Source organism: Podarcis erhardii (genome assembly GCF_964252035.2).
Source record: "Podarcis erhardii genome assembly, chromosome: 5".
In the NCBI taxonomy this organism is placed as follows: Eukaryota; Metazoa; Chordata; class Lepidosauria; order Squamata; family Lacertidae; genus Podarcis; species Podarcis erhardii.
The window spans coordinates 8198611-8324960 of NC_138509.1; the positions used below are offsets into that span (position 1 = coordinate 8198611).

Below are 126350 nucleotides of genomic sequence, written 5' to 3' on the forward strand. Positions count from 1 at the left end.
GGGTGAGCAACGCAGCCAAGCAACACAGCTGGAGCCTCCCTCCTCCCTGGCCAGCAGGGAGGGAGGGAGGGAGAGGAGCTGCTTCCTTTGAAACCCAGGAAATTTAAGGGACATCATCAAGAAGGGACAGCAGTGGGACACAGCACTGGGATATGGGAGTTTCCCACCAAATAAGGGACGGTTGACAGCTATGGTCCAGGGGTCATTTACCTTTTACCTTTATCCTGGCTCCCGCACACTTCTACTGCTCGTTTTTGAAACAGGACATTAGCCACAATCCAAGGTTATCTTGTCTCTTCTTGAGAAATTCTGCTGTTTGGTGTGCTTTCCCTCAAACAAGCTTACATTTAGTTAGAAAACAGAAGCCACGCTTAAGCCGAGATGCGTACAATTCAGGCAGCTCTTGGGCGTGTGAATGACAGCATCAGTAATTTGGAGTTCAGCGTTGGGGTCATCCACACACACTTCTCTGGTGTGAACAGCAACATAAAAAAAGCACTGGAAACGCAGCCGTTTGTTCAAAACCACTAATGTGTACGTAGTTAAAATAGGGATGTGGTTGATTAATTGTATTACTATGTCACTTTTCACTAAAATTACTCTCAAAGTGGCTTGTTGTTGTTGTTGTTTAGTCGTTTAGTCGTGTCCGACTCTCCGTGACCCCCTGAACCAGAGCACACCAGGCACTCCTGTCTTCCACGGCCTCCCGCAGTTTGGTCAAACTCATGCTGGTAGCTTCGCAAACACTATCCAACCATCTCGTCCCCTTTGTCCCCTTCTCCTTGTGCCCTCCATCTTTCCCAACATCAGGGTCTTTTCCAGGGAGTCTTCTCTTCTCATGAGGTGGCTAAAATATTGGAGCCTCAGCTTCAGGATCTGTCCTTCCGGTGAGCACTCAGGGCTGGTTTCCTTCAGAATGGAGAGGTTTGATCTTCTTGCAGTCCATGGGACTCTCAAGAGTCTCCTCCAGCACCATAATTCAAAAGCATCAATTCTTCGGCGATCAGCCTTCTTTATGGTCCAGCTTTCAAAGTGGCTTACAAACAATAAATCAAAATAGCATATTAGAACATCACAAATACAGCATAAATCATACAAAATAATTAGCAAACCATCAATAAAGCAATCTGTAAAACACCATTAACAAAACAGCTAAACAACTAAAACGTAAGCTAAACAGAACAACAATAGCAAAAGGCATATTATTAACAAATCAATTAGGCATTTATAATCTATAACGGAATATTATAACCGCAATGTACCGGTATATCTGGAATGTCGGGTGCACTTATTTTTGTGTCTGCTTGCAGTGCCGGCTAGGAGCTTTCAATGCTCTCAGGAGAGAACCCGTATTTTAACTGCTGTTCATTATCTTCTAGGAAGCAGCAGGGGAGAATATTCCTGTCCTCTTGCTTGGGAACAAAACAGATAATGAAAAAGAACGGGAAATCCCCAAGGGATTAGGAGAGCATTTAGCCAAGGTACAGTATGAAGAACATACAGTTCTAAAAACAACCAGTAATGTACATTTAACAAAACTCCATGTTCCTCTTGGGAACAACTTCTGTGATAACAAGGTCAATGAATATTACCCATCTGTGGCATGAAGTCAAATATTTGATTTTGTATATCTCATTAAACTGAGGCCTTTGAAGCTATCTCATTACGACTGAAGAAGGGCCTGCTTTCACAATGTGATGATCAAGTTTCAAGAAAAAATCCCTCTGAATTGCCTGTTTCAATTAGAGCTGGTTTACTTATCCTCTTCGTGAGGGAGCACCTTTGTTTGAGTACCTCGATTTCATGATCCTGGGTACAAGAACAGCTTTCCTTTTGACGAGAAGGCACTATAGATGGATGGGAATCTATGGGCAGCTGCAAATTTGCCCTGTGGCCCTAGAGAAGAGGAGTAAAATACCATATTTTTTGCTCTATAAGACACACCAGACCACAAGACGCACCTAGTTTTTGGAGGAGGAAAACAAGAAAAAAAAAAATTCTGAATCTCAGAAGCCAGAACAGCAAGAGGGATTGCTGTGCAGTGAAAGCAGCAATCCCTCTTGCTGTTCTGGCTTCTGGGATAGCTGCGCAGCCTGCATTCGCTCCATAAGACGCACACACATTTCCCCTTACTTTTTAGGAGGGAAAAAGTGAGTCTTATAGAGCAAAAAATATGGTACTTCTCCTCTTCCCTGGCACCAGCAGTTGCATCCTCCACCTTGGTTTAAAGGTGAAAGTCACAGCTCTCTCATAGTATATAAAGCTGGATACTACCAAAATTAAGCCGTGCACTACTTTTAAGCACGTCGAAGAAAGAGCCCAACTGAAGCAGAACCAACTTGACTTCTGCAAGAGGAAAAACCCGGTAGATCTTACAAACTTATCAGAATTCTTTCAGAGTGTCAACAAGCAGATAGAGGTAATCTGGTTGACATTGTGTACTTGGACTTCCAAAGAGCTTTAGACAATGTACCTCACCAAACACTCCAGAGTAAGCTTAGCAGTCAAAAATAAAAAATGACACTCAGGACAAGGGTGATTCTGGTTTGAAGCCTATATAGTGGTATCTTGATTCTCAAACTTAATCCGTTCTGGAAGTCCGTTCCGAAACCAAAGCGTTCCAAAGCCAAGACATGCTTTCCCACAGAAAATAATGCAAAACGGATTAATCTGTTACAGACTTTTAAAAACAACCCCTAAAACAGCAATTTAACATCAATTTTACTATCTAAAGAGACAATTGAGCCATAAAATGAAAGCAACAATCAGTACCGTACTATAAAATAAATAAGACAGTGTTGTAGATGATAAAAATTAAAATTACATTTTTTTCCTTATCTGCACTAATAATAGTTATTGTTTTTATTGTTTTATTATTATTTATTATTTTATTTTATTATTTTATTTTATTATTGCTTTTATCAATTTCTGCAATCACACAATCAATCAGTAGCTGAACTGGGTTTCACACAGTCACAAAAACAAATTAACTGAAAAAGCCACAAAAACAGAAAATAAATAGCTAAAACAAAAGCGCCAAACTTAATCTGTTCTGGAAGTCCATTTGACTTCTGAAATGTTTGAAAACCAAGGTGCAGCTTCTGATTGGTGCAGGCGCGCTGGAAACAATAGCTGACAGCTGCATCGGACTTTCGACTTCAAAAAAAGTTTGAAAACTGGAACACTTAACTTCTGGGTTTTTGGCGTTTGGGAACCAAGATGTTTGAGAACCAAGGTAGCACTGTACCCATGATGTAAATCAATGTGTCAGAAGGAGCTCTCCCTGCTCCTAAACCCAAAGGAAATGTCGGGGTATTTAGATAGCCTTCAAAAGGGCCATATGTAAATCTCTTCCAGCAAATCCAGGCCTTAAATTATGTAACTATCGGTGTGTATCATCTCATTATGAAAAGTGATTGTCTCAACGCAATGCATGACTACAGTGGCAAAATTATATTTTAAAAAATCTAACCGCCACAATGCAGCAATAAAGGAAGTCATAGTGGCTGTTACATAAATACAAATATATTTTAGGGGACGGCGGATGCTTTTACAGTGGAATGAGATTCTTGAGATATATGTATAAATTTAGATTTAGTCCCCAAGGGTGCTTGTTGCTAAATGATGTGAGCAATGCTTTTTTTTCTTTTCTATTATAGGATTACAATTTAATCTTCTATGAATGCAGTGCTCTGTCAGGTGACGGCATAAACAAGTCTGTCCGACACTTGGCCAGGTAAGGAAAAGTGTTAAGGATGCTTTGCAAACTAGGGTCCATCAAGTTTTATAAATGGGTTCCAGTGAACAAGTGTGTTCATGATGTTTGAGTGGTCCTGGTGTTGGTGTTGCGTCTCATACCAGGAACTCAGCGAAGAAAACTATTATGCCACCATCAGTAGGAGAATTGTATACCAAGTACACGAATAAGATTTGAAATGGGAAAAGGAGCAGTCAGCATGAGTTGGGAAAGTGAACATTGGTGTAGCTTCTATTTGGAATTGTATATCAGAATCATTCTTTGGTCTTCTATGGCAAATGGTTATGAGTGTTGGTGTAGCTCTTCAATGCACTCATGAGCAATATTTCATTATATTAACTGTGTTTCATTGTCGCTTTGAAAAGCATTCTTGGCATGTAAGTAGCCTAGCTTAGTTTAAAAGGATAATTCGTCGAAGGTAGATCCAGAGGTGTAATTGGGGCGGGGGGGTTGTAAGGATGGTTGCCCCAGGGTGCAAAATAGTTGAGGCAAAAAATTTCGACCACCTGGTGCTGCCTATTGTTGTAAACAAAAATCTGTCCTTTTTCCCTTATGGGGTATCCAAGAGCCCATATACAGTCCTTACATAGGTTCCCTATTGGTAGGAGAAAATAACAGAGGCCAGCCAGAGAATTTTGAGAAGCAAAGCAGCTAGTAAGCCTGATCTTTATTGATCTGTTGCAACAGGGTGCTCCCCTCACCCGCAGGAAAGGAGGAGGAACCCAGAACAATGGCGCGCAAGGCCTTATATGGACTTTTGAAATTGCCACCCTGTAGATCAAGACCACTCCCAGAAACATCATACATACATCACAGAAGGGGTGCAACCTAAGACCAACCCCCAGATACATCATACCTACATCACAGAAAAGGCGGTCTGAAACAGAAATTTGAATGTTGTTTTTCTCCTGTCTTTGTTTATCTCCTGTCTGGCAGGCTATTTGATTGGATTGCCTGGGGAGCCTGGCCAGTCTTTTGTAGTGATAAATACATAGTTCCTGGGCCATGTCACAGGCTCACACTCTATTCAAACACAGACATACCCTTAAGACAGGATTTGTGAAGGAAAAGGCAATGGGGAGGCTTTTCCATTTTCCTTTGACCTTGCAGAGAAAACATTTGCTCAGTTTGGGAATCAAAATGGTTCCAGGTCGGTCTTCCTGTGCTGATCTGTGTACGTGCTTGGTTGGTTCACTTATGAACATTTAACATATATCTAAAACCTCAAAATTCCTATCACACTCCATACAGCTGCACACTTCCACTTCAAACAGCTTCACCGTGCGAACCAGGAAATGAGCTCTCCAGACAACTGGAGATCTCTGTGGCTGTGATCTGCTGGGTAATGTGGATGCCATTGGGCATGCATACTATGTCCAGTTTTCACCCACCCACCCTCTGTGCAACCCCGGGGACTGGCAATCCATGCTACGCCACTGGTTAGATCTATCAATGGCTATTAACCCAGTTGGTTATCATAGAATCATAGAGTTGGAAGAGACCACAAGGGCCATCGAGTCCAACCCCCTGCCAAGCAGGAAACACCATCAGAGCACTCCTGACATATGGTTGTCAAGGCTCTGCTTAAAGACCTCCAAAGAAGGAGACTCCACCACACTCCTTGGCAGCAAATTCCACTGTCAAACAGCTCTTACTGTCAGGAAGTTCTTCCTAATGTTGAGGTGGAATCTTCTTTCTTGTAGTTTGGAACCATTGCTCCGTGTCCGCTTCTCTGGAGCAGCAGAAAACAACCTTTCTCCCTCCTCTATGTGACATCCTTTTATATATTTGAACATGGCTATCATATCACCCCTTAACCTCCTCTTCTCCAGGCTAAACATGCCCAGCTCCCTTAGCCGTTCCTCATAAGACATCATTTCCAGGCCTTTGACCATTTTGGTTGCCCTCCTCTGGACACGTTCCAGTTTGTCAGTGTCCTCCTTGAACTGTGGTGCCCAGAACTGGACACAGTACTCCAGGTGAGGTCTGACCAGAGCAGAATACAGTGGCACTATTACTTCCCTTGATCTAGATGCTATACTCCTATTGATGCAGCCCAGAATTGCATTGGCTTTTTTAGCTGCCGCGTCACACTGTTGGCTCATGTCAAGTTTGTGGTCAACCAAGACTCCTAGATCCTTTTCACATGTACTGCTCTCTCATAATATTCACATTCATAGGTCAAGAGGTTCCGTTTCTGGAGAGAAAGCACAAGGTGGTGTTGGGGGCCCCCCCACATTCAAGCTTTGCTCAGTGGGCTTCATAGATGCATAGAACTAAGTGTTGTTGTAAGCAGATGGCCCTTGAGCCAATTCTACAAATTAGTGTTTATGTTTCTTTCTGTAGGGTTTTAAAAGAACAAGAAGAAAAGGTGAAGGAAAAGACTATTCAGCTACATCAAGCCTCCAAGAAGAAGACTTGTTGTACCAAGCAGTAGGGGGCGTTTATGGCTTATACACACTTAACTTTTGCCTGCTCTTTCTAGCTACTGTTCTGCGCTTAAAAGGACTGTGGCCAGGCACTGGGATTGGGGTTTTTTTTAGCCTTGGAGCTTTCTGTGTGAAAATCTTCTCTTTAGTGCTCATTCTGAGCAAATATCAATTCAGGTTTTCTTCAGATTGATGTTTCCTCCGTTTGAGTGCTAAAGAGCAGCTTTTCGCAAGGAAAGCTCTGGGACAAAAAACAACAAAACCCGCTCAGACACAGACCTTTTAAGGAAACAGTGGATGAAGGGTAATAATTGTGGGGTGTGAAATACAGAGCGGTCAAATACAACATTCCTAGAGTGGACATAAAAAGGGGATGTCTGGAGATGTCTGGACCAGCCAGTCGGAACTTCCTGTTTCCTCCTGGGCTGGGACAAACTTCCTCTACATTTGACTAGAGGTGGGCGTGACCTTACCTGTGCAGGTAACAAAACAGCAGAGGGCAAGACAGCCATCTCTCTCTCTGACTCCAGTCCTTGAAGAAGCATCATCTCCTTAGCCTAAGATGCTCTCTTGGCAGCCAAGAGAGGACAAAGGAACTACTGTATTTTTCGCTCTATAAGGCGCACCAGACCACAAGACGCACCTAGTTTTTGGAGGAGGAAAACAAGAAAAAAATATTCTGAAATCTCAGAAGCCAGAACAGCAAGAGGGATCGCTGCGCAGTGAAAGCAGCAATCCCTCTTGCTGTTCTGGCTTCTGGAATAGCTGCACAGCCTGCATTCGCTCCATAAGATGCACACACATTTCCCCTTACTTTTTAGGAGGGAAAAAGTGAGTCTTATAAAGCAAAAAATACGGTATCTCCTTATGGGATAGATTCAATAATAATAATAATAATTTCTATTATTTATACCCCACCCAGCCACTCTGGGCAGCTTACAACACATCTAAAAACATAATAAAAACATCAATCCTTTTAAACTTCCTGGGATGGAGTTTGACATTGATAAGTTCAGGGCTTATCCTCACAGTCTTAAAATCCGCCTTGCCACTGCCTGTTTCCCTTAACTGGAGGTAAAGCCAGCCTTTTTGCCTAATCAATATTAACACGAAAAGGTGTTTTTTAAAATTTTAAAAAAAATGCATTCAGTTGTGCCATAAATTTTTTTTAAAAAAGCATTCAGTTGTGCCATAAAACATTTGTTTGCTACATCATGGTTTTCCCTGCTTCCATACCCCACATCCTTAAAGGTAAAGGGACCCCTGACCATTAGGTACAGTCGCAAACGACACTGGGGTCACAGCGCTCATCTCGCTTTACTGGCCGAGGGAGCCGGCGTTTGTCCACAGACCGTTTTCCTGGGTCATGTGGCCAGCATGACTAAGCCGCTTCTGGCGAACCAGAGCAGCACACAGAAACACTGTTTAGCTTCCTGCCGGAGTGGTACCTATTTATCTACTTGCACTTTGATGTGCTTTCGAACTGCTAGGTGGGCAGGAGCAGGGACCGTCACGGGGATTCAAACCGATTTCATTGTTGTTGTTGCTGCTGCTGAATTCCAGGTGCAACTTTCTCTACTCCTCGGATGGATTTCCCAGGCAGGAAGTCCCTTTTCTCTCATTGTGGCTTACTTCTGAGTTGGAGTGCCTGACTCAGTTGCTAGCACACCAGGCACAATGCCCCCTCCTCTCTCCATAGTCTTTCAAAGGGCAAAAGCTTTGCTGCCCCCTCCTTGCTTCAATGTGTGTTGGCAGCCTCAATGTTCCCCAGCAGCCCAGACAGCTGTATGCAAGAGCCAAGCTGGTAGCAAGCAGTGCGGCAGCTAGACTGGTGACTGAGAGTGGCCGCCGGGACCACATAACTGCACTGAGAGAACTGCATTGGCTCCCAGTACGTTTCCGAGCACAATTCAAACTGTTGGTGCTGACCTTTAAAGCCCTAAACGGCCTCAATCCAGTATACCTGAAGGAGCATCTCCACCCCCATCGTTCAGCCCAGACACTGAGATCCAGCGCCGAGGGCCTTCTGGCGCTTCCCTCATTGTGAGAAGTGAGGTTACAGGGAACCAGGCAGAGAGCCTTCTCAGTAGTGGCACCTGCCCTGTGGAACGCCCTCCCAGCAGATGTGAAGGAAATAAGCAGCTATCTTCTTTTTAAAAGACATCCGAAGGCAGCCCTGTTTAGGGAAGTTTTGAATATTTAATGCTGTATTGTTTTTAACACTTGATTGGAAGCTGCCCAGAGTGGCTGGGGAAACCAAGCCAGATGGGCAGAGTATAAATAATAAATTATTATTATTATTATTATTATTATTATTATTATTATTATTATTATTATTTGTACTGGATAGGATTTACTCCGGAGGAGGAGGAAGTGCCAAGTGAGCCGTGCCCCTTCACAGCCACATCATTCATGTTGGTGGCAAGTAGGGTTTGGTCAAGTGAATAGCCCAAAGTTGTTGGTTTATTTTCTTTGCACAATCTCCAATAAAAAATGGAAGTTTTTGAGCTATTTGAATGGAAAAACGACACAGCCGACAGGGGTTGCCTATGTCCAGATTTCCCCAGACATTTAAGCAATTTCTGCCCAGACACTGCTTCTGACAGCTGAGTCTGGACATATGGCCACCCAAGTCGTAAGGGGGAAAATAGGTATATAGAAAAGAGAATTCCTGGATGCAAATGTCCAGATTTGGATGGCGCTGTGGTGTAAAAACCAGAGCCTAGGGCTTGCCAATCAGAAGGTTGGTAGTTCGAATCCCCGCAAGGGGTGAGCTCCCGTTGTTCGGTCCCAGCTTCTGCCAACCTAGCAGTTCAAAAGCACACCAGTGCAAGTAGATAAATAGGTACCACTCCAGTGGGAAGGTAAATGGCATTTCCATGCCCTACTCTGTTTTCACCAGAAGCGGCTTAGTTATGCTGGCCACGTGACCCAGAAAAACGGTCTGCGGATGAGCGCCACAACCCCAAACTCGTTTGCAACTGGACTTAACTGTTGGGGTCCTTTACCTTTTACTCTTTGGTAAGAGAAACCCCCGCCCCCCCCGAGATTTAATTGCTTTGTGATTATTCCAGATAAATAGAAACCTTTTCCATTTTATTAGCTGATCATTTGTTGTTTGATTTAGAATATTCTGAAATGAGATTCATTTGGGAAATAATACTTTTAACTGCTGAAATGATAGAAGAGTTTTAAACATTGCTTAATAAATTCATTGGAAAGTTGTTCATAATTATATTTATTGTATTTATATGAATATTGAGGCAAAAAGAAATGAGTATGTTTTGTTAAAAATATATTGATTTATTTGTTCCATTTTATTTAGTTTTTGTAATTATTTAAAATAATGTAATTCAATCACCTCTGTTTTTCTCCATTTGCCTAACTACTATAAAAAGATCAAGGCTGTGTCTGAATTAGTTTGATTCACTTTAACAATTGTGGCTGCAATCCAAGGCCCAGAAAGACAGATAAGATTTTTTCCTGTTTTCTTCCAGTGGCTTTGTTTATATTTTTCTTTTAAAAAATAAACATTTTAAATTATGAAATATTTTATGATGATGAGTAACATGTTTAGCACACTGTGTTCATATATTTACTCTCCCAAAATGATTTCTGTGTAGTAGGAATACTTTTGTATAATACCATGTACAGTCTCGGATCGTTACAGTTCCTACACCAAATCAATATGAAATGGTAGAGAAGCTTGTTGAAATCCAGGCTTTTAGAAGTCCATGATAAACATGATGACAAGTATGAAGAAAGAAAAACTGATTGGAGCTCAGAAAATGAGACTGACTGAATTTCATGTCATATACACATTGATGGTTTCTTCTTTTAACCCTCACCCCCGTGACAGGGTGAGCTCCTGTTGCTTGGTCCCAGCTCCTGCCCACCTAGCAGTTCGAAAGCATATCAAAATGCAAGTAGATAAATAGGTAACGCTCCAGCATTTCCGTGCGCTGCTCTGTTTTCGCCAGAAGCGGCTTAGTCATGCTGACCACATGACCCGGAAACTGTCTCCGGACAAACACTGGCTCCCTTGGCCAGTAAAGCAAGATGAGCGCCACAACCCCAGAGTCGTCCATGACTGGACTTAATGGTCAGGGGTCCCTTTACCTTTAAAGTAGGAAAGCCAAAGAGATGCTAGGTTCTTACACTCCATCTGCTTGTTACATAACCACTTCCAAATCCGCAGGAGGACCTCTCCTCTTATTCCATAACTACATTGGTACCTCGGGTTACAAGACACTTCAAGTTACGGACTCTGATAACCCAGAAATAGTACCTTGGGTTAAGAACTTTGCTTCAGGATGAGAACAGAAATTGTGCAGCAGCGGCGCAGCGGCAATGGGAGGCCCCATTAGCTAAAGTGGTGCTTCAGGTGAGCTCCCGTCTTTCGGTCCCAGCTCCTGCCCACCTAGCAGTTCGAAAGCACCCCTAAGTGCAAGTAGATAAATAGGTACCGCTTTCTAGCGGGAAGGTAAACGGCGTTTCCATGTGCTGCACTGGTGCTGGCTCGCTAGAGCAGCTTTGTCATACTGGCCACGTGACCCGGAAGTGTCTCCCCACAGCGCTGGCCCCCGGGCTCTTAAGCGAGATGGGCGCGCAACCCCAGTCGGTCACGACTGGCCCGTACGGGCAGGGGTACCTTTACCTTTACCTTTACGGGCTACAGATTCTAGCAGACGATGTTTTCAAATTTGACTTGTGGTTCTGCTGCTTGTGCACTTAAGAGCGTAAAAATGTGAGAGTGGCAGCGCTTAAGTATGACAGCCATAAATTGATGTTTTAGGCCAGTGCACTCTCTCTTGAATCTCTCGGCAGCTAATGAGCCAGGAAGTAATCTTATTGTCTGTAGGTCCTTCGACCAGACTGCTGCTACTATTTTTGAAACTGGTCTACCTTTAATCCACTTAGCCAGTCAAAACCTCACCCTCTTTTGTTCACACAGTTTATGAGTTTACAACCTTCGTGTATATCTCTTCCTTCGCTTCAGAAACAAAAAACATTGCATGTAGTGGATATCAAATTGTTCTGTTATTTAAAGGCTTAAAACGACCCACCTATTTATTTAGTGGTGGGAAGAACCAGCTTTTATCTTTTTCAACCGAGTCACCTTCTAACTGCTGCCAGAAAATACCTGTACTTGTTTTTTTTACCAACACCATCCAGGTTAGAGCGAGTATAAAACCAGCCACATTTGTATAATTAAATAAAAGTAACACTATATCCTCTATTAATTATAAAGATCTGCTAAGGCGAGTTCAGTTTGATACGGTTTCTTTAAAGCTTATAGTAATAAGGTTCCTGTCGCACACAGTTATTCCCTGCGCTATTCAAGAGTCGAGCTAACCGAAGTCTATTTCTGCAACCTCTTTCCAACAGTGGCCCATCAAGATGTCTCTGGGAGCTCATGAGCAGCAAATAAAAGTCGCGGCCTTGTTCATCTCTTTGTTTCTGCATCAGAGACATTGCTTCTGTATGTATAGTTTCCATTCGGTTATTGTAGCCAGTGACAGACCAATCCTGCATGAATTTTGTTGCTTTTGTGCACAAGATGTGACAAGTCTTTTGTTGCATCCATTGTCACATCTTGCAGTAATGAAGTCCACCAGTTACTGTATTTTTCGCTCTATAAGACGCACCAGACCACAAGACGCACCTAGTTTTTGGAGGAGGAAAACAAGAAGAAAAAAATCTGAATCTCAGAAGCCAGAACAGCAAGAGGGATCGCTGCGCAGTGAAAGCAGCAATCCCTCTTGCTGTTCTGGCTTCTGGGATAGCTGTGCAGCCTGCATTTGCTCCATAAGACGCACACACATTTCCCCTTACTTTTTAGGAGGGAAAAAGTGAGTCTTATGGAGCAAAAAATACGGTAATTATGCAGGTATTTTGTTTATTTTGTTCTAAACAGCTGAAACAATTTGATGCCTACAATCCTATTGAGGGTTGTTCTGGTTTTTTAATTTGTTTAAAAAAATAACTATTACTGTATTTCTTGTAATCTAAGAGAGGATGTTGTGTCATAGATCTCATTAGATGCATAATCTAATGAGTTTATGATAGACACATAATCTAAGGAACTAAAGCTGAGAGCTAGTGTCCGAGAGCAAATATTCATGGATTTTGAGCTACATATTAGTCTCCAGTTTGAAACTCAGCTCACCTACTCCCTGGGTGACCTTTAGCATGCAACTCTCTAGCACCAGCTGAAATACGGGGCAAGAACAAAACTGATCTACCTTACAGGATTTACACCTTTGAAGACATCAATGTTAAGCCATGTTATTTCAGTGAGTCGAAATCCAGTCCGTCTCTAAATGATCTGTTCAGGAAACTGCAGCCGCAACTTCACTTTCCATGCTACTATGGACAAACATGCCATTAGTCACAAGGCAATGCAGCTAGTTGGTTGCTAAGGAACGGCTCCTGTTGCTTTAACTCAGTGGGGTGGCTGTTGATCATTCACCAGCCAGCCAAGGAGCTTTCAGCTTAAGAGACACAGCAGAAGACCGTCACATTCTGTGTAGGAATGAGCTGCCTTTACACCCTGACGTAGAGGGCAGGATTAGTAACATCCTGGCCCCCACCAACACCCTTGTGGTTTATAAAAGGAAAATATTAAAAACCACTCTTGACATAAATTAACCCCCACTGTACATATTTCAAAATATCAAAACCAAAAGGCTGTGGGATTTCACCTGGAGGCAGAAGTGGAAACAATTTTTCTCCTCGATACACAGCTTCTAAATCAATGTTTTATGCTTTATTGGAAGTTCAGAAGTGCAACAGTTAAATATACTGACATTTTACAATTTTCCTTTTCCCTCTCAAGAACATGCACAGGAACATATGCATAGTACTATACAGATCATATGCAAAAAAGACTGAGTGAGAAACTGTTTCTGATTTTGTGAATTGATTCCCTCTGAATGAAACTGAATTGTAGTGAACAGAGTTTGATTTCAAGGTATTCGGCTCCGAGGAAACGTTCAAAACGTACATAAACAGCATCAGCCAGTTTCTGAAGAGCTGAATAGGTGCAAATCTTATTCACGCAGAATCAAAAATAAAATTTAAAAAACCCTATCCAAACTTGTTCAGTTCATTCTTTAAATTCACACTGTACAACTTAATGAGTAGTTACAGTTCCTATTTTACAAAGTAATTACACTAAATACACAAATATACATGAAGCAAATAAGCCTTCATTTTTATGATCCTATGTCACAACGATGTGCCACCTACCTGCTCTCCTTCTAGAAATACAACTTTTTGTACCCATCCTTGGCTACAGAAAACAATGAGTGCATTATCTGCATTTTAAGGTTGCAGGCGTCGAAAGCCAAAAAATACTCGTCTCCTGCAGTCCTTTTTTTAATCAATCCTTACTTTGGCTTCTTTGTTGAGTGCTGGAGAATGGGTCTTCACCCCATTACCCCAGCGGTTTTTCTTCATATCTCCACGATTCACAGCACTCGCATTCACTGCAGCGCCACATGGAAAAGTCTTAAGGGAGAAGACTTTAGGCACACAGCTCCATGTGTCTTAGCAGCCAACCAGCCACCTGTGCAAGCCACTGATGTCCCCAGTGCATTTGTGCTAATTCCCTGAACATTTACGAGACGCTCCCCCACTCAACTTGAAAATATATATAAAAAAAGAAAGCTCGGCTCTCTCATTCCCGATGGACAGCTAAATACAGGAAAACAAAACATTCTGTGGCTATGGATGCAGGGGCACAGAAGAGTCTTCGTGGCTGGGGAACAGCATGCAGGATGGAATAGGCAACGCTGGATTCCTGGCAGTCCTGCCATGGCAGAGTCCAGAAACCTTCTGAACGAATCACTGCAGACTATGCTGATGGTCCTGATCCTTGTGATGTTGGCTGGGAAGGCTGCGGAGTTGTCCCTTGCGGCTGGGAGGACGCAGGCGAAGGACTCGTCTGCAACTGTGCTTGGAACTGGGCCAGCTGCTCTGGACTGGCCAGCGTCTTCAGGAGGTTGTTTTCCTGCTCCAGTTGGTTGTTCTTCTCAATCAGCTCTTTGATCTGCTCTTTGAGAACCTCCACTTCCTCTCTTACAGCATACATCAAGTGGCTCTTTACGAGATCCTGGAGGGGGTAAAAGAAAATGTCAGGACTGGAGGAGACTGAGAGGTGATATGAGAGCCATCTTCCAATATCTGAAGGGTGGCCACATGGAAGATAGAGCACGCTTGTTTTCTGCTATTACGGAGGCTAGGATTTCAGTGGTAAGAAAATGGTGCATGCTCTAGTTATCTCTCACTTGGACTACTGCAATGCGCTCTATGTGGGGCTACCTTTGAAGGTGACCCGGAAACTACAACTAATCCAGAATGCGGCAGCTAGACTGGTGACTGGGAATGACCGCCGAGAGCTACATTGGCTCCCCATACGTTTCCGAACACAATTCAAAGTGTTGGTGGTGACCTTTAAAGCCCAAAACAGCCTCGGTCCTGTATACCTGAGGGAGCATCTCCACCCCCATCGTTCTGCCCGGACACTGAGGTCCAGTGCCGAGGGCCTTCTGGCGGTTCCCTCACTGCGAGAAGCCAAGTTACAGGGAACCAGGCAGAGGGCCTTCTTGGTAGTGGCACCCGCCCTGTGGAACGCCCTCCCACCAGATGTCAAAGAGAAGAAAAACTACCAGACTTTTAGAAGACATCTGAAGGAAGCCCTGTTTAGGGAAGCTTTTAATGTTTAATAGGTTATTGTCTTTTAATATTCTGTTGGAAGCCGCCCAGAGTGGCTGGGGAAACCCAGGCAGATGGGCTGGGTATAAATAATAAATAATAATAATAATAATAATAATAATAATAATAATTATTATTATTATGCCTGAACATCAGGAATAACTTTCTGGCAGTAAAAGCAGTCTGACAGAGGAGTGGACGATCTTGGAAAGTGGTGGGCTCCCCTTCAATTGGCCTTTTTTTTTTTTTGAGCTGTGATCCCTGCATTGCAGGGGGTGGGACTAGATCACCCCTGAGGTTCCCTTCCAACTCAACAGTTCTGTGACTCCAAGAAGGGAAAGTGCATCAAGGCAAAACGGAACGGCAAGCAATTCTCATCTGCATGCCAGAACACCACTGAACAGTTTCGTCCACATTCCATTTGTTGAATCTTCCATGGAATGCTCATGTATGGAAGGTTTTAGTGCAGACTCAGTTAAAAAAATAATAATTCAGAGCCTGTAAACGTACTGATGGTTATGTTTTAGCAGAAGTGAAAAACATAAACCAGAACTGAGCCCCTGTAGGACAGAGTCAGCAGTCACACGAGGAATGAAGTCACCGTTCCTCCTGCTCTCTTGAGTTCTGCTATCGCTTAGGGTCCTGTTATCTCAAGGAGTGCTAAGTGGGAACCATGAACTTCCCAATATAGGGTGGTATTCAACCATCACATCCCATCAGTGCAAGGACTGCCACTTCCGTAACGGGACTTCCCCTCTCCTCCTAATGCACACCTTCCCAAATCTGCTCTTGGAGGTTGGAGGAACCCTCAGAACAAATTTAGTGGGGCACGCATGGTGGCGGGGAGCCCCACTCCACAAATGGAAATCCTTGCTAAGTGTTTTCCCCCATTATGTTTGTTCATGTATCTATGTGCAACCCTGGATGGGTTGCACGCAGCTGTCTACTTTGTGAAGGAAAGGCGCTCACTAGCATGGCAGTTTGTTTGCACAAGCAAGGTAAGGAGCAGCTGAATATATCTTACAAATATCTAAGTAGCAGGTAAATATATCTAAAACATTGCATTCAAAAGTTCACATTCCTGGAAAAGGACCAGGAAATGGTGCTGCCACCATTAGATACATCTAATATTTCTTGTTATTCCATAACAAGATACAAGGGATACAAAAGAATCAATGTCTCAGACTGTGTCTGATTGCACTACTGTTGAGGAAAATGGAAGCAAGCTGATCAGTTATTTTTACAGGAGTAATGTGTTTTAAATGTGCTGGTGGGAGGGAAGTTATTGGTTTGTTTTTGTTTTTATTATATTCTTTGCATTCTCATTTTGTATTTCTATGATGTGAATTGCCCTGTGATCTTCAGGCAATGGACGGTATACAAATGTTAATAATAATAATAATAATAATAATAATAATAATAAATACTGCTGTACCAGACACAGATTCAGCAAGGGACTCAGGCTCTGAATTTTAGCAAAATAGCAAACAGCAGGCCTCTAGCCCTCGCAGAATTAAATTTGCAAAGCAAAATGTGCAGGCACCATGAGATGCAATTGTTTTGTGAGATGCGAACCTGCTCTCACCTTTCAGCATCCACACATAAGCAGAAGACAGGAGGCCATGCTCTTTCTAACTCAGATTTTATTTCATGCAAAAACGTTGTACGCCCAACCCCCACTGCCTTTATATAATCCAAATTTGGGACGGGGGGGAATACTATGATTTAAAAAGATACTATGGTTAAGAGGTACCAAGTGAGGCATATAGGGTTGCTGTGGGGATTAAATGAGTGGGGGAACCTAGTATAGTATAGTATAGTATAGTATAGTATAGTATAGTATAGTATAGTATAGTATAGTATAGTAATAGTATAGTACAGCGACATCTTCTTGTTTTGTTTTAGTCAGCTTCTTGGATTTTGTTTTTAGGAAATGCAGTTGGTTGTTATGTTTATTTTTTTAACAGCCACTGAAGCTGAAGGGGATTGCTTTTCCACCTATTGGACAAAATAGGGGAATTCTTGGGTATATTTATATCAAAAGCTCAAATCCTTTTTGCTCATGGAAAAATAAAAGTGTGGTTGCTTGAACTGGGCTGTATTTCAGTGTTGCAGTTATGATGACACACATAATCCTAACAAATGGTTGAGGTTATTTATGTACTGCTTGCTTTTAACGATTTCAATCTGAATTTGGTTTAAATCACTTAGATTTGCCCTCCATCTGAAACATCCCAGCCATGGAATGTAGCGCTAGCAGCCCAAGATCAATACTGTAGATCAATTGGCAGTATTGTAGATCAAGACCCACAGTAACAAATGTGGTTTATAGGTCATTAGATCTGAGTTCTTTGCTTCTTTTAAGATTGGCAATGAAGAGCAGCAGGGCTCTTTTGCTGTCAATAGCAACATCCTATGCCCTTCTAAAATGTTTTTTTTTTTGGGGGGGTGCTATTGGGTTGTTGTTTTTATTTTTATCATGTATTTTGTGGTTTTATATTTTATTCTGTGAAGCGCCCTGAGACCCCTGGGTTTAGGGCCTATAAATTTAATAAATAATAATAGTCGTGCAGCAGCAAAAATTCAACAGGTTCAGCAGTTCCCTAATATAGAAATACAATTAGGGGGAACTCTTCACCAGTTGACATTCCTGTCTGTCAGATGTCTTGCTACCTGGATGTGCCGCACACGATTCATTTTGGGGGCTCTCCTTACCACCAGCGAAAGCAAGAGATCAATTTACACAGAACCCAAAACCTTTGCACGTTTTAGGCAAATCTGTGCGTGCAAGTGGCCAGAGAGCCCAGAAAAAAACACTGCTGGCATCCCTGAGCTTGCCTGCCCATCTTATTTGCCATTCCCCCCCCCCTTGATGGCTCTGATTTTGAGACAGACCCCCCCCTCTCTCCAGCCCTGCAGCTGCTCTTGCATTCTTGCAGTGGCTCTGCAGAACAAGCTCTCCATCACCTCTGCAGCAGTCCTTTGCTTGCCTGCCTGCCTGCGCTGCTCTCTTCCCTCTCTGCCTGCATCCCCAAAGCTTCGCCTCCTCGGAGCACCGGCTGCAGCTGGCTGCTTCTTAAAGGGCAGGGTTGATTGCCGCATTCCCCTCCCCACCAGCCCCCCCCCACCTCGCTGACGTCAGGCCCACCCGAGGAGCCCGCCCCGATTCGGAGCCTCGGCCAATCCCAGGCCCCGGGTTATTTATAGCCACGAGTTATAGTTCAGTTTGCCTAGCAACAGAGGAGGAGGAGGAGGAGGAAAGGGAGACGGGAGAAGGTGAGGATCCCGTGAGAACAGTTCTCCAGCAACAAAGCCCAAAGGCGGCGGGGGGGGGGGGCTGGATGTCTCGGAAGGAAAAGGTACCCGAGTGTGCGCTAGATGTATTTATTTAAGCATAAAGTGTGCGCTAGATGTATTTATTTCAGCATCAAACCAGGGGCTTTTGCGCACAGAGCCAGCCCCATTCGCCTGCTTGGGGTTTTGGCTGCCCTCTCCAAAAGGGGGGAGAGAAAGGCCTCGATCCCTGAACAATGACGGCGTTTCCTAGCCCACCTACCTGCCCGTGCCCCTCCAACCCCCCCCCCAGCATTTAAGCACGATGCCCCAGCGCCACGGAGAGGCAAGGAAAGGGGGCGCGCTGCCCGGCTGTGCAGGCGCGGCCAGCTGCCCCCCGATGTTAAGGGCGCGCTCCGATCCGCCGCCTCGGGCGCAGGAAAGCAGCCAGCGAGCGGCTGCAGCCTCCCGATCTGCTCCCCTCCCCTTCTTCCCCGTCTCTCCCGCGCCCCCCCCCACGGCCACATTCCTCGGACGGGCACCTACCATGGCTTGTTCGATTTTGTTGTCGATCGCGACGACGCTGGCACCGGAGGAGCTGCAAGGCACAAGGGAGAAAGGAGCGCGTTAGCGGCGGGCGAAAAGCATCGCGCACACGGCCAGATCGACGTTTCCAAACACCCCCCCCCCCACCGTCCGCCCCGCCACCCCCCTTCTCCCGCTAAACCAGGAAGATGGCCTCGGGATTACATAATGCGGGGAACTGCAGCGGTGCAAAGCCGGAGGTGTCACGCCAGATCTCTCGCCCGCAGGACAAAAGGAGCCGCGATCGGCGAAAATAAAAGAAAACACGCCCGCGATCGGGGGTGGGGGGGGGTATGGAAAGCGATCTGCGACCCCCCCGCCCCAAATCGCGGCTAGTGCACAACAAGACGTCGAGACCCGGGTCTGGCGGCGCGCATTTACCTACTGTCGAGCCTGAGGGCAGAAGTGTCGGTGCCCAGCAGCGATGATAAGAAAGAAATGGAAAAGTGCCTGAGCTGGTAGACGCCTAGATCCATCGCCACCTGCGTCCTACACCATTGGGCAGTCATGCAATGGCAGGGAAAGGGAAGGGTGGGGGGCAATAATAATAATAATAATAATAATAATAATAATAATCCTCGGCCGGGCTTCTGGAGCGCCGCAACCCGGGGTGCAAGGGGGTGCAAGGTCTGGGCAGGGGGAGAAAGGGCGAAGGGGCGATGCAGCTGCGCAAAAGCAAGCGCCTTCTCGTCGTCGTCCTCCTCCTGCGTGTAAGCAGCGCTTCCCTGCCTGCTCCGCCGATGGAAAACCTGGCGGGGGCTCCGGGCTCATTGCATAATCCATGCAAAAGGAGCCGGCGCCCATTGGCGGGCCGGAGGCTTTGGGCCCCGCCCCCGCCCCGCCCCCGCCCCGCCCGACTTGCCACAACAGCCTCGCTGGAACCGTCAGAAGCCAGTTTGGGCAGGAGCCAAGGCGGTGCGCGGAGACGTCCGAGGGGAAAAGGCAAGGGGCGCGCGCGGAAAAGAGCCTCCGATCCTCCCAGGGCGCGCTCCAGAGCCGCCTGCCTTGGGGATCGCGCGGAAGGAGGCGCTCCCCGTGCCTATAACGCCGCTTGGGGAGACGATTTTCCTAAAAAAAACACACATCTCCCTTGCATTGCTCCAGAGGCCTGTTATTGCGTTGCTTGGCCAGCCCCTCCCATAGCGCCACCTAATGACACATAAAAGGCGAAGGTGGGGTGGAGGGGAAATGACTAATATTACTTTGAAGGGTCTCGCTAGCCAAGTCTGCCAGGGCCTCCTTTGCATGGAAAGTGGTTGCTACTCCTTTTATGGTATTTGTTTGTTAATTTGTTTATTTTGCCTCTTTTCATCTCTGGATTGTAGAGCACCCCTTTATGACTAACATGCATAAATTTCCATAGGACAGAACGGCGAGATGCTATCTTACGTGCAGCGGCGTTAATCGCAAAACCGAAAGCATAATTTGATTATCGGGGTGTCTGCCCCAACAAATCTTTATACACGCTGGATCATCCTAATGAGGCAAAACACTGGATCCAGTGTGCACCCAGGATTGTTCTCCTATCGGTTCCAATCGTATGATCCACTCCCAGCAGGAGCAGCCAATTGCTTTGCCAACCCTCAACCACCTTTTGCCTTCCCTAGATGTTGCTGGAATACAACCCCCCATCTTTCTGTGCTGGCTACGCCTGAAGTCCAACAGCTTCTGGAGGAAGTACCTGTAGCAAAAAAAAAGTTAAAGGAGTGCACAGGCTTGAAGACTTCTAGCAACTGCTAGAGGAGTAAAGCTGTTATTAGCCAAGCTATTCAGAATACCCACACCATACTTAGATGTGTGGAACTCTATCACCATGTTCTTAGTGTCTGCAGCTCTCATTTGCTCTGCCCATGAAGATTTTAGCAATATATTCTTGATTTCCCATACACAAGAACATGCCAAATGTTTTCATCAAGTTTGTCTTCAAAGGTTAAGTCTCCTTCCTCCTCCTGTAAATTTTCTCTTTGTATGTTGGAGATTAAACCACATACACCACAGTACACATGTATTGCATCCACACACACACACACACACACACACATATATATATTGGTACAAATGCCTTTTGTAGCCTTCTAGACATTGGACTCTTAAGTCTGATCAGCCCCAGGCAACATGGCCAGTAGTCAGGGATGATAGCAACTGAAGGGCACATGATTTCCCCATCTCTGCCTTAAAGAGATTCAGCCGAAAAGAAGAAAAAGGAGCAAATGGCAAAACAAATAGGCTATGATAAGAGCATTTACTTCAACAACAATCCTTCTATGGATTGGGAATAAGATTCACTGTTTAGGGGCATGTGGCCCAGGCAAGCATTTAAAGGAGGGTAGAACATTGCTTCAGAGAGCAGTTTGGTTTCAGGCAATGGAGGGGTGGGTGGGTGGGGTGAGCTGGGAGGAGAGGGAGAGGAGAGGATTGAGCAAGCTGTGAAACGATAGGTGAGGGGATGGGTGAGGTGTAAAGGGAGGGGCTGTCAGGTGCGGTGGAAGATTTGGCAAAGGGATAGATGCGGTTGGCAGGTGACGCAAGCATGGACCCTTGTAGATTGTCATAGATTCACAATTTAAATATGAGCACGATTACAATAACCCAGGAGTGGGGAACCCTTTTAGCCTGAAGGGATCTTTCCATCGCTTACCAAACCCAATTTGAATCCTTGCGTCTCAGAACTTGTGTCTTGAAGCTTTGCCACTTAACCTAAGGGCTGTGAGGAAAGTACTACGGATACTTGCAGCCTCACTGAAAACATACATGAGGTGTGATGTGTTAAGCACAGCAACAGTGAAGGACTAGCACAGCAGCCACAGCCACCTCTGATCAATTTTCACTTCAGCCACGAATTTACTCAGGGCCCTCAGGGGACCCTTGAACTGCAATTGGGGACAATACGACAGGGAGTTGAAAATATGACCATAATGTATGTGCAGTGCTTGGAATGCTTCAAATGCATTATATTCGACACTAGGTGTTGTTGTTATCAAAGTAGTGAGTCATTATGAGCAAACTACATAATAGTAGTAAACAGAAGTCCTAACCTTTATACTTATTTACTGGATTCCCTTCCTGCCGAAGGAGCCCTGCCAGTAACACTAGGAATATCTAACACTAAAATCCTTACCAAGGAGATGTCTTTAAAATTGCATGAATAAAACACTTGAAACCAGGCCATAAATCTGTTTGATCTACATTCCTTCCATGAAGAAGCTGTGGTTATAAGTATATATAAATATGTGTTTGTGTGTGTGTGTTCTTGCCCCCTGCCCCCAAGCAGTTCACTGACAAACAACTAACTTACAAAAACAGGAAAATCGCAAAACAAGTCTGAGGATCAAAAAGACTTCTGCATTGCAGGGGGTTGAACCAGATGACCCTCATAGTTCTATGATCAGACAGCATCAAAGGCATGTTTAAATAAAACCATTTTAACAATCTTTCAGAAGACCAGGGGCTTAGGTGCCACCTCTGAGAAGACCCTGCCCCACACATTACAGCACATACAATACGTGGAACGGAGGATCCCCAGAACATTTCAACAGGTGCGTTCAGGCAGTCCTTCAGATATTCTGGACCCAAACCATATAGGGCACAACTGACACATTGAATAGGGTTCTGAAACACATGGCAAGCAAAAGGCAACCACAGAATGTACTACAATACAATAACCAAAGCATGTGATACAGCTATGTAATTAACTATCCCTTCCCCTTTCCCATTCCTGACTTAATTTTTATGTGTGCATGCATGTGCACACATTAAACAAATTCCACAGCAGTCCTTTCTATGCAAACTACAATTAATTTTTAAAATACCCTCCAAGTTTCAGCAACTTGCCTGCTCCTGAAATAATTAGACAGAGGCAGAAGATGCAAAACGATTTAAGATGCTCACGTGCAAATTACCAGCTACAACTCAAAAGATACGATGTTGCCTATAAGTGAAGAAGGATGATCTAGAATGGTGACTCCCAGGGGAGAGATGGTGGTGGGCTGACCATCTCCATCAACTGGGGGCTGGCCAAGAAAGCTGTGTGGCATTTAATGATAGCCAGACACAAGTAAATCAGATGAGGCACTTGGCTGGTGGAAGGAGACAAAAAATGACGTGGTCTGTCTGACAAAGTGGCAGACTTTAATGGCACATGTCCAGGGAATGCCATGCCTTTTTGGAGGCCCACTGGAGTTGGGCAGAAGGATGGAAGAATGTGCTCTTCTTGCTGGCAGTGGAATTGGGAGAGTATCTTTGTAGGAAGAAGAAGAGGAGTTTGGATTTGATATCCCGCTTTATCACTACCCGAAGGAGTCTCAAAGCGGCTAACATTCTCCTTTCCCTTCCTCCCCCCCAACAAACACTCTGTGAGGTGAGTGGGGCTGAGAGACTTCAAAGAAGTGTGACTGGCCCAAGGTCACCCAGCAGCTGCCTGTGGAGGAGCAGAGACACGAACCCGGTTCCCCAGATTACGAGACTCTTAACCACTACACCACACTGGCTCTGGTGGACTGATATGAAGAATCACTCTATTTCTATGGAAGATGCAACAATGCTGCACTACTGAATGTCCTGAGCATACTCTGCCCAAGGAGGACAAACAGCTGGTGGTTTAATTCTTTACAGACAGAGCCAGCTAAGATATAGCAAACACACAGAACACACGCTTCTGGTGACTAAGTAGCTGGCATCCCCTCCCAAGGTTTGCACTCTCAGCTAGTCAGTTGGAGCAACAGCACGGCCATGCCTCCACCAAACTTAAGTACCCATACCTGACAACATGCGCACAAGCTGCCTGCAACCTCGCCGACATGAAAGTTGCCTCTTCCAACCCCTCCTGGTCCTTGGGAGCAGTGGGGAAGCGGATGGAGGGAATTCTACCAGAGCACAGCTCAGGAACAGTCTCCTCCTCTACTCCTACTGTGTTCTGCAAAGTAATGAGTCTTTATAACTCTTGACTTCTGATTCATCACTCCACTCGTCATCACTGTCCTTGCAAGGCTGATGGTCAGAGTCAAGGTCTTCGGAGTAAGTGGAACTCATGGGTTGGGGTCGAGTTCCGCTATCCTGAAGCTCAGGGGAAGCAGAGCCTCTGGACTGGGACTGAGGACCTTTGTGGGGATATTTGAAACTTGAAATATTTGATATTTTGTCTGAGACGGAGCTTGTTCTTGTCTAGCGCTGGGTGTATTTTGCAGAGGTGCAATAGAGTGCCTAGGAGCTTCGGAGATGCTGCGGGCATAACCCACCTCTCTTGCTACACTAGTAGAGCCTCCTTGAGGCAGCGTAATAGATCTGGGCGAGTATCAGGAGCCAAATAAGCAGTGCTGTCAATCTGGGTAGGACAGCTGCTGGATTGCTCTGGGAGACGTGAGAATGCCAGTCTGAGCTTCCTGCATTAAATACCCTGGAGGAGATGGGGAAAGTACGACAATTTCTGTGGAAGAACAGCTGCCTTGATACTGATCTGAAGGCTGCCTTATTGGTTCCTTTCTTCATCAGACTCTGGTTTGCCTATCTCCCTTCACTGAGCGCATTCATCCAGCAATGCAGGGGTTAAGCCACCTGAGGACCTTCTTTGTAAATCAGCCCCTACTGTAAAGAGTAGGGGAAATTCTGAAGGAAATCAGCCCTGAGTGCTCACTGGAAGGACAGATCCTGAAGCTGAGGCTCCAGTACTTTGGCCACCTCATGAGAAGAGAAGACTCCCTGGAAAAGACCCTGATGTTGGGAAAGATGGAGAGCACAAGGAGAAGGGGACGACAGAGGATGAGATGGTTGGACAGTGTTCTCGAAGCTACTAACCAAACTGCGGGAGACAGTGGAAGACAGAAGTGCCTGGCGTGCTCTGGTCCAGGGGGTCACAAAGAGTTGGACACAACTAAACGACTAAACAACAACAACAACTGTAAAGAGGTTGGGGAGAAGTCAGAGGGACACCTGAACTGGCCCTCAGACCTATTATTCAGGATTTTGCTTAATGGGAGGGAGGGAGACTCCCCTCTCTCCAAGTTCAATATGGCAGGTGGATACCATTGTTTTTATCGCTGAGGAACTTGCAAGGGGGCAAAGCCCTGGTTTGCAAGGGTTGGAAGTTTGGCTGCTGTTAGCCGCTGCTTAAGGGTGGAAGTAAGACTTTATAAGAGTTTTCCGTATGTTAAAACGTAATTTAATGCTGCAGGAAAAGATACACCATTAAGGAAGTGTTTGTGGGGGGAGCTCAAACGGAACAAAGAGGAAGAATAAAGGAAAAACAAAGGCAGAGAGGGGACAAGAAGGGGCTCTAAACTATGCACTGGGGGTGGGGTGGGGGAGGACACAGAGGAACAAAGGCCCAGAATGGGAAAAGGCTGAGGGGAAAAGACGTGAGAGACAGACATTTTTCTAAATGGTTATAAACGGATGCAACACAGACAAAAGGAGGCGAAATAAGAAAACAAGGAGAAGCACAGGCCTGAAAGTTGAAGAGGGGAAGCCAGGAGTCTCGAGAAAAACAACTGCTTTCTGGAGGCAAAGATAAAAAAAAAAAAAACTGGCTCAAGGTGTGCGGGGAGGAGCCAAGATGGAAGTTTCCTCTTTGTTTATTTAAGCTTGAAGTGTTGACTATTGACCACCAGATGGTGCCCGATTCCCAATCAGGCTACAGCTTCTCGCAGGATCTCAGAAATAAAGGGATCTCTACATCACGTACAAAGGACTAAGGAAGACAGACCTCCCAACGTTATCCAAAACTGTACAGGGTTTTAAAAAGATACAAACAAACACAATGAGATATGTTTGGGACTGGACCACCAGCCAGTAGAATTGTAAACCACAAGGGTCTTCGGGTGCAACCTCTTGCAATGCAGGCATCTTTTGCACAACGTGGAGTTTGAACCCGTGACTCAAATATTAAGAGTCTCATGCTAACCCAGTGTTGCAGCATTGCTGTAAGCTGCTCAGAGTGGCTGGGGTATAAATAATAAAATTATTATTATTGGTGGTAGTAGTAGTAAGATGTAAGATGTATGGAAGTGAGAGCTGAACCATAAAGAAGGCTGATCGCCGAAGAACTGATGCTTTTGAATTATGGTGCTGGAGGAGACTCTTGAGAGTCCCATAGACTGCAAGAAGATCAAACCTCTCCATTCTGAAGGAAATCAGCCCTGAGTGCTCACTGGAAGGACAGATCCTGAAGCTGAGGCTCCAATACTTTGGCCACCTCATGAGAAGAGAACTCTACCGGGAAAAGACCCTGATGTTGGGAAAGATGGAGGGCACAAGGAGAAGGGGATGACAGAGGACGAGATGGTTGGACAGTGTTCTCGAAGCTACCAGCATGAGTTTGACCAAGCTGCGGGAGGCAGTGGAAGACAGGAGTGACTGGCGTGCTCTGGTCCATGGAGTCACGAAGAGTCGGACACGACTAAACAACAACAGTAGTAGTAAGAAATGTTCCAGTGTCTGGTCCCTGCTTGTAATCTAGAAGCAGCACTTTGGACTAAGTGCACTTATCGAGTCTTCAAATGGTAGCCCCATGTACAAAACAGAACTCAAACTTGAATGCTATTAGGGTGTGGAGAGCCAGGCTGACCTCATGCCAGCTTTGTTTGGCCACATCCATGAGCACTACTAAACTGTGAATTATTCTTCTGAAAGTAACATCATCTAGAACTGGCTGACCACCACATTCTTAAACAGATGAGCGCTTCTATCTGCAGTCTCTGGGAGCTTGTGTCTAGGAGCTCATGACCAGGGACTTGTAAAAAGGGGATGTTTGTAAGGGCAATTTGTAATTGAAATTTTACTCAGCATTGATCCAGAGTATATTCCAGTGTATAGTTAGCAGAGTAAAAACTTAAACACACTGCAGGATTCTCGAAAGATAGAACAAAGGCAATTGTATTTCATCCAGCAGAGCTTTACTGCTACTGAAGGTAAATGGTCACAGACCCAATATATTCAGGATTGGCCCTGTCCATAAGAAATCCAGTTGCAGCTGACTTAACTTAAACTTACAATAATTTATAATACAGTCAGACGCTTCAGGTTGCATGTTTTCGGGTTATGGATGCACCAAAACCTGGAAGCACTGGAACGGGTTACTTCTGGGTTTTGGTGCTCGCGCATGCGCAGAAGCACTAAATCGCACATGTGCAGAAGCGCGCAGAAGCACTAAATCGCACATGTGCAGAAGCGCGGAATCGCGACCCGCGTGTGCACAGATGCGGTGCTGCAGGTTGCGAACGTGCCTTCCGCACGGATCACGTTCACAACCCAAGCATCCACTGTAAGTCTAAACCAGGCTTCCTCAACCTCGGCCCTCCAGATGTTTTGAGACTACAATTCCCATCATCCCTGACCACTGGTCCTGCTAGCTAGGGACCATGGGAGTTGTAGGCCAAAAACATCTGGAGGGCCGAGGTTGAGGAAGCCTGGTCTAAACCTTAACACTTAGCATACTATGTTTAGTGATAGGGTTTTCCAGAAGGAAAAGAGATAGAAAGAGAAAGTGAAACCCAGACTCCTTCTGGCCTTACTTTCATAGTCAGCATGCCCTTGACAGAAAGAGATAAGAGAACCAGTTTAAGCCAGCTGTACTCGGCTTCTCTGAAGGAATATCCGGAACATCATGAACCTTCTGCTTGTTTCTTTCACACAGAGAAGCATCCAGGACCTTCTTGAATTACAGTGGTGCCTCGCAAGACGAAATTAATCCGTTCCACGATTCTCTTCGTCTAGCGGTTTTTTCGTCTTGCGAAGCAAGCCCATTGACAGCTTAGCGGATTAGCGTGATTAGCGGTTTAGCGGCTTTTAGCGATCAGCTGTTAAGCGGCTTATCAGCGGATCAGCTGATAAGCAGCTTAGCGGCTTAGGAAAAGGGGGGGGAGGGAAAAACCCCTGCAGGAACTTGCAAGACATTTTTGTCTTGCGAAGCAAGCCCATAGGGAAATTCGTTTTGCGAAGCACCTCCAAAACGGAAAACCCTTTCGTCTAGCGGGTTTTCCATCTTGCAAGGCATTCGTCTTGCGGGGCACCACTGTACAGTGGTACCTCAAGTTAAGAAATTAATTCGTTCTGGAGGTCCGTTCTTAACCTGAAACTATTCTTAACCTGAGGTACCACTTTAGCTAATGGGGGCCTCCCGCTGCCACCGCATGATTTCTGTTCTCATCCTGAAGCAAAGTTCTTAACCCGAGGTACTATTTCTGGGTTAGCGGAGTCTGTAACCTGAAGTGTCTGTAACCCGAGGTACCACTGTAATTGGAATAGGGAAGATCTCCACACATCAGATCAATACTTTCTGCACGAAGAAATGCAAACTGACAGTTTGTAAGGGCGGTTAGTGTGGAAGGCAAGAAACATGGTGATCAAGAAACATGGGCAGCAAGGGAGCTGCGTCAACACCTGTGCCATGCTTGCCTTCCTGCCTGAGAACGTGAGAAATTACACCTACAGCAAGGGCAAGCTGGTTGCCTTGCAGGAAGAGGTGGTCCACCAACTGGAGGCCCACCTATTGACACTTTGAATCATCAGGCAAAATGAGGAATTTCTTGAGAGAGCAGAGGGGACTGTCCTGAACCAGTGACATGGGGGTGGGGTGCCTCTAGGGAGGAGGAGGATTGCCCAATGCAGGAGAGAAATCTCTGGAGGAATATGACACACAGAAACAGGACTGTCAGGAGTCATGTTGTGTGACTGGAACTGCAAAATCGACCTTGGACACAGCTTCTGGGCCAGAGGAGCAAGGGCAGCCATTGCTGACCTCAGAATACACCCAGGTGGTTGTGGAAGGGGCAGCGGACAGAATGATTCCTGCCACTCTCCAAAGGAGGAAGAGACGTCTGTTGGTGGTAGGTGGCTCCCTACTGACAGGTGAGCCGAGATTTAAGAAGGGCATGGATACGAAATGGAAGAAAGGGGAAATCATGAAGTTAGAGTAGCCAACAGCTGCAGGCTAAAGCTCAGAATGAGATCTTGTTTGCAAGAGAGGTTAAAAATAATAAAGGGTTTCCCCCCTGGCTATGCTCAAACCAAAAGGGAAGAACATGGAAGTAGTAGGTCCTCTGCGTGAAGACAGAGAAATGCTGTTGGATGACGAGAGACGGTGGAACTGCTCAACACCAACTTTACCTCTGTCTTCACCTAAAAGGAAAGCAGTGCTCAACCTGGTGATAACAGAATAACCGATGCAAGGACGGAGTTGTAGCCCAAGATAGGTAAAGAGGTGGCAAGGGAACTTATAGTAAAGATAAAGGGACATTTGACCATTAGGTCCAGTCACGGACAACTCTGGGGTTGTGGCACTCATCTTGCTTTACTGGCCGAGGGAGCCGGCGTACAGCTTCCGGGTCATGTGACCAGCATGACTCAGCTGCTTCTGGTGAAACCAGAGCAGCGCATGGAAATGCTGTTTACCTTCCTGCCAGAGTGGTAGCTATTTATCTACTTGCGCTTTGGCGTGCTTTCAAACTGCTAGGTTGGCAGGAGCTGGGACCGAGCAACGGGAGCTTGCCCCATTGCGGGGATTCGAACCGCCGACCCTCCAATCAGCAAGCCCTAGGCTCTGTGATTTAACCCATAGCACCACCCGCGTCCCATGTAAGGGAACTCTTAGCTACTTTAAATTCATTCTTATCTCCAGGGCCTGATGAGCTGGATCCAAAGGTACTAAAGGAGTTTACAGATGTAATCTCAGAGCCTGTCTATAATCTTTTATAATTCTTAGAGAACAGGTGAGGTCCCTCCAGACCGGAGGTGGGCAAATATTGTCCCCATCTTCAAAAGGGGGAGGGAGAAGACCCAAGTAACTACTGACTGGTCAGCTTGATACCAGTAAAGGTACTAGAACAAATAATTAAGCAGCCAGTCTGGTGAGCACTTATAAAAGGATGCTGTGACTACTAAGACCCAGCATGAGTTTCTCAACAAGTCATGCCTGAGTTACAGGCTTGGTGGATTAGGGGAATGCCATGGACATAGTGTATTTTGATTTCAACAAGGCTTTTGCTAAGTCCCCCATTACATTTTTCTGAGGAAGCTGGTAAAATATGAGCTAGACAAGGTAACTGTTAGGTGGATTTGTTGCTGGTTGACTGACCGAACCCAAAGAGTTCTCACTAATGGTTCCTTATCATGCTGGAAAAAGTGACAAGTGGGGAGCCACAGGGTTCTGCTCTGGGCCTGTTGTTGTTCAACATCTTTATAAATGACCTGAATCAATTGAGGGGATGCTCATCAAATCTGCAGACTTGGGACGGTAGCTAATACCACAGAAGTCTGAATCAGAATTCAAGATGACCGTAACAGTCTGGAGAACTGGGTACAAAAGGAATTTCAACAGGGACAAATGTAAGGTTCTGCACTTAGGCAGGAAGAACCAGCTGCACGAATATAAGATGGGGAACACTGAAAGCTGTAAGATAGAAACTGAGGGTAGTCTGTGTCCCCTTATGCCAGTGCAATAAAATACCGTATTTTTTGCACCATAACACACGCTTTTTTCCTCCTAGAAAGTAAGGGGAAATGTCTGTGCGTGTTATGGAGGGAATGCCTATGGGTGGCATGCCTACGGATTTTCCTCCTCTAAAAACTACATGCGTGTTATGGTTGGGTGCGTGTTATAGAGCGAAAAATACGGTAATTTGTCCACAAAATATTGTATGTCTGTATGTATGCCATCTGCCATGAATGCTTTACAGTGGTGCCCCGCAAGACGAACGCCTCGCAAGACGGAAAACCCGCTAGACGAAAGGGTTTTCCGTTTTGGAGGCGCTTCGCAAAACGAATTTCCCTATGGGCTTGCTTCGCAAGACGAAAATGTCTTGCGAGTTCCTGCGGGTTTTTCCCCCCTTTCCCCCCTTTTCCTAAGCCGCTAAGCCGCTTATCAGCTGATCCGCTAAAAGCCGCTAAACCGCTAATAGCGCTAATCCGCTAAGCTGTCAATGGGCTTGCTCCGCAAGACGAAAAAACCGCTATACGAAGAGCCTCACGGAACGGATTAATTTCGTCTTGCGAGGCACCACTGTAGTTGAGATGGAGGTTCCCTTCCAACTCTACAATTCTATGATTCTAGGTGCATTCTTCTGAGGAGGGGGTCCATAGCTCTCATCATCAAAGGGGTTCGCAATACAAAAAGTTAAGAATGGTCGCCTTATGCCTACTGATAAGATAAAACTCAGAAATGGGGCTAGTGACCAGCACAAGCCCATTCGCAAGCAGGACTGGGCTTTGGAAGTGAAGTCTATTAGATTCAGCACAATTCAGAAGAGATGAAAAGTACTGGTTTTAATGATAATACACAGCTATAAATAACACAGAATTTCTTTAGCTAAGTCAAGACATCTATCGTTCTGTTAAAAATAATAATAACTGCAATTCTGAGCTAAGCAGCCCTTATCACAGTGGTTCTCAAAGGGTGTCGCAGGAGAGGGTGGCAGGTGTGATACAAAGATTCCAGGACAATCAAAGAAACATTTAAACATTTCAGTGGAGCATAGTATCAAAATATTTTTCTTAATTTACAGAATATGGATAGATATCCTTTCAAAACCAAGCACTGCTAGGAGTTGTCTCTTTTTGTTTTCCAATTTATTTCTTAGCAATAAAAAAAATTCGGCGTGGTGCAAGCAAATTTTTATTCTGAAAGTGTGGCCGCGAAAAAAAAAGTTCAAGAAACCACTGCATTGTTTTATACAGAGAAAGCAATTGGGCTTCCAGACAGGGCTTGCTTTTTAGAAAACCATAACAAGAGCTTTTAATTCAACAAACATAATTTTACAGTTACCTCTTAAGATGCTGCTCCAAGTCCAAAAACACTTTCATGCCTATTCAGTGGAGGACTTGTCCCTGGACAACTGACAGTTACATCAATCTCTATCTTGTGTCCATTGGTTAAGTGACTGTACATCCAGACAGCAAAATAAACATGTAAGCATGAATGCTTTTAGAATTAGCGGTTATCATACAAATTGAATCTGGCAGTGCCTTATTTTAAAAGGAATCTTTTTTAAAAAATGCCTGCTAGATGCTTCTATTCAAAATTTGCCGGTTACGGCCAGCAGAGAGAAGAAGGAAAAGTAATGCCATCCCAGAGCTTGAGATCACGTGTTACCCTCTTACATAAAGCATCAAGAGAGATTAAAAATCTTCCTGATCAGCATTCCAGCTCAGCAGTTACATCCAGCAATTTTCCTGAACTCCAGTTCTGATGAATCACTCTTCTCAGCATCAAAGACACACGCTGATTGTTCCTGCTTGCGTTATTTCACAGAAAAGGGTTCTCAGTTGGACTGATCTCTCGTCAACGTGTTTTAGAAGGGCCAACAAAAGCTCTCCTGCCCTCCTTTCAAAACAATCTACTTGCTCAATTCTCTTTTCTGAAACAGAGAAAGCTGGAATGGGGAGGCGACAGACAGCTGAACTATCAATCCTGCATTACTGGAAAAGAGAAAGATGAATCTCCCCATTGTTTCTCAGAACTCCCATTTAGCTCAAGGACAACCACAAGGGCAGGATTAATTAGAAAAAAACCCTTCCTCACCAACTTTTATTGTCTGGTCATTAGCAGACACTGCCGTAAAGCTCTTTCAGGGGCTTTGGTTGGGAAGGAGCGTACGACGTTAAGAAGCTTAACGGTAGTAATAATAATAAGCAATGTCAATTATACTCTTTTTCCGGACAGAGAGTATCGTATCAGCTCAATGAAACTAATGCAATAGCATTTGCATTCTAAGACAGTTCTTTCAATGCAGCTTTCTGTTGGCATTGTTGTTTTTTAAACTTAACTTTTGATAACCCAACTAACTAGTCATTGCGGTTAACGTTCATTTTCTCCATGGAGTACTGCAGATCTGTGGGGAAATTGGTAAGAACATCATATAGACTTGTTCTGCAGTTTGCAAGTTGATGCCATGCCGTGTTTTCCTCTCTCCCCTGGAGGTCCTTGCATTGGGATTTGGAAGAAACAGCAAATAACCCAGGAGAAGGGAAATTTTCAACACTGTGTATGTAGCTTACTGATTTTCCCCTTACGGTTGGCAGGGACAGAGCTCTGCCTAATAATATTAATATTAATAATAATAATCTTTGTACTTTGCCCATCTGACTGGGTTGCCCCACCCATTCGGGGTGGCTTCCAACATATATGAAAACAACCACCAGACCAAATATATCAGTTGGGAAATGGGTCTGTGTTTACAGTGTTTATTATATATTATAATTCACTAACTGTTAGTAGCCCAAAAGAGGAAGCTTTAAGTTTTAGAAATGGATTCCCTAAAGGCTGTAACACTAAACATAAGAAGGAATAGTGATTTGATAAAAAGGAAACACCCAGAATATGTGTGTGTGTGTGTGTGTGTGTGTGTGTGTGTGTGTGTGCAATGAAACCACAAATTGCCTTTTTACAAGAGACCAGCTATAGAAAGCAAAGTCCTCAGTGTTAGTTGGTTTCAACATCAATTGACAGCCCCCAGGTTCAAAGGCCGGGGATAGCAGTCATTTTTGACAAAAGGAATAAACTTTAAAATCCACTAGATACTGAAAGACAATAATGGTACAGATTTTTTTTTTTTCTAATTAAAGGGACAATGAATGGCAATTAAAAAAAAAAAACTGAAGCAACTTGGCTTTATTCAAAAGGTGTAATGCAAATTCAATGAATTTGCTGAGGGAGAAGCTATACTGGGGGGGGGGGCGACTTCAACTTTAATGTACAAGGGCGCCACCTGGAGGAACTTTTTAAAAGATAAAGACAAAAAACCCACAAGACACATACAAATTACAGTGGTACCTCGGGTTCTTAATTCGTTCCGGAGGTCTGTTCTTAACCTGAAACTGTTCTTAACCTGAAGCACCACTTTAGCTAATGGGGCCTCCCACTGCCGCTGCGCCGCCGGAGCCCAATTTCTGTGCTTATCCTGAAACAAAGTTCTTAACCTGAAGCACTATTTCTGGGTTAGCGGAGTATGTAACCTGAAGCATATGTAACCCAAGGTACCACTGTACTTCTCAGAAATTGCCTTCTTTTATTCTAAATTATATACCTTGCAATCCCCAAATATTTTTTTAAAAGAAAGTTTACCTATGCTATCATTTCTGGGTTGTTGTTGTTTTTTGATTAAAAAATAATCAAGGAAACATTTTTATCATACATGGTCTGCCTATAAAACAACCACTCTAAGATTGTAAGCTGTCCCTAAACCATTCAAAGATTACTAGAAGGTAGAAATTTTTCAGCCAATCTCTCTGATTAATCAGGATGATAAACCATTTACGTCAGTGCTTGTCAACAAAATTAAGGTATTTTCACACAAACTAACAAAGCTGGTTTTGTCCTGTTGAAACATCACTGAACCAATTAGAAAACATTTAAACAAAATTGAACTGAGTAAACAGATAGTAGTCAAGAGCTTAGGATTTCCTCAAGGCCTCTGACTGCCTGGAAGGGGACTTCTTGCTGGATGTCCTATCTAAAATGCAATTTGCCCCAAGATGCATACACATTTTGAAACAAACATACTCCGAAGTTTTGGCCACAGTAAGAACAAACAATATAAATTCATCCCCAGAGAGGATTTGACAGGGGACAAAGCAAAGCTGTCCATTCTCTCCCTTTCTGTTCAGGAACGTGTCCAGGTGGGCAACCAAAATGGTCAAAGGCCTGGAAACGATGCCTTATGAGGAACGGCTAAGGGAGCTGGGCATGTTTAGCCTGGAGAAGAGGAGGTTAAGGGGTGATATGATAGCCATCTTCAAATATATAAAAGGATGCCACATAGAGGAGGGAGAAAGGTTGTTTTCTGCTGCTCCAGAGAAGCGGACACGGAGCAATGGTTCCAAACTACAAGAAAGAAGATTCCACCTAAACATTAGGAAGAACTTCCTGACAGTAAGAGCTGTTTGACAGTGGAATTTGCTGCCAAGGAGTGTGGTGGAGTCTCCTTCTTTGGAGGTCTTTAAGCAGAGGCTTGACAACCATCTGTCAGGAGTGCTCTGATGGTGTTTCCTGCTTGGCAGGGGGTTGGACTCGATGGCCCTTGTGGTCTCTTCTAACTCTAGGATTCTATGATTCTATGACTATTTGCTGATGATTTAATGGTAGGGACACCTGAACCTTTGAACACGGAAGCAGCAATAGTTCAAAACACCTTAACACCTATGCAACATTATCAAGCCTGCAGATGAATCCAAAATGCATTCACAGAACCCAAAAAGGCATTAGACTCTATCACACAAAGCTTATATATTGGGGAATAAATAGAACAAGAAAACCTTAACGGACACTGGCAGACAATTCTTCAAAATTTGAAAAAAAGAAAGAAAAGAAAAAGAGAAAAACCCATTTTACCCTCCCAGACGGTAAAAATGGTGATCCTACCAAAACCGCTTTTTTTCTATTCCAATCACTCCAAATTTGAATCTCACTGAACGAGATATGAAAGTGGAAGAAAAAACAAATTCATCAATTTTTTTCTGCAAAAGACCCGGAATAAATGCCAAACTCCCACCCCTCCCAACGGTGGAAGGAGGCTTGAGCACCCCAAACCTTGAGCCATATTTTATTGCTAACCAGGTAAGACACGTCATCCCTTTTATTTTAAATGATGCCTCTAAACTTCATCTCAGTGACTTGAGTTTAGTTGTGCGATGTGATTAACATTCCTTTCACGTATGATCCCTTCTTCACCCAGGTGGGTTTTCATGAGGTGCAAGGTAAGCTCAGCTTCACTGTCAAGACCAAGGTTGTGGGTTTCCTTTGAAACTATTGCTCATTTTTCTGCCCTTTAGATCATACATTTCAAAACTAGTGACAAACTTTAAATTGACCTATAGGTGGCACTAATTGATAGATTACACACACGAATCAAGGGGGGGGGGAGAAAGAAAAACTACTTTTTCAGTATCTCTCTGTCTTTTCAATTAAAGCAAACTTTCACTTTCTGTTTTGGCAACCACTCCTTTCCATCCTATTGTAGGCCTCCTGTATTCCTTCTTTGTACACAGAGAATATATCACCCAATTCAAACCACTCACGTGATCTCCAACCTAGCTCTCATTTTATTTTTCATAAATGACCCTGCTGATAGTAATAGCATTAAAGAAGCGTCCCTAATTAGAATTAAGTGAATCCTATGTGATGATCAGACGTTTGTAAGTTTTCAGGCAGTTCTGTGAAAATCAAAAGGAGAAATATTGTATAAAAAATAAGGTAGACTATGATGTTATTATAGTGCAATATTAATTAAGGAATGTGTAAGAAGTGATTAAGACGGAGAATTAGCAGACGAGTTGATGGAAGTCCAAAAAGATGATGTTGGTGATAAATTGGATGTTATGTTTTGTAGAATGTTATATATATTTGAAAATTATATATATATATATATATATGCTTTCGTAGATTTTCACGGGTACAGGAATGCAGGTTTTGGTGTCCTCGGGTGTCTTCCCGTGTAAAAGTTGGGGTGTCTAGGCGACGTTTCGACGAGGTCTCACTCGTCATCTTCACAGGAATGCAGGTTTTGGTGCCAGACATCTGGAAATTAGCCCTCCCCACAAAAACTGACACCAGATCCAGAGGCACACAGAACGCCAACACCAATCAACCACACCAGACCCAAACCCAGACCCTCTCCACAGATGAATTACAGACACCATCCAGTAGCCAATCCATGGTGGCACCTCCGGATGCTGCACCCCCCTGCAATCCCTACACAGATCTGGCTGACACAAGCCACAAAACCACAGCTCGCCCCTATACACGAAGCCAAGCCAGAGCACAACTAAGTACAGTACAGCCATCTTCCCAGGAAAACTCTTCACAAAGTTCAAGAGGTCAAGACACAAAGACTTTAACAACTAATCCACACCTAATGACCCACCTAAGTGGTACTCAGGATATCACTCAAGAAATCACTCAAGATATCTCTCAAGTAATTAAGGAACAAAAGAAGAAAAGGCACACTAGCCTGGGAACTTCCTCTCTGCCCAGAACATTGGAGGCTATACACCACACCCCCTCTACAGTATTTATAGGAACTCAAACACTGAGATCCTGCTCTGTTCCAGTAACAAGAAGCCGAAAGCACCAGCCTGAAGATGACGAGTGAGACCTCGTCGAAACGTCGCCTAGACACCCCAACTTTTACACGGGAAGACACCCGAGGACACCAAAACCTGCATATATATATATATATATATATATATATATATATATATATATATGAATGAAATATATATATATATATATATATATATATATATATATATATGAATGAATTAAGTGAATCCAGAGAGGACTAATCCTCAGATCTTCAGAGATTTCACTACTCTGCAGACAGTGAAATAACTGATGTCCTGTCTAAAATACTGAGGATCGGTACTTTTTAATTTGTTAATTTAAAAGTACGCAATATTTGTATTAAGCAGGTTCTGCTGCAATGCATGACAATTGCACATGGAACTGTAGCAAATTTCTAAACCAGGCCGACAAATGAACTTCAGAAGACAGAGCATATTCTTGCTGCCATTTCACTGCTGTGTGCTACGGGAGGGTTCCAGGCTAGCGCTACTTTCAGAATGACTTCCAGCTGCTCTAGATATTGGAGAAGCAGGCATCCCTTAGCTGCACACCTGCTTTTTACTCAAAACCTGAAGACAGGATGCCTCCATCTTGCTCACAGTAGAAAGCACAGGAACCAGCTCATGCAACTCATATATCTCACAGCTGCATCTTGTAAGAACAATCATGCAGAGTCTTTTTTTAGTCAAGCTGTTGGACGCAACATGTGCAGTTGGAGAGGTGATCGTGTGCAGTCGAAAAGGTGAGGGGAACTAGACACATCAGAGGCATCTGTTTAAAAATCAGGTCCCTCAAAGCTATGGACTCAATACTCAGTAATTCATCAACGAAAACAGATTTCACGGCCTAGGACCCTCGTACCTACGGGACCGCCTCTCCCGGTATGCCCCACGGAGAGCCTCAAGGTCCATAAATAGCAACACCCTAGTGGTCCCGGGCCCTAAGGAAGTTAGATTAACTTCAACCAGAGCCAGGGCCTTTTCAATGCTGGCCCCGGCCTGGTGGAACGCTCTGCCTCATGAGACTAGGGCCCTGCAGGATCTGATTTCTTTCCTCGGGGCCTGTAAGACAGAGTTGTTCCGCCTGGCCTTTGGCTTGGAGCCAATTTGATTCTCTCCCCCTCTTTTTTTCTTTTTCCTTTCTCCTCCTGTGATGAGGCTGCATTTTAATATTTTAATGTTTCAATATTTTAATTGTTGTATTTTAATCTTGTTTTTAAGTTGTATTCATTCAACTTGTTTTTATTATTGCTTGTTAGCCACCCTGAGCCCGGCCTTGGCTGGGGAGGGCGGGGTATAAATAAAAATTATTATTTTTAATTATTATTATTTACTTTTGCTTTATTGGAGGAGTGCTACAAGTCCCCTACCAACACAAACACAAGACAGAGAGCACTTCAGCTGGGAATGAGGGGCCAAGGAGATCTGCTTAGTGGGCCAGAGAGCTACTACAGTGGTGCCCCGCAAGACGAATGCCTCGCAAGACGGAAAACCCGCTAGACGAAAGGGTTTTCCGTTTTGGAGGCGCTTCGCTAAACGAATTTCTCTATGGGGTTGCTTCGCAAGACGAAAAAATCTTGCGAGTTCCTGCGGTTTTTTTTCGCTCCCCCCCCCTTCCTAAGCTGCTAAGCCGCTTATCAGCTGTTCCGCTGATAAGCCGCCTCTCAGCTGATCGCTAAAAGCCGCTAGACCGCTAATAGCGCTAATCCGCTAAGATGTCAATGGGCTTGCTTCGCAAGATGAAAAAACCGCTAGACGAAGAGAATCGCGGAACGGATTCTTTTCGTCTTGCGAGGCACCACTGTACTAATTGTTACATTTCTTTTGGCTTTGCTAACTAAACTCCTCCTTCTACTAGTCAGGCCTTTCAGATCGACCAGAACAATCACTGGCCTTGACTGAATCCAAAACAGACTATCTTTTTTTTTTTTTAAAAAAAAAAAAGCTTTTTAAAAAGCTTCATTCATTTGTGACTAGATTCTGCAAACAATACAGAGCGGCGGGAACTAAGCAGAAAATCCTGCGGATTGCAGAGCAAACTGAACACAACTGCCACTCTGACTCTAGCTTGGTAATAATAATAATAATAATAATAATAATAATAATAATAATAATAATAATAATATATTTATACCCCGACCATCTGGCTGAGTCTCCCCAGCCACTATGGGCGGCTCCCAATCAAATGTTAAAAACAGTACTGCATTAAATATGAAAAACTTCCCTAAACAGGGCTGCCTTCAGATGCCTTTTCAAGATAGGATAGCTGCTTATTTCCTTCACATCTGAAGGGAGGGTGTTCCACAGGGTGGGCGCCACTACCGAGAAGGCCCTCTGCCTGGTTCCCTGTAACCTCACTTCTTGCAGCGAGGAAACCGCCAGAAGGCCCTCGGCGCTGGATCTCAGTGTCCGGGCAGAACAATGGGGGTGGAGATGCTCCTTCAGGTATATAGGACCGAGGCCGTTTAGGGCTTTAAAGGTCAGCACCAACACTTTGAATTGTGCTCGGAAACGCACTGATCTGGTGCAAAACTTATTGCTACTTTGATGCAGAATGTTGTAGGGTAGATATGTCTCATTTGAAGTTATTTTCAGAAAGCCTATATTTCTGTAGATCTGTTGAGATTTTAGTAGACCAGGCGATATCAGAATACATTCAGGGCACAACCTTCCTTCTACCTTACTGCCCTTCAGTTTGCCTGGAGACCTTGAACGCTGAACTTAGTTCAGTTGGTTGGGCCAAACAGCTGTCAGTCTCGGAGTCTCTGAGCTTGCTATCAATTGAAAGAATAAGGGTTGGAGAAAGAAAGATGAGGAACCTGGAGGCCCTGAAGAACGAGTTGAGGTCTGTCCTTTTCTTCCCTCCTAAACTGATGGAAAACTAACGGGATCATCATAAAAAAAATAGGAGAAGCAGGGCGGAAGAGCTGAGCAAGAAGAAACTCAAGGTCAGAGGAAAATAGCAATTGCTGGAGGCAGTTTTTGGACTTCCTTTCTGGCTAAAGCAGAAAGCAGAAGCCAAGGTCTGTGCCTGACACTGTACAGGGATGTTTTTAGTCAGGGGTAAAGGGCATCAGAAGGTCAGCGGTTTGAATCCCCGCGACGGGGTGAGCTCCCGTTGCTCAGTCCCAGCTCCTGCCAACCTAGCAGTTCGAAAGCACGCCAGTGCAAGTAGATAAATAGATACCACTCCGGCGGGAAGGTAAAGGGCGTTTCTGTGCGCTGCTCTGGTTTTGGTGTTCCGTTGCGCCAGAAGCGGCTTAATCATGCTGGCCACATGACCCGGGAAAACTGTCTGCAGACAAACGCCAGCTCCCTCAGCCTGTAAAGCGAGATGACGGCTGCAACCCCAGAGTCATCAGCGACTAGACTTAACTGTCAGGGGTCCTTTACCTTTTAAGGGGCATACAGGGGAGTAAAAAGACCCCAGAAAGTAGGTTAATCACTCCCTACTCCTGGTACCTAAGAGTACAAACACCCAAACAATAATACCATAAAGTGTGAGGAAAGCTAAAAACAGTTCTGAAATTAAAAGTACTGAAAACTAAAAACAGCCAATACTCTTGAGGTGTTAGGGGAGATGTAGTACCTCTGTTGGGGGATGCGGGTGGCGCTGTGGGTTAAACCACAGAGCCTAGGACTTGCCGATCGGAAGGTCGGCGGTTCAAATCACCGTGACAGGGTGAGCTCCTGTTGCTCGGTCCCTGCTCCTGCCAACCTAGCAGTTCAAAAGCACATCAAAGTGCAAGTAGATAAATAGGTACCACTCCAGTGGGAAGGTAAACGGTGTTTCCGTGCGCTGCTCTGGTTCACCAGAAGCGGCTTAGTCATGCTGGCCACATGACCCGGAAGCTGTCCGCCAGCTCCCTCGGCCAATAAAGCGAGATGAGCGCCGCAACCCCAGAGTCAGTCACGACTGGACCTTATGGTCAGGGGTCCCTTTACCTAGTACCTCTGTTGGGGGACACATCGTGCTTCTTCTGGGGTAGTTTGCCCGCTTTCCTTCCCCACCCTACACTCAGCTCTCACCTGTGGCTCCTAGAAGCTGTCGGCATGCTACAGCAGCCACACACCAGGAAACCCTCAACCAGTTAGCATGCGAAGACAAGTTCCAGTGGGGTTGAAGAGGTGAGGCCAACAGTGGGTCCAATGGTCAAGAAGGCAGTTTCTGCACATGCTGTAGAGCAGGCCTGGCCAAGCTTGGCCCTCCAGCTGTTTTGGGACTACAACTCCCATCATCCCTAGCTAACAGGACCAGTGGTCAGCGATGATGGGAACGGTAGTCCCAAGACAGCTGGAGGGCCAAGTTTGGCCATGCCTGCTGTAGAGGGATGTGAGGGGCTGCTGGGGCTCATCAAACGGGGTAGGCCATCGAGGAGAAGGAAAAGTCTGATCCTTGCAGACTATCTTGCAGAAGAAAAGGCTAAGAGTCAACCCTAAACAAATCCAGAGCAGAGTCTCTAAGTCAGCTGTTTGACATTACCCCCAGAGGCGCACTCTATTGTCTCTCAAGTCCCACAGGTGGCAACAATTGAAACACTGCACTTAGGAGCACCCTACTTACTGGAGTATAAAATGGGCTGCTTTAAGCTTCCAGCTGAGTTGCGCTTAACCAGCAATCTTGGGTGAGACCTGGAAAAGCCCTGTGTTTGAGAGGTACAAATTCTGGCAGCACAAGTTTGATGAGGCAGCAGGAGAATATAACTTTCTGGATGGCCATGATGATGATGATAATGATAATTAAATTTTGTGTAGTGTCTGCTACCCACGGGTCTCAGGGTGGTTCACAAGATAAAAACATAAAAAACACAATAAAAACAAAAACAAGATCCTTAAACCTGACTCCAAACTCTACTCTCAAATGTAAAGAGTTTTCTTCCTGTTCTCAGCAGCTAGGCTAGTTATTGCCCAACAATGGAAGGAAGCTTCCAAAACACAAATTGAGGCTTGAGTCAACAATATCTCTATCAGAACACAGAACACATCATCAATGGGCAATTATAAAGGCATTTCCAAAAAAGATACCTTTGACACAGTTTGGCTTCCTCCCCCCCCCCTTTTACTGATGAAAACCAAAACATTTTACTCCCATCATCATCATCATCATCACAAGAATTCTTATGGACAGGATATACTGATTTGAAATTTAATGAACCAGTGAGGTATGGATTGAAAACATTTAATGAGCCAACGTGACAGTAATGTATAATTAATGCTAATTATGATAATTTTGGGACACGGGTGGCACTGTGGGTTAAACCACAGAGCCTAGGACTTGCTGGTCAGAAGGTCAGATGTTCGAATCCCTGCAACGGGGTGAGCGCCCATTGCTTGGTCCCTGCTCCTGCCCACCTAGCAGTTCGAAAGCACAAAGTGCAAGTAGATAAATAGGTAAGGAAGGAAGGTAAACGGCGATTCCGTGTGCTGCTCTGGTTCACCAGAAGCGGCTTAGTCATGCTGGCCACATGACCCGGAAGCTGTACGCCAGCTCCCTCAGCCAATAAAGCGAGATGAGCGCCGCAACCCCAGAGTTGGTCACTACTGGACCTAATGGTCAGGGGTCCCTTTACCTTTAATTTATGATAGTTTTATAACATTGTGCACAAAGTTATTTTACAACCTTTAATTTTTTAAAAGTTTATTATTATGACTTGTTTAAAAAAACAATAAAAATATATATATTTTTTTTAAAAGTGAAGGTGTGGTTGTTAACAATACAAGGTTCATAATTTCACAGTGGTAGAAAAAGCACAGCATTGCAATTACGCACCATCTGACATTACTGACATTCTATGTCAAAGCCACTGATGTGGTGGTTTCTAGAAAATCTTTTTGAAATAGTTTTTGCCTCCTCTGGGTTATTGTTGTTGGTGTTTTGTTTTGAACAGGGGGAAGCAGATACACTTCTAACAGGCTTCTGCCCTTTTATTTTTTAAAATGTATGGTTTTTTTGAAAGATTTTCCATAAGTAATTACAATCAGTGTCTCTGTTTTTAAACGGTAGAGTCCTTCCTATAAGTTGTGCCCTCTGATCTTTCGCTCCGCCAGCAAAAATAGGACACCTGTCCATGTCGTGTTGACAGAAAAGCTCCACTCATATACTATGCAAAGAATGAAAGTTTCCCTCCCCTCTCCACTTTTCCTCCTAATTTTCTCTTTCTCATGTTTCTCCCCACCTCTCTTTCCCCCTCAACCCCACTTTGCCTACAGCAAAAAATGTCTCAAACTGACTGTGTAAGATTTTATTGTCATCTAATACGAATTCCCTTCCTCTTCAGTTGTTAAGAGCTGCAACCAATATGGCAACAAATGATCCATTTCTGCCAAGAGCATCATTAATATAAAAAGTGATGCAAGCAAATTTTTTGTTCCATCTGCAGAGATGGAACCAACATCTTGCTAGGTCAACCATTAATCAGGCTAGCGTTTGGGTTTCTCTCCGCTAGAATAAAATCAATCCACCAAAGCAGAGACCAACCTTCCTACAATTTTGGTGGACAAATTGAATCTGTCATTAGCAAAAATACACAAATAAATAGAATTTTTTTGCTGAACATCCTTGGGAGAATTCAGGAAGACTGAATGCAGAGCGAAATGAAATGTGTCTAATCTGTGCCAGAGAAGAGGTCCAGTATTTTTTCACATCCTGTTAAAAAATGAAAACAGATGGCAACAGGGATATCAGAGAATTCATCCTGTGATGTCCATAGACATTCTCTGAACCAACACAGACCTCTCTGAACCGCTTTGATATTAGCACTTTCTCTCTGACCACTCCATAAAGTATGCACTCAGTTCTCCCTTCCCATTTTCTTTGTTTCGTTTCCCTACATTGTAAGTGCACTCCTAACCATATCTACTCAGAAGTAAGTCTTACTTAATTCATTAGGGGTAACTTCCAGGTAAATAGGGGGACAGAGCTCAGTCTCATCTTTTAGCAACAGTGCACAAATCTCTCTGCCACCAAAGAGTGAAACTGCTACCGGAATTCCGAGTAAAAGGAATACTCGGGAGACAAACTAGATATGCCACCATTCACACAAAATAGCAGGGATAGCCTAACTTCCGTCGTCCATGCTCTGGTAACCTCCAGTTTAGATTACTGCAACGCGTTAAGACATGGGGCTGCCTCTGAAAAATTTTCGGAAGTTTCAGCTGGTACAGAATTCAGCGGCCAGTTTGCGCAAGGCAATCTGAGATTTGGCCCAACTGCCCTGGCTGCCAATTATGTTTCGAAGCCCAATTCAAAGTGCCAGTTTCAACCTCTAAAGTCCTAAATGGCTCAGGACCACAATACCTCCACCTCTCCTCATATGAACCAGCCTGGACCCCGAGATAACCCTCCGAGCCCCTTCTTTGTGTGTCTCCTGCACAGGTCCAGAGGGAAGCAACACGAGAGCGGGGCCTTTGCTGCAGTGGCTCCCCATTCGTGAGATGCTCTCTCTCCAGGGAGATTGGCCTAGCACCTTGGTTACGTATATTTCGGTGCCAGTCAAAAGCATTCCTCTTTTTCCAGTTCTCTGGCTAATTAAATAATTTATGGCCTCTTAAATTGTAGGGGGGTGTGTGTGTGTTAACGGCTTTTGTTTGTTACTGTGTTAAAGATTTTTGTGGTTTTATATTGTAAACCACCCTGTGATCCTTGGATTAAGGTGGTATAGAAGAAATAATTGTAAGAAAAACAAAACAATAACAGCAGCAGAAGCAACATCAACAACAATAATAATTCGGACAACCCAGATCACAGACCAGGGGTTGGCAAATTTCTTTAGACGCGGGCCAGTCCACTGTCGCTCAGACCTTGTGGCGGGTCAGAGAAGCGGCACGGGGGGGGGGCGGAGCTGGAAGGAAAGGCGAGGGGGGCAAGTAGTCCTCCTCCCCACCCCTCACCCCCAGCTGCTGTGCTTACCTTCCCTGGGGCTGCCGCCACCACCACCACTACTGCCACCGCCGCTTCTCATGGGTAGGCATAGAGAGCTCATCCACTCCACTCTCTGGCCCACAGGAGCACCAGGGCAGCCGCAGTGGCGGCGGAGGGAAGACAAGTGGTGTGAAAGGGCTGGCTCCGGAGAGGGGATGCTTAAATTGGCGCTCACCCAGCCGCCTTCCTCCTCTAGGCAGGGCGGGGAGAAGCCAGGAGGAGGGAGGGAGGAGGCGCTGCCACCGCAGTGTGAGGGGTAATGGAATGGCACAGCCCGAATGAACTGAATCCCCACCCCGATCCAGGAACAGTCCGCGGGCCGGATTCTGAAGGCCATTGGGCCTTAGTTTGCCGACCCGTCACAGACCTTTATAGGAAGTCAGGGAGGAGCTTCAACAACTTGCTCACTGACATGGTACTGATCCAGATCAGGGACTTCATTGGAACAAATGAGAACTCCCCCCCCCAATCATCCTGCTATAATGCACCCAATAAGCAGTTTTCTACCCTAAATGAAATACAGTGGTACCTCAGGTTACATACGCTTCAGGTTACAGACTCCGCTAACCCAGAAATAGTGCTTCAGGTTAAGAACTTTGCTTCAGGATGAGAACAGAAATCGTGCTCCGGCGGCACGGCAGCAGCAGGAGGCCCCATTAGCTAAAGTGGTGCTTCAGGTTAGGAACAGTTTCAGGTTAAGTACGGACCTCCGGAACGAATTAAGTACTTAACCTGAGGTACCACTGTACTTCTTTTTGTGCCTTGGATCTGTCATGCTATTCTTCACTTTGACTTGAAAAAAATATTGGTGCCCCCCCAGGGGGGGGGTCTGGAGTTGTGGGGCCCCTTAAGTTTGGAGGGACTTTGAAACATGCTTTTAAATATTTTCTGGACTACACTGTTGACTGTGGGGAATGGGCCGATCTGCTGAGGAGAGATGGAGATATTTTTGAGTTGGAACATCCCCGAGACCTACTCCTCAATGAGAAAGGAAAGAAATTAAGAAAGAGATCTACAAAAGACAAGGTAAAGTGCAAGTACAAACAAGAAGAAGACCTGCATAAGGGACATGGAAAAGACTTAAGAGCCTCGGATATAAGATTACCAGGTTGATGGACTAGATGGAATGGACAGTAAGGACTGACATAACCCGAGACCAGGAAGAAGAGACGCTGGAGGAAGATTGGAAGAAAATTTTTAAAAATTTATTTTGGGAATTAGTGTAAAATTAATGAGTATTAGGAAAAATGTTGGAATGAAAATATTTGGCTTTAGCAGAAATGTTATAAGGAATTATGTATAAATAAATATTAAGTTTTAAGTCTTAAGGTATTTTTGGGAAGATAAGGTTAAAATAAACTAAGGTAAACTGAATGACAGAATATAGTGAAAGATGGAAAGGATTTGCTGAGTTAATTAATAGGTTAGACTGTCAAGACAAACTATTTTAAAAAAATTGAGAAGGATGGAAAGAATTTGCTGAAATAAATAACTAAACTAGAATACAAAAAGGGAGGTGTGAGGAGGTCGATGAAACAAGTTAATGAAAGATAAAGATATGGAATATTGTGTTTTTATTGTTATTGTTGTATTGATTTTTATGTTTTTTTCTTTTCCCCCTCTTTTAAGTATTGTTATATATGCTTTGAAAATTTTCTTTTGTTGTTGTTGCTTTCTTCTTTTTTCTTTCTCTGTAATTTTTGAAACTTCTAATAAATATCATTTTTTAAAAAATTTAAAAAAAAAATGGTGCCAACTGCATTATGTTTCTATAAATCCAAGGGCAGAAGAGCAACGTAGTGGTAGCGACTTGAGCAGCCCTTTTACGTTCCCACAAAAATGTGGTCAAGGACTGCAAAGAATGGTATCTGCAGATTGCGAGCACATGCGATCTGCCCAGTGAGATTTGCTGGAGTTGTCAAAATAATCAGAACGAAGCAGAACTGCCTAAACTTGTCAATTAGTGATGAGCCAACTTATTCCGATGGCGAGCTTTGCTTTCAGTTTTCCTCCCAATTCATTTTGTCAAGTCACCCGCAGTTTAATGAGGTGATCCTATCAATGCTTGGAGGACTACAGAGCAAAACTGTAGCCGATTCAGTTACTAAATAAATGGGAGGACTCCTGCACTTCCAAAACATAAAACACCAGTTCTGTGTAGCTGCTCTCAGTCTCTGGGAGCTGGCAAACAGGGCCAGTAAACTGGGGCAATTGAGAGGGATTGGTCGAAGAGACAGAACAAACTGAGCTTGTGCCTTTGGGAGTAAAACTGGTTGCTTATCTAAGCTGTTTGGAGGGTTGCTTGTGTACTTTTATGTGCGTCATGTTCTGAGGGGGAGGGACTACTGCTGAGAGGAAGTAAGTCGGTGATCTGGTTAGGGGTGGAAGTAGCAGCCCCCAGTTCTACATTGCTGGGAGACAGCAAACAGAGGTGTTTGCAAGGGTGTTTAGCAGGGGAGAGCTGGAATACTGTGTCAGGAGTACATAGGTGCAAGAGACATGGACAGCCAGACCTGCAACACCCATGTTTGTTTGTTTTCCTACCTGAGAAAGCACACAGCTATGCCTGCAGCAGGCGTCAGCTGGTTCCCCACTGGAAGAGAAAGTACAACTGCCTGACAGAGTTTGAGCTATCAGGGAAGACGTTCCGGCAGAGCAGAGTAGGTTGTCCTGGGAGGGCAAAAGATGGGGAAGGGGTAGGCAACCATTCCGCGAGCCCAATCGCCTTCTCAATCCGGCCCGCGGATGGTCCAGGAACCAGCGTGTTTTTACATGAGTAGAATGTGTCCTTTTATTTGAAATGCATCTCTGGGTTATTTGTGGGGCCTGCCTGGTGTTTTCACATGAGTAGAATGTGTGCGTTGATTTAAAATGCATCTCTGAGTTATTTGTGGGGCATAGCAATTCGTTCGTATTTTTTCCCTTCAAAATATAGTCTGGCCCACCGCATGGTCTGAGGGACGGTGGACCGGCCCACAACTGAAAAAGGTTGCTGACCCCTGCTCTAGGGAGAAGGAAGATCACCACATGCAAGAGGTGTTAAACACGTGTAAGAATGCAGCGCATGGAAGCAGGACTGTTGGGAGCTGTGCTGTGTCACTGGAGCTGCACAATCCATGCCCTCCCTTTGAATGCTGATTCTGGGCCAGAGGAGCAAGGACAGCAGCTGCAGGCCTCAGAGAGCACCAAGGTGGCTACAGACGGTGCAGAGCATGGGATTCCTGTTCAATTCCTTGAGGAGGAAGAGACATGTGGAGGTGGTAGTAGAACTCCCTATTGAGGAGGACAGAGAGAGCAGTGGGTGGAGGCAAGAGCATGTCCAATGAGGTCTTCCACGTGCAAAGATTCATAATGTGACAGAGAAGTTGCCAAGTCTTATGAAGCCCACTGACCACGAGACACCCTTCTGTTTTATGTGGGTACTGCCACACACAGCCTCCAATGTATAAAGGTAAAGGGACCCCTGACCATTAGGTCCAGTCGTGGCCGATTCTGGGGTTGCGGTGCTCATCTCACTTTATTGGCCGAGGAAGCCAGCGTACAGCTTCCAGATCATGTGGCCAGCATGACTGAGCCGCTTCTGGCAAACCAGAGCAGTGCACGGAAACGCCGTTTACCTTCCCGCCGGAACGGTACCTATTTATCTACTTGCACTTTGACATGCTTTCGAACTGCTAGGTTGGCAGGAGCAGGGACCGAGCAGCGGGAGCTCACCCCGTTGCGGGGATTCAAACCGCCGACCTTCTGATCAGCAAGTCCTAGGCTCTGTGGTTTAACCCACAGCGCCACCCGCGTCCCGGGGTGTGGCAGTATCATACAAATGATACTGCCACACACAGCCTCCAATTTATAACAAGAGACTATGAGACTCCGGGAAGGAAGCTGAAGAGCCATGGGGCACAGGTAGTCTTTCCATCACTCCTTCCTAAAGTCATCACTGAGGAAGAGAGGGGTGGGGGAATACTGGAAGTAAACAAGCGGCTGCACAGATGGTGTGGTCAGGAAAGGTTTGGCTTCTTGGACCACAGTCTCCCTTCCATGAAGAAGCAGTTCTGGCAAGAGGTGGGTTGCACCACACAAGCAGACAATAATGTGTTTGCAAAGAGTCTCACCCTCCTGGTCAGGAGGGCTTTGAACTAAATCCTGAAGGGGAGGGAGACAGTATTTCAGAGGACGCAGGGACACCAAATATTGGGGACAATATTGATTGTCGGGGACTGGCTGAAGACTGAGGAGTGATGGTTGGATACTGACAAGTGGGCACTAGAAGAGGGGTTGGAGACCGGCTTGGAAGAAGGAATCGGTGATCGGGGGGGTGGGCTGCAACAGCCAGGAGACGAGAGTCAGCCACGTGGGAATCCCTTGCAGTTGAACACAGTGCCTGGAGACAATCAGTCAGGCCCTGTATCCACCGCAGAATGAGAAATAACTGCTGGAAGGCGCGCAGAAAGAAGAAACCCCATGGCACACCAGCTCCAGCTGCAACAAAACACGTCTCTCGCATATTGGTCACTACAGCCACAGAAAGCTGTAACTCTCCCAACAGTTTAGACTTCACACCCAAAGGCCCACTCTTCCATTGTCTCCTGAGTTGGACAGATACCGACCTATTAAATCCTACTTACAGGGTGGCAGCTATGATATAATAAGCATTACTGAAACCTGGTGGGATGAGACTCATTACTGGAATGCCGTAATTGGAATGTATTAATTCAAAAGGGATAGATCAAACAGGGAGGAGCAACAGCAGTATATGAAAACGATGTGTACACCTGTGTTGAGGTGTTCTTGTTCTCTTTAACAATCAAGTGCTATGGTTAGGATCGTGTTATGTAAGGAATGACTACAGATCTTGCACAAAGTTATCCACAGCTTGTTGTGAACTGCTCTTGTAAACAGCCATGCTGGAGATTGGTCAGTGGAGAGTGATCAGGCAGAATGCTCATTAAACAGCCATTGTATCTGCCCAAGTTAGAGAAAACACATTCAAAACCTTACATAGATAATATTTTACCCTACAAAAATGTCATCTGATTAATGCTCAAACATTACTGCTGTGCTAGAGGAGCCAGGGTTTCTATATGCGATAGACTTGCACTACGGTTTATAGAGTCTGGATTGCAGTCTTTCAGTCTGTTTGATGTAGGCTACAATTGGTTTTACAGTATAACCTATTTTAATAAATTAACAGAATGACCAGCAAGAACTGATTGCATTTCTACTGGTTGCAGATCATCTACTGATTGTTCAGAATTGGAAGGATTTGGATAATTTGCAGCTGTCTACTTGGAGGGACGTGGGTGGCGCTGTGGGTTAAACCACAGAGCCTAGGACTTGCCGATCAGAGAAGGTCGGTGGTTCAGATCCCCGCGACAGGGTGAGCTCCTGTTGCTCGGTCCCTGCTCCTGCCAACCTAGCAGTTCAAAAGCACGTCAAAGTGCAAGTAGATAAATAGGTACTGCTCCGGCAGGAAGGTAAACGGCGTTTCCGTGCGCTGCTCTGGTTCACCAGAAGCGGCTTAGTCATGCTGGCCACATGACCCGGAAGCTGTACGCTGGCTCCTTCGGCCAATAAAGCGAGATGAGCGCCGCAACCCCAGAGTCGGTAATGACTGGACCTAATGGTCAGGGGTCCCTTTACCCTTTACCTTACTTGGAGTTTGGCTCTTATGGAAAAACTGACCAACAGTATTGAATGGACAACAAACAAAAGTGATTTTGTAGAAATATGGTATGCCTCCATAGCATACGTATCAGGAAAATAATTCCAACATGCAACCTCTGGCCACATATCCCCAATTGTGGAGGGATATGTTTGGCTGATGTCCGTACTTTGCCCTCATGTGGGATGTGGAGATGTTTATTGTACGGAGAATTTTCTGTTATGTTATAAAAACTAAAAACACATTACATTCTTGCTTGTTCAGAAAAACATTTAACGGTTCACAGAAACACATGGCATTTACATCAACAGGCAAGTTAAGCTATGCAGGTTTACCTGTCTAATATATAGGGCAATTTAGGAACATGAGCGTAAATCGGATTAACTTTCCCTAGCTCTGCTTTACACAGAAACACACACACACAATTTATTCCCCAGCCTGTGTTTTAAGACACAGAGTGGAACCACAGTCCATAAAAGCAGTGCAAAAATAGGTGAATGACTATGTAACTTCTGACACCAGACAATTTATTTACTTTTAAAAAACAAACAAAGGGAGCTCAGGAAAATGCTCAGTAATAAGTAAAAAGGAATTATTTAGGATTTCATGTTTTTAAAAAATCTAACCCCAAGGGAATTTAATGAAGATAAAGATTTTTCCCCCAGTGCAAACATAAGCCAGATTTGTTGTAAACGAACCATTTGGGCACAAATGTGAAACTTGAAAATTAGAGTATACACTGAATGCAAATCAAGCACTGGTTTTTGTGTGTGTGTTTCTTGGGTTTTCATTCGTAAGTAGCAGGAGGATCAGGCTTTGTATTGTTTAGGTAATTGCTATCAGTCCCACAGCTGAAACAGGCTTTTTCAAATGATTTCCAGTACAGTGCTGCCCCGCAAGACGAATGCCTCGCAAGACGAAAAACTCGCTAGACGAAAGAGTTTTCCGTCTTTTGAGTCATTCCGCAAGACGAATTTCCCTATGGGCTTGCTTCGCAAGACGAAACGTCTTGCGAGTTCTTGCGAGTTTGTTTCCTTTTTCTTAAAGCTGCTAAGCCGCTAATAGCCACTAAGCCGCTAATAGCCGCTAATAGCCGTGCTTCGCAAGACGAAAAAAACGCTAGACGAAGAGACTCGCGGAATGGATTAATTTCGTCTTGCGAGGCACCACTGTAATTCACTTACTATCAGTAACTTTACACATACCGTTGGGAGTACTACCCATGCCATTCATTTCAGAGATGTGTAAAGAATTTTTTTTGCATATGCCCTCCCACTGAATTATGGCCTCACCTTTGTACAAAGAAAAAAAGGGGGGAATATTTATATTATATATATATATACACACCGCCGATAATTTGTAAATCAATCAATCCACAGTGGTAACAGAAAAAGGTATCATAAAGAAACTAAAAACATGAGAGGTACTGCAAAACTATAAGGGACTGAGAAAAGATAAAGGGAGAAAGGCAAGTAGAAAATAAAAACGAGGACCAAGACAACTAATAGACTAGAAAAACTACAATATATTTGCACTTGTTCTAAGTAAGACACACATCTCTCTGCATAACAATTTGCATATGAATCACGAAATTTGATAATTTGTAATGTTGAGTTCCTTCTAGCTTGATTCAGCCTTGAGCACATATTGCTATTACATTTTCAAACTTACCTGCCGTTTGAAACCGTAACTACTATACTCTCAGGAGCAAAGACAAAAGCCACAAGCTAAGTAGCAACAAGCCACAGAAAGCCACAACACTGCACTACCGGATCTGGTCTTCACAGAACACAAAGCACAGGCATAGTCCATCTCAATCCCTAACCATAATTCAGAAGTTTTGGCCGTATTTGCCACATTAAAGCTTTGCTTCAAGTGAAGATTTACACTGGATATCCACATTCTACCTGAAGCAGAACGAAGAGAGATTTTTTGGAGTACAGTCGCACCTTGGATGTCAAATGGAATCTGTCCATTTGACGTCCAAAACGTTTGGAAACCAAAGCGTGGCTTCTGATTGGCTGCATGAAGCTCCTGCATCCAATTGGAAGCACCATTGGACATTCAGCTTCCAAAAGAACGTTTGAAAACCGGAACATTCACTTCCGAGTTTTGATCGTTTGGGAGCCAAGGCGTTCAAGATCCAAGGTACGACTGTAGTTTGCCACAACCTCAAGTAGCTTTTGACAAATCTTCCTCGTGCTAAGCCCTAAATGCTCTTGCAGCTGAGCAATACAGAGACATGAAGCATTATGGAATTGCAATGTCCATGACTACTTCACCTCTGAATCCAGTGCGAAGCATCTGAAGGCCTCTACAAAGGTTAGTTGCATTGTGGTGGATGACTGGAGACTGTATCTGCAGAGACCTTAAGAGGCATCTTGGTACTGGCACATACCAGCATCTAAGTGTTTCACTATTCAGGCACACAATGAGCACACAACCCTCCCTTCACAGATTCCAACCTGCAGTTCATAAATCAAACAGTGAAAAACAACATTCTCAAACGTAATTACTACTCAGACCAGAGTAACTACGCCTGGAACAGAATCACCAGAGAAGTCGCCCTAAACTAGAAAGCCTGATATAAGGCTGGAATAGCTAAGGAAACAGTGGCTTGTTAAACAGAATTCAAAATGCAACGAAACAGCATGCAAGTATTTGAAGTGAGTGAAAGCAAGCTAACAATACCTTTGAGATTTTAGGAAACAAAACTATGGTTTCAGAAAAGCATTTACCAGTTAGAAATACTCTGCACGACCACGTTCAAGGACAGCAATGAGAGGAGCGCAAAAACCTTTCAGATCCTGCAGTTTCCCCTAATCTAGCACTATCTGAGCATCACACATTGATGCTTAGGTACACAGGCAGCAACTGGTTAAGGCGTGCCCGATATGAGACCTTGGAAAGCTACTGCCAATCAGGCCTGGGCTTAGATAGCCAAGGAAAAGACTAGTAGAAGCTAATCCAGAGCCTGCTAAAAACATTCCTGTTTAGACAAGCCTATCCAAATGCTTAAAACAGTTAAGGTCATTTTAATCTGTTTTAGTATTTTATCTTTTGTATGTTTTAAAGTTGGGTTGTAATTTTTTTAAAAATTTTACTGTTATATCTTTTGTAAACCACTTTGAGGTTTTTACAATCAAGCTGTGAATAAATAAAAATAAAAATAAAATATCCAGCGAAATCGTTATTGAATCCTGCTGAGCAAGATCCTTTAATGGAGTCAATGAGCTTTAAACCTGGACTATAATGCATGTAAACTATGATTCAGCTGTGTCCACCCCATGAATATTAACACATGGAAACAAATTTTTCATATTATAAGTAAACCGTATTACAGGCTCCTGTACTTCATTTATAAACTAAGGGTTGTATTTCATATATTTTTTTTAAATAATTTTTATTGGGTTTTTACATTTTATAACAACAAACACACACACAAATACAAGAGCACACAAACACACAAATACGATTACATACCCTAATTTTCTTTACCCACTTTCATTGACTTCCCCCCACCCCCTCCTCTTACATCCCAGTTCCACTATTTCACACTGTATAAATGATATACTGCTCACACAACTGAATTTTCCCTTCCTCACCCTGCATGCTCCCAAAAACTGTTCCATATTTTGAGGTTGCATGGGGAAAGGAGAGGGGGATTTCTGTTGCACAAGTAGAAGTCCGTTGCACAAGCAGAATGGCAGCAATGGATACAACCCCATGTCATATAATCTTTTAGATGAACTAATAATAAAAGTTCCTTGTAAAAAGTTAGTCAAGTAAATTTTAAGTTCTTCAAATTTATTCTTATTCAACCCCTTATGCAAAGCCAAGCACCACCTTCCAAGTTTAAGTGCGCCAAATTGCAAATAAAACCACACAGCTCTACAGGCCAACCAAAAAGCATGTTTTATCTGGCTTTAAATATTTATTAGCAGTAATCCAATTACTCTGGTAGTAATAACCTCTAGTCACCTTGCACAAGTGAGAGCTCATTAAGTATTTTCAAAATGCTGCTTGGAGTAATAAAATAATCTTCCACTCCCAAACAGTGGCAAGCGTGAAACATTGCTTAGAACATTACATGCTTTGTCTTATTTTGGACGATAATAAAAACCATGATGCTATTTGCTTTGGAGACTAAAAATGGGATCCAGAAGAGACAGATTTCTTTAATTCTTCAGCTGTTTGCCATCCTCGCAGTTCTTCCATACAAAGGTCCAAGCCCTCCAGGACTTCAGTTCTACCTTTACTTATTTATTTCTGGTGGCATTTTCCCCCTAGTTCCAGGAAGAGCAAAACATTTAAGGAAACCTGCTCAGTCATTCTATCAGTATTCTTCAAATTGGATTTAGCAGATTCGCTATTGACTCGTTTTATCCCATGTTCTCCATAACTTCTTCAGATGTTTATCTTCTACAGAGAACTCAAATAAAGTAAGCGAAGGTGAAATGCTGATTTCTTTACACGCAATCAGAAATGCTCCAAAAAATAATTAATTCTAGCCAGATGGTACACGTCCACTGAAGAGAGAATAGTGTCTTAATTAATATGCACCTGTTCAAGAATGCACATATTCTAGTTCTAAACAGGGGCTGTATAGAAAATGGCACCATGATACTTCATAAAACAATTTGTTTTGGACAAGCCTAGCTTTCTAACAGTAACTTAACATCTGAACAGCAGATTTTACATTGGAGATCACAATATTCCCTTGACGTATTTATTTACCACCAGAACAGACTGAGCAAGCTAAGCCATGACTGAGTACACTATTTGAAACAAGAAAATGCCGTGTTATTCCAATGGATGTACTAGGAATGCAAAGTTACAAACTGAAACATCACATCAGAAATAAATCTGGGAGATAAAAGCTCGTGAAACTGGGAATCTCTGCAACTGATAGGAAGTTCAGAAATACTGTTGTTCTTGAAAACAGTGATCATCTCTTGCAGAGAAGAAGGCTTCAAATACTTATACTGTCATCGTTCAGAGGATGACCACAATTCCATGTTACTGAAATTTTATTTCACACAAAATTACCTCTCCTATTGATATTCTTCAGTCTCTGATCTCTAGCTGTAGTCTCAAAGCAGATTAGTGATCTAATCACACATTCCCAAAATATGATATACTCTTTGATTTAGTTGAGGCTGAATTTTATTTCCATGCATATGTACAGTAGTATACTTTCGTGAAATGCCAAACTGAAATGCCTGTAAAAAGAGGAGCCACAAGTTCTAGAACCACTGCTAAGCATACAACTGAATAGTTTGTGTTTTAAAGGCATATCATTATGGCATCCGTAATCGTGGATTCTTCTTGCTAAAGGCCTACTAAACTGGCAAAGCCACATTGCGCTCCTATAGAAGAGGGGTGTTTTGAAAGGATTTTGGGAACTAATTTACAACGAACTTAAAAAAATCTTTAAATACACTTTCCCCAAAAAACCTGAAGCCTTTCTGCTAGGAATGATAGGTAAAGAAATAAAAAAAGAAGATAAGATAATATTCCTCTATGCCACTACAGCTGCAAGAATTATGCTGGCACAAAACTGGAAAACGGAAACTATACCTAGTATAAGCGACTGGCAGGTTAAAATGGTGGAATATGCCGAGATCAAGGTAGAATACGAGATCAAGATGAACAAAAATTTCATAAAAATTGGAGTAAATATTGGAAGTATATTGAAAATAAATTGTAGAGAGCACTGGTGGTGTTGGAATAAATCTAACAGAGAATGATTAAATATTTAGGATTAAAAATAAAATACGAGAATGTAGTACTTATTCGATACTTACCAAAAGGGTGGAGGGGAGTCTAGGGCTCAATCAGAGTCCAAATATGAAGCTTTGTTTCTTTTTTGATTATTATTACTATTATTGTTATTTTCTTTCTTTTTCTTTTTAGAGCAATCAGGGGAGGGAATAATCACATTATGTAAAGGAATTATAATTTATTTATATGTATACTGATATGCTTATTGATATGTTGGTTTTTGTATTGTATGCCTACACGGATATGTTTACTTGTAAAGTTTGAATAAAAAGTATTAAAAAAAAGAAAGAAGAGGGGTGTTTTGGGAGTGGGGGAAATATAAATCACAAATATAGCTGCAACAATACGTAAAGGGCTACTCTGTCCTTAGTAAATCACCTCTAGAGCAATTCTGTGGTTTTTGCAATACTGGTAATGAAGTATGTGTTGGCTTACATTATTTTGTTTCACAAACAAAGCATCTTTACCTACCTGCTTGGCTCAGCCAGACCGCCCAGATTTTGCTCTAGACATAATTAACTTTGGCCATGCCTCTTCATGGGCATACTAGTGAGCAATGTTAAGACTCAGTCACTCTGTATCTGTTGAAATATTAGCATTCATTTTAGATCACAAAAAACAAGGTTACAAAAAAAAAAAAAAACACAGAATGAGGGGAAAGAAATCAGAAACAGAAAGGACTAAAGGCCTAGTCCAGATCAAGAAAACACATGAAATATTCCCACAAACTTGAGAGCCAGCATGTTGTAACATGGCAAAAATGTTGCATGTAGGTAATCTGGGTTAAATACTTGTTCACCATAAAACCCACTGTGTGACCTAGGAAAAGCTCTTCTCTCAGCCTAACCAAGGTCTACTGCAAAAATAAAGTGGGACAACCCCACGTATGTCACCATGAGATCTTTTCAGAAAGGCCAAGATATAGATCTAATAAATCAACTATTTACTTAATGACCCCATTTGATTTTGGCTCGAGAGTCCGTTAATTATAAAAAATATATTGATTTCTCTGGATCTCTGCTTCATATGCAAATTATTTTGAGTATATAAACCAGAGAAAAAGTAGTTCAGTAGCATTTTATGTCTGCACACCTTGTCTTTGGCCAAGTCTAGAAAGCTTGCCATGATACATCAGCTACAGAAAGACACAAAGAGCCTGGTGGTGCCTTAAAGACTAACCGATTTGTTGCAGCACGACTTTTTCTAGACCAAAAGCCACTTCACCTGATGCATGTCTGATCCAGAAAAGATCTTGCTACAACAGTAGCTCTTAAAACCTTAAGGAGCCACAAGATTCTTGTTATCAGGACCATACCAGCTCCCAGGAAGCTATAGGCAGGTGACCCCAGCCCAAATTTCTCAAAGTGCCTCCCCACCAAAGCCCCATACCCAGCCTGCAGGAAAACAGACTCAAGAGGCTGAAACACCTTGCTACTATTTCCAAATGACACATAAGCAGCGCAATGGCAGCTACTCATGGAGGTCCTTCTGCAACTAAGAGGGTAAGGAGGCCTAAGAAGTAAGTGTGAGAATAGAAGACTTTCCATCATACACTGTTAGGGTGCTCAGGAAATAAAAGGAAGGCTAGCCAAAAAGATCCTTCACAATCCCCATGTTCCTTTAGTCAGTTTTCTGATCAGTCTTTCAAGACGTCCTTCCAATACACACATATACCACCATTCATCGAAAGCCTTTCAGAAACAGGAGCACATCTCTTTATTTTAGAAAAAAAACACACAATGAAAAATTGAAGAAGCATTGCTTAAGACCTAGTATACAGTGGAAAGTAAATTTATATAAAGTAAATTGTATATATGCAGCCTCTCACAAAGTAAAATTTCCCACCAGCCATTTACTGCTACTGTGCGGGAAACAGGGTACCCATGATAACCCCTTTTGAATCTCTACTGGATTTAATTGCTGTATACTTATGTAGGAACTGCCTCTGTACCTTGACTTCTGATTTTGTTTTTGTTTCTGCCTGCTCTGCATGCTTTTGGGGGGTGAGTGGGTTGTCGTTACCTGTTTTGGAACCCTAATAATAATAATAATAATAATAATAAAATAAAAAAATTCCCATCAGCGACACTAATCAAAATTAAACAACCGGTTCTGATATGCCTGCCACCAATGCCTAATCTAAAATTCAAAAACATTAAGTAAAGTTGGGGGAGGGGGACAATCACAGAACTCAAAAGGAAAATAGATATGTGGTGCTCATTGTCTAGAAGACTCAGCAAGCACACAACTCACTATTATCTGCAATTAAAGTTAGCTGTACAAGGTCAGTTACTTCCCATGTATCCTTTGGAAAAAGCAGAATCAAGAGTCCCTTAAGTGGAAGGGTTATATACTAGGATATTAAGCAGGAAACTCTGTCAACTTTAGTTTTGTAGAGCTAGTTATTTGTTCATGCACATCAGACGTTACTGTGGGATAACCAGCTTCATATAACCAATATGCTAATTAATGTCTAATTAATGCCAGAAGGGGTTAAGACCATAGAGTAAGCTGTCCTGCCAAGTTCAGCTCACCTTGGGAGGGACTAGGTAATCAAGCCTTTGTTCCCCTTCAGTCTACCGGATGAACTCGGCATGTGCTTAAGCTGGAGCTAAGCTAAACTGGAGCAACATGGCCCTCACAAGCAATTATTGTGTTCCTATACCAATAATCTCAGAACTTTACCACTTCCTAAGCCAAGTTTTACAATCTACAGTGGTGCCCCGCAAGACGAATGCTTCGCAAGACGAAAAACTCGCTAGACAAAAGGGTTTTCCGTTTTTCGAGGTGCTTGCTTCGCAAGACGAAAACGTGTTGCGGATTTGCTTCCTTTTTCGTAAAACCGTTAATACCCTGGCAATCCGCGCTCCGCAAGACGAAAAAATCGCAAGACGAAGCGACTCGCGGAACGAATTAATTTCATCTTGCGAGGCACCACTGTATGCAACTTTTCTCTGTGATGTATTGAAAAGCAAATGAACCTTACCTTTGGAGAGTTTGTTGGTAAACCATTTTTAACTTATTAACATGTTGGTTTTTCCTGTGCTGAGGGAAAAGGGGACTATTTGGAACTCACTTGGAAAGACATATTTTAAAGGTCTAAAGCCTATTTTCCATGCTTTGCTTTGCTGCATATTTTGTGATTTTCAACCTGCATCTTAGCATCCAGGAATTTTCCTTTTATACCTATATATTTTCCTCGAACCAGGAGACACAACATAACTTTACCTTGTACGATGAATAAAGCCTGTAATGAACAGGCTTATTTGAAGAGACAATTGTGGCTTCTCCTAGCCTTCTCCCGACCAAAGCATTTCACAAATTTACTTAGATCACAGTACAAAAGTTTACATTCGTTATTAAATATCCATCATGATTATTCTAGATGTTGCAGTTTCTTTTGAACTAAAATTTCCAGTACAGTTACACTTGCGGAGTTTCTAATTTTACCAGTTTCAGTTACCTGATTTTTTAAATAAAAAAAAATAAGCAGGCAGAAATCTGTAGTTTTTATCAGAAAGCAATGTTTCTCTTCAGAATATGTGTACTAAAACACAAAATCCTCAGTTTGAAAATCCCAAAATACAAATAACAAAAAGAAAAAGGAAAAAAACATGGGGGTGAAGGAGCAAACTAGGATTTTTCTTTCTTCATGTTTTATATGAGCTTACAATGAACAGGAGTGGGAGTATTAGGACACTCAAAATAGTTCCCCAACCAAAAAGCTATTTCTATGTATTGGAGAAGTCAGTCAATTGTTACAAGGAACCTTTCATGGCCACAAAAAGGGTCAGTCGCCACTACCATTTCTTCTTACATGAAAAAATGTTAAATATTAGTTTTCCCATTGATTATTCCCCACCCCATACTGGTGGGAGGGAATGGGCGGAAACAATGAGAGCACTCCTCACGCTCTGAAAGGCACGAGTTATCAATATCCACTCCCTCTTTCAATTCTAGCTGTGCCAATGTTATATACGAAGTACGTTTTTCTTTTACTAACAAGTTCACCAGGTTTGATGTCACCGGTGCTGTTTTTCTGGAAAAAGGAGCTGCCGGAACTCACCATGAACTCACCCTCTTTCTTTTAGAATGGCAATGGCACCCACCTAAGAGGTACCAATATACTGGCCCTGCACTTCGAAGTCTAAAAGACATCTGAAGACGGCCCTGTAATTTAGGGAAGTTTTCAACGACTGATGTTTTAATGTGCCGTATTTTTCCATGTATTAGACGTGGTTTTTTGACTCAAAAATCATTTCAAAAAACAGGGAATGTCCAATACACGGAGTGTTTCCTGCCCACAGCTGCATGGGGGCGGGGGGAGAAGCTCAACAACTTTGGGCCATCTCCACTCTCTTTTTCTTAAAATTGAGTTGCTAAAAATAGGGGGGTCTTATACAAGGGGGCGTCTTATAAACGGAAAATATTTTTAATCTCTAGTTGGAAGCCGCCCAGAGTGGCTGGGGAAACCCAGCCAGATGGGCTGGGTATAAATAATAAATTTATTATTATTATTATTAAAGGTAAAGGTACCCCTGCCCGTACGGGCCAGTCTTGACAGACTCTAGGGTTGTGCGCCCATCTCACTCAAGAGGCCGAGGGCCAGCGCTGTCCGGAGACACTTCCGGGTCACGTGGCCAGCGTGACATCACTGCTCTGGCGAGCCAGAGCCGCACACGGAAACGCCGTTTACCTTCCCGCTGGTAAGCGGTCCCTATTTATCTAGTTGCACCCAGGGGTGCTTTCGAACTGCTAGGTTGGCAGGCGCTGGGACTGAGCAGCGGGAGTGCACCCCGCCGCGGGGATTCGAACTGCCGACCTTTCGATTGGCAACCCCTAGGTGCTGAGGCTTTTACCCACAGCGCCACCCGCGTCCCTGGGATTATTATTATTAGCCATCTTTAAAGGGGAAGGTCCATCATAATCCATGAATTTCTCTGTTCAAATTTTTCAAATCTCTACTATACTGTTGAAGTATCGCAATATTCCCACTGGGTTTTTTCCAGACCCTTGCCTGCCATTAAGTTCCAGATGAAGTAATCAACACGATTATAGTTTGCTTTCTGTTAACAACATGAAGCCAGTGTTTGTTCTCAAACTTAAGCACAGTTTGATACACACACACCTGTAAGGATGTACGGCTGTGTCCCGCTTTGCATTCAAGTTATGGAATGCATCCTTCATGGCGGTCTCTAAAGTCAGGGGAAAGTGTTGTCTGTTGCCTCTGAAGAAGTTTCCTTTCTCCACTCATTTCTCCAGTCAGAAGTTAAGAGAGTTTAGCAAATTAGAAGAAACAACTACAAAAGAAAAATGCAGTAGAAACATAAATCCATTTTTATGTGTATGTCGCGTTTTTGGCTCTCACAGTATCCCAGAAACAAAAGATAAAGTCAAGCAGATGTAAAACTCAAACATGCTCTATTCACAGAATACATTAAGATCTATATAACCGAAGCAGCACACACTGTGGTTGAAAACAAGGTTAAAAAGAAGGGGCACCAGCCAAGGAAATCAGTCTCAATGCAATAAGAATGCAGGCAAATGGGAGATATATTTTATTTTATATCAACCTATTTTATATAAAATACCCCTCCCCAGTACACCCACCTTCAAAACACAACAAATTATTCCCTTTCAGTAGGACAGTCGTTTGCTGATTTTTTTCTGGTTCGTTGCTGTACACCCTGGTATCAAACATGTCTGAACACACAAAAGCTGCCTGAACTGACCATAAATACTCATGCGTTGCAGAATATACAGAATGGAACAACTGCCTCATGTAGCGTTTCAAAAATGAGAAAGGCATATTAGGATCTTTGTTTCTTTTGTAAATACCGAGAGACTTTGATCCATTGTTTCTGTCGCCATAATTGTAATGTGCAGAGACACCACAAGAACCATCCTTCAAGGAACCTCAACTCAACCTAGTCATTAGAATACCAAGTGAGCTGGGAAATCGAGCTCTAGCAAACCAACAACGGGGGGGGGGGGGACACACCAAGGTGTGGATCACTGAGACAAGAATAACCAGCTAAACAAATATAAGATGGGGGACACCAGGCTTGTCAGTACTACAGGAGGAAAAAAAATCTAGGGGTCTCAGCAGACCACAAGCTGAACATGAGTCAACAAAGTAACGCAGCAGCAAATTAAAGCTAACTGCAATTCTATGCAATTAGCAGGTGTATAGTGAACTAAGCTGGACCCTGAGATCATCTGAGGTCCGTTTTTGTGTACCACCTCTGCAAGAGGAGGAGCTAATTCTGCAGAAAACAGAATCAGGATTCAAAATGGAACCCTTAACGGATTGAAGAACTGGGCCTAAGCCAATAAAATGAATTTTAATAGGGACAAATGTAAGGAAGAACCAGATGCACAAATGTAAGATCGGGGATACTTCACTTTATACATGTGAAAAGCATCTAGGGGTCTTAGTGTACCACAATCTTAACATGAGCCAACAGTGTGATGCAGAAGCAAAAAAGCTAATGCTATTCTAGGCTGCATCAATGGAAGTATAGTGTCCAGATCAAGGGAAGTACCGTATTTTTTGCTCTATAAGACTCACTTTTTCCCTCCTAAAAAGTAAGGGGAAATGTGTGTGCGTCTTATGGAGAGAATACAGGCTGCACAGCTATCCCAGAAGCCAGAACAGCAAGAGGGATAGCTGCTTTCACTGCGCAGCGATCCCTCTTGCTGTTCTGGCTTCTGAGATTCAGAATATTTTTTTTCTTGTTTTCCTCCTCCAAAAACTAGGTGTGTCTTGTGGTCTGGTGCGTCTTATAGAGCGAAAAATACGGTAATAGTACCACTCAATTCTGCCTTAGTCAGACCACACCTGGATATCTGTGTCCAGTTCTGGACACCACAATTTAAGAAGGATATTGACATGCTGGGATGTGTGCTAAGGGGGCGACCAAGAATATCAATGGTCTGGAAACCAAGCCTTATGAGGAATAACTGAAGGAGTTGGGTATGTTTAGCCTGGAAAAGAGGAGCCTGAGAGGAGATACAATAGTCATCTTCCAATATCTCAAAGGCTGTCACATGGGGGAGGGAACAAGCTTCTTTTTTCCTGCTCAGGAGGGCAGGACTCAAACCAATGGTTTCAAGTTGCAAGAAAGGGGATTCTGACTAAACATATATCACTGAAACCAAGTATGCTTCCTTTTACTGCCAACACAGAACATAGGTGGGAAGAAGCAAGATATGTTGAAGATTAATTGGTTCTGGAGTATGGTTTTTTTTAATAGATGTATGGAGCATATGTGTTTAAGAGGCAAACTCCAGAAGGTGTGGCAAGTGGCTTTTACACCAACATCTGGAGACTCTTAAAAACATGCACTTCCTAATTTTCTACATGCATCACTTCCAGCACTATGACAAAGACTGGTCCCAATTCCAGCTTTTAGGAGAATAGTAGACAATAGAGAAGGCTGCTGCTGAAAATAATTACTCCTAATTGCTGTGCAACTGAAGCTCCCTGGACAACTCCTGAGATGCACAGGCCATCATGTCATCGCTAAAGGTGGAGCTGGGATTACATAATTTACTTTCCTAAATTTCCTGTGTTACAGCCCTGTGATCCCTGGATGAAAGACAGTATAGAAATTTAATAACCTAAAAATTAACCATCAACTTCACCCCAATACCACTGCTGCATTTCCATAGGAGAAAAGACCACAAACCAAGAGACTGGATATCAATAACCCTCCAATTGTGAAGCGCACAGTGATTATTTCTTTCCACCCCCCTGCTCCACATTGTGAAAACAACAGCAACAAAAGATTGGGGCAACTTGATGCATATTAAAATCCGTAACTGCATAATTTATAATATAGCACGGGGGGGGGGGGAGAACACACACAAAACCGGGAAAGCAGGCATTCCCCCTCCAAACTTTGATTTGCTACCTTCAACTCCTAATGTTTGACAGCAAGAAAAACAAAAACCAGCTTGCCAACTTCACACACACACACACACACACACACACACAATGAACATATGCTGTTCCACATTTTAAGCTCACCTAAGTCATCGTTCTTTTTTCCTCACTTCCTCTCATGGTCCACTCAACAACTCTCAGGCAAACCTGCCTGTTGTAAGGATATAGGATGTGGTACAAAATGCATGAAAAGGCACCAAATTTTGCTTCCTTTAACCAAAGTGATGCATCTTTGTACAGGGACAGGTTTTGTTCTCTGCCTGCCCTCCCAAAATAGCAAAATGCTTACAGATTTATTTTTTTCACAAATGCTCCCCCCCCCCCATGGGGTGGAGGATTCTTTAACAATCCTCTACACTTACTGTGTAGTGAAATCTGCAGAAAATGAGAGTATCTGATCTGAAATCAAGATTGCAAAGAGACAGAAGCCACTGGCCATAAATGCAATGCAAAGGAGGGGGAAACTGCAGCTTTTTAGGACTCCAGGGATTCCTGGTGTCCAGACAACTTGCCCATCAATCACAGCTCTGACACTACCTATTATCTAAAAGGCAGGAGGAGCAAGGCTGGCTTAGCCCACAGAAACTGCTTAAAAAGCTAAGACTTGCTTGCCGTTTTGAAGAAAGAAAGAAAAGAGTCTGGGGCCCTGCTGGCTTTGGGCTTGGTACATGTACACCCCCCTCTCAAAAGCCCTGGCTCTTGGATTCTAAAGCCTCAAGCAGCTTCTGTAACCAGCAACATTTAATGCCCAGGTACAGCCACTCCTATACCTGGACCATACCTGGAGAGCTGGACTATAAAGAAGGTTGATTGCCGAAGAATTGATGCTTTTGAATTCTGGGGCTGGAGGAGACTCTTGAAAGTCCCATGGACTGCAAGAAGATCAAACCTCTCCATTCTGAAGGAAATCAGCCCTGAGTGCTCGCTGGAAGGACAGATCGTGAAGCTGAGGCTCCAATACTTTGGCGGCCTCATGAGAAGAGAAGACTCCCTAGGAAAGACCCTGATGTTGGGAAAGATGGAGGGCACAAGGAGAAGGGAACGACAGAGGACGAGATGGTTGGATAGTGTTCTTGAAGCTACCAGCATGAGTCTGACCAAACTGTGGGAGGCAGTGGAAGACAGAAGTGCCTGGCGTGCTCTGGTCCATGGGGTCACGAAGAGTCGGACACGACTAAATGACTAAACAACAACACAGCCACTCCTGGACCAACCTGGCCTCAGTTGTCCATGGTCTAGTGGCCACCTGCTTAGGCTAGAAAAATGTGATCTATTAAGGTACTGCCCTGTAAGATGGGCCGCAGGCTGAAGCTAATACAGATAGTAAGTGGGGCAGTCTAATGGGACCACATGTCACTTGCTGTCACAGATCCCACCTCACTAGCTGCTCCCAATTCAATATAGCGGGCCCACCTCACTGTCTGCTAATTAAATGAATGTCTACAATTTGCCACATGCTATCTGGAAGTAGAAGACATCTACTTCTGCTTCATTGACTATGCAAAAGCCTTTGACTGTGTCAACCACAGCAAACTATGGCAAGTTCTTAAAGAAATGGGAGTGCCTGATCACCTCATCTGTCTCCTGAGAAATCTCTATGTGGAACAAGAAGCTGACAGATGATTTTTCGAGGAACGGCTGTGTCTTCTCGCTGAAACAGAAAAGCGAGGCGGCGCAACTGATCAAAGACTGGGTTGCGGCGGTGGAACTACAGTTTTCCACCAAGGTGCAGAGCTTTCAGAGTGACCGAGGCGGAGAGTTCACCGGGTCTGCTCTGCAGTTTCTTCTGCCAGAAGGGGATAAGTCACAGGTTGACGGTTGCTTTTTCTCCTCAGGAGAATGGCATAGCGGAGCGCCGGAACAGAATGCTAGCTGAGGCAGCTGACGCTCTACTGTTTGATGCTGGTTTGCCTCAGCGCTTTTGGGCCGAAGCTTGGAAAGCTGCCAGCTTCATGTTGAACAGGTCCTATAGCTCTGTTGTAGGGGACACGCCCTATTTTCTGCTGCACGGCAAGAAGCCCAAGGTGCATTTCTTCCGTGTTTGGTTGCGAAGCTTGGGTGCTTGTGCCAAAGGCTCAACGCAAGAAAGGTGACCCGAGGTCGCGGAAAATGATCTTTTGTGGGTACGAGCCTGGGACAAAAGGGTGGAGGTTTGCCTATCCAGAAGGCGATCAGTCCAGGATTCTAGTAAGCAGGAGTGCTGAGTTCTGTGAGCAAAGTGGGTGGTCAAGGATCCATGCAAATCCTGACATTCTCTCAGAGTGTCTGTCTGATTCTGCTGAGGAGGGAGAGTTAGAAGCTGAACCTGTTGATGAGGACCAGGTCTCTGACCAGGGTCAAGAACAGGGAGGGGCATCTCCACAGGTTGTTAAAAGAGAGCCCAAAAGTGAGCCTTCATCTCCCGTTAGTCAAGTGCAGAAGGCCAGAAGATGCAGTAAGTCAGAGGGGAGTCTTCTGATAACAAGGACACACTTGCTGGCCCCAGTGGGTCAGAGGGAGCACCTGAGACAGTGCTCAGACGTTCCACATGCACTACAAAGGGGGTACCACCTGAGAGGTTTGAGGTCACCAGCGTGTGGGTTGGTTTAGCGCAGTGTGAACCAGAGAGTTTTGAGGAGGTTCAACAGTTGCCTGAAGCGGAAGCCAGGAAGTGGCAAGAGGCAATGGGAAAGGAGTTGAACTCAATGAGGTCCTTAGGTGTGTTCTCCACCACAAAGCTGCCAGAGGGCAAGCAGGCTGTGAGCTGTCGTTGGGTTTACAGGATTAAGCCCACAGCGTCTGGAGAACCTCAGTACAAGGCGAGGCTTGCAGCCAGAGGGTTCACGCAGAGAAGGGGGCTGCATTACACCAAAGTGTATGCTCCTACTTCCCAGAGTGAGACTCTGCGCATGCTTTTAGCAGTAGCTGCTCAAAGAGGGCACCAAGTGCACCACTTTGATGTGGATGTGGCTTATTTGAACTCAGATCTGAAGGAGGATCTGTACATGCTACCTCCTCCAGGGTTTGAAGGCAATAAGCCAGGTGTTGTGTGGAAGCTACACAAGTCAATTTATGGTTTGAAACAGTCAGCCAGAAATTGGAACATGTGCCTGAATGAAGCTCTGGAAAGTTTGGGTTTCCGGAAAAGTCTTGCAGACAGTTGCCTGTACCTGAAGGGGTCAGGAGAGACACAGGAAGCGATTCTGGTGTTTGTAGATGACATTCTGTACGTGGCACAGACAGGTAGACAGGTGCAAGGTTTTGCCAAAGAGCTTGGTAAGAAGTTTAAGCTCAAAAACCTTGGTCCCGTTCAGGTTTATCTAGGCGTTAGGATAGACAGGTCTGAGAACGGGAGTTTCTTGCTCAGTCAGAAAGGCAAGATTGAGCAGTTGCTTGAGAAGTTCCAGATGTCTGACTGTGCAGGGGTCAGAACTCCCATGGAGACCAACTTTGTGAAGGACAGTCAGCTTGGGGAGCATTCTGAGTTCCAAAACCCTGAGGTGTTTCAGTCAGCGCTAGGGAGTCTGTTGTATCTCTCTCAGTGGAGCAGACCAGACATAGCGTTTGCTGTGAATCTGCTCAGCAGGGAGGCTACAAAGCCCAGTGTGAATGCCTGGCAAGGCATCAAGAGAGTGTTGAGGTATTTGCAGGATACCAAAGATTTTTGCCTCATGTTGTCAGCTGAAGGTGACGCACGGCTTACGTGCTGGAGTGACAGCGATTGGGCATCTCTTCGGGACAGGAAGTCTGTGTCTGGGCTGGTGGTAAAGTTCGGGAAATCCCTGGTTGGGTGGAAGTCCCGGAAGCAAAGTCTTATTGCACTTTCTTCCACTGAGGCTGAGTTCAGTGCGTTGTCGGATTTGTGCAGGGAGTTGGACTTCTACCGGTGCTTGATCCAAGAGATTTGTGGGGATTGTTGCTTGCCCATAACTGTTTGGGGAGACAATCAACCTTGTCTTAGGTTGGCAGAATCTGGACAGTTCAAGTCCAGAATCAAGCATTTGGACATACGTTTCCAGAATGTATGTCAAGAGTGTCCAAGCAGGTTGGATATGGCTCAAGTATTGTTTGAGCCGGGAGAACCTAGCTGATGGGTTTACTAAACCCTTGACCTTCCAGCGACATGGGGAGTTCTGTGAAGGGTTGTGTTTGGGGTGAGTTATACTCACAGTTTCCCTCAGGATGCGAGACGAGAGGGGGTGTGAGGAGAATCAGAACTTACAGGGTTAAACAGTTCTGTGTGATGTCTCACATTCTGAGGCGTGGTTATGTTCACATACGGGAATCTTTCTTTGTGTCTGTTTCCTTTCGTTTTTGGCTGAGAGACGAAAGGATGATTTATGGTGTTTTTCTTCTTATTAAAGGCTGTTGGAGATTAGCAAGAAGCCTGCATTCAGTCTGATTTATTATCCACACACAAGGCAACACTTTCTACCGCTGCAGACCTCTGCTAAGGACTCTGCTAAGAGAGCTCAGGTTTTTTCTATCGGCACAGGCGTCCATCGGCACAGGGGAAGTGTGCCGGGTGCCATCTTATCTCAGCAGGGATCGCAGTCAACACTTAATACTTTGTCGCAGTTGGTTAACAGAATGCGTCCCCAACAGGCCAACTCACGACTCGCACAGATCTACATTTCAGGTAGGTGTCAACCATACAGTCTCATGAAGTGGGGGGTTTGACTGTTGGGCTGGACAACAGCTAATCCCAACTAGGGCAGGACCCTGACTGCAATTACATGTGGCAATTAACACGGAAGGACCAGTCCTTATGACCACTCAGTCTGAGTAAAAAATGCATAGATCGCATGCCACGGAAAGCACTGAAATCAGAAACCAGTCTGGCTGTGGTTACAGACACTATAAAATGGACTTTGGGAGATATGAGCCTTAAGGATGTTTTGCGCAGCGACTCAATCAGTGGCTTTTGAACAGCAATCAGGATTTTATGCAGGTCCCTCCCATGTACGGAAGTGGTGAATAACCGGTGTGGGCCGCAACCTTGCTTCACACAGGGACCTTTTCAGCAGCAGATGAGCAGACAGAAGGCTGCAGTCACAGTTGGCCAAAATTGATGAAATAGCTGCTGTTTGTGTTAGACTTCAGACCCTGCTCTAAGCAAGATTGCAGAAACTTAAGTCCATTGAGATTCGCACCACTCAGGAAAGATCTTCCAGTAAACCTGGTATATCTTCATTGCAGTCAGTCACCTGGAGTGTAGCATGATTTAAATTACTGGTGTGAATAGGCCCTGCTTCTTCAAACTGCTCCACTCAAATGCTTTGCAGTCATCTTGAAAGGATGCCTATCCCGGGCATATATAAACCCTTGATATTTCCATAACTGGAATGTATGTAGTCTCCTCTGTAAAGATTTAAGTCACATCTGTTGTTCTGTCCACTTTGGATATATCCACCACTGCATTGCAATCCCTGGAAGGTTACCAACGATAAAAAGTGGCCCTTGGGCTGTAAAGAAATCCCCACACCAGACTATAACACTGACGACATCAAAATCACAATGGCTCTTGTTTTATCAATACTTGGCATTGGTAGCCGTCATTTCACAAAAACAAAAAAGCAGCCCTAACGCAGTGCAGCATCCCTTTTCGCAGCGTGGCCAGCCAGGTGGCTCTGGGAAGCAGACACAGGCGGGTTTTCTGAAGGCTACAGCCTGTCTTTCCCCCAGTTAGTTGTCAACTGATATGCTGAAGAACAGCACTTCTTAGCCTAGAGCAGGGGTGCCCAAACTTTTTTCAAAGAGGGCCAGATTTGATGAAGTGAACATGCATGAGGGCCGGACAAAGTTGTTGAGCTTTTTTTACTATTTTACCCCAAAGTTCCTGAAGTTGTGCTTTTTGTTGAAGCTTTTGGGGGGGATTTTACCCCAGGAAATAAACTGCCACAGGGGCAGATTAAACCGACCAGTGGGCTGGATTTGACCCCCCAAATGGACTTTGGACATGCCTGGCCTAGAGGTACTTTTTATGCATTACAGGTGACTTGCATTTTACACTGTATGCACATCACTCCAAAATAATTCTAAAAATTTAAGAACAATGCAAAAATGGTGCACACAGGAAAGGAAGTAAGAAAATGGTGCACGTGGGAGGAAAAGGAGCCAGAGAGAATGGGAAAAGGGGCAGCAGCCCTGGAGTGCTGAGGAGGTGCTTGGCAGAGCTTCAGACTGCAGAATGGCCCTAAAACGTAAGGCATAATCATTGTCATAATCAGCTGCTCAGAAACGGAGGGTGGCTCCCACGCTGGAAGAGAAGTTGGCTGGGCTGGACCGCTTGAGAGATGACAAGTATGTGTGTACTGTGGCACACAAATTTGGCTGGAAGAGGCCCAGTATCTGTGCCGTCAAGGTGCGTGGAAGAGGAGATTGGTGGGGCTGTGGTAGCAAGTGCAAAGGTGCACGGCAAGGCTTTGGTGACGATGGAGAAGTCACTGAACTTGTGGCTGAAATACATGAACCAGAAACATGCTCCTGTGGACGGCAACATCTCGCATCAAAAAGCTCTGAGCTTTGATGACCACTTCAAACCTTCCACCACAGATGGGGACCAGCCTACCAAGGGATTTAAAGCCAGCTCAGGTTTGCTTAACAGCCTTAAGCTCTGCTTCAACCTGAAGAATGTCTGAACGATAGGAGAGGCTGCATCTGAAGAAAAGGCTGCAAAAAATCCACCTTGCACAACTAAAGTGTGTTATGGCATATCTTCCAAAGCAAGTCTTCAACACAGACAAGACTTTTCTGGAAGTCCTAAGCGGACTTATATTGCCAAAGCTGAAAAGCAAGCTCCTGGCTTCAAAGCTGCAAAGGATGGAGGGACTGTGCTGCTCTGTGGCAATGTGGCTGTACGCTTAAGAAAGCCAGGCTTGCTGTACAGCCCTCAAAAACCCCGTGCCCTAAAAGGCAAGAACAAGAATGTGCTCCTGTGTTTTGGCAATCCAACCAAAAGGCCTGGGCGACTTCTTCATTTATGGGCTTCATTCCAGAGATGAGACGTTACCTGGAGGAGAAACACCTGCAGTTTAAAGTGATGCTGCTTGTGGTCATTGCTCCTGGGCATCCCGATGGACTCCACTTTGCACACAGCTAGGTGGAGATTGTCTTCCTCCCCTTCAATACGACCTCCCTCACCCACCCACAGGACCAAGGTGTGATTTGCTGCTTCAAGGCTGCTTACACGAAGCTCACCTTCTCCTGGATGATCACAGTGATGGATGCTGATCTGGATCTTGACCTCACCACATACTGCAATTCTTTTAACATTGCACGTCACATCACCTACATCAAACAAGCAGTGGATGCAATCAAGGCTGAAACAGTGGATGCATATTGGCAGAACTTGTGGGAATAATGTATGCCCAATTTCAAGGGATTTCCAAGAATTGCCACAGAGGTAGAGGACATTATGCAGATGGCCAGGCAAATGGGTGGTGATGGCTTTGCTGACCTCATCCAGGAAGAAGTGGTAGAGATGGAGTCATAAAGCACACAAATTATTTGATTGCAGAGTTTGACCCCTCCATGGAACGCAGCTTCACAATCAGCCATGGGATTACAGGCACTCTTGAGAACGTACAAGGAAATGTTTGATGAGTTCAAGAGACAACAGCAGCAGCTGTCAATCATAATGTTCCTCGCAAAGAAACCAGCAGAACCAGATCTGCCGAGGAAACCCACCTCTGGATCTGAACCATAGCCAACAATTTTTCTCGCTACCAGTCAACCCCACACCCTCCTTATATCATCTGCAGCAGCATCCAGAAAGGGGAAGAGGAAAGAAGACTAAGCAGAAGATTTAGAGCCGCATTTGTCTCTCACCATTAAGCGCAGTGATTTTTAAATGGTTTTAAATGGTTTTCTGGTTCTTTTTACACATTTCCAGGGGGCATTCTGGCTTTACATGATTTTGTTTATATGTGCGATGATCAGGAACATAACCCCCATGTAAGATGAGAGATACCTGTATAACCAACAGCTGTTGATAGAGCTACACTTAATGGACTTTTAAAAATCCCTTTCAAGCCACCCTAACTGCAGACACATCTTGATGCCAGGAGAGAAAAGCAGGAAGGCAAGCAGCACCACACAGCCTGCTCTAGCTAGCTAAGATTGTCCCCTTCTCAGCAGGGTCATCTCCCACCAACTGGTCTCTGGGAATTCCTATATTTCATTTAAATAAATTGTTATATTTTATTGATTTTTTAAAAATGGTAAAATGCACTGGAATGGTTTCCAGAAAGGCAGGGTATAAGTAGCTGTAAAAAATAATAAATCTAAAATTTGTGGCAGCAAATTCCATAGGTTGTTTAATGAGGTTCCTTCCGTCTGTCTGCTTCACTTCACTCCAACAGACTATTTTTTTGTTTTAATATAGCTGCGTATTCAAATAGCTCGTTTCAGTACCTGGCACAGAGGAGTCTCACTGCTGCAATTCCTCCTCCTCCTTAGTTGATAAAGCACTTCAAAATGCTCAGAGTGCGACACATACTTGTTATAACCCTTGCATAAACCCTGTTAAGGCAAGTCAAGTGTTTTGCAGATGGAGGACAGAAAGCACTTGCGCCACCAGCGACTGGTTTTCAGAAGCAACATTCTCCAACTGTGGAAGAAGACCATAGCTAGCCTTACCCTCCGTGATTTGCCCAATGCTCTTTAAAAGACACCCAAGTTGTGGTTCATCACTACCTCCATAGTTTAACTATGCACAGTGTGAAGATATCCTTTCCTTTTATCTATCCTGGATATCCCAACATGAACCTTCACTGTATGTCAGTGAGTTCTAGAGTTACAAGAGAGGAAGAACAACATTTTTTCCTAGCCACCTTCTCCATGCCATGCATAATTTAAGTACTTCTATCATGTCACCTCTTACTTGTCTTTTCCCTGGACTAAAAAGTCCCAAATGCCACAACCTTCCCTGAGAGAGCATCTGCTCAATCCCCTTGTTCATTCAGGATGTTGTTTTCTGAACCTCTTCCAGCTCCTTTTTGAGGTGAGAACTATATACAGTATTCCAAAGGCAATGGCACCATAGATTTGTAAAATGGCATTACGGTACAGTGGTACCTTGGTTTACGAACTTAATCCGTTCCAGAAGTCCGTTCTTAAACCAAAGCATTCTTAAACCAAGGTGTGCTTTCCCACAGCAGAGGGGGGACTCAATTTACAAACGGAACCCACTCAGCAGGAAGCAAAACATGTTCTGCTTCCAAGGCAAAGTTCACAAACCAAAACACTACTTCCAGGTTTGCAGCGTTCTTAATCCAAGTTGTTCATAAACTAAGCTGTTCTTAAACCAAGATATCACTGTATTTGCATTTTATTTTCAATTCCTTTACTAACAATTTTGCCTTTTTCACAGCTTTTGCACACTGGGTCAACATCTTCATTCAGCTTCAATGAGCTATCCACTACAACCCCAAGGCCTCACTTCTGGTCAGTCACTGCCAGTTCAGACCCCATGAGCGTATAATGTGACATTATCCCCAACATACATCACTTTTCACTTGTTTACATTAAATTGCCATTGCCATTTTACCACCCATTCACTCAGTTTGGGGAGGTCCTTTCAGAGCTCTTCAACCCTCAACGATTTAGTATAACCACCAAACTTGGCCACTTCACTACTCACCCCTAACTCTGGATCATTTGTGAACAAGTTAAAAAGCACAAGTCCCAGTGCTGATCCTTGGGGAGCTCTTTACACCCCCAATTTAAGGCAAACAGGAGAAGCAGCCTCCTTGCTCTCATTAGCTCTCCTTGCAACATTTCAAAGCCTTGATGTTTATAGCAAAATACCAAATCGAAGAAACAAGCGAAAAGGTTGCCAAAAAAAACCAAGCAAAAAATATTCTATTCACAACTTTCGTAGCTGAACTACCTCGCAGGGGTATTGTGAGCAGAAAAGGAGAAAGGTAAAGGCAATGTTCACAACCTCGAGTGCCAGGGGGAAAACCAAGCTACAAATATACAACAACAATAATCAACAATCATGTGAAAATTCATGACTCTCAGCAATATACATAAAACATTTTGGCCATGTCCTCTTGGGATTCGTTATACAGAGGAAAGGGAAAGCTGGAATGCACACTATGGACTTTAAGAAGGCTGATTTCAAAAAAAGTAAGAAACCACTGGGTGAAACCCCATGGCCAGAAATACTCAAAAGAGAAGGGAGTCCAAGATGGATGGGAGTTTTTTAAAGGTGAGATACTGAAGGGGCAATTTCAAACAATTCCAACCAGAAAGAAAAGTGGGGACTGGCAGAATCCGGGACCAAGGAGAAGAGTCGGTGGAAGAAGATTGGAAAAAATTTAAAGTTTATCTTCAAAAATATTGTAAAATTAAGGATTGCTAGAAAGATGTTGGGAAAAGAAAATTATGTGGTTTTAGTAGAAATGACATAAAGGATTAAGTAAAAATGAATTGTTGAAAGAGAGAATGTAAAATCATAGTATATTAAGATAAATTATTAAGATAAAAACAAGGCTGGAAGGATTTGCTGAAATAACAAACTGAATTAGAATACAAAAACGGGAGGTGTGAGGAGGTCAAGGAAATAAGTAAAGGAAAGAAAGCGATGTAAAGGATCGACTTCTTTTTTGGTTTTTTTAAACTGTTTGTATTTTTTCTGTCTTTTTATTTTTATTTTTTCTCTTTTTTCTTTTTGTAATTTTTAAAATTTGAATAAATATTATATTTAAAAAAACAGAAAGAAAAGTGGGAGGCATCAAAAGAAACCAGTGGGGCTGCATAAGGAGCTTACTACGGATGAACTGAGATTTAAAACGGGCTTATATAAGAAATGGAAGGGGCAACCCGTGAAAAGAAGAGGGTAAATGAGTGGCCAACATCTGCAGGGAGGTCAGGAAGGCTAAATCTCAAAAATGAGCTCAGGCTTGCAAAAGATGTTAAAAGGCTATGCTCAAAACAAGAGGAAGAACAAACAAGTAGTAGGACCTCTGCATTAAGAAGATGAAGAAATGCTGTTGAGTGACAGAAAAGTGAAACTGCTCAGTGCCTACTTTGCCTTTATCTTCACCCAAGAAGAAAGCAGTGGCCAAACTGGGGATAGGAGAATAAATGATGCAAGGAGGGAGTTCTAGTCCAAGATAGGAAAATGGGTGGTAATCAGACATCGAGCTACTTTAACACTGAGCCTAATTTGTCATTTTAATGTTCATTGATCCAGTATGGAGATATCCTTTTGGAGCACCTCACAGCCTCTTTTAGTTAAAAACTACACCGAACAACTTGGTGTCATCAGCAGACTTTGCTAACTCATCTCCAGACAAGGCTAGAAAGATGTTCTGTCTCATGCTGCAGACTTGGGTTCAAAAAGCAAACACGCTTCCGGTAAATCTCACTCGCTGTCACAAATGGGCAAGACCAGAACCGAGAACTAGACCAGAATGGTTTTCTTATCTATTTCAAGACATAAGAATAGTTATTCTACTTACACTCCTCCCTCCATACCAAATACCCCATCAGATACAAACTTCGGAATGGGCAGGTACAAAAACCCTCTTTTTGTCATAATTTCCAGTCTTCTCTCCCCACCTCCTTGTTCAACCTGTATTCCTAGGGGAGGGGGGGGAATGATGCAGCAACCATTATTCTTCCAGGCAAGCCAGAAAAAATATTATTATGAGAAGGAATGAAAGGCAAAGCAAGAAAAGAGGCGCATCTTTACTGCTAGAGCCATTTCACTTTTCAGAAGCAAGATCACCATTTGAAACCCTTAAATAACCAGCCAGCACAGGAAATCAGAAGCCCCACAAGTAAAACTTGCAAACCACAACATGTCTAACACTGAAAGACTGTTTTGAGTTTCTACCTGCAAAGTTAGCTGTTCTAAGGGGAGGGGTGGAAATCAGCCAATCTCCTTGGCCCATTAGAGAGCTTTTTCACAGCTTGTTTGCTTCCTTTTGCAAATCGTACAATGGAAAGGTTATCAAAAAGCTTCCTGGGGCGCAGGCTGAAAGGCAACACTTCAGTCAGGGATGCTGCCTGCAGAGGAGATTTTGGTCACAAACCTCACAACAGGTATTCCAAAATTGGTGACAAGGGGGCGAGAAAGCGACTAGCGACCAGGGAATTTCGAACACTGGGGTGGGGGTGTGTAAATACAAGTTTGCTCTGAACTCCTTAAAAGAGAACTAGATAAAACTCTAACAAATAATGGATCAGCCCAGCCATATTTTTATATCTCTGACACAGCAAGCTCAGAACCAGATGCCATACAGAGAGATGAGATGCACTGAAAGCCTATGGACCTGTTTGATTCCAACTGAGTACTTTGAGAAGACAACTGAAAGAGCAGAAGATTTGAATTTACAAGAGACATCATATTCCTGGATTCCTTGGCGTGACGCATCCCTCAATGCTCCCTGGGCTGCACCGGGCACAGCGCAGGCCTCCAGTCACTTCACCTTCTTTCCCCCACCTTCCTCTGATCCCAATACATTCAACACTGGAAAAGAGAGGACGAGGTTGGGGGGCAGCTCCAGCACGATCCCCTCTGAAACACTTTAGAAAAGAAAAAGATCCCAGCGCACTATTGTCTAGCGAACTTGGGAGACAGTGCAGCAACTGGGGGGTCTATTGCACTAGATGTTTTATTTTTGAAACTGCGCGTTTTCTTAGCTTCAGTTTGTCTGAAGGAGGTGCTTTGCCTTTTCTTTGGTTGTGTGTTTTACCTGTTTTGGAGCATCACCAGCTTTTACTATGTGGTGCTCAAGACGGCTTCTTAGACTTCCAAATGTGCCCCTGGGCCCAGAAAGGTTGGGGACTCATGACCTACCACCTGAAAAACCCTCTGCCAACACCATGAACCTGATTGTACTGACAGCTTTTCATCACTGGTAGTTTTTAACTAGCACCATGATGGCTGTAAAGAAGAAGTCTAGAATCATCTGTTTGAAGTCAAATGATTAATGAAACATGTAATGCAATAGCAAGATTGCTCCAACAGAGAGTGACACCAGCACCACAGCATTTGTATGTCAAGCACAACATCACTTTCAAAACGTTTCAAACCTTATGTAGCAACTGGTTTCTCTGTAAAAGAAAAGCAATGAGCACCACCTTAAAATATATATATTGAAGTTACAAAACAGAAGTAGGGAGCATAATGGAAAAGAATACCTCCATGTATTAGGACATAATTCACGAAGTAACTTTCCCCTCAATTCATCCCCCAACCCCTTCTGTCCCCTGCTCCCCCCCCCCCCTTATCACTGGAAGTCTCTGGGCTGTGATGAACATCTGCAATATCTCATTCCATACACAGGAGAAACCGGAAGCGATTCTGAGCCAAAAAAATAAGAAAACTTGTAAGTGAAAGTGTTTGGAAAGTAAATGCTTCGACAGCTTCTTTGAATGCATTCAGGCTTATCTAAATGTAAGTTAAGAGATTGCAGTAGCCTTAGCTTGGATCCAAATCTTGCTGATTATGCTAATGATTATGTTTCCCTTGTGTTCCTGAAATCAATGCACTTTCTAGATGAAGTAGTGTAAAGAGACAATAAGGAGACCCTAACTCCTACAAAGAGACAATGAGTCTTCCTAGCTTGAAGTTTCTTTCCCTGCCTCAAGTCTCCCATGTTCATCCTTTTGGCACTACTGCTAAGGATTCATAGCACAAGGTAACTAACAAAAGCACCAGAATGAACAAACACAGTTTGTGCTAACATCAGTTACTAAAGCTCTTTACAAAGCCCGTATCTGGTTGGGAACGGGTCAATAAGGTCTGTGCAGTTGACAACAAGCTATCACAACATTTTTACTTGGCATGATCTTACCTCTCATCCTCACCATCAACAAGCTGCACTGTCAGCGGAAGTGCCTTCAGGGGGAAAAGAGAGGCGGCCATGCTGCTGCCTCCATCTGGCATGGCTGATGATGCTCCAGCGCCACTTTCTCCACTGGTGGTTTGGGGCAGGCCAACCAAGGTGGGTTCCGTAGAGCGTTTGGAATCTTCACTTCGGGTTGTAATTGACTGAACAAGAGACTGGGCAGAAAACTGGGCAGAGTTCAGTGGTGGTACCTGTTGTGGCACATTTTGGACTGCGGGCAAATTGATGCTAGTAGACACATTTTGGACCAAGTTCCCATTTTGCGCACCTGATGATGATTGTGCTATGTTCTTTGAAGGAGGCAAACTCATAGGTGTGGGCAACACGTTTGCAGCAGACTGGCATGGGACAGAAGCAGCACTGGCGGAAGGTACAGGACTAACAGCAGGCAATTGTTGACCAGCCATTCCTGGAACAAGGGATTCTGCTGCTTGCACAGGTAACAAAGTACTCTGTGGAACAATAACCAAGGGCTGAGGAAGGCTTGATGTGCTACCTTGCAACCCAGGATGAACGACGCCTGCTGGAACAGGGGGCACCACATGGGAAGATGGAGGAGGAGCGCTCTGTGCCACCACTGAAGGAGCAATTGGATTTGCAACTGCTGGCTGCTGCACCATGGGAGGTACACTTCCTTGTTGTCCAACATTCACTGTTTGAGCACCAGCTCCTGAGGTCAGCATTGCTGTCTGAGCATGTGCAGCAGGCTGAGAGGATGCTACTGCCAGGTGTGCTTGTACAGAAGGCTGCATACTTGGTGCCTGAGCAACAGGCGCAGGCATAGCCGTTCCTACCATTGTCGGTCCTGCCTGCATAGAAGCTGGAGTCTGAAGCATTTGCTGCTGTTGTACGTAATCTGGCATAGGCCCTGTGACAGAATTCTGATTCACTGGTTTAACATGCCCTGGGGCCATCTGCAGAGGTACCTGCTGTTGCTGCTGCTGCTGTGGTGGATGCTGTGCCTGTCCTTGCCCATACGGCAATTGGTGCAGTTGTGGCACAACCGGAACAGGTGGCACAGGCTGCGTTGACTGGGTGTATGGCAGCTGCTGTGCCATGGCAGGCTGTTGATGGCCACCTACTATATTTACTGGAGGAGGGACAGCTGATGCAGGAGGCTGGACCCCTTGCTTTTGAGGAGGATAATTTACATCTTGAGGATGAAGCTGTGGCTGTGCAAGCTGTGACTGAGAAACACTCTGGGGTATGCTGGGTGCTGGAGCAGGTTGAGGGCCGGTGCTGCCAAAATCCAACTGCTGAGAACCTGCTGCTTGAAATGGTGGCGGCTGTGCCACTGCTGGTGCTCCCATCTCCCCACTTCCCACACTTTCAGTATAGTGACTCAGTGTGCTGACGTTGCTACTAACTGAGCTCCCGCTGGTGCTCTCCCTTTCAGAAGTCACGTCAAGTGAATTTTGTTTGAGAGTGTCTAACGCTTTATTTACAGCTACTCCTTCTGCAACTGGCACGAGATTCTCTTTGTCGTAGAACTCTGTGCATGTCCATCTACCCTTCTTGAAAGGTTCTGAACTAGAATCCAGTTTCACAACTCTAAACCTCGAGGTGCTGGCTGCAGGTTGCAGTTGACTATATGTTCCTCCTGCTGCAGCAACTGCTCCTGCACTAGAATGCCCAGCGCTAGAGGAAGTACTCGTGCCATTGCCAAGCCCACTCGAGACCGCCACATTAACACTGCCACTAGTTATGCTACCAGTACTTGTGAAGTTACTTAGATTCACATTAACGGGACCAGGCATGCTGCTCACCCCACTGGAGCTACCACTAGTCTCGCTGCTTAAAGTGCTGGTCGTAGCTCCGCCGGCTGAAGTGACCCCAGGTGTACCAGCAGGGTGGAAATGAGACACAAGAGCGGCCACAGGCATACCAGCAGATGATGCAGCAGAAACGGGCACGGCAGCTGCCACAACGCTATCAGAGCTTGCAGCGGTAGACAGTTTTCTAAACGAAGGGCTAAACGGCGGTCCTCCGGGAGCCGCTGGGCCGACCATCCCGGAGTGTGGCGCATGGTGATGTCCGTGGTGGTGGTGGTGGTGATAATGATGTCCCTGAGAAGGGTGCATGCTGCCATTGATGGCCACACTCTGATGCTGAGAGGGATGTGGCAAAGAGGGCTGCTGCTGCTGCTGCAGAAGGCGAGGCTGGTTGGGGGAGACAGCGCCGGGGCTCTCGGCCTCCTGGAAGTTGTTCAGAGTCTCTTCCGAGGAGCTCCGCTCCGGTTCCCCCAAGTCCGTGGCCCTGGACAAGGAGACGTCCAGGATCTCGGAAGAGGACAAGTCCTCGGTGTGCGACTCGTCCAGGTCGTCGTAGCTCTCCGTGTCCTCGGCGATGCTGTTGTTGGAGCTGAGGCTGGCCGAGATCTGGGCGGGGGTCACGCTGGTGATCTGGAAGCCGCTCTTCTTCTTCATCTGGGCCCCTGCCTGGCCGAGGGGCTGCTGCGGCGTCGAGAGGAGGGTCAGGCTCTGCGGAGGAGGCAGCAGCCCGGGAGAAGACGACGGCGCTGCGGAGGAGGAGGAGGAGGGAGGCGGCGGCGGCGGCGGCTGAACCAGCAAGGGCGGCGGGTAATCTTCCAAGCCGCCACTGCTGCCTCCGACGCCGATGCCTGCCGGACACAAGGCCGGCACCGCGACGCTGCTGCTGCCGCCGCCTCCTCCTGCTGCTGCTCCGCCGCCGCCGCTGCTGCTGCCCCTCCGAGGAAGCATCGCCGGGTGCGCCATCTTCCCGACGCTGGTGTCTGCCGCTGAGTCAGGCTGGTGCATTGAACGAGCACTATTTTCAGGAGCCCCGGACGGAGAGCGAGGAGGGAAAGGGGAGCGCGCAGGCGGGCGGGCGGGCGGGCGGGGAGCAGGCGCACCTGGCAGCTGGCGGAGGAGCCCAGACAGAAAGGGAGAGACAAGCAGACACCCGAGAGGCGCTGCCTGCCTGCCTGCCTGCCTGCTTCTCCAGCCGGGCAATGGGACACTCAGGGCCCCCCGGCCCCTTCGCCGCCCCCGACCAGATCACAAAGCCCCCGGGGCTCCCGGCCTCGCCAGTCCTCCCGGCAAAAGGGAGCAGGGTTGGCCGACGACGACGCAGCAGCAGCCGGCTCCGGAACGGCGGCGAGGCTCGTGCGCGCAGTCCCGGCGGGGCCGTCGGGCGCCGGGCGCTTCCCCATCCAGGATGGCGAGGCGGCGGGGGGAGGCGGGGAAGCTGACGCAGCCCGGGCAGCCGCCGCCGCCCCTCTCTCGCTCCTCCGACGCCTCTCCCTCCGCGGAAGGAGCCGGGAAGCTTCGCGGGAGAGACGCCGCCGCCGCCGCCGCCGCCGCTTGCTCGCTCTCCCTCCTCCTCCTCCTCCTCCGGCTTCCCTCTCTGGCTCTGTCCGAGGGAGGGGAGATGGGGGGAGCAAGATGGCGCTGGCGGCGGCGCAGGCGCAACCGCAGGCAGCGCGCAGACATAAAGGAGGGCGGGAGGGAGGAGAAGAGCCGGGGAGTTACTACGGCTCTGGCGGCCGGAGGTTGCTGAGGCGGCCGCCAGGGCAGACCCGCAAGACGGAGGCCGCCAGCTCGGCCCGACAAGATGGCGGGGGCGTCGCCCTGGCGCTCCGCAGTTTTCTCCTCAGGCGGCCGCCTGCCGACCCTCCCCGCCTGGCGACCGGCGCGTTTTCCCTCAGGAGGGGCGCCCTTCTCGCCAGGCGGTTCGGAGCGGCTGCTGCTGCTGCTTCGCCCCTTGGGTCTGGCTGGCCGTCGGAACGGGGAGGTTTAGACGCGTGTCAAGACCAAGGCGGGCTTTCGGGCGGCGCGTGGACTCGGAAAACGCCCCACGCCCCTTCGCAGTTCTTGGTGGGGGGGTGACCCTCTCCCCATAGAAAACGAGCAGAAGCGCCCTAGTAACGGGGGGGGGGGACTTAATACAAAGCACCACATTCAGTCTGCACGAATATGCCAAGCGCTTCACCAGACGGAAGACAGCCTGAAAACACTCCCAGGAGACTGACAGAATCTCCACCCGAGTACAGCGCCTGCACCTTTAAAATCTGCCTTACTTCTATACCTTCTGCAAGTGAAGTTCTGTTCTTCAGTATATTTCCATGCTTGGAATAAAAATCCCCCCCCCCTTGGTTTTTGCATACTATGCCACATTAAACCCAACCAGGAAAAAGTAGCATGTACTGTACCAATAATCTGGGAACTTTTGCCACTTTCTGACTAAGCCAAAATAAATAAATATATTTTTTTAAAAAAATCCAGTAGCACCTTAAGAGACCAACTAAGTTTGTTCTAGGTTTAAGCTTCTGTGTGCGTGTGCACACAATTTTTTTTTAGTTTTTATATTTACTTTGACTGCGTCAGACCAACATGGCTACCTACCTGATTAAGCCATTATACATCTGACGGACGTATGGAAGAGCATATGAACCTGTTTTCTGAAGTGTTTGTAAAATGGCACCTGCTAACATACCAAATTGGTGGCCTTTTCCTATACTGGGGGAAGAAGGGTGGTCATATCTCACAAGGGCGTGCCTTAAAGGTCTAACACCCTACATTTCCACACTTAAATTTGCTGCATGTTTTGTGATTTAAAACCTCTCCCGGGGTTTTCTCACCCAAGAGTACTTGCCCCAAACTTGGATCTTGGCATCCAGGAAATTTTTCTATATTTTATACCTATTTTTCTGAACCCACAGATTTGTCCTCTCATTCCACAGAAAAGCAGTGAAGCAGACAAATGTAGGAGAGATCTTGCAGAGAAGTGTCTCAATACAGAAACATTTGCAGCTAATCTGCTTATTTTACACACTTACCCTACTTAAAAGGCCGAGTTTGAGGAAATCAAAGATTTGTTGGCTTTGGCTCATAATCTTAGTTTTGGCTGCTTTGATGATAATTACTCCTGCTATGTTTTTAAGTGTCCATGAACACAAGAGCTTAGCGAGTGCAATTAGACCAAGAGACCACCCTGTAGCAGCCTAGCATACAAAGCTCACCAAATGCCATCAAAGGTGAGGGGGAAATGGGCAGGATCAGTGACTGCACTCGGCAGCTGTGAAAAAAAGACCTATTAACTGCATGTCTGGCCATTCCAGCTTCAGAGATTATCCATTTTCTCTGCACCAACATAAACTCATGTGCTAACATAAACTCGCATGGTTTGTCAACAAATTCAGGGTGTGGAAACTCATGACTTCGGGGTAGGCCAACCCTTATTGTTGTTTAGTCGTTTAGTCGTGTCCGACTCTTCGTGACCCCCTGGACCAGAGCACGCCAGGCACTCCTGTCTTCCACTGCCTCCCGCAGTTTGGTCAAACTCATGCTGGTAGCTTCGAGAACACTGTCCAACCATCTCATCCTCTTTCGTCCCCTTCTTGTGTCCTCCATCTTTCCCAACATCAGGCTGTTTTCCAGGGAGTCTTCTCTTCTCATGAGGTGGTATTGGAGCCTCAGCTTCAGGATCTGTCCTTCCAGTGAGCACTCAGGGCTGATTTCCTTCAGAACGGATAGGTTTGATCTTCTTGCAGTCCATGGGACTCTCAAGAGTCTCCTCCAGCACCATAATTCAAAAGCATCAATTCTTTGGCGATCAGCCTTCTTTATGGTCCAGCTCTCACTTCCATACAACACTACTGGGAAAAATATAGCTTTTACTATATGGACCTATGTTGGCAAGGTGATGTCTCTTGCTTTTTAAGATGCTGTCTAGGTTTGTCATTGCTTTTCTCCCAAGGAGCAGGCGTCTTTTAATTTCGTGGCTGCTGTCACCATCTGCAGTGATCATGGAGCCCAAGAAAGTAAAATCTCTCACTGCCTCCATTTCTTCCCCTTCTATTTGCCAGGAGGTGATGGGACCAGTGGCCATAAACTCACATGGTTTGTCAATAAACTCTGGGTGTGGAAACTCATGACTTCGGGGTAGGCCAACCCTAGTGAGGATATAATGCTTTAAAACAAGGATGAGCCAGGTTCTTGGACTAGTGTGTTTTCCATCCCCTCTGACATGGCCGCAAGAAGAAAACTTTCTGGTTTAACAAAAGCAGAATTTTGTATTACATCTTAATTGTGAATTCTGCTTGGCTGAAACAAGCTTGACCCTGGCACAATAGGTGGGTGTGGGAACAATTTTGCACCTAGCCTTATTATCCTGTATATAGCTGGAAATCAATGAGTACAGTACTGTGACTCCAACCATGATGTCAAACATAATAGGAAGAACTCTATCACCAGGCAGGGTCCAAGACTTGAGATTTCATTAAAAAAATCCTTTAAAGTCTTGAGCTCTTCTAGGAAGAACATTATGAAGCAAAATGTGCAGGTAGCCTTCCAAGTGATTTCTGTGAAATGAACAAGCCTGGTTGCTCCCACCAGCCAGTGAATGAAGTCGTAACTGTGACAGATTTGAGTTCTTGGATTCCAGACCATTGGAAGTCCTGGGGTCCTAAAGAACTGGTGTTTTCCTTTTTCCTTTAATGCACATTTCCTGTTGCCAGACCTAATCTCTGTAGATTTCCCCTTTCCCCCAGCAACCAGGATGCATTTTTCTTGTGGTGGGTTCATTTGAGATCAGTTATCTTCTTCAAACACTATTCCACAATAAATTGTGGGTAGATGCTAAATGCAAATTGTGAAAACTTTCCAAGAGGCTTAAGCAAATCTGCTGTGCAGGACCTAAAGCAACTCGTTTAAAATTCATTGTACCTTTTAGTACCATGGTATACATGTCTACTCATACGTTTCTTTGTATTTAATAGGGCTTACTCCCAGGTAAGTGGGTACACAGGGCAGTAGCCTAGGCTTTGGTTTAGTGTTGGTATTGGGGGGAAACTGGGTTCTTGTCTCTTTAACAGCTATATGGTAGAAATTCAACAGGTTAAGCCTTTTCTAGTATGTAAATTCAATTATGCAAAAAACTTGACTGGTTCACATTGTCTGCAGACATTTTATTACATGTGCAGTCCCCGATTTATTTTTGCACCCTCCATTCCCACCTGGACACAAATATGTGTATGCCACAAAACATATGTAACTTTTCTACAGATCTTTTCTTAGTGTGTCAGGAGGTCAAATTCATAAGCAGTGTGCTGGGGCCAGAAAATCTTTTTGGCACCCACGAGTATGTGTGAATGAGAAATGCATGTTTGTGGGCTAGTCATTTTATTTCAGCAGACCTTTGGCCTGCTAGTCTTCTTAATTTTTGATCCTCTTGGTTCCTGTAGCACTGCTGACAATGAACCATCTGGTGCTCTGATGGTGTTTCCTGCTTGGCAGGGGGTTGGACTCGATGGCCCTTGTGGTCTCTTCCAACTCTATGATTCTATGATTCTATGAATCTATGGATAAAGATTTTAAAGAAATGCAGTGGAAATGTGCACAATTTCTAAGTTTATTCCTGCTACTTTTAGACTAATTTTGCAGTGCAATGGAGAATTACTTCCACTTCTTTTTGAGAGTACACCTTTCTTCCACATTAATTCACATGTCAAAAATAATCCAGCATTTTTCACTATGCTATCCCAACGCCTCGTAGTGGCTCCACTGTATCATGGACTGCCTTAACCGAAAGGAAAACCAAATTTCCAAATCAAACTAGGACAAATAGAGAGTGAGTCACTGCAATTACACACAATTTCAATGTATTATTTAAAATCCAATATAAAGTGTCTGCTTTTCCAATACCAAGTGATCAATTTATGCACCAACAGTTTATTAAGTGTTAATAAACATTTGTAGGACAAAAGTGGGAAGTAATACAGTACATATTTTTGTAAAAAACATACTTTTAATCCAAGCAACTTGATGAATATTGCTCCACTAATAATTAAAAATATAAAGCTTTTTCAAATTGTACCACATTGCTGGGGACAACCGTAATAAAAAGAAAACAATCCAAATTGGTCAGAGGCAGGTAGGGAGATAACGTGTCCTTCAGCCTGCTGCTCAAGACAAAAAACTAGTGTTAAGATTGGATAAATATTTGCAAGGCTAATTTTTAATGTTCCATCTTTCTGATACTTCAGAAATTAAGATACTCTAGGGGCCATATTGGGCACAACAGTGGCAGCCACATTTCATGAGTATCACATTCATGTATAAAATGGGAGGATGAGATGGGGGCATGTCTAATATTAACATCAAAAGAGCACAGAGGGGAGGAAAGCCGAACCCTCTTCCTGCCTTCCCTTCCTACAGTCTGTCTCCACGGCTGTTACACTTTGGGGAGGGAGAAAAGTGCCTGAGACCATAGGGCAACAACAATGAATGCTGCTGTCATGTCTATAATAGAAATCACATGAATATTGATTTTATGTGGTTAATGTCCATTTAAACTCCTCAGGCATAAAAATAAAACCCTCAAGGGGAAAAAATCTACAAGATCAAAATAGTAACAGGATGGATGTCGATGCAGGTTTACATTAGAAGGGCTGTCAAAATATTTTGAGCTCCTATATAATTTGCTGACTTTCAGAAAGAATCCCAAAATAGGTCTGGTTATGCAGAACTATCCAGTTCGTTTTCTTTACAGTGTATTTCTGTGGTTTCCCAAATCTCCTCATCGACAGCGTACGTTTGTGCTGTGCAGGATACAGATGCCTCCTTACTTTGACCTACAAGTAATTCATTCTGCTCTGCTAATTTATTGTCAAAACTATGAGAGCTGTTAGATTCAGTTTGCCTGCCTTTCGTATCTTGAGAAGTCTGTCCAGTCTCCATGCATGCTCTCGAATCAGTCTGTGAGTAGAGTCCAAAGATATCATTTTGGAGAATATAGCGAATGCACTGCAGAATCACATTCCTTTCATGCCGTATGTCCTTTGCTAATAGCTAGAAGGAGAAAGACAGAATGAGGCATATTCCTACAAACATTCTATGCAAACAGAACTGCTTACACAGCGATACAATTATGGAGTAATCAGCAAATGGGTTTCCAATATATATTTGGTTTCTTGTCTCTGCTAAAAACCAGGCAGAAATATATACCTCAGACATTTTATAAAAATTGGAACTACGGATTAATCACTCTGATCGGATGCCCCCCCCCCCCAATTTATTGTGGGGCTTGAGACTCAACTATGAAACTGTGATGAACTAGAGAAATAATGTGCCTGCTTGCAAAAATGTTATAAAACTAATGCCCATGAAAGGAGAACCATGGAATGATTTTGGAGCTCAAGAACCATCCCAGTAAGATAGCATCCTCCTAAGGAAGTCACCCCCATGAAGAGGGACACGTATTTATTTAAAATATTTATTTGCTTTGCAGCCACTGAAAGGCCCAAACAGAAAGTGGGGAATGACTAACGTGGAAAATATTCTCACTTCTACAGCCACTTTAGGCAGTTTCCAGACACTGAAACAGGCCCTATAGCTGGTTTTCCTTAGCCCAAACATAAGTAAACTTATAAAAATGGATATAATATATGGTAATTGAAGAGCTGAATGGGACCACAGGGGTCATCTAGTCAAACCCCCTGCAATGCAGGAATCTTTTCCCAATGTGCTTGAACCCATGACCTTGAGCTTAAGAGTCTTATGCTCTACCAATTGAACCATCTCAGCCATAGAAGGCATCTTTCTATTTTAGGATATGTGAGGGCCCCCAAAACCTTTTGGGCTCAGAGATAAAGGTAAAGGACTCCTGGATGGTTAAGTCCAGTCAAAGGCGACTATGGGGCTGTGGCGCTCATCTTGCTTTCAGGCCGGGGGAGGCGACATTTGTCCACAGACAGCTTTCCGGATCATGTGGCCAGCAGGACTAAACTGCTTCTGGCGCAACGGAACACCGTGACTGAAACCAGAGCGCACGGAAACATTGTTTACCTTCCCACCACAGCATTACCTATTTATCTACTTGAACTGGTATGCTTTTGAACTGCTAGGACAGAGCAACGGGAGCTCACCCAATTATGGGGATTCGAACCTCTGACCTTCTGACCGGCAAGCCCAAGAAGCTCAGTGGTTTAGACCACAGCGCCACCTCCATCCCACTCAGAGGTACACATGAAAGCTAAGGAAATGTGATGGGCACCGTGTAATATGAGGAATGGTGTAGTCCAGGGGTCAGCAATCTTTTTCAGCTGTGGGCCGGACTATATTTTGAAAAAAATATATATGAACAAATTCCTATGCCCCACAAATAACACAGAGATGCATTTTAAATAAAAGAACACGTTCTACTCATGTAAAAAACACCAGGCAGGCCCCACAAATAACCCAGAGATACATTTTAAATAAAAGGACACATTCTACTCATGTAAAAACACACTGATTCCCGGACCCTCCGCAAGCCAGACTGAGAAGGCTTTTGGGCCGCATCCAGCCCCCGGGCCTTAGGTTGCCTACCCCGATGAAGTGGTTAGAGTGCTGGATTATGACCTGGAAGACCAGAGTTCTAATCCCTACCCAACCATGAAGTTCACTGGGTGATCCTGGGTCAGTCACCATCTCTTAGCCTAATCTACCTCGCTGTTGTGAGGTTGTTGTGAGAATAAAACAGGGAATTGGATAACCATGTGCACCCTTTGAGCATCTTGGAGGAAAAGGTGAAGTATAGACGCAATAAATACATAGAATAAAAACTGCCAATGCTCAGAATACACCCCACCCTGTACAAACCAATAAAAACACTGCGAAGAAACCAAAGAAAAACACTGAGCAGAAAAAACACTGAGAAGGCAACCCTCCTCACAGAAAAAGAGGTGCGGTGCTCAAGCATTGGACACAGGGTGTACAGAAAAGGAGAGAGATGCTTTCAGCTTCAGTGTTTTCTTTTTTGGTTTACCCTGCTTAACTAGTATATAACTTTTTATTATTGAAGCCAACTGCTGAACCTTTCTGAAATACAGAAACCAGTATTCAGATAATACCACAATGATATAATTGAGTTCTTGCAGGCCTTAAAACTCTATGGGAGCGTGATATAGGCATTGATACGAATGAAATTAATGGAAAAACTTACGTCTTCTATCTAAACCATACAAACTGGTGTTTACCTATGTGAAGATATTACACAGGCAACACTGCACACCAGTACAATTATCTCACATGACTTCAGGGTTGGCATTTGATTGCTGGCACAATTTGGTGCCAGGGTGACATACATCCATTTATGGCGGGAGTGTCCATTTGTTCAAAATTTTTGGACTGAGGTATATTAGGAGATGGCTAGGATTATTGAGACTGCTATTCAAATGATGCTGCAATTATGATTTACAATTTCCTTTTAGGTACAATAATACCTGGAATCTGGAGCACTGAGAAAATAACACATAACCCAGAACATTCCTACACCAGGAATTTATCCCTGATGTTACTGCAAATGATTTGCAAAGTTCTTTGCCTGTAACAATGAATGAAATGTGGACCTCATAACTGATTTAGAAAAAAAATAATACTCTATTGATCTCATTCAACTGTTAATAGTAATTGAGTGCTATAATGTGACAAAACAAATATTCTTTGATATACAACCCCTAATTGTACTTTTTTTTTGTATAAGTCAATAAAATCTTAAATTAAAAGAACATAATTTCACAATGAAAAAACATTCACCAACTACTATTGAATCTGACAGTAACCAACTCAGACCTTTGTTTTCTCACTCTCCTGTAACAAGTGGAGATGGCTTTGGTCAGTTAATGCTTAACTGAAGGGGATAAACTGTGTGGCCAGAATTAGTACAGAACTCACTATGGACACATGGTTGCAACTGACAGAGAACACAATGGGAAGAAATATACCCATGTCCTCACATTCAAGGACCCTACAAATGATGAATCTATGCTTAAAGCAGTAAATATTTTAACAAACTGGTGTTTTTTAGTTATTTGTCTTTAAAGGGCTACAGGACTCTTTGTTTTTGATCCAATAGACTAACCCAGTGACCTGTCTGCTTCTTCCTCCAGTATTAATTCAATTGTCTTATTCCAAGAAAGGTTGTTTTCTGTTGCTCCAGAGAAGCGGACACGGAGCAATGGTTCCAAACTACAAGAAAGAAGATTTCACCTAAACATTAGGAAGAACTTCCTGACAGTAAGAGCTGTTCGACAGTGGAATTTGCTGCCAAGGAGTGTGGTGGAGTCTCCTCCTTTGGAGGTCTTTAAGCAGAGGCTTGACAATCATATGTCAGGAGTGCTCTGATGGTGTTTCCTGCTTGGCAGGGGGTTGGACTCGATGGCTCTTGTGGTCTCTTCCAACTCTATGATTCTATCTCTTAGATAGCCTAACTGCACTTCTCATTTAATGCCAAGCCAATTTTTCCTCACATGTTAAGTTTAGATGGATTTAGGATATGATGGATAGAAGGTATTGGGAAGCTTGTTTGGCATTGCCAGCAGAAGAGAAGATCTCCATGCATATCTTCTTCACTGTTTTGGAACAAACAGCAGGTGATCAAGCAGCACTTTATTTTGCCTTGTCTAAGCCTGCAGTACCTGACAAGGCTACCTAAGCTCTTGCAAGCACCAGCCTACAATCATGAACCCACAATATTCTATTTACTAAGCAGAAAATACTGGAAGGGCAGTTTACCATTTCCAGCAGAGTTGGATGACGGCGTGGTAATTCAGAAAGTGATTTCCTCTGTCTGTTCAGACTCCTGGAATGTACTGCATGTGAACCCGGCCTCCCCGATGCTGCGTCTACATAATTAGCAGCTTCTATATGGCCTGTGTCTTTAAAGCTCTGGGAGATGCTTGAAGATGGAGGGACACTTCTGAGAGATGTCTCGTTTTCATGAAACACTTTTGCTGCGGTCTTGATTGGTTCTATTTTTAAAAAAGAACAAGCGGTAAAATAAGTAGTGCTGAGAGCACTGATTGGGTCAGGCAACTGATTACTGCAGAAGACAGATTCAAACTGAAATTACTTAAGAAATGATACTGAATGTTAAGAGCACTGTGCACAAGTCTGTATCACTTAAACCAAAACACAATTATGATTTAGAACAGGGTTTCCCAAACTTGGGTCTCCAGCTGCTTTTGGAATACAACCCCCATAATCCTCGACCACTGGTCCTGCTAGCTAGGGATGATGGGAGTTGTGGTCCAAAATCAGCTGGAGACCCAAGTTTGGGAAACCCTGATTTAGAGCATTAATGCAATAGCCTCTGTTCATTTAGTCACCTACCAGCCCTATAAATAGCAGGGCATCACTAACGAGCCACATATTCCATAACTGCACCTTTACTGCTAACTGTATATACATAGTTCAGCTTAGCTTAAATTAAACATCTTACCTTCTTGTTCACTCTCACTTTCCGACATGCTGCCATAGTTGGCCACTAGTGAGCTCAGAGCCGAAGTCACCTGCTTTGGAACAACAGTCATCGCCAAAGCTGCATTTTTCTCAGTGCACCCCTCTTTGTCTGAATCTGGAAGGAGGCAGAAAAATCGCATCATTATCGGTCAGCAGGGCCTACAACCAGCTCCAGGCTTCACCAAACTGACCCTCTGTGCCCCGTATAGCTACTCCCTCACATCCACCACAGAAACTTTCTGCCCTATTCACAGATGTGTACCCACCCACACTGCAACAATAAAGGGTTCTGAAAAACTTGATACAGGATACAGCCAATTCTAAATTAAACATGCAAATTAAAGACATTTATTCAATGCAAGCCAATTACTGACTGTAATCCTCTGCACAGTCTTGGCTGCAGAAGTTTTCAGTAGTGCTGGGGATAAGCAAACTTGTGTGCTGTCAGCCCCTCATATATACCGTACTTTTTGCTCGATAAGACTCACCTTTTCTCTCCTAAAAAGTAAGGGGAAATGTGTGTGCGTCTTATGGAGCGAATGCAGGCTGCGCAGCTATCCCAGAAGCCAGAACAGCAAGAGGGATTGCTGCTTTCACTGCGCAGCGATCCCTCTTGCTGTTCTGGCTTCTGAGATTCAGAACATTTTTTTTCTTGTTTTCCTCCCCAAAAACTAGGTGTGTCTTTTGGTCTGGTGCGTCTTATAGAGCGAAAAATACGGTGCCTAGTTTTTTCCAGCAATAAATCACACTCTGATAAAGAGTACCTAAAAGGTAAAATACGCCTCTTCTTCAATTGTGAGACAAAAATATTTGAACAATTACACAACACCAAAAGAGATTCCTTTCCCCCCCGTAGGTGGTATCTGTGTAAACAGATGAGAAGCTCTCTGGAAGTGGCATCCCCTAGAGAACTTGGACTATTTACCTGAAGGAAGACATAGCAGAATGGGCTATGGCCCGAAATACTTCAGCTTTAAGCTCAGTACTGGAGACAGAAAAGCCAACAACAAAACTGATTAGCAATGAGCAACCAGATGCAAATCTGAGGCCCCAATCTGGCCCATGAAGCCACCTCTAAGGGTCTCTGCCAAAGTTAGGCCTTTTCTGCATCCAGAGTCAGAGATGAACCAGTCTAGCCTCCTTTGTGGGGCCTGTATGGCCCCCTCTTCTTCCTGTGTGCTTTAGATGAGCAGATAAAACAGAGCTTACTAAAAACCTCTTCAGGATCCTCCTGGCTAGTGGCCAGGTAACTGGCAAGTTGAAGGAGGCTAATATCAACCCTAAAAACTTCACAAGTGGTGGCAACTGCTCCAGAATCCTGCTCGGAGCAGTTTTGGGGAACCAGTGGATTGGGTAAACCCACTGAGTGCAGTTATTGCAAAAAGGGGGGTATGTAAATAAACCTTATTTATCTCTCCATGATCATCAGTAGCACCAGGGCCAACTCACTAATTTGACCGATTCCAACCAATTTGACCAATTCCAATCCTGAGGAGGGCAGCAGGGACCTTATGCTGGCTGAGGGAAACTGGGCTTGACTTCTGCTTAGTGAAGTCCCTCAACAAAAACAAGTTACCGTATTTTTCGCTCTGTAAGACGCACCAGACCACAAGACGCACCTAATTTTTGGAGGAGGAAAACAAGAAAAAAAATATTCTGAATCTCAGAAGCCGGAACAGCAAGAGGGATCGCTGCACAATGAAAGCAGCAATCCCTCTTGCTGTTCTGGCTTCTGGGATAGCTGCGCAGCCTGCATTCACTCCATAAGACGCACACACATTTCCCCTTACTTTTTAGGAGGGAAAAAGTGAGACTTATAGAGCAAAAAATACGGTATTCACTTGGCAGGTTTTGGGGGAGCGTGGAGTCACTTCTACCTCCACAACCCACTCACCCACATTTGTCTAAGGGCAGTTCTCTTACTGCTTTCTGTTACGTGAAGAAACAAAACTCAGGGGAAGGCCTCACCAGGATCGTTTCTGGCCAGAATGCTCAGGGGATCTACATCTCTCATAGAGGCATCTGCTTCTCCAGAAAGCTCTTTTCTAATTTCCTTCTCAGTTCCATGGTTATTTGGACCAGTCACAGCTGCAGCGGGAGCCTTCAAGGGATGATTAGATTTGTTCCAGCAGCCATTTGTCTGCCTTCTTACTTTTCCTCGTTGCCTAGAAGCCACAGCTTGAGGAGGTTTCCACATTCCTTTCATCTTGCTGGGAGAGAAAAATGCATAAATGTTTGTTCCAGGTCATTTCCTGTCTCAGCCATGACACAGATGCTGCTCCCCACATATATTCTTATATACGGCTGATTCCCAAATCGTTCATTTATACCTCAGCATTACCTAGGTATCAAAAATTTGGGAATCACTGTGTTGGGTATCGAGAGAATCAGGATAGCTTTCCCCCAGTCTTGTTTACAATCTGGACCAAGTGCCTTGCTGTTATAGAACTGTACAGTTGGAAAGGATCTCAAAGCCCATACAGTCCAACTCCCTGCAATGCAGGAATCACAACTAAAGAATCCCTCACAGACGACCATCTATCCTGTGTAAAAAACCTTCAAGGAAGGAAAGGCCAACAGCTTCTGAGGAAATCCATTCCACTGTCAAACAGCTCTTACTGTCAGACAATTCTTCCTAAAATTTAAGCGAAATCTCCTTTTCTTATTTATTTATGCACCACCCTTCATCCGTGGATCTCTTTCTTGCAATTTGGATCTATTGGTTCGGTTCCCCCTCTCTAGAGCAGGGGTCAGCAACCTTTTTCAGCTGTGGGCCAGTCCACTGCCCCTCAGATCTTGTGAGGGGGCTGGACTATATTTCGAAAAAGAAAAAATGAACGAATTTCTATGCCCCACAAATAACCCAGAGATGCATTTTTAATAAAAATGCACATTCTGCTCATGTCAAAACACCAGGCAGGCCCCACAAATAACCCAGAGATGCATTTTAAATAAAAGGACACATTCTACTCATGTAAAAACACCAGGCAGGCCCCACAAATAACCCAGAGATGCATTTTAAATAAAAATGCACACGCTGATTCCTGGACCGGCCAGATTTAGGAGGCGAATGGGCCGAATCCAGCCCCCGGGCCTGAGTTTGCCTAGCCATGCTCTAGAGCAGCAGAGAACAAGCTTGCTCCATCTTCCATGGGACAGCCCTTCAGGTATTTGAAGATGGCTACCATACTGTCAGAGAGGTTGTAGAATGAAAATTGAAATGTGTGTCAGAAGCGCTGAGCAAGTGACTGGAACGTGAAGGTTGTATTTGCAGAAGAACGATGGGAGAGGGTTGGAGGGACATGCATGTGGGAGCTGCTACTAACAACTGCCGACGAACGAGGAGGGAAGGAAAGATAAGCTGCTATGCCTTGTAATAAAATCAGTAGAAGACTAATTTTATAGGTCTGCTGGTAAAAACTTAGCAATTGCACAAATGCTGGTGGCGATGGCTAATCCCACGCTTAGGTCACTGCACACATCTAGACCAGAGAATGGATTGAAAGTGCTCATTATAATTAGATATGTACCAGGCTGGGACTGGACTAATTCCTGGGTGCAGACTTTCTGGAAATCTCATCTGAACATATTAGAGAAAATGAATGAATCTTTAATAAATGATAAGGAAAGAGAAAGAGTCTATCTTTGATGGTACCAACAACATATAGATATATATATAGATATAGATACACACACACACACACACACACACACACACACACACACTCTTACCCAAACTGAAGTGTTTTCAGTATTCCTCCTCTTTGCTCCTTTTCCACCTCCAATGCTTTCTTCTTTTCAATATTTGCCAAAGTAGGAAAATTTCTAGAGCAACGTACATATGAAGTCTTATTAATACATCTATGGCACTGAAGTGTTTTGCAAGCCTTAATCGCAACATTCCTAGCAAGAATTGGGGGCTGGGAAGATCCAGTGCTTTCAACCCTGTGGGCTGGCAGGCAAACCACTTGTCTTCCATGGCTAAAGGCTGGTGTGTTCCTAGCCTAGACCATCAACTAGGGAGCGGAAGAATGGGAGTGCGACTCCTCCAGGCCCTGACATCCGTAAGACCCCAGCACACAACAGATATGCTATTGCTGCCACAGACCCCCCTTTCTTCTGCCTGGAGAAAGCTGGGGCTGGCTAGCTGCTGTTTTCAACTGTTGTAAGGCCTGGGTTGTCTCCTTGCCTGTGGCCAGAGTGTGGTTTTGTAGCACCTGCATCATAAGTTGTTCTGCGGTTGTTATTTTGCATATAATTTTACTGCAATTCTTTTTACAATAAATACAATGACATTCCTTGTCCTCAACCCTTTGTAGGAAACCACATGCATCACATGTGATATAGCAAATATTTCTGGGTAAAACTGCTGGTCCATTCACTTGCACACCTTAATTTGGTTGTCGGTATCTATCTCGAAAGACAAAGGAGTGCGCCTCAAAGTAATAATAATAAAGATAATTTTATTATTTATACCCCGCTGGCTAAAAAGGGAAAGTCAAACTGCTGGAGAATCACAGCATCTGCTCTCCCTGCAGAGACCTGTAACATATGAAAGATATACAGGAACACCAAATTTTTATGCCACTATCTTCTGTTGTTAGTCTCCTAGTTATATGCCTAGGGTACACTATATTTCACATTCCTGTATGGAGTAGCCCACACTTGGTGGCGCTGTGGGTTAAACCACAGAGCCTAGGACTTGCCTATCAGAAGGTCCGCGGTTCAAATCCCCGCAACGGGGTGAGCGCCCGTTGCTTGGTCCCTGCTCCTGCCAACCTAGCAGTTCGAAAGCACGTCAAAGTGCAAGTAGATAAATAGGTACCACTCTGGCGGGAAGGTGAACGGCGTTTCTGTGTGCTGCTCTGGTTCGCCAGAAGTGGCTTAGTCATGCTGGGCACATGACCCAGAAGCTGTCTGCGGACAAACGCCGGCTCCCTCGGCCAGAAAAGCGAGATGAGCGCCCCATCCGCAGAGTCGGTCATGACTGGACCTAATGGTCAGGGGTCCTTTACCTTTACCTTACACTATATTTCACAGTCCTGTATGGAGTAGCCCACCCTTGCTTTCCTGTGCTTAGCCACAGACTATTGCTAGCATCCTTGAAGCTAATTTTCTTCTGGAGGAATTTGTTTAGGATCCACAAGGGACAGCAATATTCTGGTACAATTCCTTGCTTCTGAAATAATTCTATGCAAATCCAGCCAGAATTAATGCACACCAGGACACCATAAATCGCAAAAAAAAGTTTCCCTTGCCCTACACTCCCTTTAGCATTTTTGCGGCATTTCATCATTATGTAGTACCTTTTCAACAGGGTATCTGCCACCCGTGTGCTGATTTCAGCACTAATTTTCTGACCCTAAACTGATAATAGTGTGGATAGGCTGTTTCTGCATAGCTTATCATCTTGCTTGTTGGGTTTCTGAACCCAAGAATTTTCCCCAAACTATTTTTTATCTCCATAGAAATCTGACTGCAATAATGAGTAAATGGAAGAGGTTGCTCCCTTTGCTCCCCAAGACTGGATTCAGGAGTTATGCTAGTAAGGGATCTTAGTGACCCATTCACACATTTCTAGCTGCCTTTGCTACCTGAAGTTATAACAGCCAATTCAGTCGGTGCTCCCTACATTTTTCTGGTTATCTGAGCTACACTGATTGGTTGCCTCTTAGTTAAGAGCCTATAGAGTTCTCAAAACTCTTAACCTGAAAACTATTCATGATGTGTGAATTGTGGGGAACTTGGCAATAAAGATGGTGTTGTTTTAATACCCAAAGAGTTTTCACAAAAAATGAGCACGCAAGCCACTTTACTAGCAAGTTTTTGCGTGGCAGAAATGGAATAGCTCTCACTGTGGGTTCACCAGGTAGGAACTCCATCGATGCCCTTGATACATTCAGATTTCCGAGAACACTAAAAAAAAGCACTACTTTTAATACTGATCACATTTGGCTTCTGCCTCACCTTCAAGTCACTTTATTTGTCTCTCTCTGAGACAACCAGGCATTGAATAACCATTCCCTTTCAGGTGGGAGCTGTTTTTTCCCCATATGCAGTTCCTCCCTGAATTAATTAGTTAATATTTAAATATTTTATTTCCTTTGGGAAATTATCCACTGATCAAATAAATAGAGGTCACAAACAGCTTACTCCCAGCCTTGCTCCTACAATTTTTAATTTATTATTCTACATCACTTTGGGATCTGTGCTATGAAGTAAAATATAGAGAGAGCTTGAGCCAGTCCTACTGTAAACATAGCAAATGTGTGTGGAGGGATTCACACGGGTTATAAGAGAGCCCCTTGAGGAAGTCAAGAAATTTGGGAAAGGTAGACAGCAATACAGGAGTGGGCACAGGCCTCCCATTCCTAACCTCGAAAGGTGCCTGCACAACGAAGCCAAGAGAGGAAGGAACACAGCTCTGTTATGCCTTGCAGAGCTTTATAGCTCACTATCAAATGGATGGAGTCAGTAGTATGTTCTAAACTAAGATGGAAGAACGGAGCAGTGCTCAGCAGCAGCCATGACAAAGAAGGGGAAGGGGAGGAATAAGAGAAAGTTGTAAATAAGTTTTGGGAGGGGAATCATTTTCAGTCTCATCTGGAGCCATGGAAATTAAACATCTACTCACTTTCTTCTATCCTCCCTCCATTTAGCAATTTCATCCGGAGTATCTAACTTGATTTGTTTGGCACCAGGAGAATGCATCTGCGGAGAGGGAAGGGGGGGGGGAAACATTGTGAATTACGGGTGTTTAGAGTCTTTTAAAAACTATGTTTTTAGTGAAAGACTAAACAGAAAAAAGGGGACAGTGACGAAAATAAACCCAAATTCAACAGCACAACCCCTGAAAAACAGCATTACTAAGAACAAACAAGACCAACCAGCTGATCCAAGGACTAAACAGAGTGAAAATTGTAGATGGGAGGGTCATTCCAATTGGCATAAAGGGCCTGCTCCTCACCACAACTGTCTAATTTAACAAAGCAGCATTGGTTTTACAGTTCAAAGTGGAAAAGAGTACAGTGGTGCCCGGCAAGACGAATGCCTCGCAAGACGGAAAACCCGCTAGACGAAAGGGTTTTCCGTTTTGGAGGTGCTTCGCAAAACGAATTTCCTATGGGCTTGCTTCGCAAGACGAAAATGTCTTGCGAGTTCCTGCGGGTCCCCCCCCCCTTTTTCTAAGCCGCTAAGCCGCTTAACAGCTGATCCGCTAAGCCGCTAATCAGCTGATCCGCTAAGCCGCTTAACAGCTGATCCGCTAAGCCGCTAATCAGCTGATCCGCTAAGCCGCTTATCAGCTGATCCGCTAAGCCCCTAAGCCACTAATAGCGCTAATCCGCTAATGGGCTTGCTTCGCAAGATGAAGAAACCGCAAGACGAAGAGACTCGCGGAACGGATTCTTTTCGTCTTGCGAGGCACCACTGTAGTTTCCTTTTCCTTGCAGTTCAACAATTCTACAATTCATTTAAAATCAGATTTCAAGCTGAACTAGGGAAATACCTACATTTTTCCAGTGAATCTGAACCAATTTTTCATGTGCACTAAAAGTGCAGCCATCTTCTGTACACTGAAAGAAAGAAAAGTAGCAACCACTTTTAGAACTGGGTTGTGTTTGCATGCCTAATTAGCAAAGGGATCAACAATAATGACAAGCTGCAGTTGCGGCTGAACCTCCTGCTTTTTGTTCTCTTCTCACTTTTATTTTTCTTCCTTATCTGCTTCCTTAGCTGGTGATGCCACTGGCCTATTGCTTCTTATTTCACCAAGGGCCTTTATTGCCCCTGCGAGGGACACAGCTGCTTTACCCTAGACCTGATTAAGGCTATGCAACACAGAGGAAGACATTTATTCTGAGTTCTGACTATTTTAGGACAACCTGAACCCTACTGTTCCCTCTAGATTTTCAAATGATACATTGCAACCATATAACTAGCAACTGAGTATTAGAACAATTTTAGTATATTTCAGAGAAACCTGAAAGTTCCTTCCACCTTTAAACCCTTTCAGGAACACAGACAGCAGCTTTATATTGAGCCAGGCCACTGACTAGTTTAGCATTGTCTTCACTTTCCAGTGTTACAGACAGGGGTATTCCCAGCCCTATACAATTTGAATGATTTACACCTAGGAAATTTTGACATTGCATGCAGTTGGATGGGAGACAATCCTAGCTCCATGAGACAATCCATGTCAGTATTCCATGATCCCATGACAGCGTAAGAAGTGCTAAGCTAGGTAACTAATGAACTCAAGAAATCATGCTATTAATTAATTGCCAACCAAAAGAGAGAAAAATCTACCCAACTATTAAAACATACCTGCCTGTGCTGAGAGACATGTTCTTCATATTTCTCCTTGTTTTTAAAGCCACGATCACATGTATCACAATAATGAGTATAAACTGGTTCTTTTCGCTTCCTATTCTGCAAACAGAGCAGGGAAACATTAACTAGAATCACTTACAATTATATTTATCCTGACCAACACAGTAATTGTCAGGAGCCATTCCACTTATGCAAAATATTGTATCAGATACAGGTGCTAAATCTGCCAGATCCAGTCAATCAATTTGCAGATCCAGTCAGTCAATTTGCAGAGCCTACCTAAAAACTGCATTTAATCTCACAGACACTGCATTCGGACATAACAATAAATCATGGCTTATCATTGGAGGAACTAGAGCTGTGTGTCTTTAACATTTTGCTGACAACATACTCCAGAACTCTGGATGACCCCCACTCAATGTTTTCATGTAGATGTTAAACAGTGTGGGGGATAAGACTGAACCACAAGGAACCCCACATTGAAAGGCCCATGGGGCTGAACAACATGCCCCAAACATTACCCTCTGAAAATGATCGTCCAAGTAGGACTGGAACCACTGCAGAACAATGCTTACAATTGGGATGAAGTGCTGTGTTTCACAGTATTTTAACTTTTATAGCTAAAAGAATGACGCTGACGTGACTGAAAGAATGGAGCATTAAATGTCCCAGATTCAAATTTCAGGTTAGCTGTGGACTAAATAGTACTGACTTGTGTTTTATGTGGCACGCAAGTTTGCCACATATACCACTAGGGTACGCAGCAGGAGATATGCAAAAATGCAGTGGAGCTGTTTGATATTATTTAAATTTAAAGAGCTCAGCTTACATTTTCCATTTGAATTGTCTGTTCTGCATTTATAATGGAACTATTTTATCTATTTATCAATGTGACTTTTTAAAAAGAGAATTAGGATTGCTTTTTATATGTGGAAGTTTTTAATTGTTTTCACACTTGTTTATGGTTGTAACTTTGTGCTGTTTTATACTTCTATAATTTGTTTTATAGTTTAGTTTTCATCTCCATTTTTTATTGCAATCTCCTTATTGTTATGCCAAAGGAAGAGAAGGGATGGAAGAGCCCAAGGTCTGATGCAACTAGTTCCTCTAATAAGCCATGATTTATTGTCATGTCTGAATACATCTAACTTCTGTTTTCTATGCTCCGGTAACCTCTAGGTTAGAATACAATGACAGGTTAAATGAGGGGCTGCCTCAGAAGACGGTTTGGAAACTTCAGGTGGTGCAGAATTCAGCGTTCAGGTTGCTCACTAGGGCTAGGTGGTCCAAACATGTTAAAACCAATCCTGGCCCAACTACACAGGCTGCTTATTACCGTATTTTTTGCACCATAGGGCGCACTGGACCATAGGGCGCACCCAGTTTTTAGGGGGGGAAATCAAGGAAAAAAATATTTTCCCCCCCAGCCCCAAAGAGCAGCGTACAGGCTGCACACAACCTCTCCCTGCCAGAGGGGTTGCGCGCAGCTATGGAAGAAGGCTTCCCCTGTTTTGGCTTCCCCTTTAGTCTCCCGGGAGAGGCTGCGTGGGGCTAAAGAATCCATAGCCCCGTGCAGCCTCTCCTTGCCGGAGAGGTTCCGCGCAGCTATGGAAGAAGGCAAGGCAGTGAGCGGGATGGATCCCGCTCGCTGCTTTGGCTTCCCCTTTAGCCCCGTGCAGCCTCTCCTTGCTGGGAGACGCTGCGCAGGGCTAAAGGAGCCATAGCCCCGTGCAGCCTCTCCCTGCCGGAGGGGTTGCGCGTGGCTATGGTAGAGGCCTGCATTTGCTCCATAGGACGCACACACATTTCCCCTCAATTTTTGGAGGGGAAAAACTGCGTCCAATAGAGCGAAAAATACGGTAAGTTACTGGGCCTCATTCAAAGTGTTGGCTTTTACCTACAAAGTCTCATATGGCTCAGGACAGCCATAACTCAAAGACCTCCTCTCCTCATATGAAGTGACCTGCACCACACAATCATCATCTGAAGCCCTTCTTCACGTGGCCCCTCCACAAGAGGTCCAGGGGGTGGCAACACAAAAACAGGCCTTTTCTTCGGTAGCTCCCCATTTATGGAATGCTCCCAGGGAGGCTCACCTTGTGCCATCATTACATATCCTCTATGATCAGGCCTCTGGCTGATTAAGCAATCTACAGCCTTTTAAATGCGTTTGTGGGACCAGGGTTTATTGTTTCTTCTTGTTTGCTTTTGTTATCATATTAAGCAATTTGTGTTTTCATTTTGTATTTTTATGCTCTAAGCTGCCCTGTGATCTTCGGATGAAGAGTGCTCTATAAACTTAATAAATAATAAATATATGAAATAATAAATATGCATAAAGGTTGACATCAGAATTTATTAACCCTAATTTACAGTTAAATACCTTCTGTTTGCCATTCCTGCCTTGACAGGATCCAGCACGTGGCATTCCAGCTTGCTCCATTTGCCATTCTCTACCAAAATGGAAATTTCTGCCTTTAATTAAAAATCAAAATAGTTACTGATATTTATTTGCATCAGCCATTAGGACACTGCAATTTGCGTATGAAGTAAAATTACTTATAAACACAGCTAAATAGTTAAAACTGCCAGACTAGGGTCCCATCTGCATTACCCATTTAGAGCAGGATCATACCACTTTAAAAACAATCATGGCTTCCCCCAAAGAATCATGGTAATAATAGTTTGTTAAAGGGACTGAGAGTTGTTAGGAGACTCCCCATGCCCCTCATAGAGCTACAGTTCTCAGACTGAACAACCCCTCTTCCTAGAGAATTCTTCTGTCCCAGGCCATTTGCTGAATGTTATTCTTCTGCTCAAGGGACGCGGGTTAAACCACAGAGCTAGGACTTGCCGATCAGAAGGTCGGCGGTTTGAATCCCCGCAACGGGGTGAGCTCCCGTTGCTCGGTCCCTGCTCCTGCCAACCTAGCAGTTCGAAAGCACGTCAAAGTGCACATAGATAAATAGGTACCGCTCCGGCGGGAAGGTAAACGGTTTTCCGTGTGCTGACCACATGACCCGGAAGCTGTATGACGGCTCCCTCGGCCTATAAAGCGAGATGAGCGCCACAACCCCAGAGTCAGCCACGACTGGACCTAATGGTCAGGGGTCCCTTTACCTTTATTCTTCTGCTATGACCAAGTGATAAAACCAGCAAGCTAATTTGGCATGTCTGCACTTTATGCTCCAGTGCTAATATATGAAAAGTCTGATCACATGGATCTGAAACCAAGCCCCATAATTACTTCCCACACCAGCATCTGGCACCCCAAGAGAAACATGGGGTCATCACTGGCAGAAAACTTATGGTATAACAATGTGGTGAGTTTCATTTAACTGGAAAATGAAGTATGTAGAATTTAAACAGGCAATGACTGATTAATAAGCATTCAAAAGACATGTGATTATGCATGTGCGCACAGGTAACCCAAAATATAATGAAAACTGCATAACAGAGTGGGATGCACTTATATGCGCTCCGCCGACATGTGGGGACCAGGAACTAAACCCCCGCAAAACAGCTGTCAACTGTACAATCAGATTAGAAAATGAAAAGCAGCCCTGCGGATTTCAAATTGTTTAAATTGCTGTTTTAACTCCTAACTCCTGTCCAATGAGTTTGGCTTTACTGTGCTTTTTATACGTGGATGCTAATTTAAATGTTTCAATGAAATGGTTTTATTCTGCATTGGAATGGAGGTGGAAAAGTAGATTATTTGGAAGAGGGGCTGTGAGAAGACGGAGGGGCAGTAGAAATATAATTCTAGGAGCAGTTCCTCCTAAATAATGGGGGGGGGAGGGAGAGAGGAGGTCCCAGACCTTACCAAAGCAGCCTTCCAATGCTCATTACATAAACAAGAATGAAATACCCACAAATGGAACCAAGAAAACTTGAAAATATAGGTGTCAAAAAACAACATCAGCAAAGCAACACCCCCAACTCTTCCTCGATTCCCTTCTCACACTAGCCATGCCTGCTAGCCTTCCCCCCCTCTCTCTATCTTTGCTGAAACACCCTTCTATTCTTTTTCTTCACATCTGAAATAAGGGGGTGGGGTGATGAAGGAAGAAGTGGGGGTAGGGCAGTGACGGATTTACATATAGCTTAGGGCCCCACTCTCTTGGGAGTCCCCAAAAAATTTAAAGGGGAAAAAACTGGATGTACATTTCCAAAATATAAAATAAAAAACAAATAAAATAAAACCTACCTACAGCAACAGTGTTTTCTGTTGTGTCGGCTCCTAGGCTGTAAGTAATGGGCCCCACCTGCTCCCTAAAATATCACTGATTTGCTCATTTCTATATATAGGGCGCCTACATTCTGCATGCCTGGTGTGCTCTGGTCCATGGGGTGACGAAGAGCCGGACACGACTAAACAACAACAACACATTCTGCATGGACTGGTTGCATGGCAACATGTGCAAATGGCTTTAGATACCTATTATGTCCATAAATGACAAAAAACCCAGCGACAATTTGTTGTTGATAAAGCACAGCTGTACATTTAAAGGACCCCATTACCTCCAGTAGCTTAGGGCCTCACCAAAACTAATTCCGGCCCTGGGGGAGGGACACACACCAACCCACCCATTTCCTATTTGCCAAGGACGAAATGAATCCGATGAATATTGCGGCTCTATACTCGGGCTCAGCATCTTAAAAAGCAGAGAAATCTCCTTCCCAACAAAGGTCCGTATAGTTAAAGCTATGGTTTTCCCAGTAGTGATGTATGGAAGTGAGAGCTGGACCATAAAGAAGGCTGATTGCCAAAGAGTTGATGCTTTTGAATTATGGTGCTGGAGGAGACCCTTGAGAGTCCCATGGACTGCAAGAAGATCAAACCTCTCCATTCTGAAGGAAATCAGCCCTGAGTGCTCACTGGAAGGACAGATCGTGAAGCTGAGGCTCCAATACTTTGGCCACCTCATGAGAAGAGAAGACTCCCTGGAAAAGACCCTGATGTTGGGAAAGATGGAGGGCACAAGGAGAAGGGGATGACAGAGGACGAGATGGTTGGATAGTGTTCTTGAAGCTACCAGCATGAGTTTGACCAAACTGTGGGAGGCAGTGGAAGACAGGAGTGCCTGGCGTGCTCTGGTCCAGGGGGTCATGAAGAGTCGGACACGACTAAACTGGCGTAGCGTAGGGGGGTGCAGGGGGGGGCGGCTGCACCGGGCACAACATCTGGGGGGGCGCGCTCGCACTCACAGCTCTCTGCCCCGACCTGGCTCACTCACTCTCTCTCACTGCTGTGCTGGCTGTGCGAATCCGACCGGAGCCGCCGGGTTGCCGGCCACTGTGGAGGGGGAGGGTGCCAGGCGTGCGGGTTAGGGGGCGCAAATTACTTGCCTTGCCCTGGGTGCTGACAACCCACGCTACGCCACTGCGACTAAACAACAATGCAGCATGGACTGGTTGCATGGCAACATGTGCAAGTGGCTTTAGATACCTATTAGGTCCATAAATTCAACAACAAAAACTAGTGACAATTTGTTGTTGATAAAGCACAGCTGTACCTATAAAGGGCCCTGTTACCTCCAGTAGCTTGGGGCCTCACCAAACCTAATTCCGGCCCTGGGGGAGGGACACACACCAACCCACCCTTGCCAAGGACGACATGAATCCGATGACTACTGCGGCTCTATACTCGCGCTCCGCAATAGAGCTACGCTGCGGAGTTTCCACGAGGCGGGCGGGGAAGCCCTGAGCGCGGGGCCTGCCGGGCCTTGGGCCCTGAGGACTCGGGCGCCGCGACGAGCAAGGCCCAGCCCCGAAGCCAGGCGCAAGAAGGCCCCGAGCGGACCAAGGCCGTCATGAGGCGGCGAGTTCCGCACGTGCGAGGCCGGCCGAAGGCGACGCACCTGGCGGCTGGGACCAAGGAGGAGGCCACGGCCCCGGAGGAGGAGGAGGGGAAGGAAGCCAGTGGCCTTGCGAGGCCCAGTCCGGAAAAGGCGGCGGCGGCGGCGGCACCCGCCACACGGACGCATCCATCGCCTCAGCTACTCCGACGGCGCGCAGCATGGAGGAAGCTGCGCGGCGCACCGGAAATTACGTCCCCTCGCGACCGCGGCCAATAGCCGGCGGGAGGAGGAGGAGGAGGAAGGAAGTCCCGCCCACTCTGCCCGCGAGCGCCGGAAGTGGGCGGCGGAAGGCCCTGAGGGGCGGAGAAGCCCGGGCGGAAGGGAGGCCCGGCTAAACAAGAGGCACTTCCGGGTGCTGCCATGGCGTCGCGGGGAGCGGCGGGGCCCTCGCTGCCGGCGCAAGCCGACCGAGCGGAGCCCGGCGGGGACTTCGGGCCGGGTGAGGAAGGGGTCCGGGGCAGGAGGGGATTTCGGCTCCTGCGAGGTTTTAGGCGCAGTGAGCGGGGAAGGCTGGCTTGGACGAGGCGTCTCAAACCACCTGGATAAGAATACTGTATAGTATTGTATCTGGTATATGTAAGAATCAAATCAAATCAAATCAAATTTTATTAAACGGTCACAGACCAGATTAACTCGTGCAGCTAGTCAGCGAAACATAACAAAGGACAATTTCAATACAGATTAGGCCATAACAGCAATTTAAAATTAGACAGCATGAATAAAATTAAGTATTTGCCTTCGCCTGCATGTTGACATTGGAAAGCTCTTGTTTCCTGCGCCTAATACCAGCTACGCAGAATTTAGCAACATTGATCGGGATTTCAATATATACAAGATTTCAATATATACAAGATATTATTGTATCTTATATGTATAAGAATATATATATTCTAGCATATATTTAAATATTATATATGTGTGTGTGGTGTACATATAAGTATATAGAATATATATATTATCGTATGTGTGTGTGTGTGTGTGTGTATATATATATAGAGAGAGAGAGAGAGAGTGGTACCTCTGGTTACGTACTTAATTCGTTCCAGAGGTCTGTTCTTAACCTGAAACTTTTCTTAACCTGAAGCACCACTTTAGCTAATGGGGCCTCCTGCTGCTGCTGCTGCTGCTGCACCACCACGCGATTTCTGTTCTCATCCTGAAGCAAAGTTCTTAACCGGAGGTACTAGTTCTGGGTTAGCAGAGTCTGTAACCTGAAGCGTATGTAACCCGAGGTACCACTGTATATGTCTGTCTCTCTCTCTCTCTCTGTGTGTGTGTATATATATATATATATATGCTTTCGTAGATTTATATAAACACTCCGCCTTTTTTCCTGACAGGGTTCAAGGCAGCTTAGAGGTTAAAAAAAAAACAAGAATCACGAATGCAATACTACTAAGTGCAATGCTACTATAATAATTCTATAAACGTTTAATGATTTGTTAAAGGTTGTTGCCCTCCGCCCCACTCCCAGGTTTTTGTTTTTTTTTTAGCTGTTCTTATTTTCAATCTGTAAGCCCAGGTTTTGAGGAAGATGTATTTTTGCATTGCTTAGCAAATTATTACTTGATGCTTAATTGTTTATTATAATACTCTGAAGTAAACCATTAATACCTGGACTCTTACACTTTTTCAGTTGTTTCACTATGTGAAATAATGCTTGTTGGGTTTTGACCGTTTTCCATCTTCTCCACAGTTAAATTAGGAAAGTTAATTTTCTGCAGATTTCCTTGATCTTATTTTTTGCTGGACTTTCAGAAGTGTAAAAGTTGTAGGAATCACAAAAGATATTGGCAACTGTTACTATTTTCTGTTACACCTTTAACTGCGTAGCTATGCTATTTATGTTTTTCTTAATTGTAGGACTAATAATTTATCAGGTATGTTTCCTTTTACAACTGCAGAGCAATTAAGTGTTTTCAGTCATTTCCTGGTTGCCTCAAGTCTTTTGTGAACAGGTTCCTTTATGTAGTTGCTCCCAATTTTTAATTTTGATTTATAGGCACTATAGTTCTCTTTAAAAAAAAAAAGAAAAAAAGAAATGAGGACTTTTGAATAAATATACCTCCATCTGTTGCCTCATGAGCAGTGCAACCTGATCTGCTGTTGAGCCATTATTTAATTGAAAATGTTTATTCTGTTCAACTGTTTTAAGAAATTTAATCTCCACAATATTTGAGATGGTTATCTAGATTCCGTCTAGACATTCAGTTTTGTATCAGTGATGTATTTCAAAACAATTGCTAGCTGTAAAATATATTATTTGGATAGTTTAGTCTAAATGTAAATGAGAAACTCTTAACTGTTTAGTTGTAGGGCCAGCGTTGCCACCAGACTACTATAGTAGTTCCGAAATACATGGTTGCGATAAAAAATGTGATTCTCCTAATGCACCCGGAGGAACAGTATGGGATTCTGAAGATGACAAAGATTCAAGTCCAACGCCCAGGTTAGTGCATTAGTGTGAACATAGGAAATTGCCTTATATTGAACTATGGCCATTAAGAGCTGTAATTTCCCAGCATTTGGGGTCTCGAGTGAACATTAACACAATCATTTAACATATCGCAATCATTGGACAGACATACAACCATCATGCAGTCACGGCATTAGATCAGAGCTTTCCAAACTTTTTCATGTTTGTGACACGCTTTTCAAACATGCATCATTTCACAACACAGTAATTCAGTTTTACTAGCAAACCGGCAATTTAACCAGCCCCTTTCCAGTCCCAGGAGGAGCGCGGGGAGCGTTCGTTTAACACACCTACACATTGCAGCTGACACACTAACGTGTCGCAACACACAGTTTGGAAAGCTCTATTAGGTGGTAATGGTATGTCGTGACTTCTTTTTTCAACTTCTGAACCTTTGGCAGGCAAATGCTATGGAGGATTTACTTGTTTTGTTTAAAACTGTGCTTCTCAAAAAAAGTTACAGATTTCCTACAGCTTCTTCATGGTGTGATAGTTAAATAAGGGAATCTTTGGGGGCTGGTCACAATCTAAGGCACTAAGGCTACACTAAATCATAAAGTAAAACAATTCAGAATAAAACATTACGGAAGAAAGTCAAATATAAAGTATATATTCAAAGCAACATAATTAACAGGAAACTAAAATATCATCATAAAGGTTTCAAAATAAAACATTACAAAGGAAGTCAACTACAGAATGCACATTTATCACAGCAAAGTAACAGAAAAAAGTTATCTTAAACATTTCAAAAAAAATTACTAAAGGAAGTCAAGTATGAAATGCAAATTCAAAACAGCATAATTAGCAATATAATAAATTTATTAATAAAAAATCATAAACATATCTGATACTGTTGAGGACCAATCCTGCCAATGGTGGTTCATGGTGAGCAGCGGCTGTAGGAGCTCAGGCTTGATGACCAGGGTCTGCACTGACAGCCAAGATGGTCTGGTCTTTTCAGCAGCCTCAGCTTTTGAAGTTGGAGTCAGTCAGGGCCCTGCCCTGTCCTCCCAGGCCAGGTGGAAAAAGGCTTGCAAGACACAGAGCAGGTCTCGCAGCCATGATGGTCTGTTACATAAATGATTTTATTTGGTATTAAAATTGAAAAAAGATTTGTTTTATATGTATATATTGATCGAATGTATATATTGATCAAAGCATATAAGTTGTAAAATTAATATGGATATGCAGGACATCATGGATATGCTCTCAACTGGCAAATGAATTTTTTTAATCTGGTAAGAGCCCCCACCGTTCTCTGAAGTTCAGAGAAGGTTAAGGAGAGTCTCAGAGAGACATTGAAAGCAGTCAGATCTTGTTGCTTTCCCAGTCATTTCCAGACTCCCCTCAGCTAGGGAGGTGGGTAGCAATTTGCCTTTGCATTTATTCTGCACTGCCAAAGTTTGTTCAATTCATGCACACTGATGTAAAAAGTAAAGGACCCCTGGACGATTCAGTCGAGTCAAAGGTGACTATGGAGTACAGCGCTCATCTTGCTTTAAAGCTGAGGGAGCTGGCGTTTGTCCACAAACAGCTTCCAGGGCATGTGGCCAGCATGACTAAACTGCTTCTGGTGCAATGGGACACTGTGACATAAACCAGAGCGCACGGAAACCTTCCCGTCGTAGCTGTACCTATTTATCTACTTGCACTAGCGTGCTTTCGAACTGCTAGGTTGGCAGGAGCTGGGACAGAGCAACAGGAGCTCACCCTGTTGCACAGATTCAAACCGCCGACCTTCCGATCAGCAAGACCAAGAGGCTCAGTGGTTTAGACCACATACCTTTACACTGATGTATCTAATAGTTGACTCGGCTGCTTAGTTGGGAATATGGCTTACTATATAGGCGAGCCGTTTATATTATCGAAGTTGCTTTGAACTAATAGCTTTCCAGTGCTGTTACCATGGACATAGAGGACACATACAGGATATGAGATGCAGTTCTTGAAATAATTTCAGGCTTTTCTTTTCAAAGTGTAAGTAATTACCGTTCACATTTTAGTAAATTAAGTGCTTTCATTATATTTGCAGAAAACACAGACGCTATCAGGAAGATGACGATGATGGATTCTTTGGACCCGCTCTTCCTCCTGGCTTTAAAAAACCAGATGAATCCCCAGAAAGGTAAATATCCCCCTAAGAATCCACAGTGCCTGAAAGACTGTTTGCTCTTCCTGTTCAGAATCAGACTTTAGTCAGTTAGCAGAACGCTTTATGGCCTCTGTATTTCTGTATGTAAAACAACAACAACAACCCCAATCAGCAACTAAAGTGTTGATTTCATGGCTGCACCCTCCCTGACAGGTGGCTGGCCAGCTTCCATTTTCAAACTTTCTGCAAAGAAGGAACCACCACCTTTGAAAGTAGTTTGTTCCATTGTTGAATATCTTGTGCTATCGGGAAGTTTTTCCTATGGTTTACTTGAAATCCCCCCCCCCCCTTTTAACAATTTGAACCCATTGGTTTGAGTCCTGCTCTCTGGAACAACAGGGTCCAAATTACTCTCAAGTTACTCTCATCATTATAGCCTTTCAAATATTTATAGATTGCTATCAGAATTGCAGAGAATAGTTGTGTCAAATGGATGGGAGGAATTTGGAATAGTAAAGGCTCTGAGTGAGTAGCACTTGCCACCACAAGCTCCTTGTTGATAACGCCAAAATCAGAAGAGAAAATGTTTCTAGGACCATTATTAAGTGTACTTTGTAGCAACTTACATTATTTCTCTGCTTTGGAATATGACTTTAAATTAAAATGTAAAATGATTTTTTTTCCTCTTCACGAGGCCTGTTATAGGTCCTGCCTTACCACCTGGCTTTAAGAAACCATCAGAAGCTGCTGAAGAAAACATATATTATGCAACCCAGGTGTGTAGAAACAATAATCCTGAAACAACAGATCCTGCTTTTTATTTGTGGAACATGTTTGGAACAATGCACACAGACACACACATGCATATACGTACACACTCAAAACCTAACCCCCATTTATTCATCTGACAAGGTTACATATATGTTAACTCTGTAACACTTTGATTTGCAAATGCCTTGCTTGTTGAGTAAAGTTATATACACAAAATTTGAAACACAAAGGAGCAGGTAAAATAGAAGTTTCACAAGCTTTAAGATGCCACAGGTTCTTCATTCTCTTAAATGTAAAATTTCCTGGAAACGAAAATATCTGGCAGATGAAAATATATGGTAAGAAAGATAGTTGTCTCTAGTTCCATTCAGATTATATCATGGCCTTATAAAGAAGAAAATGGATGTTATTCCTTTCCCTTACTTACTTTGCAGCACAGACTGCAATAGAGCACAGCTCCCCCCTGAGCACAGCTCATGACTGGTATGTGCTTTTCCTTCCCACCCAAGTAAAGGATGAAGATCAGGAACTCTGAGACCAACACACCCTGTGTTACCCAGAGTGCAAAGGCACTTACGCTCCCCAAATCCCTCCCAGATCTCAGAAGAACATGTCAATCTCTTACCACTCAGAACCTAAACTTTCAGTAGAAAGAACTCCAAGAACTGTCTAGGCATATGGAAATTCTGGAATCCCGAGGTTGGCAAGTGCACACACTTGGTCAAATTATGAAACCATATTAGAAATAAAAGTTAGGGGGAAAGCAGGCAAAAGGTTAAAACAAAATACAAAATAAACCAGAGCACTGTGGCTCTAAAACTGGCTAATCTTCGCCTTTCCACTGCAATGTAATACTTCTAGTCTATGAGTAGGCAGTGAGAATGTTCAGCTTCCCAGTGGTATGCAAGACCCAGTGTGGATTCTGATGCAAGAGCAACTTAGCTATTTAAAGCCTCTTGAGGGAGCGACCCCACACACTTTCTGACTGATGAGGAGCTGTGGTGGCATAGGTAGACCTCTTAAGCACCCTTCTTTCATTGAAGAAACCTAGAGGAAGATACGTCACAGCATGACTTAGAGGAATGGTGGGGGCAAGAGATTCTTGCTTCACACTCACAACCTTGGTTGTCAGAACGCTACATACAGGCAGAGCAATATCAGCCTGGAGAAGAACCGTGTTTGTTTGTTTGGGGTTTTGCTATGAGTAGTTGTACTTCAAGAAAGATCTGTGGAGTTTGTAAACTTGGATAACTTTTAAAGAGTGTGTGTGCAATTCTGTTTGGTAGGTTTTATTTGCACAGAGCCTAGGACTTGCCAATCAGAAGGTCAGTGGTTCGAATCCCCGCAATGGGGTGAGCTCCTGTTGCTCGGTCCCTGCTCCTGCCAACCTAGCAGTTCGAAAGCACGTCAAAGTGCAAGTAGATAAATAGGTACCACTCCGGCGGGAAGGTAAACGGCGTTTCCGTGCGCTGCTCTGGTTCACCACAAGCGGCTTAGTCATGCTGGCCACATGACCCGGAAGCTGTACGCCGGCTCCCTCGGCCAATAAAGCGAGATGAGCGCTGCAACCCCAGAGTCAGTCACGACTGGACCTAATGGTCAGGGGTCCCTTTATCTTTACCTATTTATTTATTTATTCATTTATTACACCTCTCCCGTCTGGCTGGGCCTCCCCTGCCACTCTGGGCAGCTTCCAACAGAATATTAAAAACACAATAAAACATCACACATAAAACACTTCCCTAAACAGGGCTGCCTTCAGATATCTCCTAAAAGTCAGATAGATGTTTATTTCCTTGACATCTGACGGGAGAGCATTCCACAGGGCTGGCACCACCACCGAGAAGGCCCTCTGCCTGGTTCCCTGTAACCTCACTTCTCGGAGTGAGGGAAGCGCCAGAAGGCCCTCGGCGCTGGACCTTAGTGTATAAAACTATACTTAAATTTACCACTCTACAACATCTTCAAAGTAATACACAGTGAAATAATGAAATATAAAACTGTTTAAGAAAATAAATAGCAAGATTCAAACACCCTGTTCCGAAAGGATTGGTGTTTCTGCTGAGTAGTGCTCTGTGACCCTGGAGAGTAGCAACAAGGAAGTGTGTCTTTAACCTGTCCTGTGGAAAAACCATTGCAATGCTTTGAGACAAGGATTTTGCTCCTGCACAGTGGGTCACTAAGCTCTAGTGATGTTACAGATTCCACTAACCCGGAAGTAGTACCTCGGGTTAAGAACTTTGCTTCAGGATGAGAACAGAAATCGCACGGCAGTGGCACGGCAGCAGCGGGAGACCCCATTAGCTAAAGTGGTACCTCAGGTTAAGAACAGTTTCAGGTTAAGAATGGACCTCCAGAAAAAAGTTAAGTTCTTAACCCGAGGTACCACTGTAAAAGCTCAGCAACTTGAACCCTAAAAAAAACTCCACAACTTTGGTTTAAAATTGTAAAAAAAGCTCAACAACCTCCGTCGGCCCACACACATGTTCACTTCTTCAAATCTCGCCCTCTTTGAAAAAAGTTTGGGCACCCCTGCTGTAGGCCCAGGGATGACTGGGGAGTCAGGAGAAGCATGGCTTCAAATGTTTAAAGATAAAATTTCTGTTCCTTACGATTGCAGAAAGGAAACTATGTCTTTTCCACAATTCAAAGCAGATATTGTGTTTTCCAGAGCAGCTGCCTAAAATTCCCTCATACCTTGTAAACAGGTTTGTCTCCTGGTATGTTCTTTATTCCTTTCACTTGTGCAACACTTTTCATTAAAATAATAATAACGAAGAAGATTTGGCTAAAACCCATACATTTGGTTTTTTAACAAATACGCAAATTGAGCTACTTAGAGTAATTCATCATTTTGCCACATCTTGGTTTCTGGTAAAGAGAGTTACATTGGCCTTAGGCGAAATACATGGTAAGTGAGAGATGTAAGGAATGTATTAAGTAGATGAACAAGATACAAAATAAGTATGTTTATTTTGAGAAATACAGGGTTGATGGAATTTATTTGTATTTCATGTTGTAATAAAGACTACGGATAGCAGCGAAGAGGAGGAAGACATGATTGGCCCAATGCCTGCCAAAGGACCAGTAGAATCCAACACAACTAGAGAGATTGAATGTCGAGCTCAGAGAATGAAAGATAAACTTCTCGGTAAAGATGTGAGTTTAATTCCTGATTGTTTTATTTTTAAGCCTTGTCAGCTTTAGGCGTGCTTCTAATTTTGTTGGTCTACTGTTTAAAGGATGGACCCAAACAAGCTAAAAGAGAATCTTGGATGACGGATCTACCACCAGAACTCAAAAGCTTTGGGCTCGGTCCACGGACATTCAAAAGAAGAGCTGATGACAAATCGGGAGATAGATCCATTTGGACTGATACCCCGGCCGACAGAGAAAAGAAAGCCCAAGTAAGCCTTCGTTTGCCCCCATGTCCTCCTATATACACACCACTCTGGTGTACACATGGGACTCTTTGATTGTGTGAGGGGTTCTTTAATCGCAAAGAGACAGCTGCACAGTTGGAGGAGCTGCATGTGCATATTGCTTTGGAACCATTCTGCTTCGTAAAGCAGAACATTTAATTAGGCTCAGGGCCTAGGATGCAGGTCTTGCCAGCATTGCCGAGGTGGCAGCTGCTATTAGCGGTGCAACTTCAGTACAGGAGGGAAGCCAGGCAAAGGGCTTTTGAGGGACAGGGAAGGTGGCTGGGTTGCAGTAGAAAGATTTTGTCTTGCTTTTAGACACATCCAGTTTTGCCCCTGCGAAAGGCTGAGCTGGATGAATCCCTAGCCGGAATTAAGATTGCTGGAAGAAATATCAGCAACCTCAGATATGCAGATGACACAACCTTGATGGCAGAAAGTGAGGAGGAATTAAGGAACCTTTTATTGAGGGTGAAAGAGGAGAGCACAAAATATGGTCTGAAGCTCAACATCAAAAAACGAAGATCATGGCCACTGGTCCCATCACCTCCTGGCAAATAGAAGGGGAAGAAATGGAGATGTTGGGAAAGATGGGAGGGCACAAGGAGAAGGGGATGACAGAGGACGAGATGGTTGGATAATGTTCTCGAAGCTACCAGCATGAGTTTGACCAAACTGCGGGAGGCAGTGGAAGACAGAAGTGCCTGGCATGCTCTGGTCCAGGGGGTCACAAAGAGTCGGACACGACTAAACAACAACAAGTTTTGCCCCGCTTGCCTTACCCACGGTACCACGGTAGCTGTTGTGAAATAAGTCCTCGGCTTGGGTCGCATTTGCTTCGAGATGCAACTGTAACATGGCTGCTCTCACAGAACGTGCCCCAAGAGTCCTGTGCTTTGTTCTCAGTGCTGTGTGGGGAGTCCAATGTGGTGTGTCCACTCTGCTTCTTTGCCAGCCTGACCAGATGTAAACAGAGTTGGTCTGGAAGCGGCACGGAACACTAGCAGCCGGGTGTCTTGACATTGCCACACTCCTAGCTGTTCTTTAAGCTACAGAGGCTGGAGAGAGCGGAATGGAGAAAAGGAGGAGGGGCAGAGGCTGAACAAGAGTCATTTGTCTGGGCTAAATAAGCCCAGTGGTGAGCCAGAAACCAGCCAGCCTTTCCAGGATTGCAGAAGGAGCGAGGAGGATTGATGGACTAGGGAGAATTGCAGTGTGAGCATTTGCACTCTAGATGACACTCCAGTATAGCATTACGTGAAAGGGTGTGGGGTAAACAAGCGTAACAGAAAAAGCAACATCAGAGATAAGAAAAATGCCAGCGGCCCTATGATGAGCAAGGCTTCTTGCCTCCTGAAGTGTGAATAGAAAATGGAACCTTGGCACCCCCTTATTCTGAAACGAGAGAGCTGGGGCTTGCAGCATTCTGAGAGTTTTAAATGGGAGAAGTATCCCAACCTGTTAATCTAGATCGGGTGCTCTGCACTTATACAGTGAACATGCCTGAAAAGCACGGCTGGTAATTTCCTTGCATTAAGAAGCAGATTTGTGCTCCAGACAGATCAATTTAAGTATAGATAGCCTTTGGTGCCTGCTAACCAGTTGTTTATTTGTCAGGAAGCGCCAGATGCGAAAAAGTCCATCAGTAAGGATGATGCAGAAGTTCTCCTGTCCGAGAAAGACAAAAGACTGGTTGAGCAGTTGTCTTCATACAATGTATGTATCATTTCACGTTTCCCCGCTTCCTTTTTTTCTTTAGGGACGTTTCTTTCAATGGGAATATATCTAATACAACTTTGATTATGAGGTGGCATAGAAATGCCATTTATAAATAGGTAGAGAAAGACCCTCAATGGTCTTTTATCCTTGTGTGGCCCTTAGAGGTTTGTTAGAAATCCTTATCAAACAGCTTGTAGAAATACAACTTCTTTAAAGGGCGATCTTGAAATTGGAATGGAGAAATGGCAAAGGAAGGATTAACCTGACGTTCATTTGGATTCTTGGTACTTATTTCCTTTGGTTCTACTTTTAAAAATTTATAAGTGCAGTGGTGTCCTATACATGTCTACTCAGGAGTAAGCCTCAGTTCATAGGTGAGCGAGTGTAGGATTGCAGCCCTTTGTTAAAAGGTCTTCATTCTTATCTCTACTTTTCTTCAGCCTGAATAATTACTGTAATAGTTTCCAGCTGAGTTGTTTTTTCTTCTTCTTATCAAGGACTCTCAGAGATCTGAATCTCTTATGGATTTGCATCAGAAAAAACTGAAGAGCAAAGCTGCCGAGGAGAAGAAACCCCAGGAGAGGCGACCATTTGACCGTGACCAAGATCTCCAGGTCCATCGCTTTGATGAAGCACAAAAAAGAGCTCTCCTAAAGAAATCTAGAGACTTGGGCACTAGGTTTTCCCATGGCAAATGCAATATGTTTCTGTAATGTAAGCAGGAAATGATAGTGAAGTAATGTTGTGTGCTATTTAAAAACATCATGTAGTAGTACTATATAATAAAACATCTTTTCTGTATATACAATAAATGTATAAAAAGCTTTTTAAAAACAGGTCAGAGTTTTGTAGCTTGTTCAGGACCCCTTGGTTTTTTCCCCAAAACGTTATTGAAATTAATAGGCCTATTATGATCAATCAAGTTTTAAATAGTCATATGCACTCTCCTATATGGATTTCGAGGGAAGTAATTGGCTCAGATTCCTCATTTGTTTATGGAGCCATTCAGATTTAATTGACAGAAATATGTCATATTTCAGAATTTGAAGTTTGGGCCTGATAATGAGAAATGGAAATTGGCAGATAATGTGAATATTGCCATAATTACTTACGTGTATATTTGACAGGAGGGTAAGTAAAGCATTCTGTCTTTCTATACCCAAAAATGTCTCAGCCTATTGTATTTTATATAATCTTCCATTCTTGGATGAGGTAAGCAACTGTGGATAACGGGGACAGATTTGTTAATTAGACTGGAATTTAGTAGAAAAGGTATTACCAGGGCATTATGCTTCTAATAGATGGGTGAAAAAGATGTTTAGCTTTTCCTATAACTGTAGTGCACTTTTCAAACTTCTTCTCTCTGGATCAAATACAGTGGTACTTTGGGTTAAGAACTTAATTCGTTCTGGAGGTCTGTTCTTAACCTGAAACTGTTCTTAACCTGAAGCACCACTTTAGCTAATGGGGCCTGCTGCTCCCGCCGTGCCACTGGAGCACGATTTCTGTTCTCATCCTGAAGCAAAGTTCTTAACCCGAGGTACTATTTCTGGGTTAGCGGAGTCTGTAACCTGAAGCACCTGTAACTTGAAGTGTATGTAACCCAAGGTACCACTTTATTAAAGGTAAAGGGACCCTGACCATTAGGTCCAGTCATGGCCGACTCTGGGGTTGCGGCACTCATCTCGCTTTATTGGCCGAGGGAGCCGGCGTACAGCTTCCGGGTCATGTGGCCAGCATGACTAAGCCGCTTCTGGCAAACCAGAGCAGCACACAGAAACGCCGTTTACCTTCCCACCGGAGTGGTACCTATTGATCTACTTGCACTTTGACGTGCTTTTGAACTGCTAGGTTGGCAGGAGCAGGGACTGAACAACGGGAGCTCACCCTGTCATGGGGATTCGAACCGCTGACCTCCTGATCGGCAAGCCCTAGGCTCTGTGGTTTAACCCACAGCGCCACCCGCGTCCCAGTACCACTTTATTAGGTTCCCCATAAAGGAGGCAATGGAGCAGAATTTCAATCCCATACAGTCTTCTTAAAGATACAGAGGATCTAACTGATATATTCCTTCTGGGTATGAAACACATGCCATATGAGTGTCTGTGCCACACACAATATGTAAATAGAGAAAATACTGAAATTGATTTCAAAACAAATTAATTCAATCTGCGAGATGACGGGAGGAGACTCGGCAAATATGCACCCTAAATGTTAGTGAAGTTGGAACAGTCATCTGGGCCAAGATGAGGAGACAGTCAAGAAAACTGAAAGTGGTAAGGCTTTCCAAACAACCAGCAAAGGATTAGAGCCAATTCTTTTTCTCCAAAGGGTTCGCTTCCTTCTCTGTCAACATATCTGCACAACATCAAGTCAATATGGATTCAATAAATCCCTTACTTCATGGGTGGGGGAAAATAAGGTCCCCTAGTTCACTAGCACAGGGACGCGGGTGGCGCTGTGGGTTAAACCACAGAGCCTAGGACTTGCCGATCAGAAGGTCGGCGGTTCGAATCCACGCGACGGGGTGAGCTCCCGTTGCTCAGTCCCTGCTCCTGCCAACCTAGCAGTTCGAAAGCACATCAATGTGCAAGTAGATAAATAGGTACCACTCTGGCGGGAAGGTAAACGGGAAGGTTTCCGTGCGCTGCTCTGGTTCGCCAGAAGCGGCTTAGTCATGCTGGCCACATGACCCGGAAGCTGTATGCCGGCTCCCTCAGCCAATAAAGCGAGATGAGCGCCTCAACCCCAGAGTCGGCCACCACTGGACCTAATGGTTAGGGGTCCCTTTACCTTTACCTAGTTCACTAGCACAGCAAGTGACCAGAGAAAATAAAATGCAGAGCAAGAAAAAGTCAATTAAGTGCTGCCGAAATTGTGTTGCTGAGGAAGACAATGGCCAAGAGGTCTCCTGACACTTGGGTGAAAGGCTGAAGTCATCCGGAGTTTTGGAATGTGTTGTCAGCCATATGCTGATGACACACAGCTCTACTTTATATATTCAGGTGCGGCAGTCAATGTGCTGGACGGCTGTCTTGCCTCAGTAATGGACTGGATGAGAGCCAATAAAGTGAAGTCCAATTCATGGTTAGCGGGTGGTTCCCTACACTGAATGGGTGGGAAGTGGCCTGCTCTTGATGGGGTTACACATCCCTCTGAAGGAGGGTGTACGCAGCTTGGGGGTCCTGGATCCATTACAGTTGCTTGAGGCTCAGGTGGCCTCGGTGGTAAGGAGTGCCTTCCATCAGCTTCAGATGGTGGCCCAGCTGCACCCTTCTTGTTTTATGCTCTAGTAATCTCTAGCAGCCACGAAATTAAAAGACGCCTGCTTCTTGGGAGAAAAGCAATGACAAACCTAGACAGCATCTTAAAAAGTAGAGACATCACCTTGCCAACAAAGGTCCGTATAGTAAAAGCTATGGTTTTCCCAGTAATGATGTATGGAAGTGAAAGCTGGACCATAGAGAAAGCTGATCGCCAAAGAATTGATGCTTTTGAATTATGGTGCTGGAGGAGACTCTTGAGAGTCCCATGGACTGCAAGAAGATCAAACCTCTCCATGGACTGCAAGAAGATCAAACCGATCCATTCTTAAGGAAATCAGCCCTGAGTGCTCGCTGGAAGGACAGATCGTGAAGCTGAGGCTCCAATACTTTGGCCACCTCATGAGAAGAGAAGACTCCCTGGAAAAGACCCTGATGTTGGGAAAGATGGAGGGCACAAGGAGAAGGGGACGACAGAGCACAAGATGGTTGGACAGTGTTCTCAAAGCTACCAGCATGAGTTTCACCAAGCTGTGGGAGGTAGTGGAAGACAGGAGTGCCTGGCGTGCTCTGGTCCAGGGGGTCACGAACAGTCGGAAACGACTAAACAACAGCAACAAAACCTCTAGGTGAGATTGCTGCAACATGTTACATGTGGGGCCGCCTCAAAATGGCTCAGAAACTTCAGCTGGTGCAGTGTTCAGTGGCCAGGTTGCTCACCAGGGCAAGATGGTTTGAGCCTATAATTTCAATCCTGGCTTGACCGCACTGGCTGCCAATTAGTTTTCCCATTCAAAGTGCTGGTTTTGACCTATAAATGAAAGGTGGCATAGAAATTTAATATGGGTGAAGGGTGGTATATACATTTAATGAAGTTCAGCCCAAGCTAGATGTCAATAACAAGAATATATTACCAAAATTGCTAGACCAGACTATTCCAACCACAAATCAATTCACACTTTTCCTAGGAAGAGGTGAATTGCTGCCTCTAAGGGCAACTGGAAGTGTATGAGTCCAAGACCTAAGAGGAGTTTGATTGTTTTCTTGGGGAGATAACTCCCAACTTGTGGTTTCGCATTAATGTACTTGAGTCTTGGACTTGTGTACTTCCTGTTGCCCTTGGAGACAGCATCTCGCTTCTTCCTTTGTTCAAACCTGAAACCAGGACTGATAAGTAAAGGTAAAGGGACCCCCTGACCATTAGGTCCAGTCGTGACCGACTCTGGGGTTGCGGCGCTCATCTCGCTTTATTGGCCAAGGGAGCCGGCATACAGCTTCCGGGTCATGTGCCCAGCATGACTAAGCCACTTCTGGCGAACCAGAGCAGCACACAGAAATGCCGTTTACCTTCCTGACGGAGCGGTATCTACTTATCTACTTGCACTTTGACGTGCTTTCGAACTGCTAGGTGGACAGGAGCAGGGACCGAGCAATGGGAGCTCACCCCGTTGCGGGGATTCGAACCGCCGACCTTCTGATTGGCAAGTCCTAGGCTCTGGGGTTTAACCCACAGCGCCAATTCAGCTGAATGTTGAAGAATAATTTGCCTCAAATGGAAAGAAAGGACTGTTCCATGGAAAGGAATAGGAGTTTGTGAGCGTAAGGGTCCATCTACATCTGTTCACATAATGTTAACTACAGTGGTACCTCGGGTTAAGTACTTAATTCATTCCGGAGGTCCGTACTTGACCTGAAACTGTTCTTAAGCTGAAGCACCACTTTAGCTAATGGGGCCTCCTGCTGCTGCCGCACCGCCGGAGCACGATTTCTGTTCTCATCCTGAAGCAAAGTTCTTAACCTGAAGCACTATTTCTCGGTTAGCAGAGTCTGTAACCTGAAGCGTATGTAAGCCGAGGTACCTCTGTATTTTGTCTGAAGCACTTCTTGGTGTATACTTTTGAGTATACAAGGGCTGACCTTACTATTAGGTTCCCAAACTAACAGATTAATTAGAAAATGGCAAATGGTCATCTATTTTAACTGGGGAGGGACTTCTTGTGGATATTATTCCTCAGATTCCAAAATGCCTTGGGTTAGCCCTGCATGCATGGACAATTTATTTTAAGCACCCAACAGTTTCCCTTCAGTTGCCAAGGCAACATATTTTCCATGTTGCAGGTTAAACTGAATGTACATCCAGGACAGTATCCAACAAAGTACTCTTAGTTCCATTCGTGAATCAGAATTTCGCCTCCCTCTACTCTTCCCATAGTGTCCCCACAAAGAAAATCTGCTCTGGAAGGCTGGTGGGTGGGAAGAATCAATAACAGATATAGGGTGAGGGAGCAGGAAAGGAGAGGGAAGGTAATTCCATGGCACAACAAGAAGCCCAAATAACTATTTTGTTGGGTATCACCCGCAATGTTAGCCCATTAATTGCAGATTTAAGGGATGTAGTTACAACTTAAATATCAAAAGCAAGGGAATTATAATAGAGGATGGTATTGTAATAAATGGGGGGGGTGGAAGACATACCCTAAACCCAATAAATAATAATAATAATAATAATAATAATAATAATAATAATAATAATAATAATAATAATTTATTTATTATTTATACCCAGCCCATCTGGCTGGGCTTCCCCAGCCACTCTGGGCGGCTTCCCAAAAAAATATTGAAATACTGTAATACATCAAACATTAAAAGCTTCCCTAAACAGGGCTGCCTTCAGATGTCTTCTAAAAGTCTGGTAGTTGTTGTTCTCTTTGACATCTGGTGGGAGGGCGTTCCACAGGGAGGGCGCCACTGCCAAGAAGGCCCTGAATGTCAAAATCTAGCTGATACTTGGGATAGGAAGGGAAAATACAGGCTTCAGAGCTGTGCCACACAAGGAATCCCTGAGCTGGCTTATGCAAACCAGCTGACAGGAGCTAGCCAGCACTAAATCACACCACCAAGTTGGAGTTAACTCTTTATTAGCAAAATCAGGATCTGCACAGGAGTGTCAGGTCCAATGAGCACTACCACTCATCCCTTGTAGGTCTTGCCCCCATGAAGCAGCTGCTGAGAGTGAAGATCCCTGCTTCCCCACATCTGCCTTAAGTCCCCTATTCTCCTGGTTTATCCCCAAGCAATCTGAGACTACACCTGCGTGAAGCTACTTCTCCACTGCCCTCTTCATGCCTCCCCTGGTTCTGGGAAATCGGCATGGAAGGGAACTTGTTGCATCAGGAGAGGAAGACACACGTTTCTCTTCACTAGCTGGACTCAACTTTGCCTCTTGGCCTCCCTCCTCCTGCTCACATGAGACTTGTGTCAGTCATGATTAGTAAGGACTTGGATGCCATTCAACAGCTGTCTGTGAGACAAGCCCTGTTGTTCAACACAACATCCTCAGAACAATAGAAACACTAGCTGTGAGGTGAACATTGCTTTCCTCCAAGCAGCAAGATACATGGGCCCTGACAAAATGTGGGGTGAAATATTGTGAGTTTGATGGGCGAGGTGGGGGGGGGCATTTAGGCTGTAAATGGTGGTACCTTGGGTTACAGACGCTTCAGGTTCCATACTCCGCTAACCCAGAAATAGTACCTCGGGTTAAGAACTTTGCTTCAGGATGAGAACAGAAATCGCACATCAGCGGCGTGGCAGCAGCAGGAGGCCCCATTAGCTAAAGTGGTGCTTCAGGTTAAGAACGGACCTCCGGAACAAATTAAGTTCTTAACCCGAGGTACCATTGTACTGTATACCCGAGTCTCCTGCTAATTTCTGGATCCAGCAAGAATTAAATTACTGGAATAGCCAGGCCAGCTTCTTTTTGAGGTAAAGGTAAAGGACTCCTGGACGGTTAAGTCCAGTCAAAGGAGACTATTGGGTTGCAGTGGTCATCTTGCTTTCAGGCTGAGGGAGCCAGCGTTTGTCCACAGGGTCATGTAACTAGCATGACTAAACCTCTTCTGGTGCAACGGGACACTGACGTAAGCCAGAGTGCATGGAACGCCGTTTACCTTCCCGCCGCAGCAGTACCTATTTATCTACTTGCACTGGCGTGCTTTCGAACTGCTAGGTTGGCAGGAGCTGGGACTGAACAACGGGAGCTCACCCTGTCGTGGGGATTCAAACCGCCGACTTTCTGATCAGCAAGCCCAAGAGGCTCAGTGGTTCAGACCACTGCGCCACCCGCGTCCCTTTATGAGGTAATGGCCTCCCGGCAGGAGCTGACAATAAGACATTTAAAGCACCCGATGTCAGTGAAGTCAACTCTTTAATCAAAGAAACAAAACAGCTCAGCCCTAGTGGTCACAGCAGCCCTTCCCAGCAGCTCTTGGGAAGTCCCTGCCTTCCCACTGCTCTCTAAGGTCCCTCCCTCTAAGGCTCCTTTCCCAGTAGCCCAAGGCTCCTTTGTCTTTTCTGACGTTGATCTGCTCTCTTCATTTATCTGCAAGTTGTGGAAGACCAAGGATAGGGAGACTCCCAGGATTATTTAGCAGCCTACCTAATCTCCGCCTCCTGTCCCCTCTCCCTTCCAGCCTCTGCTTCTGCCTCTGAGCATAGACTGCTGTCTGCCCCAGCCTCTTCCTGCTCACGAAACCCTGTTGCCTCTTTAGCTTCCAACACCACCTCTTCCCATTCTGTTCCTTCTTCTCCCTCTGACCATCCATCCTAGTCCCACCACCAATTCCCTGGCTCTGAACCTTCTTCCCCCGGGAGTTCCTTGGGGGTTCCACAGCTGGTGCCTTCCACCGCTCCTCTGCACCCGTCAGTCCATGGGTAGGCAAGCTAAGGTCTGGGGGCCAGATCCGGCCCAATCGCCTTCTCAATCTGGCCCGCGGATGGTCTGGGAATCAGTGTGTTTTTACATGAGTAGAATGTGTCCTTTTATTTAAAATGCATCTCTGGTTTATTTGTGGGGCCTGTCTGGTGTTTTTTTACATGAGTAGAATGTGTGCTTTTATTTAGAATGCATCTCTGGGTTATTTGTGGGGCATAGGAATTCGTTCATTATTATTTTTTCAAAATATAGTCTGGCCCTCCACAAGGTCTGAGGGACAGTGGACCGGCCCCCTGCTGAAAAGGTTTGCTGACCCCTGCGTCAGTCCATGACAATCCCTAATTATGGATCATAAAGGTAGCAAAGGAAGTGGCTCTGTGCTAGTGAGCAAATGGGTGGGCCCAACTGGCTGGCAGTTAGAAGGGCAAAAGAGGTGTGTGGCATCTGTGAAGGAGAGACATGCCTGATATCTGTTGGAATCCAAGGCTGCGGCTATGGGAGAAGCAAGACCTGCTTGGGGTGTTAATGCCGTGAGTCCCTCAACAGTAGGCTCAGGTTGTATATATGTGTAAACAAACCATGAATCATAAAGACACCACAGACTCCTCTTGTCCCTCATTCTTAAATAAACTGTTAAGCAATGATAACATTTGGTGCTTGACTCTTATGTGTTTACGACTCTGGAAATTTCATTACTCCGCCTGCTTCCTTATTAACAGGGCTTTTTTCTCCCCAGCCGTAATTCGGTTCCGGAACCTCTTAGGTGGGCACTATTGCCATCATGGTGAGTTGCGGCACCTCTTTTTCTAGAAAAATAGCACTGCTTATTAATCTACCAGAATGCAAACAAAGTTCTCTGTAGAAAACTGTTGAAGCATTGACTAGGATTTCAGTAGGTCTCAAAGGAAAGAAAACAGTCAAGGCTGCCAAAGCTTGGTGTCAGCAGCATGAGACGGGCGCATAGTCTCCCTAGCAACCATTGGGTGGCGGGGGAAATATCTCGCTAGCAGAAGGCATCTGGAGAGCTATTAATGCATCAGGCTGCATGGGTCAAATGCTGTTTGTTTCTCCAGCAAGCAATTAAAAATCACGGGGACTTCTGCTAATGTGTCTTACAGAATCAGCACTGAAGAAGGGAACAATAGGGACAAGTGGAGTCACGAAAGCGGGCAGATACACTCAAAGCAATATTTTAAATATTAATACTTTGAAATTTGGTTCATTGGGAGGGGGTGCCTGAATTTCCTTGTTGGGTGCTACTTAAAGGAGGCCCTGATCTTTGGGGGTAACATTTGGGTTGTCACTGGACAAGGGGATCTGAAAAGACCTCTGTGTGCAAATTGCTTTGCTCCCAGGTGTTTATTGTGCTTATTCTACGTTAGCAGGATGAACTGCCTTGCCTCAGCCTCTGCATTCAGTGATACCTTTTTCAAGTTCTTCTGCAACCTTTGTTTTTGGCCATATTTGGCAGTGGTTTGTTGTTTAGTGTCGATTAGTCATGTCCGACTCTTTGTGACCCCGTTATATAGGGAGATTGATCCTTCTGAATGTATGAGGAGATGTTTGGATGCTGTGAAGTGTTTTACGAAAGGAATGAATATAAACTTTGAAGTGCCTTTATACCTCCCTATCCTAAAAGAAATCAAGCTGCTATTTTCTCTACTCTTTTAATTATATTAACATTGCAGGAGACATAAAAGCCTGCACTTCTACTATTTTTCTAAGTGTGGCATAATTCTGGGTTGTTGTTTCTTTAAGGGAGGGGGCTTATAGGATCATTTTGTGGAGGATATTTTTCTATCACATTAAATGCCAGCCTTGTTAAGAGTTCCATAGCCTAGTGGTTTCCATCCAGTGTATAAACAATCAACATTTCCAGCTAACCTACATGTTGGAAGCTAAAACATAAAATGCCTGATAGCTGTCAACAATAGTTTATCATCTGTAAAGACAGTGGATTTTTTTTTGTACCAAGATATATTTAACTGAAGTCAAAAACTCACTTCGGGCTGCAAGATCCATTGTATGAAATCTAGTAGATCAGTCAATCTCTTTGTGGCTAAATGAAATGGATGCGTGTGTTTTTTTAACTAGTTGGCATTTGTACTGTATTATCATGAGATTACTCTGGAATCTGAATTCGTTCCAAATTTGCCATCTATTTTTCAGCTGCTGTGTTCCACGTGAGAATTATCTGTTCCATGCTTCCCACTTCTGAATAGTGAAACAGTACACGGACATTGCTTGGGGTCTGCTGAGAGCACTGGAAACATAGGGCATTTGATTCACAAACCCGCGTGCAGCCCCATTAGCAGCAACCACTAAAGGCAAGAAGGGGAGAGGCTGCTTTTTACATCCTTGATCCTACACAGACCGTCATCAGCCACCGCGGTGGCTGAGAAGAGCCAAGAGCCGCAGTCCGCCCATCTGCAAGGGATGAGGAAAAGCTGCGCCCAAAAATATCTGGCGCTACCTGGTCCTGGTTGCT

General features: G+C 44.5%; 4 protein-coding genes and 1 long non-coding RNA gene across 13 annotated transcripts in view; 3 read left to right on the forward strand and 2 right to left on the reverse strand.

Moving 5' to 3' along the window:
- Window positions 1-6898, forward strand: part of CRACR2A (calcium release activated channel regulator 2A) — a 41414-nt gene extending 34516 nt beyond the window's left edge. For both annotated transcript variants that reach the window (XM_081860961.1, XM_081860960.1), the window contains 3 exons: window positions 1380-1481; window positions 3660-3736; window positions 6104-6898. In XM_081860961.1, the coding sequence (XP_081717087.1) occupies window positions 1380-1481; window positions 3660-3736; window positions 6104-6194 (270 nt within the window). In that variant the 3' untranslated portion in view covers window positions 6195-6898. The remainder of the gene's footprint in view (window positions 1-1379; window positions 1482-3659; window positions 3737-6103) is intronic.
- A 275-nt stretch (window positions 6899-7173) lies between these two features.
- Window positions 7174-9734, forward strand: LOC309341510. The gene is made up of 2 exons (XR_014156354.1): window positions 7174-7302; window positions 7337-9734. It is a non-coding gene; the product is annotated as an uncharacterized lncRNA (long non-coding RNA).
- A 3199-nt stretch (window positions 9735-12933) lies between these two features.
- Window positions 12934-80806, reverse strand: TSC22D1 (TSC22 domain family member 1). 7 transcript variants are annotated; one of them, XM_081860936.1, is made up of 3 exons: window positions 77916-80806; window positions 18724-18775; window positions 12934-14302 (listed from the first exon to the last, which is right to left on the reverse strand). In XM_081860936.1, the coding sequence occupies exons 1-3, from the start codon at window positions 80744-80746 to the stop codon at window positions 14045-14047; spliced, it is 3141 nt and encodes a 1046-aa protein (XP_081717062.1). In that variant the 5' UTR covers window positions 80747-80806; the 3' UTR covers window positions 12934-14044. The 7 variants fall into 7 exon arrangements, 6 of the variants coding, with proteins under 6 accessions (XP_081717062.1, XP_081717064.1, XP_081717067.1 ...); XM_081860938.1 differs by lacking the exon at window positions 77916-80806 and adding an exon at window positions 61303-61376; XM_081860941.1 differs by lacking the exon at window positions 77916-80806 and adding an exon at window positions 21401-21425.
- Window positions 80807-85640: 4834 nt separating this feature from the next.
- NUFIP1 (nuclear FMR1 interacting protein 1) lies at window positions 85641-105575 on the reverse strand. 2 transcript variants are annotated; one of them, XM_081860980.1, is made up of 10 exons: window positions 105406-105575; window positions 101925-101994; window positions 99536-99640; window positions 98722-98784; window positions 97845-97921; window positions 94943-95035; window positions 93179-93420; window positions 91191-91325; window positions 90485-90720; window positions 85641-86779 (listed from the first exon to the last, which is right to left on the reverse strand). In XM_081860980.1, the coding sequence occupies exons 2-10, from the start codon at window positions 101982-101984 to the stop codon at window positions 86447-86449; spliced, it is 1344 nt and encodes a 447-aa protein (XP_081717106.1). In that variant the 5' UTR covers window positions 101985-101994; window positions 105406-105575; the 3' UTR covers window positions 85641-86446. The 2 variants fall into 2 exon arrangements, with proteins under 2 accessions (XP_081717106.1, XP_081717105.1); XM_081860979.1 differs by having other exon boundaries at window positions 101925-102016.
- A 131-nt stretch (window positions 105576-105706) lies between these two features.
- On the forward strand, window positions 105707-117051 carry GPALPP1 (GPALPP motifs containing 1). Its single transcript, XM_081861027.1, has 8 exons — window positions 105707-105844; window positions 107716-107854; window positions 109914-110006; window positions 110668-110749; window positions 113772-113903; window positions 113987-114151; window positions 115784-115882; window positions 116383-117051. The coding sequence occupies exons 1-8, from the start codon at window positions 105766-105768 to the stop codon at window positions 116596-116598; spliced, it is 1005 nt and encodes a 334-aa protein (XP_081717153.1). The 5' UTR covers window positions 105707-105765; the 3' UTR covers window positions 116599-117051.
- The last annotated feature ends 9299 nt before the right edge of the window (window positions 117052-126350 follow it).

Excerpts from the sequence above, each read along its gene's own strand:
- TSC22D1 (XM_081860936.1), bottom strand. The coding sequence starts at position 80,746 with ATGCACCAGCCTGACTCAGCGGCAGACACCAGCGTCGGGAAGATGGCG. Across the intron at positions 18,776-77,915 it reads GTTGATGGTGAGGATGAGAG|CTCCTCCGGTGCCAGCGTCG; the intron begins GTAAGATCATGC and ends TGTGCCTTGCAG. Across the intron at positions 14,303-18,723 it reads ACAAAATCGAACAAGCCATG|GATCTCGTAAAGAGCCACTT; the intron begins GTAGGTGCCCGT and ends TACCCCCTCCAG.
- NUFIP1 (XM_081860979.1), bottom strand. The coding sequence starts at position 105,565 with ATGCTGCGCGCCGTCGGAGTAGCTGAGGCGATGGATGCGTCCGTGTGG. Across the intron at positions 95,036-97,844 it reads TGGAGGGAGGATAGAAGAAA|AAATTTTCCTACTTTGGCAA; the intron begins GTGAGTAGATGT and ends ACGTTGCTCTAG. Across the intron at positions 90,721-91,190 it reads AAGTGAGAGTGAACAAGAAG|AACCAATCAAGACCGCAGCA; the intron begins GTAAGATGTTTA and ends TTTTAAAAATAG.
- GPALPP1 (XM_081861027.1), top strand. The coding sequence starts at position 105,766 with ATGGCGTCGCGGGGAGCGGCGGGGCCCTCGCTGCCGGCGCAAGCCGAC. Across the intron at positions 113,904-113,986 it reads ATAAACTTCTCGGTAAAGAT|GATGGACCCAAACAAGCTAA; the intron begins GTGAGTTTAATT and ends TACTGTTTAAAG. Across the intron at positions 115,883-116,382 it reads AGCAGTTGTCTTCATACAAT|GACTCTCAGAGATCTGAATC; the intron begins GTATGTATCATT and ends CTTCTTATCAAG.